This window comes from Micromys minutus, assembly GCF_963924665.1.
Source record: "Micromys minutus genome assembly, chromosome: 19".
NCBI classification, from domain to species: Eukaryota; Metazoa; Chordata; class Mammalia; order Rodentia; family Muridae; genus Micromys; species Micromys minutus.
Window position 1 is genome coordinate 22,061,033 of NC_137954.1, and position 144,179 is coordinate 22,205,211.

Genomic DNA, 144,179 nt, shown 5'->3' on the forward strand with positions numbered 1-144,179 from the left:
GCTGTCTCCCACCTTCCATCACCTGGCTCTCCATGATATCTCTGGGTCAGGAAAAGAATCTGCTTGAGAGAGAGAATTGGAGTTTTCAAGCCTTCTCCCTGGTCCTGCCTTACCACATTCTATCACTCTCATATGGCATTAGTTCTACTGTTGAAATATTTACTTGATTCCTCACACATTTCCACCCCAATCAATTTTTTTTTATTTATAAGAGTACACTGTAGCTGTCTTCAGACACAGCAGAAGAGGGCATTGGGCCCCATTACAGATGGTTGTGAGCCACCATGTGGTTGCTGGGATTTGAACTCAATACCTCTGGAAGAGCAGCCAGTGCTCTCAACCACTGAGCCATCTCTCCAGCCCTTCCACCCCATCTTAACCTCTACTAGCATCGGCTTCTCATGCAGTCATTTTCTGCATCCCTCTCTGCTGCTTTCCAAAGTCAAAGTTTGCTGGTTGTTTGCCGATATTGTTTGTTTTTCTTTATGTACTCTACAACAAATCTGGTAAGTAAATCCCTGAACTAAAACTTTACAAAGGCTTTGACGACTGTGACTAAAATCTACACCAGCCTGTTGGAATAGACTCAGTTCAGTACCCTAGCCAAGTGGCTTCTCTCACTCCTGATAGAGATGTCCAGGCGTCTCAGCTCTCCTACAGATCTTAGTTCTAAAGTCTTTTTGGCCTTAACACACTTCCTCAAATTTGTTAGAGCAAGACACTTCTTGCTCTAACAAATGTCCTCTTTTTTATGTTTATTTTTGAGATGCTTGAGAACTGCTAGGCAAGTGCGATACCCTAAGTCATACCCATAAGGTTTTTTAATTATTATTATTTGTTTGCTTCTCTCATGTTTTTGTCACAGAGTTTTAAAAGATGTATCTCCATCATGTTCAAAAATGTATCTCCATCAAGAAGAGTCCCTACTCTGCCCATGTTATTAAGAAAAAGTTCCAGCCTGTGAATGCCTCAGAAAGTGTCCTGAATCAACCAGGATGCCACACAGTCTATCAGAGAGAGCCATGGTGTTAGCAGCCATAGGACATGGGGCAGACACCTAGCTGCAGTTGTCACCTCTGGCAGCCTGAGGACTTCATTTCAAAGATTTCTGTTCAGATGAAACCAGGAGTTTGACTTCACTAAAGAAAAGAAATTCATACTAAGTTTATACGAAGCAGAGTTAAAGTTTATTTTTTAATTTTTTTAAGATTTATTATTAATTCTGAGCTTTAATACCCAAGAAACCACCCACAGAACTTATGAAGCTAAAAAAGAAGGAAGACCAGAAGGTGGATGCTTCAGTCCTTCTTAGAAGGGAGAACAAAACACTCAGGGGAGGAAATACAAGGTCAAATAGAAGATCAGGGATTGAAGAAAAGATCTAGAGAGACTGCCTCACCTGGGGACCCACTCCATATGCAGTCACCAAACCCAAGCACTATTGCTGATGCCAAGAAGTGTTTACTGGCAGGAACCAGATATAGATATCTCCTCAGAAGCTCTGCCAGAGTCATACAGATACAGATGAGGATGCTTGTACCTAAACATCAGACTGAACACGGGGACCCCAATGAAAGAGCAAGAGAAAGGACTAAAGGAGCTGAAGGGTTTGCAACATCATGGGAAGAACAACATCATCAACCAGCTAAGGCACTGAGGTGGGGAGGGTGATTGGGAGAGGGAGCACCTTCTTGGAAGCAAGTTGAGGGGGAGGAGAGAGGGAAGGAGGGGGAAAAAGGTTTAACACTTGAAATGTAAATACAGAGAATATCCAATAAAATTGCAAAAAAGATTTATTATTAATTTTGTTGTGACATGTATGAACCTTTGGTACTGGCTAATCCACCATGGTGTCCCCAGGAATAAAGTAGATAAGACACCTACCACATTTTTGTTTGATCTATATATGTTGCGGTCAAGGAATTACCTCACAAACCATACAAACATTGCTCTCAGTCAGAAAGGAATAGTTTATCAAGCATATGCCTCAGGACCAATAGAGATAAAGGTCCTATAGAGCTTTTTAAGCCTGAGATCTACAAATGTCTGTGCCACATTATTCCACCAATCAGGATTTGGGGGTAGAGGAGTTCCTTAGGAACAGGTCTTTGTTGTACATTTATCCTGCTCCCATTGGTTGGGGTCTTCAACTGAGGCAGGGAACTTGCCTTGTCTAATGTACATGTCTTAACTTGCCAACCAAGATACCAGTTACCCACATACATGTCTCTTTCTGCCAAGTAGGATGTCAGTTAGCAGGGAGATCTTGGGAACTTAAACTTTACTTGACCACTAGTCAAAATGGAAGTCTTATTTTAAATAGTTTTTTATATCCCTTATGTTGGAGTCCGTCACAGGGCCGCTTATAAAAGCAAGCACCATAAAAGCTTATACGCAGGTACAGGAAGTGCTGCTACGTGGTTGATTTGGGTCCAAGCTTATTGTGGGCAACTAAACAAAGCAGTTCTACTGAATTCTATCATTTTTGGTTTCCAAGGGCACAAAACATAACAGAATATATAATTAACTTGGCATTAGAAAGTCTCCTATTAACAGCAGCAACGTGTGAGAAAGCTTCCTTATAATGGCAAGCTAGACAGGTAAACATAGGCCTTAATATTTTACCTGGGCCTTAACAGCATGAGTGCTATGGTTCTGATCTAATGCTGCTTGTATTATGTATATTTGGGTCCCCTAAATTGCACGAAAATCCGCATGTTTGCACGGAAGCCACTGAGGGAACCTGCTCCCCCCGCCCCCCCCCCGTTGGTTTTGATTAGTAAAGCTGCCATTAGCTAATAGCTTGGCAGAGAGGAAGAGGTGGGACTTTTAGGGTTCCTGGACAAGGGACCAAAGAAGAAGAAGATCCACCATGCTAAGAGGAGAACCAAGACTCCATGCCTGAGAAGGTGCAGGAAAGAGAGCATAGCCAGCCACCTTGTAGGAACCAGGCAAGAGCAGCCCAAGAGAGCTGCCTGACCAGGTCCTGAGCAGCAAAGATGGAATATAGATTTTAGTAAGAAATAACCTGGAAATATCAGAGGGAGGTGGATTAGCCACATGGAGGTCAGAAAGTGGCCCAACTGCTGAGCTATTTAAGGCCTATCAAAATATAAAGAGAGAGAGAGAGAGAGAGAGAGAGAGAGAGTGCCTTTCTGTCTGTCTGTCTATATCAGAGATCCAGAACATTGGGGTGGGTAGTAAGGAAAGAACTGTCACTGCTTGGATTAATTTGAGGTTTTTAATTGGTTAACGCTACATATAAGCAGAATAATTCTCATATAGATGAAAGAAAGGCTCCATTGGATAGATCACAGTAAAAGACAATCTGAGCCTGTTAACCAATTTCCAGACTTGAGCCAGTTTACAGACCCAGAACCCTTCGAACTAAAGGACAACTGAGTTCCACTGAGCAGGGACCTTAAGTCCCTCTAAATAACTATAGACGTCATTTGGTGGCATCTGCAGTTACATCTCAAATGGTTGTGAAGGAAGTTAAATGTTCCTCAAGTGCATTGGACAGAATGACAGCTGATCAGATAAATAAATAATTCCAGGTCACAAAGATTACACAAGGTAGTCAAGATATGGTTTTAACTACAAATGTAGTTTGTAATGTTGTTTTTGGGCATCCCAGAGGACAGCAGGGATTTATCTGGGAAGAAGAAAGATATTTGAACATTATGCTTCCTTGAGCATGGTTCATTGGTATTTTAACACTCTTGCTTAAAATATCTCATATAAAAGGAATATCATGTTTTGTATCAAATTTGATGTTAATTGTTCAGGAATTTTTTTACTCTCAGCTAAAGATATGTGTAGACTAAACTTCTGAGAAAGGAACTCTGTTTCCTTTCTGTGTCTCCTCCATTTTTCTTGTCTTTTCTCCCCACTTTAGAATACATCTCTCTTCCTTTGTGTTATGGAAGGTAAAAAGAAAAATAGTCTAAACACACTTCTAACTTCAGTAGCTTTCAGATGTCTTAAAAATGGCTAACTCTGGAGGTTACACAGCTGGGGGATGCACCATTAGTTCCCCACTGACTTTGTTATAGATAATAACTCTATCATGTAGGTTTTGGTAACAGTTGTCCAGTTATTTTTTTAGGGGCATAAAGGCCACTTTTGATGAAAACACTGACTCTTCAACTGGGTTTGCAGATGTCCAGCGCATGACCGGAACAAGCTGAGAAAGCCTGACATCTCTTTGCTCATGTTACACATTTATTCATTTTGTCACCTTGACACTGGGGACAGATTCCTCTCAACTCTGCATGTAGACTTGTTGACTATTTGAGTATTTTTTCCAGGACTGTACTTCGGGGTTGACCTAGACTTGCCTTGTTTCTCTTTCCTCACCAGCTGCCACAGCTGGAGCACCAGAACATGAAAGTGGAGAAGGGACTGCACAAGAGTTGCGGAGTCCTCATCTATACCAAGAGCACACCGGCATACTCTCCTCTCCTCCTTGGTCCATCCACTGCAGAAGCTCAGAGCCACAGCCTTCTCCTATTGCCCTGGGCATTCACTGCAAGTCTCCTCTGGACTCTGCCTGCTTCATTCACCTTTGCTTTCCACAGCTAGAGTAAGCCAACATAGATTAAATGCCACTCTGCCTAAAGCTTTCCAGCGCTTTTTTCTTGTTTAGAGTATACAACAGTTCATAGCCCCTCGTTCCACACAAACACTCCACTTCCTCCTTTTGTTCGATGTGTTGTGATCATTCTTCACTCCCTGCTGGGCCCAAACCCTACCAGCACACTCCCTGTGCAGGGCCTTTGCACTTGCTGGTTTTCCTCACCCTGGAACATAGGCCTTCAACTATCCCTCACTCGGTGTTCAGAGCTTCATTCAGCTGTGATCAGTGGAAATTTTTCTCTGATAAGCTTGTATGAAATTGCAGTTCCCTGTCCTGAGCATGGTAAGGCAGGCCTTCAAACAGCTGTGGATCTCTCCTGGCCTGCTATTATCTTTGATAAGGGGAAGGCATCTTCATCTAACACCCTGTAAGTCTTATTAATTTCTTTTTTATTAACCTTTTCTTCCCTGATACTTCCAGCTCTGTTTTTTTTCGGTTCAAAATTTTTTTTTATATAATATATTTTGATTATAGTTTCCCCTCCTACAACTTCTCCCAGACTTCCCTACCTACCCAAATCCAAACCCTATCTTTTTCTCTCTCTTTAGAGAACAATCAGGCAAGGAAACACACATACATAAAACCCACTAAAAATAAAAAATTAAAAATAAGAAAATCATTCATAAGGTTAAAACAACAACAAATAAACAGACAAACAAAAGCAACAGGCAAAGCACTGTGACAGCCAAAAATCTCCAAAAATGCCATTAAGTCATTGTGTGTTGACCATCCATCTACTGCTAGGCTTGAGGCCTTCCTTAAATATATCACCCTCATATATCCAGTGAGACTCAGTTGGAGAAAACTAACTTTTCCTCTGTGAGCTTCTTGGTTAGACCTGGGGGCTTGAGTCTACTTCCCCTCTGAGCACTGGGATCACTCACTTCTGGCTTAAACTTGTGCAGGCCCCAGGCATACTGCTATACTCTCTGTTAGTTCCAGGAGTAGGCATTGAGTCCAATCAGAGAGTGGTGGGTTACTCCCAAAACTTCTGTGCCACTACTGCACCTGACTGTCTTGCATTAGGTTGTTATTAGGTCAAAACTCTTTGAGGACAAGAGTTCCCCCTTTATGGTTGCCTCTCACCACAGAATAGCTCCTTCTATTAATTACCTTTCTATTGCTGTGATAACATAATATAACCAAGGCAACTTAGAGGAAAAAAAGTTTATTTGGATATAGGTTTAGATTTTTCTAAAGCTACGTTATTTAGTGTTCTAGAATGCTTCAACTCCCCCCCACACACACACACATACCCCCTTTTAACCCACTAACCAGAGGTAGGGGAAGAAGAAAATTTATAGGAAAAGGGGCTTGTGGACCTGTTTAAAAGTAGTTCTTTGGGACAGTCCCACTATTTGTTGTCCGTCCAGTCTAATAACAAGCATCAAACTCAGCAGCAGTGGCTCAATCCAGCAGAAACTACAAGGCTCAGCTGAATCAGCATGAGTCAGTAAAAGCAGCAAGAATCAGCCAGAATACCACAAGGAGTTCTTTGGTAAAGTGAAAACCAGTGAAGACCCAGAAAGGCTAGCGAAGCATCACATGGCCAGCAATGCAAGAGCATCCTTTCACTGTATGTGGGGTTCCATTTATATTCTTTGCAAACATCGCAAGGCCTCTCAAGTGTCTGCTTCAGCAAAACATCCTCTCATAAGACAGCTTCCAGAAGAACATCATATGACACAACTGAGTTCCCAAAGAAACCAGAAATTTCCACTTCATTTAGGTTTATGGTTCTACGGGGATAAGAGTCCATGATGGTAGGAACAGGAGGCTAAGAGCTTACATCTAAAACTGTAAGCACAAAACAGAGAGAATGAGCTAAGAATGGTGCTGGTCTTTACTCTCAAAGCCTATCGTCAGTTTCTTCCTTACTCCAACAAGGCCGTGCCTCCTATGTTTCTCCAAACAGTGCCACCAACCGAAGACCAAGTGTTAAAATGTCAGACTATGGACGCATTTCTCATGAAAACCATAAAGGACTCTCAAGAGAAATTATTTTTGTGTAATTTGTTTTTGTTTGGTGCTTGTTTTTGCTTTGCTTGCTTACTTATTTGTTTGTTTGTTTAATGTCTCACACTGTTGTCTAGGCTGGCCTTAGGCTTCCTTCTCTCCCTCCAAGTATTGGGATTATAAGTATGTGGTATAATACCTAACACTGTATATACGCACATGTACAGCATTCTTAATAGACATTTATAAGAGAAGCATTTGCTTTAATATCTTTACTCCATGACTCACTGTGTTTGTGGTATAAATTCTACTGATTATATCCACATGTACTCCTAGAACATTAAATACCTGTTGACCACATTTTCTGCATTTGGACTGCCTTCTTGCTCAGTCTATTTGCTAAACTCAATGAAGCACGCTTTTCTTCTTCTAGGCTTATCAATTTCTAGGCCCTCAATGTCATTAACTTTACAAATTTGTTTACCTTTAGCCTCTCTCTTCCATTGCTGTTGCTAATTTGCATTCGTGATTTCAATAGCCTCTGTGCTGGCTAGATTTATATCTATATAAACTGACACAAACTATAGTCATCTGAGAAGAGGGAACCTCAATTGAGAAAATGTTCCTACCCCTATAAAATTAATCAGGCTGCAAACCAACCTGTAGAGCATTTTCTTGATTATTGGTTGATGGGAGTCGATAGCTCTTGTGAGTGGTACCACTCTGTGTTCTATAAGAAAGCAGGCTGGGTAAGCCGTGTGGAGCATGCCAGTAAGTAGCACCCCTTCATGGTCTCTGTATAAGTTTTTGTTTCCAGGTTCCTATCCTATTTGGGGTCCTGCCCTGTAGTTCAGTGATGAACTACAATGTAGATGTTTAAGCACAATAACTCCCCCCCCCAACCTGATTTTTGGTCATAGTGTTCTGCCGCAGCAATAGAAACCCTAAGACGCCTCCCATATGGTTTCAAACATTATCAGTTATCTGTACTTCAAAATCAATGTCTAGGAATGCAAATGATTTGTACAGCTACTCACACTGACCTTGCATAGAGTATACACATATCCAGACTGTGTTTTCTTATTTAGGTAGGTATATAATAATGTGGTATAATACCTAACACTGTATATACACACATGTACAGCATTCTTAATAGACATTTATAAGAGAAGCATTTGCTTTAATATCTTTACTCCATGACTCACTGTGTTTGTGGTATAAATTCTACTGATTATATCCACATGTACTCCTAAAACATTAAAAACCTGTTGACCACATTTTCTGCATTTGGACTGCCTTCTTGATCAGTCAGAAGTTATCTACCCCATCATATAGTCATATAACCAAGGTAGGCATGACAGATTTCTCATATACCATAGACTATGTTTTCCTGTTCTTTATCTCTTATTTTGTTTTTCTATAGACCATTTTCTTCTTTCTTCATTCATTCATTCATTCTGTAGTGTTGAGGATTGAGCCCAGTGCTTTGCATATGCTAAGAAGCACTCTACCACTTAGTCTCTTCCCCATCCCTCACACAGATCCCTTCTTTGCCATGGTTTCAAACCTTTGCTTAAACGTAGGCATGATAAAATAACGATGCCGAATTAAAAGAGTAAGACATTTGTTTATTCTAAGCCAAACATGAGTGATGGCAACTTGGAAACCTGGATTCCAGATATCTTGAATAACCTGCTGCTCTAAAGCAAAGAAACAAAGAAAATCATGTATGCAGCCAAGGAGAGCATTTTGTGGGCTTTGTACAGGCTGGCTGCAGCAGAGGACGGAGGTTACGGATGTTCTCTTCCTAGTCTTAGGGTTCATGGTGGCTAGAGGTCTGTTACAGGGATATTCCAAGAGGTGACAAGAAAGTTAGGTCAGAGGTAAGAGTCCAAGTAAATGGCCATTTTTATAAATGCTGTAAAATAACTCTATAAATGTAACATTCTATCTCTCCGTATTTATGACAATTGTAGGATCACATCTTCTGGTTTACAGTGGGCTAGTTTCAGAACCTTCCAAACTTGTTTCTCTGCTTCTAACCATATTAACTGACTTTCATGCCGTTGCCAAGTTCCTGTTTCCAAACAGTTCCAAGACTTCAAGGGAAAAAAGGCTTCCATTTCTTAACATGTCTTTGTAGGCTAAACTCCTCCATCAATTTTCTCTACCAAAAGTGATTTTGTGAAAAATACTTGGTATATTAATACAATAATTTAACCTCCTGGGAACTGCTTCTTATGACAGATGTTCCCATTGGGGTACATAAACCCTTAGTGGGAGTCACCCCAACGTGAATGGGCTTTATTAGACCTTAGTGAGAAAAGCTTATATTTGGAATGGGATGGGAAGTAGTGAAATGCTACAAAAAAAAAAAAAAAAAAAAAAAAAAAAAAAAAAAAAAAAATCAAACAGCATAAAGCAAAACCAAACCGTAATATATTCAAGATTGAAGAAATACTTTTCAGATGTGTTAATGTGACTCAGGCTTCCATTGGGTGGGGTATGAAATAAAAAGATATGAAAATATCTAAACTATAGGGTAGACCTATTTTCCTTGTCTGTCTGTCTGGAATAGCAGCACTGGAGATTGTTAGCTCTTTGTAGACACTGGACCTCTCACTTCTAAGATTCTGGCTTGCTTTCCATTGGCGTCTTCAAGGACGTGGGGAGAAGAAGCTCAGAAACATATCTAAGAGGTCAACCGTGGTCAAGAGAATGAACGGGGGAGGCATTCTTGTGTTATTGTCTACCAGTCACTTCACAATTTGTTCTTTCGGTAGATTACTCGATTTGCATCTTACAGGCTGCTGAGGACAACAGAGCAGTTACTTTGCCAGTGTCACAAGAAAGGCAAGGGAGATCACCCTAAGGAAGTGACTGTGTCCAGGGTGATCAAACAACTAAAAACAACTTTTTTTCCCTTACTGCTACTAATCTATGAAACAAGCACCAAGTCTGTATTCTAAAAACGTGATAGAACGGAATAAATCAAGACCAATCATTGTAAATAGCTTCTAATAAAAGGAAGGTGTCTTGCCCTGTTACCAGAGGCCCTGGTTAATTCAGTTTAACACCTTGTTTTCGGTTTTTATTTCGTATTTTCTTACTGCCCCAGGGTATGTGTCTGCACTTTCTTCCCATTTTGAGCTTCTGGGCAGGTGATGAGGTCATAGCTTTCTTTCTTTATGTCAGGAAGGAAGGGCTCAATAAATATTTGCCTATACATATTTTTTCAATGTGGAAAATGTCTAAGGACTAAGCATTGTTTATTTCCTTTTATTGTTTACTGCTTTCTCTGCTTTTAATTCCTAAAGAAATCTAGTGTGATTGGCCAGGGAAGTTCCCTTTGCTATTGACCATGAACCTTGCTCACCTCTGTAACATTTAAAGTTGTAAACACATTCTGAAGACACTATGATGTTCCTAATATATCTTCCTTAGAAACGTGAGAGGTGTTCAGAGCAAGGAGTTAACACATTCGGAGGTCAGAAAAATGAGATAGACATTTGATCAATAGATATTTGAAGGAGTAAAAAGCGACTCAACTATTAGAGAAGGAAAGATGAGAAGCAAGCTACCATCCAAGTAACAGGAAAATGGACTTTGCACAGATTGGGAGACTAGATTGGATAAAAGAGCTTTTTATAGAATTGTAAAATTTTAGGCTCTTTTATAGAATTGTAAATTCTTTTGTGGAATTGTATTCAATAACATTACAAAAAATTAAAAATTAATATTAAAACATTAATGTTAAAAATAGGGCTGTGTATAAAGCGAGATGTGTTTATGTTGTGCCAAAGATGTCACTTCTATTAAATAGACGCGGATTGCTCAATTTTGCTATTCCTGTTTCAGTAAATGAAGTCTTGCGACCTTTCCTTATCATCACTCCTGCCACCTGGTCTTGAAAGAAAAGAGCATTTTACAGATTTGCAAGATGATGGTATTGATGTAAATTCCAGGCCATTTTATAATGTGGTATGAAAAACTTCAAACGATGGTCAATTTTACTTCTTTGGGGCTCTCATCTGTGGACTGTGGAGGCAAGGACTTCATGCGTAGGATTCGCGCTTGTTTCCCAGACCTGTAAAGAGGAAAGCATGGTAGAAGGCTGCACCAATTCTTTCTGACATCATCCGACTGGGATCTGTTTATTCCTCTGGTTAGTTTCCCGGGTCGGTACTCCAGCCTCCGCCACCACACCTCCAGGGACCTCCGCAGCAGCCCAGACACCCGCGAGGGCGGGTCGCCACGCCCAGATCTCAGGTTCTAAACCAGAAAGCCCGGGGCCACAGATCCCCGCGTCCCGAGTTAGCAGCAGCCCCGCCCAGCGACGCCTTCCGCCCTAGGCTGCAGCTCACTGGAGGAGGGGGCGGGACCTCTGGTCACGTGGGACTAGCACGCCCCGCCCACCGCTTCCTGAACCGCGGGGTCTTACCTACGCACGTGGTCTATCAATCTCCTGACTCCGCGACCCAGCGCTGCAGCCATGGCTTCCTCGCAGCTTGGTGAGCCCCTCGCGGTGTATCCCAGGGGTCCTGCCTGCAGTCCCCCATGCAACTAGCCGCTGGCCGGGCTGGGGAGGCCCCGGCCGGGCCTGCAGGCCGGGTACCCTCAGTGCTGGGCCCTGGGCCTGCTATCGCATGAGTTCTCCCCCTCCCAACCCCAGACCCGGAAGAACGCGGTGCCAGAGGCCGCGAGTAATGAGACATGTCTTCTATTTCAGCCCTGTTCAGTGTGTCTGACAAAACTGGCCTCGTGGAATTTGCCAGAAACCTCGCGTCTCTTGGTTTGAGTCTGGTAGCTTCCGGAGGCACGGCAAAAGCGATCAGGGATGCTGGCCTGGCAGTCAGGTAAGGTCGTAGATAGTGTTAAAAAGGTAAGTCCAGGGCGAAAAACGTTGTGACCATATTCATCAGGAAGCCATGTAATCTGTGCACTGACAAAAAACACCTTCCCAGTAATGCTGTGGAAAAGAAAACTCAGAGGTAGATGTGGGGCTAGAACCAGGGATCCTTGAGTTTCAGAAACTTAGCATCCAGCCACTGTTTTCAAACAAATGAACTTAGGTGGGCCATTTGTCATGCAGAATAAACATGAATGTTCAGGTTCCGTGGCCTGGCTTTAACTAGTTGCTCAGTTAGACTGTAACATTTTTGAAGACTTCTATCTGCCTCTTCCTGTAGCACCCATCAGATAGTACAAGTCAGTGGCTCACTCGCATGCTCCTTGTGTGGCTAGAGGGGAAGGGATTGACAAGAGATCTCAGGAGATGATCCTGGAGGACTGGGAGGCAGAGAAGGAAAAACACCCCTGGATAGTAAGTTCACACACTAATGAAAGACCTGTCTTTGTTGCCATAATAATTCTTGGCCTGTGGATAATCCCTGTAGAGGTAAAGTATTCGCCTCTTCATAACTCTTTGTGGGAGCAATGCATAACCCCTGTACATTTGACATCTTCAAACAGCAAGAATGCCTTTATTATTGAATAGATGTTTTCATTGGAGTCTCTTGGGGACTCTTAGGGGTCAGGAGCATCAGGGACAGCAGACAAGTGTCTCCTGTGAGGTAGAGTTGAGTTCTGTGGGCCATTGTTGCTGTGGCATATCAGAGGAAGTATGAGGAGTCCTTGAATTGTGTATCACCTCATTTAAATGTTTATCATTTGGTCATTCATATTTCCATGCCACTGACCAATGTTTGCTTGCCTCTGTTAACGGCTTTTTAATCTATTCTTTTGGTGGTACAGAAAACTGACCAGTCTCCAGTCCACAGCTAGTCCATACCCCTACCTCATTTTTTATTTTTTGCTTCAGAAACTTTTAAAACTTAGAGAGCCAGAGTCTCTCTGTAGGTTGCCCAGGCTGGCCTTGAACTTGTGGTCCTCCTGCTTCAGCCTCCTTGAGTGAGTGATGGATTGTGCATATCTCTTAAAAATTAGGAACATATCCTGTTAAAGTGTTTTGTTTATGTAGGTCCTTGTGCATGGAAGACAAATTTCTAGTCCAAAGATATTTTTAAATGTTTTTGTTGTTGCTGCTAAATTCTCTGTAAATGATTCTCTGTAGGATTTATTTATTTGTTTTGTTTACTTGCTCTTGGTTTTTCAGGGCAGGGCTTCCCTTTGTAGTCCTGGCTGTCCTGGAACTTCATAGACCAGGCTGGCCTTGAACTCTCAGAGATCCACCTGCCTCTGCCTCCTGAATGATGGGATTAAAGGCACGTGCCACCACTGCCCTTGAACTTGTTTCTTAATTAACGGTTATTAAGTGTCTGGACATCATAAAGCCGGTGCTTTAACTTAATTGATTTTTCAAAACATATCGTTTAGAAAATATAGCATTTTGTAATATAGGAATAAAATTTAGGAAATCCAGCATCGTGAAAAATTTTTAAGTTTTGCTTAAGTTGGACTTGAAATTTTTTCTCTTGTAGACTTGGTGAGAGATGCTTTGAGTCCTGGGAAGGGATAATTCAGTAACTGTTTCCTTACTCTGTTTCCAGAGATGTGTCTGAGCTAACAGGGTTCCCAGAAATGTTAGGGGGGCGAGTGAAGACCTTGCATCCTGCTGTCCATGCTGGTAAGTGGTTGAAAATTGTAAACTTTCACTTTGTAACAGATATTTTAGTTCATAGTTTCAAAGGATACAGGAAGAAGAAATAAATCATAAGCCCCAAAACAGTGTTTTAAAAAGTATATTTCTCCTATGGATCCCTTTAAAATCTACCTCCTCTCTACAGAACAGGTTCAGATTGTTTTTCTCCATTGCTTTTGATCTTGACCTACTAAGTTTCTATGTACAGTCTGGTTGTAAGCTTCCGAAGTAGCTCACACTTGGAATCCAGCGTTACACTGTAACGGTTTCTCAAAGGAAACAATTCATTTCTTCTGGCATTGCAAACCCTCTAAGCAGTAATAGCCGTAGGAAGTGTATTTCTGCATTGCAACTTGCAAGAAAACTTGTAAAGAAAGACCAGGAAGAAAGTTAGTGCTGGAGAGCTGGCTGGGCCTTAGCAGTGGAGAGCACCAGCTGCTCTGCAGAGGACCCAGGTTCAGTTCCTTGCACCTACATTCCTGTCCAAAACCCTCTGAGACTCCACTTGCAGGGGGTCAAATTCTTTTGACCTCCTTGGGCACTAGGCATGGGTGATACACATGCTGATAGACGAGCCAAACAATCATACACATAATTGAAAAGGAAAATAGGAAAGGAAAGGGAAAAGACTGAAAAGCTAAGGATTATCAGTCAAGACATTAGCTATCAGTTATGAAAATGTAGATTGGAAGACTGGCAGATTATGTACCAAAAAAAAAAATCCTTTTACAGTTTTTGGGGTTTGGGGTTTTGTTTTGCATAAGAAAAGGGAATTAGCTCATTTTGGGTTTTTTTGTTTTGTTTTGTTTTGTTTTTTGAGAGTCTCACTCTGAGGCCAGACTAGCCTAGAATCTGCTGTCTGGAACTCTTGGCCTCTTAATGCTGGGATCAGAGGTATGGGCCCAGTGAGGATTAGGTATTGAGGAAAAGGGTGAGTTTGTTTGCTTTGCTTATGGGGGTAAGGTTTGTCCATGTAGCCTGCTTGTCCTGGAACTGTAGACCAGGCTGGTCCCGAATCACAAAGATCTGCTTGCCTCTGCCTCCTGAGTGCTAGGATTAAAGGTATGCATGGCCACGCCCAGCTTGTTTAATTTTAATGAAATAAGGTCTTAGTGTATAATTCAGGCTTGCTGGTAAACCTGCTATATCCTGCCTTACCTGTGCCTGAAGTATAGGCCTGCAATACTGTGTCTGTTGGTAAATGTCTTCATTTTGTTTATTTGCTTCAGAGTGTGTAATGTCCTTTAAGAATATTGGGTGCTTGGCACTTTTGCACAGATGTGTAACCTTAATACTTGGAAGGCTGAGACCAGACTGGAGGGTCGGTTGAGCTCTGGAATGTGTGTAAGACCATCCTGGTCAATATAGTAAGGACCTGTCTTTCATGCGGTGGTGTGTGCCTTTCATCCCAATGCTCCAGACACAGGCAGGTAGATCTCTTGAGTTGGAAGCCAGCCAGCACTTTATAGTGAGACCATTTCTCAGGGAAAAGGATATTAAGAGACGTCCCTTGTGAGTGGTGGGACTCCAGTATGAGCCTGCATCTCTGACCTTAGCATGTCCTGTCCCCTTGTAACATTAGGAATCCTGGCACGCAATATTCCAGAAGATGCTGCTGACATGGCCAGGCTTGATTTCAACCTTATAAGGTAAAATGTTTGAATGAGTTAAACACCAAAGATGAGTGATGCTAAACCTGATGTCTTCTCCCACCCTCTCTATGGAAACACTGTATTCTATGTAATATTTGTTATGTATGAGCATTTTAATTTTGCCAGACTTGTATTTCCAAACTGTGTAACATAACAAACGTAACGTTATAACAACCTTGGCTTTGCTAATTGTTTATTTAGAGCAAACTTCCTCCCTCCCAATTAGACCCTTGGCCCGATTTCTTGTTTTTCAAAAGTTGAGATTAAATTTCGCTGCATTACAACCAACAAAGATATTATGTCCTTTAAACATACAGAGCAGCTTTATTGAGGTGTGGCTTATGTGTTATACAGTCCATCCTATTAAGAAGCTGCAGTTTGATGCTTACATTCAAAAGACGTGGAAGCATCACAACATTCACTGTTAGAACAGTGTCTCCCGTCTGTACCTCCCCCCAGAAGCCCCTGTACCCAGCAGTTGGTTACTGATTCCTCCTGACTCTTACGTTGTGTAGTTGTTTCCTTCTCGGTGGTCATTTGACCATCCCAAGTTTTGATAGCTTGAGCTTTGGATGTCATGCCCTAAAGCACCTCATCATGGTGGTGAAGAAGGTTATTTTTTTGCCAGTGATTTTGTTGTTTGTAATTAGACTTGCTTGTTTGTATTTTGACAGACTCTGAGTGTGTGGCTGAACCCCCACCTTTCTACCTTAACCTCCCAAATGCTGGGGTTACCAGGCTCTGCCATTTTTACACCCAGCTCTGTTGACTGATTTAAGGTTTATGTTGTGTGAGACAGAGGTCTGGGAATGGGGCTGTCCCCTTGTCCCCTTGTCCCAGCATCATCTGTCAGAGCTGCTTGTTCTTTCAGTGTGGTCCAGCATCCTAGGTCTATACCACTGCACACCACTGAAGTAGATTTGGAGTACAAGTTGAAGTAGAGGGCCCTGGGTCCTCCCGTTCCATTTTTATTATGCAAAGCCATTCAGGGACACTTGGTGTTGGGGATCGCAACACTTAGGAAAGGCATTGGACTTCTAAAGGGTCTGTGTATACCCAGGGAATAATTGTCACCTCAGAAGTCTTCCAACTCATGGGTGTGAGATTCTTTTCCCTTTTTGAAAAACATTAATTTTCTTTAGTTCCTCTCAACATTGTTTTGTGTTTCAGTGTGTCAGTTTGACACTTTTGTAATTTTGTTTCAATATTTGATTGGCCTTAATATTTTCATTTCTGCATTGTTTTCTTAATTTCCTGTCCTGATTGTTGTTTGCTAATGTGTATTATTACAATCGATTTTTGTGTATTGATCACACATCCTGCAGTCTTGCGGGGCTCATTCATTAAAGCTGATAGGGTTTCTTAACAGCTTTGGACTTCCTCTATTTGAACACCAGTTCACGTGTGTCCAACCTTGATGCCTTCCCTTTAGTTCTCTTTATATATTTCTTTGGCTGAAACACAGCAAAATATTGACTAGAAAGGGTGAGTAGTGAACATTCTTATTTCTGAATCTTAGGAAAATGTTGGTTTTAAGGTATCAATAAACATGATGTTAGATTTTATTGTATTTTATGTTGAGATGCTCTACATTCTGAATTTATTGATCTCTTTTAAAATTATAGATAAATGGGGAAATTTTCACACTTTGTGCATCACGTAATCCTGTAGCTTTTGTTTTCTGTTAATATTACAATTATTTTTTTTAAGATCTTTATTTATGGCTCAAATATGATGTGGTGGCCATGGGAGGACGCCTACAGGAGTTGGTTCTCTCCTTCCATGTGGATTCTGGGTGTCAATCTTGCCGCAAGCACCCTAATTTCCTGAGCCATCTTGCCAGTCCCTAATTTTTAGGTACTAAGTTAACCTACCTTGCTGGGATGATGTCCTGCTTGGCTGTGGTATGCCATTTTCTATTTTCTGGGCTAGACTTACAAGTTAGCTTTTGTGTCATTTTATATTAGAAGCAGCAGCCTGGTCGTTTCTTGTGATGTGTTTGTCCAATGTTGGAATCAGGATAATGGCCCTAATCCGTCACCTTTTCTGTGGTACTGGCTTACACTGTGGTCCGCGGGTGAATATTTATGACCTCTCTGAAAACAAGACAAGTTTGTACCTTTAGAATGCTAAGTGTTTCCATTATTTATACAACCACCTGGGGAAATAGTGGAAAAGTATATACCCTAGGTAAACATCACAGTCTAAAATGAGATTTTTCTGTACTCTTGTGATTTTGATTTCTTAAAATATATTTTTGAAGTGGGGGTGAGTTTAACTATGTAGCCCAGGTTAACCTCAAACTCCCAAGTTCTCTGAATGCTGGGTTTACTACCATTCTCAGCCAAAAAGCAAACTTTGAAATTTGAATGATTTAATAATGATAATGAGCTCAAGCTAACCGACCCTCATGTTTGAAGCGTGGTCTGGGAGTAACAGCTCAGAGTAGCAAGCATCAGCCTTGTAGGGTCTGGGAAGGATGGTCTGTGGGTACCATATTTAGAGCATGTGCTGATTCTAAGTGGCTCAGCAGTTAGGAGACTTGCTGTTCTTCTAGTAGAGGACCTAGGCAGATTCCAGCAACTCACTGCAGTTTATTTATGACTTTGGTATATCCTCTCTGGCTTCCATGGGCACTCCGTGCTTGTACACACACACACACACACACACACACACACACACACACACACACACACACACACACACACACACACACGTGCAGGCAGCTCCTCATACACATGAAAACAATCTTTAAGAAAAGAATTTGGAGTTGTCAGGGCTTACACCTGTGTTTCTAGTTCTTCTCGGGTTCTAATCACATCTGTGATAACTTTTCCTAAATAGTTGTAAATGATGAAGCCTTCGTGTTTGAATGACAGCTACTTTTCTTTGTCAGAGTTGTTGTCTGTAACCTGTACCCCTTCGTGAAGACTGTGGCTTCCCCAGATGTCACTGTTGAGGCAGCTGTCGAGCAAATTGATATTGGTAAGGCAAAAGAAACATTTCAAAACAGAGGGGTGGTTACATTCTCCTGATTTCGTTTTTATTTTTAATATAAGTACACTGCAGCTGTCCTCAGACACACCAGAAGAGGGCATCAGATCTCATTACAGATGGTTGTGAGCCACCATGTGGTTGCTGGGCATTGAACTCAGGACCTCTGGAAGGGCAGTCAGTGCTCTTAACCACTGAGCCATCTCTCCAGCTCTTGTTCATGTCTTTGGGTTTGCTACATTGCCTGGGTTGGCCTTGAACTCCACTTGTGGTAATCCTCCTGCCTCAGTCTCTAAGGTTCACAGATTTGATTATGTATTACCACTCAAAGCTCATGAAATATTTTATAAGCTACTTTTGTGAATGGAGGGTGGTTCATATGAGCTATTTTCCCCTTATTTTTTTAAGGCAAAAATTAAGGTAAAAATGTTATTCGTAGTTAGTTTATTTGAAAGAGAATTCTTCAGCTGATAGCAAAATGCCAAAGAAAAATAATGTTTTGTCCTTCAAAGGTGGCGTGACCTTACTGAGAGCTGCAGCCAAAAACCATGCTCGAGTGACAGTCGTCTGTGAGCCAGAGGACTATGCAGCGGTGGCTGCAGAGATGCAGGGCTCTGAGAGTCAGGACACCTCCCTGGAGACCAGGCGCCACTTGGCCTTGAAGGTGGGTGCACCTCTGTCACTGTAAATTGGTATCCACGTAGTCTAAATGTCAGTTCAAGTTCTGTTCAGTTCTGCTAAATATGGCGGCCTCCCACACTCTGCGGGGCCTTTCGTCCTTTCATTAAACACAGAGAAACCAAATATTAGGAAGTTTCTGTCAGACTCAAAGGCAGAAAGGTGAATTATGCAATTCGGTGTTAATTGGGATGTGTTGAGGGGGTGGCTAAGGTGTTCTTGGGAAGCATTCCTAGTACCTCACAAAACACAACCTTTTCTAGGCATTCACCCATACCGCTCAATATGATGAAGCCATTTCAGATTACTTCAGGAAACAGTACAGTAAAGGAATTTCTCAGATGCCCCTGAGGTATGGGATGAACCCCCATCAGACTCCTGCCCAGCTGTACACACTGAAGCCCAAGCTCCCCATCACAGGTAAAGTATGAGAGGTACCTGTTGTGTACACACCTGGCTTTCGTTGTGTCCTATCTGAAGTTAACTCCCATTCAGAATGTCACGGTAAATTACTCGCAGGCCTCACAACCGTCCAGAACTGAGGTGCAGGCAATGTCAGAGGCGCAGCTGCCGCACTGCCTGGCAAACCGCCGGCCCCAGGTCGTAGGCCAAGCCACCTTTGAGACGACAGTGTTTTGGAAGACTTGAGGAGCAGACCAAGCCTGTGGTGCTTCTATAATTATTAGTTGGGGCAGTGAAGAAAGCAGCAGAGGAAACTCTGTGTTTTGGGGGGTTGAGAGCCACTATCTGTTTAGCAGATGTTACAACAAGTGTTTTCGTTGTTGGGCCTAAAAGGCCAGTTGCTGTGGGCCACCGTAGAAGTGTGAAGTTAACTAACTTTGACAGGCCAGAGTAAAGGTTCAGCCGCAGAGGTACCTGCTGTGCTAGATGACGAGTCCAGTCCTGGGTCAGAGTTATCCATATTCACGCCTCTTCCCCACACAGGTCTTCCTTTAATTTAAAAGAAAAAGAAATGACAATGATGGGTATTGTTTGAACTGAGAATTAAAATTGTGCTTATGTTGTGTGACACTGTTCCTGGGGAAGTGGGAACATGTCTATTCACTCCAGAGAAGGGACCAGTGACAGACCAGAGTATAGATGCCACCAAAGTCAAACCTGGTGATCCAGTGGGGTTAATTGCAATTTTTTACAGGAATATTGGTGAGAGCTTATTTATAGGAGCAGAAATGATGCATAGATGGCTCACAAAACTGGGGCAACCCTTTAGGCTGCCCCACGGGTTTTAAAAGTGTCCTTTCCAGGTAGCTCAACTAGTCTGACAATGTCTTAGCAGTCTTTATAGCTTCTGTAGTAACCTAGTAAATCTGGTCTATTTCAGGGACTTCCTGGGCTTAACTACATTTGCTGTAGGGTCAGCTGTTTCACCTCCTTTTAAAGTCCTGTGTCCAAAATAGTGTTCTACCTCAAAGGGAATTGATGCATGGCATCTTGTAGCACATTAGAGGTATTTTCAGTGTTTTGCCCTGTTTTGTTCTCCTGAGAGGAGTCAGGGGAAGGGCAGAGGAGAGCTCTGGGTGTGCAGCCCTAGAATGATAGGAGCGCCTGTGCATGGTGACAGCCAGGACAGCTTCATTCACACTCAGGGCAAGCCGCCCTGGTCCATGGGTTGCTGTTGGGAAGCAGCCGTTTCCCTGTTGGCTTCTTTTCTTCCTGTCTCAGCCCAGGGGGCTGGGGAGAGCAGGGTAGGACTTTGAAGATTACAGTCTCTCCTCTTTCTCCTCCCATCCAGGGATCTGTGGTTCTGTCCCTGCTCTGCCTCAGGCACATCCTGTACCTGACAGTACATAATAAATCTCAGTCACCCCAGAGTCTCTCTGACTACACTAAGCAACTTCTGCCCCCTTCCTTAGGCTTTCTGTTCTACACAACAGTGTAGTCATAACAGTGTGCGTCAGGCAGTGCCTCCCACTTAGGACTCTCTTCCCTGGTCCTCCTTGCTCCTCAGGTACTTACCTTGCAGTCTCCATTCCTGCTGCTCTTTATGGTCCTGACTACCTTTTTTAGGTCTCAGTAGCTCTGGTCCTCCTTTGTCACCTCACCCAGCTTTACTGGGGTGACAGCCCCTGATGCAAAGACTGCTACTGAATTTCGAGTCTGCATTTTGCATTTTTATAAGAATTTTCAGGGCTGGGCCTGTACTCTGGGAAGCTCTGTGTTCTACCCTCAACGCTGAAAGACAGTGTGAGTCTTCATTGTTGCTTATGTGTGTTGTGCCCCTTATGGGTGCTTCATCCTTGTGAAAGGGAGGAGGTCCCAGGAATGGAAACAGCAGCTTCTTAAAGAGATACATTCAGGATTTCTCCTGAACGTACACTTACTTTTACAACAGAAAACAGTATTTTGCCTTTTTGTGTGGTTTGAATGTTTGGTAATTAGAGTGTACATGCCTGTTTGTCTGGAACAAAGCTGAATCAAAGAATAAAGATGGAATTGTGTATATATTTGATTTTTGTCTTGTTTGTTGTTTTTTGCTTTCTTCCGACTGTAGGTGAGACAGTGCCCATTTGTTTCATCTAATAGACAGGGCATTCTCTTTCTGTTACGTCTGATCAGTTACTAGTACCTGTGAGGAGAACTGTTACTCTGGGGGGTGTTTAGACATGACTGTTCCTCTGCCCACTTCCCACAGGTGGGAGCAGCAGAAGGGAGCTGAGCTAATGCTCTCTGGTCTGCTTTGCTTGCTCTGTGCCTCATAAGGTGTCTCAGCTTAGTGCGTCCCACCGACTTCCTTTCTTCTGAGCATTTAAGTTCCATGGATATGCTGTGGTTTGCTTTCTGCTGGGGGTACTTGTTTTGAGGCAGGATCTCCTCTCCCATCCCATTCTGCTCTGCTGCACTTGCAGTCTGTCTGTCTGTCCTTTGGTAACGGGTTTTCCTTTATGGAAATGGAACGCTATGGAGTCCAGACTGACTTTGAACTTGGAGAGACTCATATGCCTATGCCTCTTGAATGCTGGAATTAAATGCCAGCACCACCATGCCCAGCCTGCAGCTTCTGTTGCATCCAGTCTAAAAGTTGAAAACACCACTGTTTTTGTCACAGTGGTTAGGGTTTGTCTGTGTTAGTTGAAAGGTTTATGATTTATGATATACCCTGTCACTGTATTTTCATAAATATTTCATCTTTTCACATGAATGTAGCTGATACCTGGTTTTGTCGTTGCTGCTGAGTCTCTAGCTGTTGTATTTACCCTGCAGGGCTGGGGTGGGGGGGTGTGCTTCTTTGACGATGACTCAAGTGCTCTGCACCTTGAAGTTGGGTTGCTAATACGTTTGCAGATACCTATTTACCTTTTGATTAGATTTTCTTTTGGGGGGGGTGAAGGTGGGGGAATGGTTCTCGAAGATCTTATTATATAACCCTAACTATCCTAGAACTCGATCGGTAGACCTTGAACTCCTAGCTAACCATCTGTTTCTGTCTTCCCAAGTGCTGGAACTAAAGGTGTACACCACCCCCCAGCCTTTGATAACTTTAGTGACTTCTGGCTAAAATCACAGGCAGGTTGTATAGCCTAGATATGTTCCTTTCAAGGGAGTGTACTTATACGTGGCCTTTCTGAACCTGCTTGTTAATGTGTATGTGTGTTCTCCTGTGTAGTTCTCAACGGAGCCCCAGGATTCATAAACTTGTGTGATGCTTTGAATGCTTGGCAGCTGGTGACAGAACTGAGGGGAGCAGTTGACATTCCAGCCGCAGCTTCTTTCAAACATGTCAGCCCAGCAGGTGAGGAAAGCTTCCAGAATGCCCTAGAATGCTGGAGGCTTAGGAGTTTCAATGCCAGTCAGACAGTCTGGGACATCATCGGCCACTTTTGGGATGTCTGTTGATAGTACCAGTAGAGTCATAGAAACCGTGGTAACATAATCCATATACACATAATTCTGTATCATAATCCATATACACATAATTCTGTGACATAGTTCTGTCCCTGGCAGAGAGCAGTTGCACTATTGGCTCTTGTCATTCTGAAAGTTTTGGAATGACAGTGAAGTGAGATATCTCATAGAACCAGGGAACCGCTGTTCCCTGTGGAACTGTGACTCAGTAAACATGCAGATTGTGCATGTAATGTTCTACGGCGTATACTCTCAGGTCCTTAAGTCCACCCACAATTCCATAATCCGTGTCACAGGAGCTACCTGCATCTCGCACATTGTTGGTATTTATCGGGCTCCAAAGTGCAGTGAGTGAGTAGAAATAAATGGGATGTGGCGCCAGGCAGAGTCGGCCATGCGGTGCCTGGCTGCTTGCGCCACAGCGTGAACCGTCTGTGGGGCTCTGCTTCCACGGCAAAGGGAAGATGCCACTGCCCCCAAATTGCGGTTTTGGTGTTGAATTAATCTCAGTGAGTAGTTTTTGTTTGTTTGAAAAATATAGGCTATGCCTTTAAAGATAGAGATTTTTTAAAAGTCATTTTGCTTTCTTTGTTTCTTGTGGTGCTGGGGATTGAACTCAGTCTTAGAACATGTTTTACCACTGAGGTACACATCCAGCCCTTTAACAAAATATTTTCTGTGTGAATATTGGGAAGTAGCAATTTGAAGTTTCAGGTTTAAACAGTTGGCGTGTGCATGGTGGTAAGGGGTGCCCAGTCAGCGCTTTACCTTGGGAGGCTGGGGTGCTTGGCCACTGCTTTTCCTGCCTAACATAGGCTGGCCCTACTTTCTCATTTTCTTTGCCAGGTGCTGCTGTTGGGGTTCCCCTGAGTGAGGACGAGGCCAGAGTCTGCATGGTCTATGACCTCTATCCGACACTCACTCCCCTGGCCACTGCGTATGCAAGAGCAAGAGGTCAGATAAGAGATTTTTGTTGTTCTGAGGAAAAAGCGATGTTTTATACTTAATAGAGTAAAATAGTACTACCTGTGGCTTATAGGATTTAAATTTGTCTTTCACTGTTAGAAATTAATACTTGAGATGAGTCTATTCACAAAAATGTATGTTAGTATTTTTATGTCAAATGTAGAAACAAATGAGATTGATAACATTTTATTTTGGATTAGGTACTCAAATACATTTTTATTGTGAGGAAAAGTGCACAGTTATTCCAACTACTAAGTTTGATTTGATGTGCATTTTGTATGCTCAGAAATACAAGAGTTTTGTATAATGACCAGCACACACTAGTTCATGAAGGGTTCTGATAAAACTGCTACAGTTCATTAGTTATAGCCCTAGGCAGCAACTGTAGCCTTCTTAGTCCTTCCTGCCTCCTGCATCTATAAATGCAGACTGGATAGAGGCCACATGGCTTGCTTATTTTCAGTAGCTGATGCTGACCTAGAGCTAAGTGCTAATTTAGAAGGTAAAAGTAATACATTCTTACCAATAGTTTGACTGATGGTGCTAACTGTAACAAGGTTAACTTTAAGGAAAGTATGTTTTGTTTCCCACATCACTGGTGCAGTATGCCCACCCACGTTATAGTAACAGTTTGGGGAAGCACATATCACATGCTATCATGTCTGTAAACCTGAAAGGATCTGAGAGGAAATACTCGATTTGATCGGGTGAGTTTTTCTATGCAAGGTTGCTTTATGGCGAATCCCTTTAACTTTTATTTACAGGAGCTGATAGGATGTCTTCATTTGGTGACTTTGTTGCATTATCTGACATTTGTGATGTTCCAACTGCAAAAATTATCTCCAGAGAGGTGAGTAGAGGTTCCGGTATCTTGATCCATATGTAGCCGAATGACTTGTCCCTAGGCTTCATTGACACCATAGCCTGCAGTGGTAATGTTTGTTCCAGCTGTTTGCCGTGTAGGACACTGAGACATGTATACAACACAAATCCTTGACTTTTTGTTAATTTTGAGATTTAGTTTCAGTTGGGTGTTTGTCTTGATGTTTATTAATTCTTTAAATCCTCTGCTGGGTGTGCTTAATGCCCAAGTTCCCGTTGTTAAAGGAACATGAACGAGATGGGGTCCGAATGATGGATGGAGCAAGTGTGAAGGAAGCACTTGATGAACTAACACTCATCAGTTAGCAAGATCACATCTCCACATTAGTGCTGGGAGGCAGGGGGGAAGAGCTGGCTCCCAGAGGAAAGAGATACTGGTCCAGGAGGGTCTGTGGCAGGGTGCTGTCGGGTTACTTTAGTGATGCTTTTCTGTGGTCTTAAGCCATCCCAACCATGCTGGGCTGCCATGCCACTCATAGGCATGTCACTGAGACATGTGTCTCTAGTTGCAAGATGAGAGCTCTCTGGGATCTCATTCCTTTGTTTCGTGTTCTCTTGAGCCAGGCTGGAGTGTGCTCCTTCCTGCCGGCCTCAACCCCACTGCATGAGCAGAATAGTGTAAGAGGCTCGTTTGTTAGAGTGAGTCCTCCGTTTGTTCTTACTTAGAACTAAGATTAACCACAGGAAATAGGACCGGTCAGATTTATAAAATAAAATAATTTATAAAAATAAAAATTTAATTTAATTATTTGCAGGTGTCAGATGGTATTGTTGCCCCCGGATATGAAGAAGAAGCCTTGAAAATACTTTCTAAGAAGAAAAATGGAAACTACTGTGTTCTTCAGGTTGGTGCAGTTATATTGTCACCAAGAATGTGCTGAGACTTGAACCTGGGGTCCGTATGAATGTTAGACAGACTCTACCCCTGAGATGCCTCGGCTGGCCTTGAGCTAACTCACTTTGTAGCCAACACAGGTCTTGGCCGTCCAGTTCTCCAACATCAGCCTCCCAGATGAGCTGGAGTGTCAGGTGTGAGCTGCTACACCCAAACCCAGTTTTAACTTGTAGTTCAAATATTGGCCAGATTTCTTAGATTTTTGAGGAAGAAAGGGAAAATAGATTGTGAATGTTGTGCCTCGGCCTGCGTAGTGAGTCTGTTCTATCTGCCAACTGTAGAAAAGGCTGGAGGGGTGGTAATTTAGGATGAACATGCCAGTACTGTGATGGTCAGGGGTTGGGGACACATTGTACAGTGTCCATTCTGAGTGGTGTCATCACACATGCTCATGTGAGGAAATGATGTGACTAGAGAGTGAAGTCGTTCCTGTGCTAGTGTTTGGGCCTGTTCTCTGAGACAGTGTGGCTGTGTAGCTCAACTGTGACTAAACTTGGTCTCTAACCTGTAATCCTCCTGTCTCTGCTTCCAGGTACTGGGGTTACACGCATGCACCTTCTTACCCAGCAAAAACGAGTTTTTTGTGTGTGGAAAATTTGAGACTGTAGATATACTTAATTTTTTAAATTTGTGTCTCAGATGGACCAGTCCTACAAACCAGATGAAAATGAAGTTCGAACACTCTTTGGTCTTCGTTTAAGCCAGAAGAGAAATAATGGTGTCGTTGACAAGTCGCTATTTAGCAATATTGTCACCAAGAACAAAGATGTAAGTCTGAAAGTATCTGAACTAAAAGTTAATGACATGTCTGTCTTCAGTACATGTAAGCTTATCATTAAGGTCTGTCCATATTTATAATTGATAGATAGGCAAGCAGCTGGCTCATCTTTGAGTTGTCAGCTATGTCGGACACATTAGAAGCTTATGTGTATATGCACTTCACTAGAAATAAGTATCTTCAGTCATACCTAAGTAAGATTGTGTCTGCAACTGCATGAATTAGGTTACATGTTTTTCTGCACTGATAAATGTTGCCTTGCTTCAACCGGAGTGTGATCTGTGCACCTTGATGTTTAGTTCGTGTCCTTTGTCACCCTGCAGAAGAGGTATGTTCCTGGGATACTGATGATCTGGGGAAGATTATTACACACAGTATTCACATTCAGTCACAGTGCATTATGGGAGAGGACCATCCTCTGCTGTACAAATGACAGAATTGGGACAGAGAAGAGTTAAATCTGTCTAAAGTTACAAGATGGGGGGAATGATTTAGAGGTGTGCATATGTGGGTATGTGTGCACATGTGTGTGTTTTCGTATGTGCATGTGTGTTGGGACTGAACACAGGGTCTGACTTAGGCCTTAGTCCCTGAGGTATTGAGCCTTCAGTTTTGAAGGATGGTTTCCTGGTTTACCTGCTAATGTGCCTGGACTTTTTATTCAGTGCTGGGCACTGGGTGTGCAGATATTTTGAGAGTCTGTGTGGTGTTTTTTTCGCCCCAGAGAATTGATTATGCTCCTGGCAGGCAGGGGAAACAAGATGCTTATACCTTCTTGTGAAGGGGACTGAGCTGATCTGAACCAGGGCTTTGGCGTTTGAGAGGGACTGTCTGTGTTCCGATGTCCGCTGACCTTGCACTGCCCCAGCATCATGTAAGGCTTTGAAAGCCGCTGGCCTCTTACTCCCTTGAATGCTGCTTGGGAAATGTTTAGATTGTTGAGCTCATTGTTTTCCCTCTGGATCTTTGCTGCGGGCTTCTGGAGGGACACCGGTCTGCTTACAATTCGCCATTGTAGCTCAGGTGGAAGACAGAAGAGATCTGAAGTCTTCCCCTGTTTCCTTCCATCTACCCCACAGGCACTTCTCATAATCTTTGATCCAACTCAGGGTGCCAGCGGTGTATTTGAGTGGACTAACGGGCGACTAGCTTTCTACAAGTCAGCTTTGTACTTGTGGTCTCAAACAAATATGAAGAGTATATTAATATTATTAATATACCATATTGGAATACTAAATTCCATATATATATATAAACCTTTTTATTTATTCTCACTGCCACCCTCCCAGTCACCCTTCCCACAATTCTCCCTCCATCTCCCCCACAAAATATTTTAAGGCTAAGCTTTGAGTTTTGAGATTTAAGAAGTGTAGGTTCATATGCCGTTGTTGAGTTCTTTTATTCCATTTCACTTCTGCAGAGTAGAAACTTAATTTGAATTAAGCTTGACTTTTTGTTTATTTTCAAATTTTCATTGCATGGACTTATGATACTGTATAACATAAGGCCATTTTCATACAGTGTGTATTGTACTTAACCATATATTCTGTCTTTCTCCCCCTCCCTTTTTAGTCCTCCCCACTCTCTTCTTTTTTCCCTATAGACAGATTTTTCTTCTTTCATACTGCACTGTAGATTCATTTTATATGTCTGTATTCGGGAAGCACAAACAATAGAATATTGGTGTTTCTGAGAGTGGTTTAATTATTTACCTAATATGTTTATCCTCAATCACATCCATTTTTTCACAAGCAACAGAACTTCACTCCGTAGGCATCTTGTGTTCTTTTTGTAGCCAGTGTAATTGTCTGTAGCTGACACCCCTTCCCCTGCTTAGAGTGCACACTGCTTCACTGTTCTTGTTTCTAGTTTGTACCAAAGGTGACATTTTGGGGCTCTTACAGACTTAATGCTGAATGTTGGCTTAGAGTTTGCAAAATTTGTTTTTTTTTCAAGACTTTTTTTGTGTAGACCAGGGTGGCCTTGAACTCACAGAGATCCACCTGCCTCTGCCTGCCAAGTGCTAGAATTAAAAGCATGCACCACTTCCATCAGATGAAAAATATTCTTAAATAGCTTCTTAAAATGTTCTCAGCAAACTTTTCCGGAACAGCACACTGGTTATATGTACAGCAGCACACAACATATATGGAAATTAATTAGTTCTGATCCTGAATTTTATATCCTCATTTAAAGAAATTCCAACCAAAAATAATATTTGTCATTTTCAAATAAAGGCAGTGTTTCACATCATGGTGCTGAATGTTGTCATCAGTGTGAGGGTGGCACACGGGACTCTGCAGGTCACACTGCATCAGTCACAGATGTGCTCACATGCTTCAGTCTCAGTGTGGCTGTCAGTGAGGGACCTAACTGTAGTACAGGTCTGCTACCCTGTGTCTATAGCTTAGAATCAAAGAGATTTCCAGAGCCTGGTGAGACTTAGCCATCCTGTTTGTTTCAGCTGCCGGAGTCTGCTCTCAGAGACCTCATTGTCGCCACCATCGCTGTCAAGTATACTCAGTCTAACTCGGTGTGCTACGCCAAGGACGGGCAGGTAACCAAACTATTGGGACAAAGCAGTAGGCAAAAGCCCATCTGCCTTGGTGCCAGGAAAGGGAGATTTGCCAAGTTTCTCTTCCTGGTGTGTCAGTATTGACTCAGCACCCCGAAGACTTCAAGATCAGCCCAGGCCCAAGGGCCGCACTTGGTTACACTGATTTTTGCTTCAAGGGAGCTGCCTTGTGTGGGGTTAGTGAGACTGGTTTGCACGTACACCCACAAGTTACTGTTGGCTCCAAAGAGATTCCAGTGTGTGATTCAGAAGAGCCTTTCAGGATTTTGCTGGTTGCCAGCTATTAAGATTGTCAGTTCTAGTCACTAAATCCTTAAAGACTGTGGTCTCTGGTCCTTGAGCAGGATCTCCAAAGAGCTAGCAAAGTCACTCGGAGTGGAAGCTTCGGTACTGTCATCCTTTGAAAAGGAAATGTTGCTGGGAGAAGTGTTACTGATTACTACTGACCGTGTTCCTTAGGTTATTGGCATTGGAGCAGGACAGCAGTCTCGGATACACTGTACACGCCTTGCAGGTGATAAGGCAAACTCTTGGTGGCTTCGACACCATCCACGAGTGCTTTCCATGAAGTTTAAAGCCGGGGTGAAGAGAGCAGAAATCTCCAATGCCATTGATCAGTATGTGACCGACACCATTGGTGAGGTACGGACGGATTGAGTTCCCGGTGGACTCTGTTCTGGTAATCTTATTTATAAAAATAGTCTCTTTAAAGTAATCTTCCTAACTCCCTGTCAGCTTCACTGCTGCACCCTTTCTAAAACCACAAACCTCTAATTCCGGGGCAATGAACTTGGATTAATTCTGTTGGCCGGCACTCCCCTGCGGGCTATAATGTTATTGCAAGGACTGTTTCTCCGTCTCCCAGTATCTCCTCGCCTCACTGGAGGCTTACTACCTGGCAGTGCGTTAGACTTTAGTGGTACATGATCTAATAGCTGGTCACCAGGGGCTTTTTTCTCCTCCCATACTTTGGGCAAGCCGTTAGCAGCTCCATGTGGTTTTGGTACTTTTTTTGGTTGCTGTTATTGGGTTTGGTTTGATGTAAGATGATGGCTGTAGTGTAGGCTGACCCGTGAGTGTAGGATTGCCGGCATGCTCCACCACGCCCTGCAGAAGACCTTGCTAACTTATTACCCTTGTACTAGGGGTTACATTTCAGTATTCAGTTTGGTGACAAACATCCAAATAGTAAATATCATGGGTTGTTTTGATTTGCCTACAGCTGATTTAATAACTGAGACAGTTATCCATGTAGTTCATCTACACAAACGTCAGCTATTATCCAGTTCCTAGACTGGACATGAAGAATTATCTTAAATGGTTTGGTGGAGATATATAAAGTTACAGGCTTAACTTCCAGATTCAGGAACATGTTAGGTTTGAGATAAACAAAAGTACAGTAGAACCTCTTTGGCAATCTAAGAATGACCTTCCCTTAATGAAAGCATTTTTTGAAGAACACCAAAAATTTAGGAACCTGAATGTGTCTGGTTAGTGAGCAGCCACAGGAAGGTGCCCTGGTGGTTGCTGGGATTATACGTTCATTGAATTGAGCTGGAGGTGATGGTGGGCTCACTTTGCACCCCTGGCTCCCTAGGGTGAAGACCTGGTGAAATGGAAGGCGCTGTTTGAAGAGGTTCCCGAGTTACTCACTGAGGCAGAGAAGAAGGAATGGGTCGGCCAGCTGAGTGGCGTGTCTGTCAGCTCCGATGCCTTCTTCCCTTTCAGGGATAATGTAGACCGAGCTAAAAGGGTAAGCGAGAGTTGGTGTGTGCTGCGGACTCAGAGTTGTACAAATGATTTCAGGTTTCCCCGTAGAGGCTGGGAGAGGGTGTGCATAGAGCACTTGGAACAGTCGATGTCTGGCCTCAGTTTGAATTCCTAGAGCCAGAAAGAGAAACTACACTTCCTGTGTTTAACTTCTTAGGGTTGCATAGTAAAGCTGTGTCAACTTGACACAGATGGATTATTTTACTTTCCTGTGTGATGTAGGCAGAATCCAGGTTCCCTTGCTGAGCCTGAATATTTCATCATTAACTTATGCTTTTTTAAAGATATATTTTTATGCTTTACTTGCATGCACGTATGTATGTTGGTAGGTATGTGCACCAGCCTGGTGCTCAGGGAGGCCAGAAGAGGGCGCCAGAGGCCCCAGAACTGGGATTACAGATGGTTGTGAGTGCTGTGTTATGGGTGCTGAGAGCCAAGTTTAGATTCTTTGGAAAAGCAGCCAGTGCTCTAAGCCATTGAGTCCTCTTTCCTGCCTCTGCATTTTAGAGGGCAATTTTCGGGTTCCTCTAGGTGCTCACGTTATTGTACCTTGAGAGTCAATACTGGTTTTGGGGTTTTCCTCCGCAGAGTGGCGTGGCCTACATAGTTGCTCCATCCGGATCTACTGCTGACAAGATTGTGATCGAGGCGTGTGACGAACTGGGGATCATCTTGGCTCATACAGATCTCCGGCTCTTCCACCACTGACCTGAGCTGACATTGTTTTCCAGTGGTAGATAATCATGTGTGGGATCTCGAAAGTACCTCTTTTTAAAGAGAGTCATTTGTATCTTAGCATTTGGGTCTATGATTTTAGGTAGTGGGTCTTGCTTATTTGAAAGGTATGGCTTTCTAGCCTACGTACAACACCATGTGCAGGGGCTTGTTCCTGCACAACCTGAAAGCATCCATCCCTCCTGGAGCCAGCTTTCACGAAAAGTCCCTGTGAGACACCTAGGTGCAGGTAACCAAGAGAAGCCAAGCTGCCTTATAATGACCGCTCGCCCCAGGCTCCTTTCTTCGTGCCTCTCAGAAGCTTGGCTGTTTGCCTCCTTGACAGCAGCCAATTACCCTCTGGGAACCGGCTCCTTAGCAGGATCTGGATAATGCTGATGCTGCTCTTCCTTTGTCCAGAACTGCTTAAAACTCCGTTCACTGCGGAGTAACCTGTTTGCTACAAACCTGCAAACGGACCCAGTGTTCTAGAGCTTCCCACCCATAGTGAGCGGGTGTGAACTGTGTGCCAGGCACTGTGTAACTGGATCTGTGACCCTGCGTTATTCCTGACTGTTCACACAGGGTGCCTGAGGTCAGCTGTAACCTTTGGTCACTTAGCCTTAGGTTAGTTTTGCCTTCTCTCCACTCCTCTAAATAAATTTTAAAAAGGTTTTGTCCTTGTGATTATTTTGTTTCTTAGTCAAGGTTTCTCTGTAGCTCTTGCTGGTCTGGAATTTACAGAGATCCTCCTGCCTCTGAGTGCTGGAATTAAAAGTTACCACACCCAGCACAGAAAATTTTACAATAAACAGTCATCTTATAAGTTGTTTCTATGCTGGCTGATCTTTCAACTCTAGGAATGGCTCATTGAAACTAAATGGTCTTACATAATTCAGTGAATGTCTGTGGCTTCATAGGACAGAGATCCCTCAGCCTTGGTTTCTTGGATTGCTTGCTGCTATAGCGACAGTCCCTGCCTCTTTGAGGACACAAACCATCTTGTTCATGCTAACTGCCTGCCTTGTGAATGAGATGCCCTAGAAATGGAACTTCCTGTTCCAATCTCTGTCAACATTTGGCTTTCACCTGAGTCTTAATCTATCCACAGGGGCTTTGTGGATGATGTTCTGTTGCTGTCCTAGGGATCTGAACCCAGGCTAAGCAAGCATTCTACTACTGAGCTGTAATCTGAGACTCAAAGGAACTTGTTAATTTACCAACTCACAGGCACAGATACATACTGGTGGCCACAGCATTTCTTAATTTATTTTTAGTAGCAATAAATAGCAATTGCAGATTTTTGGCTCATAAATTATTAAATGTGCTGTCTTCCTTGAGTTATCTAGCTTGGCTGAAGGTGAACATAAAACTCTTAATTGGAACCATCATCTGCTTAGCCCTATATTGCCTCATTGTGCTTACACATCTAATTCTAGCCACTCCCCTTCTGAGTATTTAAACTATTGTGTCCTCAAACCTGGGAAGGTTGGTAGGATTCCAGCTTTCACATAGTCTTGTTACAAATAAAGATAGTGCTGGGTGGGTGGATGGATTAGTTTAATCTTTAACAAGATGTCTTAGAGAACCAACTTTTACAGTGTATCGGCACAGTTGGTCGATAGAATGCCAGCCCATTGTGGGGGCATAGGCCACAAATGCTAGCTAGCACTTGAAAGCTAGAGCAGGGGATGTAGAGATTGAGCCCCGTCTGGATCACGCCAGACTTCACAAAAGATGAAAAGAATCCCCAACGCACATGCAGAATTATGCACCAGCATATACCATACAAAGAACATCATCAAAGCACGGATGCAAAGTGCTCCCTGGTAGAAGCCTTGACCTGTACAGATGAGCTGATGGAGCTTGCAGGCTGTGCGGACTGCTGACCGGGACCTCAGCCTGCAACTTCTCAGATCAGCTGCTTTAGAAATAGACGTGGCTCCTGGGGCTGTTAAAAAACCACTTATGTCTCTGAAGAGTAGGTAGTGAGGATGTAAGGAAATGTAAAACATGCCTTCATATCTCATACCTGACTCCACTGAGGAGTGTGGGGGTTTCCCAGTTGGGTGATTTGGCTGGAGAATACTTTCTCTGCTTTCATTACTTACAAATTCTATTTATCTGTAATTATGGAGGATTTTATTTTTCCAATTCAAGTAAAAGCATTTAATGAAGATAGAGTACGAATACGAATAACTCACATTTCAAAGGAAAAATACCAGTGAGTCTTTAAGGGTGTGTGTGTCTGTCTGTGCACTAGGACATGCATGTGGAGGTCAGAGGATACCTGCAGGAGTCAGCTCTCTCTTTCACTGTGGGCCCCAAGGATAAAACTCAGGTCATCAGACTTGGTAACCAGCGGCGTGTTCTTGGGAGCCCTGCCCTAGAGTCTTCAAGAACTTGTTGAGTCTGTGCAAGGCCATCTTCTAGCTTTGCCAGTCTCTGGTAGTCTTTGCAAACAGGAGACGTCCCAACAATGCTTTTCATTTATTTTTTTCTAACAGTTGAATTGCATCCCTGAGAGGGACTTAAAAATTGTAGCCTGCCACTTCCCTACTGCAGTAATGGGAACTTACTGAATAGGAGGCAATTACAGCACTTAAGTGTGCTGATGTGATGTTTCTTAATCACCGTAATGAGATGCATGCAGCTAGAAATGGAATAGAATTTTCCATGGAAATATAATTAAATAGGAAAAGCCATTTCCTATAGTTGAGATTTCTACCTCCCCATTCCTTCATTCACCTCCCCTGAAAGTGTGCCTTACAGGCTTATAGCAACATGGCAGTGGGCTAATTTACATAATTTTCTTAGGTCATTAGAGCTGCAGGCCATATAAATACCAAACAACATATTTCATTTCAGATCAACTTTGGCCAGGCAAGGTTAAAACTTCAAAACCGTGACTTTCTTTTAAAAGTCTGATAACAGTTACTGGTTTTAACAGAATTATCCTGAATTGTCTGTCTCTAGCCTAAATCTGGCCAAGTCTTTTAATTATGCCTTGGCAATCTGGCTTGCTGAAAGCAGTTCTCAGGGAACGCAGAAACATGAGTCAGTGAAGACTTAAGGACCTTTGGAAACACTAAGTGGCTTTTCTGATGAATGCTCTTACTGCTTGAGAATGGGGGTTGTGGGAGACGGGGAAGGAGTTGTGCATTTCTGATGCCCAGAGCAGGCCCTTTTAAATTAGATGCATATATTCCAAGTTGAGCTATCAGTTGAATGTGTCACTTGGAAAACCAGCAGAATGCTATGTGGCCCACACCTCCAGTCCCAGCACTTGGAAAGCCAGCAGAGGGTTACTGTGAGTCTGAGGCCAAGTGTGGCTGCACAGTAAGAGCCTGTCTTAAAAGTTAGACAAGGCAGTAGAGTACTATAGGAAAGACAAGATTTTGCTGTGTGGGGTGGGGTGGGGCTGTTTGTTTTACATTTATTTTTAGGGGCTGGGTGGTTTAAGTGGTTAAGAGCACTGCTGTTTTTGCAGAGGACCAGGGTTCGGTTCTCAGCACCCACGTGGGTGTTTAAGTATGTTGCTTTGGTTCCACTGGAGCTGGAGTTACAGGCAGTCGATAAGGATGCTGGGAACGGGAGTTGGATTATCGGGAGCAGTAATGAGCGAGCCCTTACCGGCTGAGCATTCTCTCCAACCCCTTATTTTTTTAATCTTAACCACGAAGGTCATGATTTTTTATCTTTTCGAATAAAAGTAGACAAAGGGATTAAGTAAATCAGTCCAAGTGACTGGATTCGGTTCAGCTGTGACATTTCGGGGACTCTGCTTTGCCTTGCAGGTGAGCATTGCAGCCAGAACCTGCTCTTGGCGTTTGATTGCTTTGTAGCTTCGTACGCCAGGGTCAAACACTACTGCATTTGATCAGGCTGACTTTCAACCTTATGGGGATCTTGCTGCCTCTCCTTCCCCAGTGCTGGGTTTACAGGTATGGGCTTCTACCCTCGGCTGATGCTTATATTTTTAACTATGAAGGTCTTTGAGCAACATAAAGCTGAGTTGCTCTCTTGATCACTTCAGTTACGAATGTGCTTTTCACCCCACCACCTCTACTGCCTTCTTCTGGGAACTTCAGATGAAGATTGGCGTAAATCAAGTCCTCCCTTCAATGAAGTTAGAACAGACAGATAGGCAGCAGACAGACAGACGGACACACACACACACACACACACACACCATGTCAAACAGCTATTTAATAGCACCTGGATCTGTACTTTCTCTGAGGTTTCAATGGTAGTGAGGAAAACAGTCTCATGTAACCCAGGGTGGCCTCCAACTCCCCATTGTAGTTGATCACTTTGAACTTCTGACCCTACCTCACCTCCCTAGTGCTAGGAGTGCAAGCATGTACCACCACACTGTTTTATTTTATGCAGTTATGATTGAGCACAGGGCATCTTCACACATGTTCACTAGCACTCTAACAATTAGACTTCTTCCCCAGTCCTGCTTTGTAAGACATGGTCTTCTATGTAACCTAGTTTGGCCATGTAGTCCAAGTTCAGGCTGGCTTTAAACTCAACAGTCTCCTGCCCAGACTTCCTAAATCTTCATATTACAATGTGTGCTATCACATTTAATATTCTGTGATAGTTTTCTTTTGTCCTATTTTTGTTGTTTTTTAAGACAGGATCTCACTTAACCAAAGCCCAGGCTTAGCCTAGAACTTCTGGACAGTCCGGATTCATGGCAACATGCCTGAGCAATGGGGTTGTAGGTGTGAGCTGGCAGGCCCAGCTCTTTTGATGGATACACTGAAGCTAACTTGCTGTTGGAGAAGCTGGTCAAGGGATAGCTCAGGGGCTGGGTCTACAGTCTGTAAGCTCACCTGAGCTGCATTCTCTGCAAGTTTAAGCCTTGAAACCTGCTCCAAATGGGAACTAAATGTCAAATCAATTCAAAAGTGACCTAGTATGTTCTAGCAAATGAACCAAGAAAGACACTGTCTTAGTTTCTATCCCTGATACAAAGCATCATGACCAAGAAGCAAGTTAGGGAGGAAAGGGTTTATTCAGCTTACACTTCCACACTGCCTGTTCTCCACCAAAGGAAGTCAGGACAGGAATCCACACAAGGCAGGAACCTGGAGGCAGGCACTAATGCAGAGGCCATGGAGGGTGCTGCTTACTGACTTGTGCTGCTTGCTTGCTTATAGAACCAGCCCAGAGATAACCCCACCCACAATGGGCCTTCCCACCTTTGATCACTAGTTGAGAAAATGCCTTACAGCTGGATTTCATGGAGGCAGTTCTTCAACAGAGGCTCCTTTCTCTGTGATAACTTGACCTTGTGTCAAGGTGACGAACAAAACCAGCCAGTACAGAGACACCATTCTGGATTTATGTTTTGCCAGGTGTTTACTAAAGTACTGTTTACTGAATATTGGTGTCTTTTTATTTTCTGAATTTCTTAGTAATTAATAATTGTGGTTTGAATGAGAATGCCCCCACAAGCTCATGTATTTGCATGTTTAGTCCCCAGTTGGCAACCTGGTTGGGAAGTATTAGGCATCCTAGCCTTGTTGCAGGAGGGCAGACTCAGTATCTCTCTCTGCCTATGGATCAGAATGTAGAACTCTCGGCTACTTCTCTAGCTCTGTTCCTGCCTGCTCCCCACGGCCACGTTCCCTGCCATGATCACAAACTTAGCCTCTGAAAACTCTAAGCAAGCCTCCAATTACTTCTTTCTAAAAGTTATATTCACAGCAACAGAGCAATAACTAAGTCACTGAGCTTTTTAATGTTTTTCTGTGCTTCTAGTTACTATTCCAAACGTCAGATACTGTTTGAGGTAGGATTAAGGTCTTAGTGAACCTAAAGCCTTCAACATTCTAGCCAAGTACTCTGCCGCTGAATTGTGCCATACACCCCATGCTCAGTATAAAAACTCAGATTCCTAAATCTTGTTAATCTAAGATGAAACTGAAAAGGAAATTACTTCCGAAGACCACTGAAAGTAAACTGAGCTGGGAGTTCATCAACTCACACTCAAAGTGTCAGCTGACCTGAATCAAGATGAGCTGGACTGATGTCATAACACGGGGGTTCCCAGGGAGCATTCTCTGTCCTGTGCCATTCAAGTCATTGGAACAGCTCAGCCATCCTGCTTTCCGTGCAAGTGACCTGCTTAGTAGGTGTTCAATAAAGAAGCAAAGGTCTGTGATGGTGAAAAAAGTACTAACTACTGGGCTGGAGAGCTGAAGGCATTTGCAGTGCTGTCCTGAGTTCAAATTCCCATGTCTACCACACACCTGTATCCAGCTCTAAGGGACCCAGTACCCACTGCTGGCCTCCTGATCTTCATGGGCAGCTGCACACACTTGTATGTACACACACACACACACACACACACACACACACACACACACACACACACACGAACCTTATTTCGGCCATACTTCTAACATGCTAGCTGGCAAGCTTAGCATGCATCTGAGTCCATTTAAATGTGATAAGGCAGAACCACACAGCGCAGGGAGTTCATGTGCAAAAACCACCCCCGCCCAACACAGTGGCTCTTCAAATGCTTGTTGAATTGAAAAAGGGCATTCATGAAGATGATGACTTTTCTCTCCAAATACATTATGTTAAAAAAAAAAGAAAGAAATGACCCCCCACACCATGAAATGTAAATCTTTTTATTAAAACACTTGTCTTTCCACAGTAGTAAAGCGTTGGCGTGTACATATAAAAATAATCACCAACCATAATGATGCCGAATTCCTCTTATCAACTGCATACCAAGTGTCTTCAGTACAATTTTTTCCGTATAAAAATACTGGGAAAAATTGATAAATAACAGGTAAGAGAAAGATATTTCCTGGCAATTAGAGTTGTTGGGACAGAGAGAGTCCTGTGGGTGTTGGAACACACAGCCTCAGGACCCACCTCCTGACAGTGTGGCAGGCCAGATGGCAGAAGAAAGCACAGTGTCTGCTAACTTTCCTGCTCAAGGTGTCGGGTTCTATCCTTCAATACATTTCATCTTGGTTGGCTACCTGTGTTTCCCTATCGATCCCAGACCAAATCACAAGAACGTTTGGTTCTCTTAAACAATACTGAGCGGTACTGAATACCCTGAAACAGAACAGGGCAACCACTGCCACCATTCATGAGAGACGTCTCAAAACATCCCGCAGGGTGATGTCTGGAGAGGCTGTATGTTGAGCTGAAGCTGAGAGAACTTGACTCCAAGAGCAAAAGGCTTAAAGGGTGAAATGACCACTCAAAGATGGAGGGTCTGCTAACATCACTGGGGTGTGGATTGACCTTGGTAGAGAGACACTTGTTGGTTTTAGATGGAAATATTACTCTCTGGAATCATCTCTGTCGGCCTGCACATCCAACGGCATGAAGCATTCAATTGGGCAATTTACATTCTGTCAAAATAGAAGAAAAGCATTAGTATCAAATACTCCGAAAAACAATTTAAGTCTGTTGGGGGTGGGGGTTTTCTGGTTTCAAAAGACTAGCAAATGCACTGAGCCATAGATAATGCTTAGGACGTTTGTAAATCATAACGAGTTATAATTAATTCATAAGACTTTGTGTGTATAAGGGGCCAGTAGTTAACTTTAATCATGTAGCTCCTGTTCACCTTTTCCACAAGTTCACTGATGAAGCTACAGTGGCCAGACAGCCCCAGGGACAACCCCCACACACACCCAGTTTCTACCCACTCAGTGAGGGGATTATGAGATTATAAACTCTTGCCACAGCGCCCAGATCTTTTACATGGGTTCTGGGGACTGAACTCAGGAAACAAAGCCCTTTTTCCAAAGAAAACTCATTTGGTTCACTGAAGGAAAGCATCTGTCCACCAGCTCCATACTATATGCCCCAGATGGTCCGCAGGGAGGGGCACTGGGGGGAATGTGTGCACACTTACAGAGTTTGTTCTCTGGTGGTATCTCTGCGTATACTGGTTGTAGGTGTGAGCAGGGGAGCCATCAGGACTGGGTTCAGCAGCCCCGGGTCTGCGGCAGTTGTCACAGCGCCAGCCCTGAGAGAAAAGACACAGAGTAAAATGGTGTTTATGATCACCTGAGGATATCATAGAGCTGATGCCCACTGCTGGTGCAAGCAGCTAATCAGGTAGCTTCAATGATGCCTGCATGCAGTTATAACTCTTAGAATGCATCTTGGCTTATTAATCTGTCTACATATGCTTTTCTTTGCTGGGGAATATCCTCACTTCTTTTCCTGTGTAAGCCCTACTCATCTTTGGGCCCATCTTCCTCCTCAGTAGGCTTTCTGCTCTAGGTGGAGGGTTTCTCACAGCCCCTGTGGCTAAAGCGATAACAGTGGTTTGTGAATGTGTGGAAAAATTGCATCACTTTCTGATGAAGGAAACAGATCCACAGGAGAGGAATGACTTGGAAGGAGCTGGAAAGGACACAGTAGGCTGCAGGTAGAATTGGGTACGTGGCCATATTCTCTTTTTAGTCCTTTCTAAAACCTCCCTGGCCAGAGAAGGAATAGGATACAGGAAGACACCATGGCGGGCCTATGCTTCTTCCTGAGTTTTGCTGGACACAAATCTGCTTTCTCATTGCTCTTGAGCTCTGAGGAGGGAAAACCGGAGCTGATAAGGTGAATGATGTCACCATCAGCAGAAACCCTCAGGGCAGGAAATGGACACTAGGGAAAACATAAGGAAAGGTGCATTCTTAGGGCAAAGTAGCCCTTGAAGATCAGCTTGGTAGCCATCTTTTGCCCAACTAACAAGATTTTACATTAATAATTGAAAGAAAATTAAGAAATAAAGCCAGGCTGGGTAGTGGTGGTACATGCCCAGAGGCAGGTGGATCTCTGAGTTGAAGGCCAGCCTGGTCTACATAGCATGTTCCAGGACAGCGAGGGCTACGTATCAGAGAGAACTCTGTCTCAAAATAAGTAAATACTACAACTACTTTCTTATAGAATCACTTAGCCTATTTCCCATAAGGCCTGTTTGCAGAAAGGTAAAGATGCCTTTGTATAAAACCATAACAATCACCACCATCATGTTTCAGAACTTTAAAGACAGGCACAATCAAAGGGATTCATGTTCATAAGGGACTACTGAAGAAAGACCAAAATCTACTTCCCAACAAAGCCACTCAATTAGGCCATGATGACTGAGTTTTATGATCTGCTTCTGTGTGTTTGTCTGAGAGAGACAGACAGATAGAGGGACAGTCAATGAGTCCACTCCAAGAATAATGGATAAAACGAGATTGTCAATCCTTAGGCTGCCCCAGATCTAAGAAGGTTCTGACACAATCTTTTTTGTGGTGACATTAATTGCCCTTTTTCTTAAAAAAAAATGTTTATCATGTTTTTATTTAATGTAATAAGTGTTTGCCTGCTTGTATGTCTGTGAGCCACGTGTGCCTGGTGCTCAAGGAAGCCAGAGGAAGACATTAGTTCTTCTGGGACTGGTCGTTATGGCCCATTTGAGAAACCAAACCCAGGTGCCCAGTAGAGCAACAAGTCCCTTAAGCACTGAGCTATCTCTCCAACTCCCAGATTCATTTTTTTTTAATGGCTATTTTCCATTATGCTACTTTTAATCACTGGTGAGTGACAACAGCATTAACCAATGAACTTCCCTGAGGGGAGTGGGAGCATTATTTCCTGTGCATCAGAGTTGGGGAACCCTTTAAGGCCTTTATATAACAATTTAATTTCTATGAAATTAAGCACATTTATTTACATATGTCTATGTACACACAAGTGCCCCAGTATGTGTAGAGGTCAAGGGAGAACTTGTGAGACGTGCCCTATCTTTTGATATTTTTGGGTTTTTTTTTTTGGTTTTGTTTTGTTTTGTTTTCTGAGTCAAGATTTTTCTGTGTAGCCCTGGCTGTCCTGAAATTGCTCTGTAGCTCAGATTGCCCTTGAACTCAGAGATCTGCCTGCTGGGATGTGTGCCACCATGTCTGGCCCCGTTACATTTAAGTTAAAAGTCATTTTGAAATTTTTATTATTAAAAAATGGAATTGTTATATTGAAGAAGGGAACACAATAGAAATGACTGAGAATTACTGGCTTAAGTAGTGACTTCCCCAGTCCTCAGTTCTCTTCCTCCTCAAATCTAATTTCTTACCAAAGATTCCCGCCTCGCTGGGCCAGCTCTTCCTTGGCCAGGAAGTATTCTGACTGTCCCTGCTTCCTTCCTTCCCCACTTAATGATAACATCCTAAACCCCAGGAGGTTGGTTTATGTTTCTCTTTTCTATGATGCCTTCTTGCTGATTGCAGCCCATCCAGAACTGTATTAGTCAAACTCTCCTGTGATTAGCTTGGCTTGGCAGGGTATGCTAATTTACTGTTTTCAAGTATATCCTTAAAAGCCATGACTGCTTCTTCTTCCCTGTTGGTCTATTATTAGCTCAGTATTAAGAGTGATAATATGGGAGCTATTTTTAGATTGAGCAAAGGCTCAAAAATAGTGGCATTTTCTTAGATCACAGTATTACTAAGAAATGTGAAGAATAATGCACTGAGATGCTAGTCCATCTGCTACAGAGCTAGGGGCTTAGTGCTGCACCTCAGGTGAGGGCAAACAGGACAGCCTGAGAATTTTAGTCATGAGAGAAAGTACTTAAGCTATGATCAACTCAGGAGGGATAGACCCATCAACTGGGGAGGGATAGACCCATTGTGGTGGTTTGAACACGCTTGGCCCAAGGGAAGTGGCATTCCTTGTTGGAGGAAGTGAATCACTGTGAGGGTGGGATTTGAGGTCCTATGTTCAACCCCACCCAGTGCAGGAGAGAGCATCAGGATGCAGAACTCTCAGCTTTTTTCTAGAGCACCATGTCTGTCTGGACACTGCCATGCTTCCTGCCATGATGATAATGGACTGAACCTCTGAAACTGTAAGCCAGCCCTAATTAAATGTCATCCTTTATAAAAGTTACCTTGGTTATCGTGTCTCTTCACAGCAATGAAACCCTAAGACACCAGTCTTAGGGACTCTTCATAAGAGGCAAGGCCCACCTATGCACACAGCACATCCATGTTGGAGCCAACTCTGTGCTTTATATCAGTAAACGCTAACCAGTCTTACCCGCTGGCCCCCGAAACACGTGCAGGAGCAGATGGCTCCAAGATATTCTTTCTGCCACTGTTCTCCTACATGGTAGGTCTTCCCATCGTCGTAACAGGTTGCTTCATCTGCATGTGGGCACAGAGCAGAAACAGTTGTTAAGACCAAGGACAATCACGTAGATTCAAGTTGATGCTCCTGCCCTGGACTTGCATGAGAACAGGCCAAATCTCGTCAACTTAAGTGAATCACAAGATGTTCCAAAGCCTTGGTATACAGTAGGCCACATGGAAAGACTGAAGTCCTATTTTAAAAACTGAGTCGATGTAACTTCACTGCAGCTCGTCACAGTGAAAGTGCTAACATGTTTGAACATGACATCAGTCATGGTTCCCTTCTGCGGCAAGCTACTGGTTTCCTAACCACAAGACTGACAAGGCCGCCATGCCCATCCCATCCCATCTCAGTTAGGGAAGCGGGAGTATTAAAGGTCTAGAAACCATTAGGAGGACGTACGGGGATCGCACTTGAATTCTCCCTTTCCATTCCCGAGACACGTGCAGCTCAGCCGCTGGCCATTTTCTCCTTGACGATCCCACTTCTCTCCGATCTTGTAGTTGACACCGTTGTCATGGCACCATTCTGTAAGGTAGGGACATCACAGGCAGAGAGTTACTTGTGTTCTGCCCAGCCTGTGAGTGTTCTAGCTCCACCCAGTGCAGGAGAGAGCTTTTTCCTGGCTGTCCGTGGAAGACAGTCTCCTGATCAACATGCAGAACACTGAGTATGAGATCCATATGGAGGGGGGATGTTCAAGATCACACTTCCTGTGGTAAAGCATTTCTTCATCATAACATTTCATCTTTGCCAGACCAGACTTTAGAGGACCAACCAGCAATTCATTTGGTTCCTTTTTAATTTTACAACTATGGAAAATTAAAATGGGATCTGAGAACTAAAATGTGTGTGTGTGTGTGTGTGTGTGTGTGTGTGTGTGTGTACACACACACATATGTATATTTTGGGTTCTCAGAAATTCTAGATACAAAATAATTTAATTAAGCATTAAAGAGGCCAGGCATGGTTGGTCACGCCTTTATTCCCAGCACTAGGGAGGTGGAGGCAGGCAGATCTCTAAGTTTGAGACTAGTCTGTCTGGTCTACAAACTATGTGCAGCACGGCCAGGACTATACAGAGAAACCCTGTTTCATAAAACAATGACAAAAACAATCAAGCAAAAAGACTAAAGAGAGAATAGCTGGTGTCCACCTGATTCATATAAATGAAGAACGGAAGAAATTATAACAACCAACAAAATAATGACAAATGAGTGAACCAGGCTTGGACAAATGAGTCCTAAAGGATCTAGTCATGTGAGCTGTGTGCAACGTCTTATGTGAAACACCCTTTAACCTCTAGGACCTCTACTAAACAGACTTCACTTACGACCCTCCTACAGTGAAGTGTTTCTTCCACTTAACAACTCAGCCTTCCTCAAAGGATGAGCAAATGTATGAGGCTGTTAGGACATTTTCAGCCACGGCTGTTGGGTCAAAGGTTCACAGATGAAATTATTGTAGTACTCCCACATCTGCAGTCAAGAACCGGCTTATTAAAAACATGCAAACTTCCATGGAGTTCACGCTCTGAACTGAAAAACCACCTGGTGCATGCCAAATGGTATCCCTCCCGAGTGCAGCAGTCTGTACTACCCTCTGGGCTCCACCCAACTATACACATTGAAACCACGTCTGGATTTTAAACCTTCAGTCTGGATTTAGCTATTCATGTAAAGGAAAACATTACACAGAAAACTTTAGAGATCTATTAAATATCATCCCATGGGATATGGGTTCTATAATTGTCTACATGCGTGTATCTATGACATATGATTAACACATAAAAAGACATAAAAAGCCAATAATAATGATACCTTTACAAACAATAAATAAATGATCATACACTCCAATATTAACTCTCTAGACATGTTGATAATATTTACAGTCATTTTCACTAATAATTAAAAAAATAACCTTTTTAATATTTGAAATTCAAATATTTTTCCGGTCCAAGTTGAACTTACCATTTATTGCATTTATTGCTTTTCTTTTTGTACATGTGGGCATTAGAGTCCCACAGTGCATATGTAAAGGTCAAAGGACAATTTGTGGGAACTGGCATCATATGGGTTCCAGGAATGAGATGCTTAGCTCACCAGTCCTGAACTTGATTATTAAATGTTGAATGCATTACTGAGACATTTTCTTCTAGCAATGTTTGGGATATCTGGGTTGTGAGAGATCTCTCTCTCTCTCTCTCCTCTCTCCTCTCTCTCTCTCTCTCTCTCTCTGTGTGTGTGTGTGTGTGTGTGTGTGTGTGCGAGAGAGAGAGAGAGAGAGAGAGAGAGAGAGAGAGAGAGAAATGTATTACATACAATACATGTATATTTGTTTATCCTGAGAAAGGTAGTGTTTGTGAATATAAACGCTCACCTGTTTTTACTTAATACTAAAGACTGAAAGGAATTTGGAGTTTCTGCCTGCCTGTCTCATAACTTGTCAATTAGACCAAACTCTAATGAGACTTTTCTTAACTTCAATTTACATATGCCTAAACACTTCAAAAAGCACATCTCCATTACAAATATATTTTTAAGGTATAGTTGGATTAGTACACAACTCTTGAAATGCAGTCATAGTCCACAAGTAAAATTTCCCATCATCCTTCTATGATGCAAAATGTTACTTTGAGTCAAACAGTAGACTTCTGTTTGCATCATGTTTGGAAGAGCTTGTGTCTGCCAAACATGTTTCCGTGGCAACTAGTGCAAATGCATGAGACCAGGAGAGATGGAGGAGTGAGTGGATGGAGAATGCAAGCTACTCACTAGATGAGTCGCATCTGAAATGACCACTGCCAAAGCCCAAGCACTGGCACGTGAGCTTAAAGCCAGAGTCAGACAACCGCTCCCATTCCTCTCCAATGGCGTAATGGGAAACCGTGTAAGGGTCAAAGCATGAGTCATCCGTAGGCTGGTTCAGGCCTTCGCTGACTATAAAGAAAAGGAGGAAAAGGGGGGAAAAATGGAAAAGACATCTTATTGATAGTTATTATTGATGAAGAACCGGATTTACTCTAAATCATGACCTAATCTAGCAGCATTAATAACACACATGTTCTCATTAGCAATGTCTTAGTGTGGCCAATGGGCACTTGTCACAGCAGGGTCAAAGGAGATCTTGCTTCATTCCCATCTTCTGTTTCCAATTATTCCCATGAGATCTGTTTCTCATGACATGGAAGAGATCTTTGGACATTTTAACTAGCTAAGAATGCGGGCAGTGATGTTTCTCCAAGATACCCGAGTGTCGAGCCTTTCATTCCTCATCTATAGGATAATAACATAAATATCCCCACTTCTTTGGATCTTGGCAAGGCTACATAAAAGCAAGAGACCAAAGCACTGGCCCATCACCATTGTACAGAAATTACCAACGACTGTTAGTCAGTAGTTAACAGTTATTGCTGGATACCGTTCTTCACTTAACATTCTATGTCTTAACATTTCTACTTAACTTCAGAATGCAATCTTTACCTGCATCATAGCATTTCTTTTGCAAAATACTTTGAAAACCTGGATTCTGGTGGTTACTGCAAAACTGGATAAAACTGGATATTTAAGTAAGAGAAATCACCGTGGGGCAGATGACTTAGGAACAAATTAAAAAAGCCTCAGTGGACTTTCCAAGACTTCATCCTCCTGTTTTAGAAATCCTTATTTTAAGAATTAAAACAAAAATTAAAAATTATTTTAAAAACTGATCAAGGTGGCTCAGTGGTCAAGAGCAGTATTTTCTCTTCCAGAGAAACTAGCTTAGATTCCCAGCACCGGAATGGTGTCTCAAAGCTGTCTATAATAACTAGTCACAGGACACTGGATGCATCTTCTGTGTTCTATGGGCACCAAACATGCATATTGTGCAAAGATGTGCACAGACATATGTACAGGTAAAACATCAATACCCATTTATAACGGATAAATAAGATATAATTTGTATAAATAAGGTGCACCCCAAGTTATTCTCCAGATGTTAAATCCTACGTGGACACTTCTTTTTTAATAGTGTAAAAATCAAATGTACAAATGCAATCAATATTTGAAATGCTACCATTCTGGAAGAACTAAAAAGTCTAAAATATTTTGAAGCCAAGAAACCTGGTAAGGACATGAATGGAACCAGGAGTTGGAAAGAGAACAAAAGGGGGCTGAAACTCTCATGGGGATTCACTATTTTAAAATATCTAGGAGTTAGAAGTTTGCTCTAACATTATGGAGCCCGAGCCACATAGAGGTTTCAGTCCAGCACACTATACCCATACAGCATGCTATACCATAGGATTCTGTCTGAAACCCACCCATTACCTTCATGAAAACAATGTGGAGAACCACAAAAGCCCTATGCTTTTTTGGAAAGAAAAAAAAAATCCCCTTTCGAGTGGCATTTTCCTAGTGAAACTACAAAAGACAAGCGCTAATTATATTGTGGATGGAACACAGGCAATCTGCCCACTTCTGCACTGCCAGACAGGCAACTGCTTAATTTACAAGTGAAATAGCAGTCTTCTCTAGGAGGAGGGAGACAGAAAAGAAGTAAAGGGTCCTACCCAGAAGTTCTGCTAACCGGAAGAAGAGGGAGTTAGCCCATACAGTGTTAGAAGACTGGGAATGCACAATCTTAGTGATTCCCTACCTCACATACATTGGTGAATCTTTAGCTATTGCAACTTAAAAAGCCAAGGACACACCACTGGCTTCAAAAGGCTTTTCAGAGGATACACAAGAGTCAAGGGTCACTCAACCTTTGTTAAGATTTTTCAGGATTAAATTTATTTAACCTTTACTAAGATGTTGCATGCTGGTCATTTAACCTGCATTAAGGATGCTGCATGCTGGTCATTTTATCTTTATTAAGATTTTGCAAGGGGGTTATTTAATCTTTATTAAGTTTGTATGATGGCCACTTAACCTTTATTAAGAGCTTGCATGTATATAATATGACATTTATATATGTGTGAGTATTAAGACACATATTAAGGGGCTAGAGAGATGGTTCAGTAGTTAAGAGCACTGGATGCTCCTCTAGTGGACCTAGGATATGTTCTTGCACCCACGTGGTAACTAACAACCCATCTGTAACTCCTGTTCCAGGGGATCTTGTGCCCTCTTCTGGCCTCCGTGGGTGCTGCATGCATGTTGCACACAGACATACATGCAGGTAAAACACCCATACACATACAATTAAAATGAGTAAATCTAAAAAGAAGTATATAAAATTGAAATACAGAATGGGGAGCTCTTTGGAAAGAGAGAAGCAAAATTGGTGACATTTTGCATTAGGAACAAAACCTAAGTCATCACTTAACGTTGTGAAGAAGGACTGTTTATAGGTATTCTGTTTGGGTTAGGAACACTTAAGTGGACCAGTGTGGAACGAGAGAATAGCAAAAGGTATCAAGAAACCATTGCCTCTGTTAACTGGAAGGGCAAAGTGTATCAGACTAAATATATTAATGTCCCTCCCAGGCTCGGTATAGCAGCATTCATACATATGTGTTGGTGAACACCGTAGGATTGCATGAGGGGACATTTCTGACTGTTGGGCAGTCTTATTTTCCTAAGCTCAAAAACAACAAGGAACAATAGACCAAGATTTCTGTGGGCTGATCCAGCAAGAAGCCTGAACGGGCCAGCAGTATACCTACCAGTGTTGCCTACAGTAACAACCTCTTCCCGAACCTTGTGCCTCCTCTGGTTTTGCAGTGCCTCCACTATGATGTTGTAGGTGACCCCTCTGGTAAGGCCAGTCAGAGTCGCACTGGTAGAAGTTCCAGGAACTTGGAACTATACATCCAAAGCAGGGAGAAAGCATGACAATGAGACATGGGCGTGAACTTCCCTGGTCTATTTGTAACCCCACACTCCCATTTAAAAATGACAAAGGGGAAGAACAGGGGTGGGTAGGATTCCCACACAGTCAAAAATGATACTATAGTATAACGAACTGTCATCTCTGCTACATTTTTTCTGCAGAGGTGTTCCACAATTCCCAGGAACCCTCAGCGATATACCTCCTCAGAACCCTGTGGTCACTAGAACTCCTGGCAAAACCCCCGTCATAAACATGAACAACGCCGACGGTGGGGTAGCGGCACAGTGGAACTTAGGTTTTCCTAAAACATTGGCACATCCCGTCTGAAGTTTCTAAGCTAATAAATGTCCTGTGGTACAAGTCAATTTTAAAATTTCTGCCACTTTCTAAAAATAACACAATAAAAATTGATTCTAGCACCTGTGAGACAGACAAATTAAAGAACGGAGTTTTGGAGAATCAATCTCTCATAACAGCTGGTACCCAAAGGTTCACCTAGCCTTCCTAGACACATAGCAGATACCGTGGCTCTTCAAGGACAAACACCGAGGGTGGCATTTCAAACTTCATATAAATTATTTTTCCTTTTTTCCCATAAGATCATTGGTTTATCCATCTCACTAAGTCGTCTCCAGTGTGTGACAATAACAAAAATAATCTCATTTCCAGGACTGAGTCAAGTTCAGTGATACCCTCTGAGTCACAATGAGGAAACAGTCTAACGGTCCCTAGCCAGAGTTGCTGTATCAGCCCTGGGAGGGTAGACATCTGACATGAAGCTTTGGTTGCTTCTGGATGACACAGTTATAGAGAGACAGACTTGTAAGGGCTGTAATATACCTGTAAGGGTTCTTCGTCCGTGCCAACAGGTTGGCATGAGATGATGTACTCAGAACTCTCCTGGAATGGTGTCCAAGAGATGGTTGTCTGAGAGAGAGCTTCTTGTCCTGTAGAGGCATTTGGATTGAGCCCCGGGACATGAGGATAGAGGTGGTAGTCTACGTCTCCCCTGGGAACATGACCGATTTGGACCTCCTCATCTACATTCGGCAGGTATGGTCTTGGCCTAAGCCTGACAGGGGTGGCCGCAGTGGGTGGTGCAGTCCGCCTAAAGCCATGTTCCTCAAAGATCATTTGTTGCCCAACACTGGGTTGTTGGTGGGTTGTGCCAGGAAGCTGAATACCATTTTCGGTGTCATACCCAGGGTTGGTGATGAAGGGGGTCTTTTGAACTGTGGAGGGAACATCCAAGATCTCTGGTCCATGAAGATTGGGGTGTGGAAGGGTAACCAGTTGGGGAAGCTCATCTAGCCAAGAGAGGTTAGAGCCAAAAAAGCAAAGCGCGTTAAGCTCAAAGAAGCAACCAATCACCATCAATCCAGGTAAGAACTGTTTATCAACCCAGTCAACACGCCCAGACAACCAACGGTTCTCAAATCACAGAACACTCTATAGAAAGAAATCTTGAATTTTTTTCTCACAGATTTCTTTATAATTTAGGCAGGAAAAAAAATGTTAGTATAATTTCTCATACAGACAAAGCTTTGAACCGCTGAGCCCCACAAAAAAGCCGTCTCTGCTCCTAATAAGCCTTTTGCAACTGACTGAAATATCTAAAGTTTAGAAATCAAATAATAAATAAATCAACACAAATCAGAAAGGATTTACTCCAACCATTAAAAAGCTGCTCCCCGCCCCCAACCTCCAATTCAAACTGTCTAGTTTGAATTTCTGCAAGGTAAAAGAGGCTTAAGGTTGTAGAAAAATAAATAAATCAAGACTTTTTTTGAGCATGTTAGGTGATTTGTGCCAAACAGTACAATATATAAGCCATTCTGCTAGGGAAAAAAAAATCCATGAGAGACGTGTCAAAAGTGGACTTCACCCTGCAGACGAACCATCGGTTATGAGTCTTTACCTGTCTTTTTCCTCCCAATCAGAGGCTCACTCTTCTGATTGTTCTTCAGGGCAATGACATAGATGGTGTACTCAGTTCCTGGCTCCAGACCTGACAGGGAACACAGCCATTTCATTTCGTTGGCAGGCACGGCCAGTTAACCGGCTCAGCAGAGACTACTGGGGAGCAAGCATTCCTCCCATCTTTCTGTGAAGTCTTAAAGGGGGAGATCGGCTTCTGCCTACGCGGTGCACCCAAAGGCCACTCAGCCAGTTAATTATCTTAAACGATCACAGCTGACCCTTGAATGAGCCGTTTCATGGTAACCTTTCTGGAGGATTCTTTCAGCCTGTAGATAAGCTGTCTAATCAGCAGGCTGCCAGTGGCAAAGCAAAAATCAGGAAGTATCCTGCTTACGTCTTCCCGTATCAGACTCTTAATTTTCTTGTCCCACAAATGCAACCAAGAAACTGTGATCTCTTGGGGGCTGGAGAGATGGCTCAGCAGTTAAGAACACTGACTGCTCTTCCAGAGGTCCTGAGTTCAATTCCCAGCAACCACATGGTGTCTCACAACCATCTGTAATGGGATCTAATGTCCCTACTAGTGTGTACTCATATAAAGAAAGGAAAATAGAAGCTGTGATCTCCTGATACTTATGTGCTTTGCATACAGGGACTTCAACATCTAGGAGAAATTATACATACAATTTATCTTATTGGGGAGGATAGCAAAAATAATGAATTTATATAAGAGAGTAATACATCATAGCTGTGTCAAATGGCACGCTTGGTCATTCATACCTCATGAGAACACTACTGTCCCTAGAAAGAACATCTAGAGTTCTGGGCACCTCATTCTCATGAAGTAGCATCAAAGACCCGATTGGGGAGTATCATGAATTTTGGGGTATCTATGATGAAGGGGGAGGAAAAAAAACGCAGCCTAGAAGCAATACCAGTGATGGTGGCCTCCGTAACACCAGGGCGGGGCCGAGGGACCACTTCTCTGGGAGGGGATCCAGGCTTCTCATACTTGATGATGTAGCCAGTAATCCTGGCACGGGGTGCCTGCCATGATACCAGCAAGGAGTTGGGTGTGGTGGTCAGGAAGCGCAGGTTGGACGGCGCATCAATGGCTGAGAAGCAAGCAAAAAGTGACTCCTTAGAAAATGAATGGAACCACTCTCACAGCTGTGCTCAGCCCTAGCAAACAGGAGGAAGAGAACCTCAGAGTCCCAGGAGCTTAGAAATTCCAGCTCCCTAGCAGTATAGTTACCGGTGGAGGCGTCGATGATCACAGGAGAGCTCCGGGCATTGTCGTTCAGAGTGTACAGGTGGATCTTGTAGTCGGTACCCGGCTGCAAACCTGGAATTTCAAAAGACAAGCCTTTCTGATCCATTCTTACTTTACTAGGTGAGTTCTTGTGCTTGCCCACAATTCCCTTGATCCCTATATAAAGCCAGAAGCAGTTCACAGGGGAAGAAGAAGATGCTTCGTGGTGTGGACAACTCACTAGTAATGAGAAACCCATCTCACAAGCAGCCCACTTTTGTCCTGATACTGAGTCATCTCCGATTACAGCTTCTGCCTCTATTATACACGGTGCTATACGCAATTATAAATTTCATCATGCTTTTTGACATCTAGGCATGCTAATGCTAAGAACTATATGTTACTATTTTATATCTTTATGCTCTCTGTAATAACTAAAATAAATAAATAAATAAATAAATAAAAACAGGGTTTCCCTATGTCGGGTCTCAAACTCACATCCTCCTGCCTCAGACCCCTGCCTATGACTGCAATGTGCAGATTTCCATTAAACAATAATGAGCATTTTACAAAACAATGAATGAGATTTCTAGGTCATACAGAAGTCAGGAAATGGACAGATCATGGAATGGCGATCCTGTTCTCAATACTAGATCCAGAATCTCTAACAAGCCAGTTTATCCTGCAGGGCACACAGTCAGACTGCCGGGTGAACTGACCTGTAATGGTATAACTTCTGACATCCGGGCTGATGGTCCTCTGAACTGGGGGCTGGCCATTGGCTGGGATGGCGTCGACTTGGAAGCCGGTGATGGTCTCTGTCTTTGTTCTCCAGCTAATGGTGATCGTCGTCTCTGTAGCATCTGTCACGCGGGCCCTTCTCGGAGGGCTGACATCTGTGTAGGAGCAGAGCTAGTGCTTGGCGCATGCGTGTAAGGCTTTGATATTTTAAATCAAATTAAGTTAAATTAAGTCCCCATTACACAAATATATCCACACCAAGAAATACACTGACTAGTAATATGTAGGTTACGCCCTTTGACATCAGAAAGACAGGTTAAAGGGACTGAGGAAATATGAAGAGATGGAAAGTCTTTCTATAAATGAATGGTCTCTAGGACTGACTCTCTAGTGTCTAGAAATAAGTCAAACATGCATTACAATGATTAATTTACTAATGTGAGAATGTATGATAGGAATCATAACAAAGGCAATTAGTAATAACGGGTAGGTGACTAGGATTCTGTCCTTTCTGTAAGGTTTCACATGTCAATCATTCCATAGGTGATTAAAACGTCAATAGACTAGACCTCGGACCCTAATTTAGCCTCCCATTTCAATGGCAGAAGCCAGTTCATCTTCCCCACACTGAATTCTACGAATACAGACCCTCACAAGGACAGCATAAACCAGCTCTGAGTTTTACCCCATGGGCATCAACACAACATGGGGAAGTGGTTCCATTCAGTTCCGGCGGGCCATTTCCTGAATGGCACACAAAGCGGATTCCCCAAAAAACGACAAGCGCTTTTACCAATACCCAAATCCTACCGCTTCTATCAATAGCCCAAATCCTACCACTTCTATCAATAACCCATATCCTACCACTCCTATCAATACCCAAATCCTACCGCTCCTATCAATACCCAAATCATCCAACGACCTCTTCTTTTGACCTATACTCAGGGTCTGTCAGTATCAGAATGTTAGATTACTCACTCTCCAGAGTCGTGACCACTCCCTGTGCCGGTCTGCTTGTCAACGTGTCCTTGAGAGCGTAGACACTGACTTCATACTTGGTGGCCACCTGGAAACATGGGTGCGAGAAGCTTGGGCAGGGGTGCGGCATGGAGCGTGGAGCTCTACCAGTGTTAGAGATGCAGTGATTACAAAAGACCATCTGCATAGCCCAGCAAACCTCAGCTCTTCCAGTTCCTGACCAACTTCACTTTTATCTACCATGGACAACACACTTACATTAAGTGATTTTTAAAATGCTCTCGGGGTTAAGTCCAAGCAATCCACAAGTGGTAATAAAAGAGAATTAAGGGAGAAAAAAATCAGTATTAGCCTTGTTTTGCTTTGGTTTTTCCCTTTATGATCTGACAGGTGTAAATCGTGTTTTGCCTTTTTTTCCTGTTCACAGAAAAGAGAAAGTTTCTATTCTGTCTCTCGGCTGCCTCCCTCGGAACTGGTCGTGTGTTAAGATGTGCATTAAGTGCTTATAGGATCCTGGCTAATTTCCGCATGACTAGAAAGAATTTTAAATTATTTGCTTGCTCATTTGAGGCAGGGTCTCTTGGTGTCTCTCTCACTGTCCCAGAACTCACTCTGTGGACCAGGCTGGCCTCATACTCAGAGATCTGTCTGCTTCTTGTGCCTCCCAAGATAAAAGCACACCTGGTTGATTTTCAAAGGTTTTAATGAGGGCAGTAGTTAGGCTGGAACTAACCAGAGAATGCTTCTTGCCAAGAAAACACCACTCATAAAAGCCTAAATTCAGCCAGAGTGGATATATAAATTGCTCCCTACAGAATACCACTTTTTATTTTTTCAATAAGCAGAATACTTCTGTCAAAGACCTGCACGAAATCCAAAGCTATTTACACCATTCTAATCCAATAGTTATCTTAGGTTATCGAGAAAATCCTAGGTCAACATAAAAGAATTCTATTGTACACATTTGTAACCAACTTATTTGATGGCAGAACAACACTAGGCTTATTATGGGATTGCACCGGATCAATTCAACGAAATTACATACTTCCTTACTCTACCAACAGAAGCTCACTTCTTACCATGAGCCCTGATACAATCACGGATGAGCTGTCTGGAGAAAGGTTGATTTCTTTCATGGGTCCTGTCTTCTCCTTCGGGGTCACCCGCACTCGGTAGCCAGTGAGCTGAACATTGGGCGCTGTCCACTGGGCAGTCAAGCTGGTGGGTGTCACCTGAGTGAACTTCAGATTGGTTGGCGCAGGAATGGCTGTCAGGATGGTCATTGGTTAAAAGGTTATCTTATAGGGAATGAGGAAAGCGGAGATAAAGCAGATTTCAAGGAGAACGGATTGTTCGTGTAGGGGCTCATAGACTTCCTGGCCCAGCAGAGTTGGCACAACAAGTAATAAAAACAGACACAGGAGGAGTGTTTTAGACCAGCAATTCTTAGAAGCACTGGGAACACCTGGGTAAATGCCAGGACTCCAAGGTCTTACCTTCCTACCCCTTTAGAAACCAAGAGTTGATTTCCTTTGTTAGTCATTAGGATCGATTTTTTCCCCCCATTTGTATGAAAAAGATGAGCAATGGCCCTTTTTCTATATAAATTACCTTTGTATGGGAAACCATTTCACAGAGTATTCCATCCAAGAGATAGAATTGTTTTTATTGTCTCTTTTATTTGGACCCCACGGCAGATAGCACTGCTAAATTTGAAGTATTCTCTGCGGTGCAGCGTAAGAAGAAAATTGGTTCACAACAGAGGCAGGAAAGAGAAGCAGAGAGCAGTAACACAGGCTGTCACCTCTATATGCTTCGAGCATTCTGACCTTGCTCCAGATGTAAAGCGTAAGAGGATGAAGGACTGTAGGAAGCACTTGTCCTAATGACTCTGTCCTATGCATCCGGATCATCATCCTTTAAGCAAATGAAGGTCCAGCACAGGATAACTAACCAAGGGAGATCTTACCCATGTGTTCTTTGGTCACGTTGCAAGGGAATGCCTGCCTTAGGGTCAATTCTCAGAGTAAGCGCTATGGTTCTAGACTTCTTTCCTTCAAGTATGGACAGGGAGGGTAACCACAGAGGTGTGTCACTTAGGAGGTAATCCACAATTTAGTATCATCTTCAAATGTCTTGCTTTCTAGTCTTTAAGCACATATATTTAATATATGCTGAGCTACTTTTCTTTTCACTACTAGATTTAGTTAACTGAATAGCACCTAACTTTCATTTCATTGCTACCGTTCCTCCTTAAAGAGGGCCCTTCCTAAGACTTTAAGGGCGGTTTTTCTACTCTCCCTTCCGTGGGAATCAATAGCCCAGTAAAGTATAACGTCAGCAAGGCATAAAGCCACTGCTCCCATAGGCACCCAAGTGGTGCAATTAACGATATACCTGTGGACTGGACTCCAATCAGGGGCTGGCTCTCCATGTCACCGTGCAAGGCAACCACACTGACTGTGTACTCAGAACCCGGCCTGAGGCCTTGCAGCTCTGCTGTGTCGTCTTCACCATCAGGTGCAGGGAAAAGCTCATGGATTCCATCCTCAGGGCTTGAGTAGGTCACCCTGTACCTGGAAACTTGCCCCTGTGGGCTTTCCCAAGCAATTTTGATGGAATCGACATCCACATCAGTGAATGCCAGTCCTTTAGGGCGATCAATGTCTGTTAGGCAAATTAATGGTGAGAGGTTATGTGAAAAGCGAGTTGTGAAACAAGCATATTTTTATACCATGCAAAGCAGTTCTGCAGATACCATTTTCTTTGATGAATTAAATTCCAATTATCACAAAGTATTAAAAAAGAAAGTTCCTTGACATTTGCTCAAAAGGCCTTGTTTTTTTCCCACGAGGTTTAGCGGTGTCACGTTACTTATTAAAACAAAGGTGTGTGTGTGTGTGTGTGTGTGTGTGTGTGTGTGGTATGTAGACACCCTGAAAAAAAATCTCCACAAAGGAAATGTATTTGTATCAATTTAAAGATATTCAACTTTTGATTTTTTTGCAATGTGATGTTAGTCTCAAAGACCTGGATTTTCTATATCTTGGAAATGGTAACGTTGATTTTTTTTTTCAAGCCATAATCCATCTCAGATTCTTTTTTCCCCCCTCTACTGAGGCTTTCTTTATATGAAATGCTGACCCAGCCACTGTCCTTCAAACAGAGCCACTTCATGGGGCACACTACAGTCAACATTACCATCCATGCATAGAAAAAGTAGGTCCTGGAGAAATATTTCATAGATTTGCTAAAAGCAAATAAGATTTTGCCGAGGCTATTTAAGCGAAGGAGATTCAAAGCACAGCAGCCGCTGATGGTAACACTACAGTGTTTTTTCCTGCAAGTTCGCTATGTGACCCCCAGAAGAAAAAAGTGCTTGCCAAGGACTCATCTCTAGATATGAACCAGCTGCCACATTGCCTTCCCTGTATTTAATGGCACAAGATGTGCAGGGGTCATTGAAACACCCAAGAACGATATGATTTTGGAAGTAGAAACCAAGCATTGGTTACGTACTGGTTACTGCAGTTTGAACCAGGGGCTGGCTTTCTTCGTTCTGGTTCTGAGCATAGACACTAACCACATACTCCACTGTGGGTTGCAGACCTTCAATGGTCATTTCTGTTTGATCTGGAAGGAAGAAGAAGCAATTGCAGGTCTGTAAAGCCGCCCAAGACACTCGTCGGAGCTGGATTAAAAAGCAGAGGCTGTGCCTATGATTTTCCTTTGCAGAATAATCATGAGAAACACCCATCACTTGGGAAAGTCCGATGCCTCTTCCCTCTCGGGAGAACTTGTTCATTGGTGACAAAATCTTGGCTGGGGAGCTTAGTTGGCAGAATGCTGTTCCCAACAAGCCCAGCACTGATGCCGAGCAGCACAGTGAACTGTGTGCCTATAGTACTAGCTCTTAGGAGATACAGACAAGATCAGATGTTTAACGCCATCCTTGCCCACGAGGTGCAGTCAAGGACGGCACAGATCTCAGCAGTCCTTAGCATTCTGCAGTAAAATCACACTCGATAAGCTTTGCCACTTAACATGATGCCCCCTAATTAATGAGGCTATTCTTGAAGAAAGAAAGAAATTAAACTCATTATAAGAAATTGCCTTGCGATCATATGTCTTGCCAGCCATTTTATATAATAAGAACATCAGATCTAGAAGGATCTACGGGGTCAGGATAGCCTTCTCTTCCTAGTGACTAAGGAATTAAATAGTTTCCATATTACTACACAGGACGGTAGATAAAAATAAATAAAACCTGAAATACACCGATGCCAGTACCTGCCCTGTGAACTAGCTGTCTATGAACAGGAGCACCAATACACACACCACACAGGACACTCACTGCAGATGGAAACTTCTGAGCTCTTACTGTGTTCATCTTGGTAGCTGTGACATTCTGGTTATTCTTACCTGGACTGGCAGTTTTAGTTTTTGATGGTCCGAGGCCATTTTTAGGAGTGGTGGTCACTCTGTAACCAGTCACTGGAGAAGTGGAAGGCAGCCACCTGACACTGATGCTGTTGTCCTGGACATCCGTCACCTGCATCTGGGATGGCTTGTCAATTTCTGTAAGTACAACAGACAGCAGTAATGTCCCAGTGCTTGGGGGCAGGATTGGACAAGCCCTGACCTTTAGTTCTAGTGTGTATGCAAATGATCTTTTACTTCTGTTAATGTATTGTAGATGTTTCTTTTGACAAGAATAAAGGGGTTAGCTTGAAGAAGGGAGGCCATACATCCAGACACTAGTACAACTGTTTCCAACCTGATCTTTTCATTCGACAAACAAAACACACATCTCTGGCAGGCCTTTGCCTCCTGTTCATACAACCTGCGCAGTTGTTCCCTAGGAGTAGTTATGAATACTCTCTATGTCTATTGTAGATACATGGCTGTAACCGTTAAAAACAGACAAAAATATCTGCTCTTTGTACATTTGTCTCAAGATTATATTATTTGTAGGTGTTGTTAGTGAGCTATTGACTTTTGTTTTCTTCAGTGATATAGCACACACACACACACACACACACACACACACACACGCACACACACACACACACATATATATGATGCTGGTTTTGATTCCCAGCGCCACACAAAACTAAAAGAAAAATCAATAAAATACCTTGGATGGATCCTGGGATAACCATCTTCATAAATAACCCTGTGCTACCCCGGAAGAGAAATCTGTACCTGTTTGGTAATTGATGGAAACCGGTTTGCTGCTTGCTGGACTGTCCCCACGGCCAGTGACAGCATACAGGGTGATGGTGTAGTCTGCTCCTGGTTTAATGTTGTTGATGGTGGCTGTCGACTTGCTTCCGGGCACAGTGAACTCCTGGACGGGGCTATTTCCTCCTGTACGAAAGGAGTTAGCAGAGGGTGAGAAGGCAAGAGCTGCTCCAGTATTATTAACACATCAGAAGCAGTATGTAAATCATTGTAGCTTGCAGGTTCCCTCATTAAGGAGTGGCTGCTATAACCCAGCCTGTACGGGCAAGTCTGTTTATTCGTGTAGTAAGCCCTGATAAGTATATAAAAACCAGGAGAAGTCTCAGGGTAATGTCATTTTAACATCCTTGGGTTAAAATGTCGCTGAATTGTAGATTAACAGCCAAAAGGTGGCAAAATCCCCAGGAATGAGCTTCCTAGTTGATAATAAAATACCAAGTAGTCAGCTCCAAAATCATGTCCTTATAAGCAACACTAAACAGACTCGGGAGGTTGTATATACATATTGGTTCGATGCACATGCTCTGTGTATGTGTATATAAGACAAAAAGGCCAAGAAATTGAGAGGAAGTGTGGGAAAGAGGTATGGGACGGTTTGGACAGGGAAAGGGGAGGAGAAAATGATAATTATATTTTTATTAATTTTTTTAATTAAATAGAAAAAGGGGACAAGAATGTGGCTTACTCAACCTAAAATGGAATGAGGAACAATCTTTACAAAAGGGTTAACAGAATATTTGTCAAACTTAGAAAACACTGAAAAGAAAAAAATATTAAGAATTACCACTGATAATATTTGCGAATATATAGACTTGTGTTTGTTTTCTCTCAGCTCAGCTTTCTACCCTAGCTGTAGTGTATAAACAACCTCTGAACTTCATTTTATAATCAATGAAACGTAGCTTCAGTGCATATTTGGACAGAAAAAAGAAAGAAAGAGAAAGAGAGAAGAAAGAAAAGAGGTTTTCTAAATGGGCCTGCTAGCATTTAATCCTGTACCCACTGTCAGCTTTCCATGTTACCCAACCGGACCCTGATCCCGTAAGGTTGAAATGGCCCAAATCAACAGACCTGACTCTCCGTAGGTGATTCTATAATAACGCACGGAGACGGCGGGGGGTTCCCAACTGATGAGCAGGCTGGTGGGGGTGGAGGCAATGACCTCCAGATCTCTCGGAATATCAGAAACTAGAGAAGAGAGAGGAAAAAAAAAAATCACAGGAAAACTTCACATCTGTAACTTCCAAAGAAAGCTCGGATTCATTCTTTGTCTTTTCCTAGAAAACTGCTGCATTTCCTTCGTACAAAAATCTAAATGCAACATTGACTTAGCAGAATTTAAAAAAAAAAAAAAAAACTATGGAGAGGTCAGAGGAATTGTGTGAATTTTTTCCTCACCATTTTCGTGGGAAGATAATTTAAATCACAGAAGTTTTATAAAGAAAAACTCCACAGTGACACTCACCCGTGAACTTTTTCTTTTTTCTTTTGCTTTTTTGAGACAGGGTTCATTTCATCTGTGCTAACAGCCTCGTCTGTCCTGAAACTCGCTTTGTAGACCAGGCTGGTCTGGAACTCACCGAGAACCCTCCCATGCACCGTTAACTATGTGCTATTTGGAAACAGTGGTCACGTGCGTCCCTATTCATTGCTAAGCTACAGATTGTCCTGATGACAGGTCTCCCAATCATTGTCACTGAGAATACATGTGTCTGTGCTTAAAGACATAATGGGGGACCTGACTCACACCACACAAAGCACTCTACCATTACACTACATCCATAGCACCCCTTATTTTGAGACTGGGCCTCACTGAATTGCACAGACTAACTCTGAACTCTCAGCAGCCATGGTGACCTTCCTGCCCCGGCCTCCCAAGTATCTGGGATTACACATCTGTGCTACCAAGCCCAACTTTAAAAAAAAAAAAAAAATTCATAGGTTTACAGTCACATTGGTTCCATATTATGTTTTTGAATGAAATCTTCTTAAAAACCAGTACATATCCAAGCTGGAAGCAGTGGGTCATGCCTGTACTCCAGCACTAAGAAGTCAAGGCGATGTATCTTACATAAGCCTGGGCTACAAAGCCAGTTCTGGGTCAGTCTGGGCTATGAGACTCTCTCAAAACGTCATAAATAAAAACTGACCAGCAAAACGACCAGAACATGGCCGAATCAGGTGACAACTTCTCAGCGAGAAAAAAAAAATTACCTTTTAAAATGTATTCTTAGAGGGAGCTATTTCTGCCACACTACCACTGCCCTCTCCCCCTTTTTATTGAGGTAGCTCACTCTGTGGATATCCACCTGCCTCGGCAGCACATGCCATCGCTGTTCTTTGTGAGTCTCCTGCCACCATCGAATGCAGACTCAGATGGCACGAAGCTTTCTCACAGCCCACACCAAACCATACAAATTCCACGCCGCGGGGTTTCTTTGCAGGTTCAAAACGGAAATTACCTGTGGACTGCTGGCCAATCAGTGGGGGGCTCTCCTCTCTGCCATTCACAGCAATGATGCTGACAATGTACTCCGTGCCTGGATTAAGGTTGGTGAGGGTGATGGAATTCCTTGAGGGCGGCACTCGGTCCTGCCTGGGTCTTCCGGATGAATGCTCGGCATGATGGCGGATTATGTAGCCAGTGATGGGGGCCCGAGGAGCCACCCAGTGCACAGTGAATGAGTTGGCAGTGATATCCGAAGAATCAAAACCAGTTGGGGAATCAAGACCTGTTTTTCCCATTCAAGGAGAGCAAAAGACAACAACCACCGGCTTAGACATCCAGGATGACGGGGGGGGGGGGGGGGGGGGGGGGGGAGCAACAGACTGCAACCAGCTTACACATGCATGCCTTTTTTTTTTCTTTTTCAAAGTAATTGAAAAAGATATGGAAAATTATAGTCGATTTCTACATTATACTGAGATACTGATATTTCCAAAGGCCTTAACATTGTTCTGGGTAGTCTTATATTATAATTTGACACAAGCTATTATATTAATTTGACACAAGCTAAAGTCATCTATAAGAAAGGAACCTTTAAGAAAATGCCTCTATAACATCAGATTATAGGCAAGCTTGTAGGACTTTTTCTTTGTAATTGATTGACAGGGTAGGACCTAGCCTATTCTGAGCCTAACCCATTGTGGGTGGTGCCTTCTCTAGGCTCAAGGTCTGGATTGTATAAAACAGGCTGAGCAAGCCATGGGGAGCAAGCCAGTAAGCAGCATCCCTCCATGGCCTCTGCATCAGCTCCTACCTCCAAGTTCCTGCCCCGCTTGAGTTCCTGTCCTGATTTCTTTCAGAGATGGACTACAGTGTGGAAGTGTAAGGCGAATAAACTTTTCCACCCCAAGTTGCTATTGATTATTGTGTTTTATTTATCATAGCCAGCACAATAGCCCTAACTAGGACAAGAACCCAGTGAAATTCACAAGGAGAAAGGGGACCAGGAAGGGTAGCAGGGGGCAAGGAGAGGAACAGAAAAGGAAGGTCAACAGAGAATGTGAAAATACCATGGTGAAAACCACTATGATAACTAAAATTGATTAATTAATAAAAAGCAATGTACCAACACCACAAAAGGTAGAGATGCTTTTTTCCTTTAGACTTAATCTACCATTTTGTTGCTTAAAGTTGGTAGCTGGGAGCTGCCAACCTGGCTCACCTGTTTTCTGTCGTCCTCTGAGGGGGATGCTCTCGTGTTGTTCATAGACACTGGAGACACTGACTAAGTATTCGGTCCCAGGCAGAAGGTCTGAAGAGGCAAGTGAGGTTCAACTTGAGAGCACGAGAAAGCACAGCGCTCCCTCGACTACTTCACCCCATAAACTATCCAAGCACTCAGTCCCATAGCCTACCTGTAACTAAGGGGGCAACTACATCTAGAAACAATCTGCAAGTAAGGGTCACTTTGTCCTGTGCCTCTGTGAGCCCCTCAGTTCCACGGGTATAAATGGAACTGAGTCAAGTGTAAACACAGAATATTAATATCTCTTTCATGCACTTGAAAGAGCATCTGGGAGGGCCATAGACAAAAGTTTTCTGGGAGTCTACATTACCATCTGCCCATCACAAGCACTGAGCCATCTCTCCAGCCCACATTTAAACTCTTAAGACACATAATTAACACGTGACAGGGTTTAGCTAAACTGGTGCCAACATGTCACTAGGGGTCTGGTATATTGGACAATGTGGCTCCTACTGACTTGACAGAAATGACCTTGTGGCCACAATCAAGTTAAGTATCTGAATACTCTGGTCCTTAGGCAGGAAGTGAGGAAGGAGACCAGTCATGCTGCATGCTGCCTCTTTGTATTTCATTGTCCAAGACATCTCGGAAAGGGAGAGCATGTTTCTCACCATATTTGAGAACGGACCTAAATGTAACTACTTTCCTCTCATGTAGAACCTGTGTACTCATGCGTCTTTCTACAAGATTGCAACCTCTTCTTCTCTTTAATTCAAAATATCCTCTACCAGTAGGAACTGGGAAGAGACAATTTCTATAGAGTGTCTAATAAATGTCAGTTGTTTTCTGAACTCTCAGGCTTCAGGGAAATTGTGCAAACACATGTTTTCTGAATTATGAACTAAACATCCGCCTCTCTCTGCACACAAAACTGATTCTAAGTTTTCTACATGCTACACGGATCACCTGCTGGTGGTAAGTATCACATGAGAAAGGACAATAAACCAGACAGGCTGATCCCCATCTTTCCTACTCCTCCCTTTATTACAGAATGCATTTGGTAGTTATTTTCTGGGTACTTGTGTGGAAGTAGAAAGTGTTGGACACGTTCCTGCTGCTTCACAGACGGCGCTCACTTTCCCACTACTATATGTGGTGATCCAAGGTTTGCCACTCCGGCAGAAACATTTCATTCTTTCGAGGTTTACAGAGCTGCCTAGAGAACTTGGAGAGTGTGCCCCTCACCTCCTTTCTCCTAGCTGTTCCTCCACTGAGAACTCAGAATCCATTCCCTGTGCTCTGAATAAGTATCTACTGAACAAGTTATGTCTGAGGGCTTACTTGTTAGGACCACGGCATTGTCTGAAGGTGAAATGGATAACTCTGCCACGTCCTCCTCATTCTTCACAGGTGAGTAGCGCACCAAGAGGTTGGTCAGCTCAATGGATGGAGGCGGGGCCCAAGTGACCCGCATAGTGTCGGGACCAATATTGGTGAATCGTAGGTCCGTGGGTGGAGGGACAGCTGATTTCAAATAAGAAGAGTGAGTAAATGCAATTTGAAAGTCACAGCTAAAAACAATAGCTGAAAAGGTTAAAAAAACAAAACAAAACAAACAAAAAAAACAGTATTTCATGCAGAAAAGAAACAGTTACAATCATGCAAACAGTCTAATCTAATCTAGATATGATACACTACTGTTAAAAAAAAACAAGACAAAACACTACAGAGAACACTGTTGAGCCCCTTTAACCTTTCTGCCATGATCAATGCATTTTAAAGACTTTTTATCTCCTTTCAAATAGGTTGGCTTTTCATTGTGGTTGTTATTGCTGGTCTAGTACATCAGTACCATGGAAGATTTTTATCCCAGGCTGACCAGGCTTAAGTTGCTACTCAGCAAAGACACATAGCAGTGCTTTCCGAAGAAACACATGCACGCAGACAAAAAAGACAAGGGGTCCCCAGTTTCCCCGGAGTGAGATATCTACACACTACTGCATTGCCGTAATTCCATTCAGTGAACTCTGTTTCCAAGTGAGGGACTCATGCACAGAGGTTCTCAGCAATGTCTCTTACCATGCAGGCCAGAGAACCTTTAGGATGTTGCATGCTCGTCTCTAGACTGTGGTTAAAGAGGAGTCTCTTAATCCTGTACAGTAACTACCTAGAAGGCCCTATGGCTCATTCCTACCCCAAGAACCCCTCTTCTGTTCCACTCTAATGTTTGATGAGTGTTTTATTAGCTGCAAAGGATCATGGGAACTCGTCAAAAGGTAAGACGAAGCACACACAGCAGCAGCACATGTTGGAGGTGTGTCTTAGTATAAAGGGGTGCTTGTCATTCGCTTTGATAGTCGTACTTTAAAAAAAAAAAAAACGACTCAAATCTGTGAACTCATCTACTTTGCATTTTGAAAAGCGGAGATCGGGAGTTCTTCATCCTCACATCTGTTTGTGCTTTGCGTGAAAGAGCACGAGACTATTTATATCTGCTCTCGTGCAATTAGGGTAATATTTTCCTTATCACCGAATGTGCCCTGTCTTCTCCTCCATGGCCGTTCACTGGCTTCTCTTTGGAAACGTCCAGATTTAACCACAGTGACTGAGCAGCATGCAACACCATCCCATGTCTCAAAACCCAGAAGACTTCAAGATTCACCCGTTTGCTGTGTCAGTGTAGTAGGGGCACTCTCTCCGCCATTAATGAGAGTGATAACGCTGATGTCATAGTCAATGCCGGGTTCCAGCCCCGTAACTGTGTAGTATCCCACTGAGGAGTCCACAAAATCTTCAAAAATAGGGATCCCTTCTCCTGCCGCAACTACTGTGATTCGGTACCCGATAATGGTGGAAGAGTTTAGCGGGGTCCACCTCAGGCCGATGCTTGAGTCAGTTATATCAATAAAGCTTAGGTCAGTGAGCTGGGGTACCTCTATTGAATTACGAAGCAAAGACGAGGCAAAAGGAAAGTAGAGGCGAGAAGAGGGAAAAAAGAAAGCAGTGTACATCAGGTGACCGGGAGTGGAACAGACAGAATGCTCGAGCAATGATGGTATATGCGATGTGTCCCAAATTATTTGAAAAGGCTTCCCAAGCATCATGGGTAATTTTCGTCCCGGGGAGAACAATGCAGGTCACCACATTCTCTTAAGGGCTTTCTTCCATTTAGAAAAATGTCCCTAAATGATACAGTTTTAACTTCTTAAGTGCTTTAAAAAAAAAAAAGCCATAAACACATTTTCAGTGTCAATATCATTCTTAGAACTTATCAGTAAAAGACACTGGCAGTGTTGGGGGGCAAAGAACACCAAACCTTTAGTAAGAAAATAAAATCTTACAAAGGTTTGGAAAAAAAAATACTGGCTGGTTAATTGACGTATTTCCCACGTTCAAAACCCATGATGGCATCATGAACCTGGCATCAAAATATGTTGTGAATGTGTCACTCAAAGGCACAGTCAGGCCAAGGCCAGCCAGCACTGAGCACCGAGCCCATTCCACTGCCAACATTTTAATTCATGTAATTTAATTAGTATTCATAAATGCATAACAAAATACTTCAGAGGGTAAGAGAGTCTGACCAGCGTTTCCACTGTACTGAAGACTCGGCACAAACAATGAACCTATCCCCAGACAGGCCTTTGTGACGCTGTCTCTCAATTCAGAAGAAAGCAAGCCCAGGAGGCCTGGCCTTTCCATCTTTCCTTTCTGCCGTTTTCACCCCACTTCCAATTTTAAAAAGGATTTGAAGCTGTAAGATAAAGATTTGGATTGTCAACCAAGTGTGTTTCAGTGCTCACATATGGAGACAAAGACTGCTTTCCAGATAACCGTTGGAGGTGGATGTGGGTTGTAAAACCCGGGCACAAACGCCCCGATGGGATGCATTTACCACATTACTTTTTAGCCTGTCAGCACTGGCTACAGACACGCGACACTGTTTAGTAATCTTTCCATGTGAGCAAACAGTACAGAGTTAATGCCGTGGCTGCACTCATCAGGTACCCATGGCAACAGCATCCCCGGGAAGCACAGACAGTGAAGCAGAGGTAACAGGAAAGCCTTCATCCAAACAGTTGCTTTTTGGCTTTGTGGTTTTGGAGAGCGCACTGGGAGGTTGGCATTAAATCCCAACTGTATCTGACACACTCAGCTATCTGGGATTAAGATGCTAATCCCCACTACTACTCAAACAGCCACTCTGAGGATAACAGCTTATTTTTCTATTACCTGGGACAACGGTATCAGAGATAGGGGCACTTTCCTTGTCATCTTTGACAGTGTAAACACTGACATTGTACTCCAGGCCAGGATTCAGGTTTTCGAAAGTGCAGGAACTCTGATCGGCATGCACCACTTCTTCCAGAGAGGTGCCCTGCTGCCCGTTTGTGGGGGTAGTGGTTATTCTGTATCCGGTAATGTCTGGAGTAAATAGAGAGGAAGTTACCATACAGAGTGTTTATGACCCAGGGTCTATTAAACTGTATACCAATGATGGATCCATAGAGAACGCGGGACAAACGGGGAAGGCAATGACGTACCAACAATTTATGATGATTTATTTCATAATAACTAGACAATCCAAGAGTCTCCAGCACTTAGAAATGAAGGTTTGATTGCAATGGAAACGCTAGCTTAATCGTTCTATATTGAATCTATTGGGTGACCTTACACCTGTGTGAATGTGTTAACTACAAAATAAAATCACGGGACCTTTAACAAAAAATAAGGAAATCTTAGAGAATACGTGAGACTTTCCTGTCTACAAATTCCAGCCTCCTTTTACTATTTTATCCTGCTACTACTTGATCTGCAGGGAAGCGGAGGAAGATTCCACTGTTTTCTGAACGCTCTGAGATTGCTTTCCACCCAAACATTCTCCAAAGACTATAAAGGTTTGAACTATGGTGGGGTCAGATGGGAAACAAATATAGACGCTCATTCTCCAAAAAGATTGTTAATCCTAGAAGAATTCAGAGTTATGAAAATTGGGCAGTCAAGGTATTCAAGAAAGGGAGGCATCAATAAATAAACCTAGAAATGGCCAGAGCTCTGCAGGGCCAAGCTGGAAGAAGACACAATATTGACCCACTGAAAACAGGAATGGGGGTATATTCTGTCAGTGGGGACAAGGTGGACATTAACGTGTTATGTGCTAGGAAACCCAATGGGACGGGAAGTCAATAACGTTTCGGTCATTTCCTTTGCGACTGACCATTGAATGGGCAGGCCACTGAAACCAAAGATTAATGACCCAGCTGCCCAGAAGCAAAGAACTTGTCAGCTTCAAGTTTCAAACCCAGAGTAACTTATCTGGAAGCAATGTAGCTGTCACATTATACAACACATTGCCACACAGAAGGAAACATCACTCGATCTATTATGAAAGGGGATTAAAGGGAGTATTTTAAACTAGTTTTATTCTGGTGTGACTATAACCACAGACATTTATAGATAATTGCCTGACACATATGCCTGAGCAAAGGTAAGAACGGTGTAAGAAATTATTTCTACAAGTTACAGGCTTAAGATTTGGCTCGGTGGTAAGTTGTTGGCCACTTGAGGACCTGAACACATATCTGCTGAATCTGCATAAAACCCGACACCAGAGCACTTGTCTGAAATGCCAGTGTTGCTAGAAAGCATTGGGAAGACGGGAGAGTCCCCAGAAGCTGGAGTTACACACAGATGTGAGCTGCCACATGGGTGCTGGGAATTAAAGCCGGGTTCTCTGAAAAAGGCAGCTAGTGCTCTGAACTGCTGAGCCAGTCCCAGTTTGGGCACTTGTAATGAACTGAACAAAATCATGTTTCCGTCTGGTCCCTGTAATTATGTGCAAGATTTACCCCCCCACACCCCCCAACTCTCACAGCCTAGCATTTGATTGCTCTCTCTCCTGTGACTTAAGAAAATATGCAGATGTGTTTCCACGCAGTTCATGACCTCTCTTACTCTCCTGTATCACTCATGGAGAACTGAGTACTTGCCTTCTCCTTCTTCCCTGAATGGAATCACAAAATCTGTCTTGAGAAAGCATCATGTACACGCGCTCTCAGACCCACCACACACTCACTAGGGGTGCTCGGATTTCTTACCTGGGGTTGTGCTCCTCTCCCAGGAGACAGTGAGCACTCCGGTGTCAGGGTTTGCATCCAGGTGCAAGTTGGTTGGTGGAGACAGTGCTACACAGAAAAAAAAACTAAAAAGTTAAATTGAGACAAAACACTTGGCCAGCAAAATGTTTACGCCCTCTCTCTGGCCTTTTTTTCCTTTCTCCTTTTTGTTTTTTTTTTGTTTTTTTTTTTTTTTTAAAAAAAAAAAAAAAAAAAAAAAAAACCTTTCTTTATTCCTTCCCTCTAGGATTGGAAAAATATTCTAGAAAACACAGGCCACAGTAACACCCTGAGAGATGACTCATTAGGATTAATGCTATTATAATCCACTGCTGAAATAGTTTCATCTTGTCAGTTTGGAAGGTTTTTGATGTGGAAGGAACACTTCCAAGTTTGTGTGCCTGCTACACTACACCAAATTCTGAAGACTGCTCATCTAAGCGGGAGATGGGCTCTTCCTTTGTTCTGGGTCACAAGTAAACTGGGGTGCTAGTATTAGGATAATTAGAGGAATTGTTTCCTTTTTGAGACAGGCTTACTTACTGTGCAGCCCTGGTTGGCCTAGAACTCACTATGTAGACCAGGCTAGCCACAAACTCTCCAACTTCTGCCTCTCTGTGCTTCCCAAGTACTGGGATTAGAGGTGTGTATTATAAAACCCAGCTCTACCAGATGGGCCTCCAGTTTTTGGTGAGGCTGGCCTTGAACTCCTGATACTCGTTCTTAATACCCCAAGGACTAGGACTGATTGAAGGCACACACTCCCACACCTGGCTTTGCTCGGCTTTCCAAATAGTTCCAAGTTAAAAGAAGGAAAGTGTTTCTCACGTGTCACTACTCTGTTGACAATCGGTGCGTCTCTCTCCTGGCCATCTCTCAGGACTTGGATGGTGTATGTGTACTCCACGCCTGGAGTCAGTCCAGACACAACGATGCTTCCCGAGTCTGAAGTCACTTCTCGGGGTGCTTCCCCTCCCTGGCTTGGGCGTACACCCAGCTGGAAGGAGGAAAGCAGTCAACAGGAAGGATGCATATTCCAGAGCTCCCAAGGTGGTGTAGTTATACACTGTGAGAAGTCCTTTAAAAAATCCACACTGTGCATTTCTTGGGTGGGTAACAAGTTGAGGGCTCACTTTAGTTATTTTGCAATTAGCTAGAGGTATCTTCCTTTGGTACTAGGGTCTTTTAAGTTCTAGAGAGATGTCATTCTAACTGTTTGACAAAGAACTTTCTGGTACATACCAGCATTACCCAGGGAAGAAATGCCCTGGGCTGTCTTTTTAACAAGAGACTCATATTCAGTTAACTTACTAGTTATCACCAGCCACTTTGACATGTGGAAATGAAAAACACGTGCCCGAGAAGACGTGTGTTCCTAACTACAAAAGCCTAGGTAATATTATCAAACAGCACTCAACTGCAGAGAAACCCTTCATATTCTCTGTGGCTTTTAAAGACCTAAATGACATTATTAAGGGAAACTAAAGAAGGTGCATTGGCAGTTTACAAAAAGGAACCGTCAGTGTCTTAGCAGCTGCTCATCAACGAGGCTATTTCTATACTAAAAAGCAGAGTGACCCTCGTCTGTCCCTTTTTTCTTTCTTTTAAACAATCAGGCTTTGATTTCCAGACATAATAAGTTTCTCTTTTTTCATCCTTTGGATGCCAAAGGATGGGAGTCTTTATAAACATATTCATTCGTATCCATCACTTTCCCAATACCATTACTTTAAAGAACATGACTCCGGATATCTAAAGCGAGGACCTCAATTTTAACTTCTATTAAGAAATTCACCCACAGGGCTTTGAAACAAGTGGAGATGAAACTGATTGGATAGAAATGTGATTTTTAAGTGACTCCCGGTTTAATTGGCCTTCCCAAATTGGTTTCCGTGAGTGACTCGACATCTATTTAGAGCGACACATCAAATGAAGTTTTGTTATATTTTTATATCAAAACGGAGTTCCCTGGGGGAAAGGACAGGAAACAGAACAAACATGACGGTTCCACGCTAATGGTTTTTCTTCCTTTGCAACACAGAGAAAGCCTCAGTGTAGGCTTTGCTCTGGGAAGGTCCCAGGGTACAAGCATAGGGCTTTAAAAAATCCGGGTCTGGGGCTGGAGAGATGACTCAGTGGTTAAGAGCCCTGACTCTTCCAGAGCCCTGACTCTTCCAGAGATCCTGAGTTCAATTCCCAGCAACCACATGGTGGCTCACAACCATCTGTAATGGGATCCGGTGCCCTCTTCTGGTGTGTCTGAGGACAGTTACGATTTACTCATAAATGAAATAAATCTTTTTCAGAAAACAAAAACAGAAAAACCCAGGTCTAAAGCGTGGCAGAAACGGGAAGGCACCTCTGGGCTGTATCATGAGATGTGTAGTGCAGACTCACCTTGAAGCCAATCCTTGGGGCGGGAGTCCAGGTGATCACGATTGTGGTCTCTGTCACCTCAGTGTTGTAAGGAGGAATGGAGCGCTGAGGCTGCACTGCAAAGGAAACACCATGAGGCTCAACATTAGGCCCACAGGTGTTGGCCGGGACTGTAAATTAACACGCTTTTTAAACAGAGCCTTGCTCTAACCACCGAGCAGACAGAGAATGTAGCCCAGGTTCATTCCTCGGCTGAGAAGCTGAACATCACTGCTTCTTCCTCAAGTCACCCAGAACCTGGTGAGAGCCAGGGAACGGGGTGAATGGGGTGAGGTGGTGGTTTAGCAGGTTCATCTTCAGGCCCGGGGCAGAGATCTGTCACTCACAAAGGAACAGAAAGAGGCTAGCTGACCTCAATGACAACCCCTTTCGATTTCTTGGGTTTTGGGGGATCTTATCATCAGCTTCATAGATCCAACCCTCAAACCTGTGGTTGATTGTTCAGAACAGTAACATTACAGACGAGTAGTAAGTACCCTAACCACTGGACACAACAGAAGTATGCTTGGGATGCTAGTATTCTGACAGCACCATCATTTCTTTTACTGAAAATTCTAATTTTTTAACAGACAGGAGATAGTGTCCAGCAGTTAGGACCAAATACTGCTCCGGAAATCCAGAGCACTCCCTTTTTACACCTCGGCATTTTCTATTGCTTGAACCAAGCAGCTAAATCTTGCCCCATGTTTGAGACAATATTCTCTTGCCTAGGCAAACCATTACAGAAAAATCACCAGGCCACAACCCTACAAACTGTTGTCAAACAAAGGATGTGCCTGTCCGCATGAATTACGGGTTCTGGCAGGGCTTGTTAGGTAAGGAACAACCTGGCTGTTGAGAAATGACATATGCCCTCAATACCGGAGCAGGCTGGATTCCTCCCCCCTAAAAATAGCTTATTCCGTCCACTTTGCTCATAGCTGCTCTTAAGAATGTAGCATGAGATGTAAAAGTCAGAAAAGTGGTTTCCAAACTTTAGATTTATGCTGCGGAAATGGAAGTTCACAGGCCTGCTGGTGTTGACCCCTCCCCCAGACTACTTGGGGTTCAAATGGCTTTGCGGAACTCCTTGCTTGTGCAGGTTTATCTAAACCTGAGCTGAGGTGAGCTGTTTTTGTTTACCATTTGTCCTTCAGTCACCTACCCTAAAGTTTTTGGAAACTATACTTCCAGCAATGCAATGCTCCGGTATGTTAATTAACCGTCCACAAGTACAGCTTTACTATCACATGCAGAAGCCGAGAGCAAAAGGTTGTGTGCATGGAAAGCTCCTAAGCTGACTTACTTAAAGGACTTCTATTTAAAAAAAAATGGGTTTTGCAAGAAAAACAAAGATACTAACGCTACAAGAGTGGGTCTTAGACAGGACAGGCTGCTATTCAGTAGAATAACTGAGAACATGTAGTTTCACTGTAGAAAGGCATTTAAACTTTAGCTTACGGGTGGTAAAGACTCCGGTGGCTTTGGGACTCTGCTGGTTGCCCTTCACAGCCTGCAAAGTCACAGTGTACTCAGAGCCAGGCTGAAGATTTCTCAGGGGATACTTGGAGGCCGAGGGTCCCACATTGTACTGCTTCGGCTGGCCCCCTCGGGTCAGGCCCACGGTCAGTCGGTAGCCTGCTATCCGGGCTCGAGGTGGAGTCCAAGTTACCAAAACTGTTCTGTCGGTTTCGTTGACAAACTGGAGGTTAGTGGGAGCGTCGAGTTCTGGAAAGAGTAAGATGGACAAGTGTCAGGAAACCATGCTGAGATCCTTAGGCTTGATTAGCTTTCATTCCTCAAGGTTGGAACTCAAGTCGGAGGAAATCCCTGGAAACTGTGAGACTTTGGGAGTCTGGGGATGATGTAGAATTTTGCCAAAACTTTGTCAGTTATGAGAATTCATTGACCTTTTCCCCTTGTCTGTCATCTTTTGGAAAGACTAATTTTCCCAGCAGAGATTTACCCACCACCCTTGGAAATTATAGTTACATTGTAATGATAGTATTGGTTTTTGTTTTTCCTAAAGCAAAACAAACATTTCACAAACCCCACAATTTGCTTTGGGCCAAAAAGGTTAAGGGAGGAGGTTAATCCATCAGACCTAGGGCAAGAAAAGCTTGGTAGGTACTGCAGACAATATGTTAACACATGTGCTAGTTGACTGACTTGTCCTTTGCTAAGGAAATAAAAGCTACCTCACATGGATCTAATTATAATAATTAAAACAGATCCTTAGAACTCCAGTCCCATGGGGTATCAGAAAGAATCACATAGATTACCACTTTCTTTCTAAGGATGATAACTGGGTTTCCCATAGGAAGTGAAAACATCTTTGATCAAAAGAACCTTCCAGAGATGGTCCAATAGAGAGCATGAACTTTGGAATCCAAACCACTGTCCCTTCCTCAGGGAAGACCAGGTTTCTTCCCATGTCCAACAGAAGTGACATTTTCCTTTGCATATTTCTGCCAATGACTTAAGAGCCAATCAGGTTCTGCTGATAAAGAACTGAATAGATACCTTGCTGTCCAGTGTCACTAAATGTTTAATAATGTTTATTATTTATTAAGTTATTAACTCACTATGTGGTGCTAGAGAAAGAACACAGGGCCTCACACAGGCCAGGTATACATTCTTCCACTGAGTGAGTTACATGCCCTGCTGCCTGGCAACTGCTAGTCTCAAATTCTACTATAAAAGTATTAAGAGAATACACCCTAACCTTGCTATATAAATATGTCTAACTACAGATATTTTTCTTAAAAATGCCCTTAAGGCCTAGAGAGATGGCTCAGTGGTTAAGGGCACTGACTGCTCTTCCAGAGGTCCTGAGTTTAATTCCCAGCAACCACATGGTGGCTCACAACCATCTGTAATAAGATGCTCTCTTCTGAAGGGTCTGAAGACAACTACAGTGTACTCACATATAAATAAAATGAATAAATCTTTAAAAAATGCCCTTATAGTGGTACAGTGCTTTTGATTCCCAGCTCAAAGAAGGGAAGAAAAAAAAAGGAAGGGAAGGAAGGAAGGAGGAAGAGAAGAGAGGGAGGAAGGAAGGAAAAAGGAGGGAGGGGAAGAAGAAGACAGAAACACCGAAATTGCATCTCCATGTCTGTTGGCAAAGGAAACTCTCTTAACTGCTCTGCTTCATACATTCCAGTGGTGGGCATGTTAGAAATGACATGCATGTTAGAAGCATGTACTTTAGAGTTAGCATTCTCAGAACCCTAGTTTTGCTCCGCCTCCAACATTCTAGTCAAGTGGGTGTTTCCTTGCTGCTAAGCCGGGAACCTGGTTGAGCTAAGGGTACAGAGCTTGGAGGCAGGCGCAGGACTTACTGGTAGCCTGTTGTGCTGTCAGAGGACTGCTTTCTCTGCCCTGATGCACAGCATAGACTTTAAAGAGGTACAGGACCCCAGGAGACAGCCCGGTGATCTCAGCAAAGGTGTTCCTATTGACAGGCAGCCTCTGCCCGTGTTCCCCAGGCAGGTGGACAGGCAGGACATCCACACGGTATCCAGTCACCGTCCGATCAGGAGGTGTCCACATGATGGTAACTTTCACGTCCGTCACTTCCACAAACTGCAGGTCCTTTGGTGGGGGAACATCATCTAGCAGATAAGAAAAATGAGTCATTCACAAATCCCACGGGAAGGTTGATGCTGAAGGTTAGCTCCCTGAACAATTCTGGCATTTCTAAGACCCACTCATTCTAGGCCAATACTGAGTTTTGCCTCTTAATCAAAAAATAGATATGTGTGTGTGTGTGTGTGTGTGTGTGTGTGTGTGTGTGTGTGTGTGTAGATATTCAAGGTTAGTCAAACTGATACTGTAATCTTTATTTAGTATCTATAGATAGGCATTGATTTATAAAGATAAAACCAAGAAGTTAAAATAATACCCCAAAATACATTCTTTCACTTTACAAAAAAACTGTGGTATCTGTTTAATTGATGGGACTCATTTGATGGGACTTAAGAGAACATATTAAGTAATTCTTAACATTCCAGAAAAAAGAAGGATGAGATGTTGAGGTTTTAACCAGAAAACCCAATAGCCATCTTTGATAAGTTCCTTCTCAGTGCTGACATTTTAGCAGTTAAGTTAATAGTTCTCATCCTGTGAGTTTTGACTCCTTTAGGGGTCAAGTGACCCTTTCAGAGGGGTCATCAGAAACACAGATATTTACATTATGATTCACAACAGTAGCAAAATTATGGTTATAAATTATGGCATGAATGTTATTGGTTTGGGTGATGGGAACATAGAAAGACCAAAACAGCTCACTCTCAGGGACCTGTCATTTATGTAATTTCTACCTCAGTCCTCCCTGGAGGCTACAGGAACGACTAGAGTCAACCCATGTAGGCTTTATCTTCCCCTGGAAGGCTAGAGCTGCTCACTGGTCTAGTCCTAAGAGATCAGACACAGGGCATGGGTTGTTTTCAAGTTACCAGATCGTGGGATGCCAGTAGTCTCCTGCTGGATGAAAACGGGTGTGCTCTCCTGGTTTTCTTCCACAGCATAGATAGTGATGTTGTACTGAACACCGGGCTGCAGGTCACTGAGGGTGACAGAGTTGGCCGTCTCGGGAAGGTTGAGTTCTGTGCTACTGCCTTCTACTGAAGGTGAATAGACAATTCTGTACCCTGCAGGTTTTGAAGGAAAAGTGTTTAGACACATGGTCGTCTGAAGCAGAGGCTAGACAAATGATAACTCTCCTTTCTAATGACCTCTGCATCTTGTTTGACTGTTAAGAATCAGCAAGACTCTTTCTGGGCCTTTCAGTGTTACCATTGCCTCTGATAATGTCTGGGTGGCACAGAGATAAGAACAGAGATAGAAATCCTTTAATAAGAAAATAGCATCCTGAAACACAAAGGCCCTTAATAAATGTCAGTAAGTGAAACCATGAAGTAAGTTAATCATAGAAAGCTGCTTTCTCTTCTTCTGGGAGCTGAGGAGCTGGCCTGAGCACTATCAGCACCTTTGGGAACTCCACTCATGAAGCTTGAGTGGCAACTCCGCTACCTCTTGAGCAGCGAGCAGCAGGTCTGCAGAAATAATCCACCCCTGCAGCCTTGCAATGCCTGCTGCAGTGGACCACAGGGCTGGCTTCATAGGCTGCATAAGCATTTATCAGGGATGGGGGTGTGTAAGCAGACTTGAAGGAAATAATTCAAAGATGAAGAAGCCCTGGAAGAGTTCACACACACACACACACACACACACACACACACACACACACACACACACAAATAGGAGATTTAAGGTGATACCAGTGTAGTCAGAATTTTTCTCTTTCCACATCTATATATCAAAACATAGAAGCCAGAGATGACCTGTGATAGGTGCCTGGGGTCTACTCCATCGGACCACAATGGAAGTGTCATCAACCTGGTCCACAGTAGGGTCTGGAGGAGCATCAGGTGCTAAAAGAAAAAGAAATGAAGTCGGTCAGTGTTGTCCATGCTTTATAAGAGTCTTTAAAGATTTGTTTTCTAAAACAGTGTTCCTTAATCCACACTAGCCTAGAACTCTAACCTCAGCATCCCAAAGCCTTATGTAGGTACAATGTATGTGTGTGTCAGATGTATGATACAGTGTGTGTGTGTGTGTGTGTGTGTGTGTGTGTGTGTGGCATGTATGATATAGTGTGTGTGTGTCATTTATGATACAATGTATGTGTGTCCTATCACCCACCATACCCCACACCAAAAGTTTCTTTCAACATGGTTTGGTGCACACATACCTGTAGTCTGTGATGTAGACAGGATCAAGCTTTGCTTTCCCTCTTCAGATATCTGATAGACATTGACAATGTACTTTCTGCCTGGGAGCAGGTCAGGGATGTTCACAGAAGTGGCTGTGCTTGGGAGATCTGTGAAGTACAGGGGGAAGGTTAGTGTCCGGAGCAAACCAATCTTCCATGTTTGCAAAGAACACCGTATTCATAGGGCGAGAAAGTCTAGGAGGAATGTTCTAGTGAATAGCTTGCAATTTCCAATGTAAATCCTTTCATTTTCCACTTTCCCCCTGAAGATGTATAATTTTTAATAACCTTCCTCTGATTTTTTTTTTAAACTGTCATTAGAAATCAGAGTAGAAACCATGGTGAAGGATGACAGAGTAGGGGTTGGAAGGATATTCATTTTTATGATCTGGGTCCTGTTCACACAAGTATGTGCAGTGTCCTTTCATTATTACATTTATTTGAAAGGGTACACATGTTGGGGGGTGGTCAGAGGAGGCCAAACAACTTCTCATCTCCTTCCACCCGGGTTTTGAACTTGGATTGTAAGGCTTAGGAGCCTTTACTCACTGAGCCGCCTCGCTAGCATCAGCAAACATTTTTAAAGACCCTTAATCACTGGGCTATTTTAAAAGTACACAAGAAGGTAACTATGAACCCCCAAAGAATAACATTGTCAGCCACAGGCCTCATACAACACCAGAGACCAGAAAGGGGCTCGGGGAATCCCAACCGGGTCAGACAGGATTCGACCCTCCCTTAGCTTTGATGGAAGGGAGTGTCTTCAGCCTGGAACTGTGGAGGAATTCCAGAACCCAAATTCTCACAAGCATCTATTAACCCACGCAGAGCAGCCACACATGCTTCTCACCAAGGTACTGAGGCTCATCTCCCTCTTCGCTTAGCTCATACTCCACCCGGAATCCCGACACGGTGTCGGAAGCTGAGACCCACGAGACCACAAAGCTGCTGGCTGTGATTTCAGTTACAGATTCGGAAGTGGCCACAACGGGAGAAAAGGGCGCAGTCTCTCCGGTCACAGTGTTGCCTAGAGAAAGGGGAGGGAACGAGAGCCGTTGAATGTCTGGAAGACTCAGGCTCTCGGTATGCAGAGGACGGTAAAGGAAAGATGCAGGTGCCATTCACGAAAAGAAGCAGCGAAGGACAGAATCTTCTCTGGGAAACCCACGTCTGAGCAATGCAGGAACAGCCCCAAAAGTGCTGCTGGATACGTACTGGTCACGGGTGTGCTGGCGCTGGTGGTGAAGTCAAAGCGTGTCACTTCTTGGTGCCCGTACTGTTGTATGCTGATGAGTTGTCCCTCATAGATCACACCCGGGGTCAGGCCTTTGATGGTATAGGAGTTAAGGTGGCCTGGAATGGTAGCTTCCTTCCAGCGACCCACAGAGGTTTTCTAAAAATGTAAAAGGAAAACGAGGTGTTTAGTAATCTTCAAAGAATTGAGAATCAGATTCTCTTAAGGCTCCATTTTGGAAGAAAAATGGTGGAAAACCTGGTTCAGAACGGGGCCTCTACTGCTTGTTGGTTTTAATTAATTACTAATCCGAGTAGTTTATCAAGTACTCAGGGCTGTTTTGCTTGTTTCATCCCCTAATCTCCATCTTCCTGCCGGAAGTGCACAGCAACACTGTTGGCATATTGTAGGCGGAGAAACAGTTAATGTTCCCAAAGTTACGCAGCTGAGGTGCTAAGTACCTTCCCTATGGCCACATTTTGAATAATTTAATACCAGCATCCCCAATTCTGCCTCTCAACTTTTCTGGTAAACAGAGACACGTTTCTCTCTGAAGTGAGAAAAGGCTTCAGATTTTATCTTTCAACTTGGTGGGATACATTTCAAGTTTCTTGCCTGCAAGACACTGGAAAGCATAATATTGCCTTGACTCAGATCCTGGGGCCATCACAAACAAGGTTCAACTTGTCTGGTAGTGTGACTCATCCTTGGAAATGAACAACCCATCAAGAGTGGTTGGCCAACTTTGGGAAAGACTGCAGAAGAATATATTTCGGTTTGTTTAATCTTTTCCCTCCAGTTTACATTTTTATATCCTGTCCAACTTCATTAATATGTCATGGGCCGCAAAACTCATTGCAATAGATTGTGTGGAAAAGAAACACCCAGACTTCAAACAAGACATCCTTTTAAGTGTAAATATTCTAAAGCGGTTTAAATATCAAATACATGTTTAATGCCCAGTGATTTTCTTAAACTGTTATCTAACCAAGTTTGTACATACTTCAAATGTTCTACGGTCAGTTTATATTTGAGATAAATGAGAGTGATCCAAGCAAGTGCTCTTTAAACTTCAGTTTTAGCTCAAATATGCTGAAAAAAAAATTGAAGTTAGCCATCATGTTAGCTTAAAAATTAGCAATATTGTTATATGATTTAAGATGTCTTGACCATCAGAAGAAGATGAGAATATAAACTCTCAGATGGCCTACATTTAGAAAAACAAAACAACTGAGATTATTTTTAAAATATAAAAGAACCGTGGGTGTGGCTCGGTTGAAGAGCTCTTGCCAAATGGGACCAAAGGCCTAAATTCATTCCCTAGCCTCACATACCAAGGGGGAGATGAACTGTGCTTGTGAAGCACAAAGCAGATCAACTTCAGATATCTAAGAATATGAAGCCAGTTTTGGCCTAATGAGACATCATCTCAAAACGAACACAACAAAACCAAAGCCAAAATGAATGTGAAGAATTTAATCAGATGTGAAGATGCCTCGATTCAATGTGTATTTCAAGTACCTATCTGTAAATGTCCCATTCGTAGTGGCTTTGCAAAAACACTTCCTTAAGTTCAAAGTCAGTGAAAAACGGTGATAAAATGAAAAGATGAGGTGAGACAGAATCTACTGAAGGGAGAAGACATCACCGATGGTTGACATCGCCAGATGTTAATTAAGTTGGTAGCTGACTACTCAGGACTTCGGACAACATGGCAGTACTGACGAAAGAGAGACCGAAACAGAACGGAGTTCCCCAAAGAGTTTAAGTGTGAGTTAACGCCCTAAGTCAACAGGTTCTTGTAGTCTTGGATTTAGTAATAAGTCCAGTTGGGTAGATTTGATTTTAAAAAGTACATTTTTCTCCTTTCTGAAATAGTGGTTTTCAAATTATGTCATGAACTTTGAAGATAGAAGAGGACAGGTCTGAGAAGGGACAAGACAAAGTTTAATAGTCTAATATAGCAGCCCCTTTGCCATGGTTTCAGCATCTGGATGGTTAGAGAACACTAGGGTTTGGTTCCTTTCAGAAACCAACTATACTCTCTTCCCCACTCATTCCCTTCTGTCTAAACTTGAGAGGAAGAAAGGACAGCTGAGTTAAGTCAAAAGAATAATGTCCGTCTAGCTGCTTTTAAATTATGGAAATAACTTGAAAATGCTATTATAATTTTAATGGCATTGCAAAGCATACTAAAAGTTCAATTTCTTTCCACGTTGGATGAGAATAGTTGTAAGCATTATGGCTTCTAAGATCTTCCTAAGGCAAAGGCCTAATTTAATTTCCTCTACATGTCAAAACAAAACAAAACAAAAAAACAAAACCAACCAACCCACCTAAAATATAAATGCTATCTGACATGGAATCAGATCTGTTGACTCAAAAGCAGAAGCTAACCCACAGGACAGCACTTCCTAATCCAGTAAGGTCAGGGGGTCAGAGTCCAAAGCTGCTGAGCTAATACTCACAGGTCTCCATCTGAGAATGTACTTGGTGATGTGTGAAGGCTCCGGGGCATTCCACTGGATGGGGTGGGAATTGGGCTGGCTGGGGGTCTCCGTGATAATTACTTGAACAGGTCCAGTTGTGCCTGAAGATGAAAACATGCCATTTCGTTAGCTTGTGAATTTTTAAAGCTTTGTTAAATAAACAGGGATGTCCATCCTTAAAAGACTTTTTTTTGCTTCTCAGGAAATAGGGGCATAATAAAAATGATTGAGTCCAGTTAAACCTTCTATATATTGACAGAAGGAGGAGGAGATGATACCTGGTAATTATTGCCCTTCTCATAAGAAATGCAATTAGAATTCTTTTTCTAGTAAATAAGGCAGAAACCACTCCCGTGTCTCATAGCTTGCTTTCTTCTCTGGCTTTCAAAGTAAAACCTGAGACAACTGTGAAATTTCCACGCAGACCTCATGTACTAACTACATTCAGGCTCTTCTAAGACAAACTGTGAGTCCTGGAGGTTTCCAGCACTGAGGAATCTGCTCAGAAGGAAGCAATGCCCAAGGCCTAAATGGGGCTGATTCTAAATGGGGCTGAATCCTGGACAAACAGACAAAGGTAATAATTAAAACCCAAGGTTCATTTCCCCATCAGACTAAACCTTCTCTCCTTTGGGGGGAAAAACATATACTCTGAAAACCACTGTGGGTCAAATTGTTCAAAAACATTTTTTAAAGCAAGTGAAATGACATTTGGAAGCATATATTGAAAATTCAGTACTTTCAGATCTTGATATGACTGTTAGTAACAAAATTTAGGACAGATTCAGTTCTTTTCCTTGGAAAAAGAAAAAAGCATTTAATGCTACAAGGTGAAATGGGCACGATTCTCAGCTTTACATCCTAAGGGATGTCCCACACAGGTTGATTGTTTGGTCAATTAACACAAGTCATTTGCATAGTCCCTGGAACCGCTCCTTCCATAGATAAAGAACCTCACAAATACAAACACAATAAAAAAGATTTTTGTGAACACTATTTAGATATAAGGATTATAGAAAATATAATTTTATATATATATTATATATATATATAGAAATTGTATGTAAAAGTTTACATAAAAAATATAAATCAGTAAAAACAGACATCCGTCCTTACGTTATTGGTGAGAATCTACATAAGGTTGTTAAGTACTGAACTCTCAGGTAGAGAGACATTTCACACACATCTTATTTGCTGAGTCGGGAAAACTTGTGATGATTAAATCTCCTGGATGAGTCTATTAAGAGAATACGAGTGGCTTTTACTGTCGGCCCATTCATCACACCCTGTGTTCACAGGATGGTGGAAGAAGATGGGAAAGGGAGGGAGACAAAGATGGCCGCAACAGTCAACGCAAGCAAATCAGAGCTACAGACGTTTCCTTTCTCAGCCTTTCAGAGCAGGTCTGAAACTCTTTTACTTTTCATTTAAATTTCATTCTTAAAATGCCTACATGAGAGTCTACGAGTAGGGGTGCCAGCAGAGGACAGAGGCGTGGGACCTCCTGGTTCGGCGAGTGAGCTGCCTAACGGGAGAGATGAGAGTTAAAGACATGAAGACTATGAACTCTGAACCTCCGAGCTCTCAGCTCTCCAGGTCCCTAAAATAATGACACAGCCCACCTTCCAGGGACTGCCCTAAATGACGAAGGGGATTTAGAGCATTTCTGTGTAGGAAAGGAAAAGTAAAAAGAAAAGAAAGAAAGAAGGAAACCCTCATGTGTTTTCTAGGTCAGTTAAAGTCCAGCTCTTCCACTACCCTCTACACTACCACATGAGCTAAAGGCTAGCCCTCATGTATGCTATTTAATTTGAAATGTGTTTTATAATCCTTTTGCTGCTGGTTACTCTTTAGGATCCCAACCCCACCCCCATGGACCTTTTAAACTTCTAGTAGCAATTCCCAGTGTGGGATCTTCACTTGTAGGATGACACTCTTTCAAAATCAGTTGAAAATAAGGTCAGAACGAGTGGTTTCCAATAACGGTGACCACGGAGAAGTTAAACATTCATGATCTTTTTTTTTTTTTTTTTTTTTTTTTTTGGCTCGCACAGTTCTTTCTCTACTCAATTTGCTGAGAGCTGTGCTCTCCTGGTTGCTTATTGACAAACCGAATTCCTGTTATCTTTTGTTAGTTTGAACAGTTCTACCAACTCGGTAGGAAGAACAAACAGGACAAGGCTCAGTTACAGTCCTTCAGCCATCTTTGGATTCTCGTGGGAGCCTTACAGGCTAGGCATGAGCCCGTGAGCAAAGTCGCCAAAGAGATAAACACCGAGCGGAATCTGGGATCAAGCACTCATCTGCTTGCCTGAAATCTGTGTCCAATGGGCTTGTGACATTGCCCTTTTTTAGAGACAGGGAACAAAGTCGACTAGCTGACTCTTTCCTATCCAGCAGGTCTACCCCCAATGCTTGCAGCAAGACTATGTGGGTAGGCTTTTTTGAAAAGAAAAAGAAAAGGTCTCAAGAGAAACCAAATTTCAAAAAACTGCCCTGCTAAGACTGACTGAACACAAAAATAAACTACTCTTGGCTTGTATCATTGAAAAATCCAGCCCTCCCTAGTATGCATTTTCTGAATTTATGGCATATTTGTCATCAGATTTTAAACTGATTACAACTGTATTAAATTGGTCAGGTGTAATATGCACATCTGTAATCCCAGCCTTTTGGAAACAAGAGACGGGAAGGATGATCAGAAGTTCAAGGACATCACTGCTACATAGTAACTTTGAGGCCACCCAGGGCTAGATGAGACTCTCAAAAAGCAAAACAACGTTACTGTATCAAATGACTCATTCTTAAACCTAAGGCCACCAAGAAACACATGTTAAGAGACAGGCTGCTCTGAGCCACACACCCGTGGAAGCAGTGACCTATCCTACCCTGACAATGTCTAAGGGCTGAGCAGAAGAAGATGCTCCCCAGCACATAAAAAGTGGGCATATATATTCCGGATATGGGAACGTGTACCTCTAATCCCAGCACTTGGGAGGCAAGGCAGGTGGATCTCCGTGAGTTTGAGGCCAGCCTGGTCAGAGTGAGTCCAAGATGGCCAGAGCTACAGGGTAGGGCTGGAAGCAGTTTTAAAGGTGATTAGCTAGTCTCCCCTTGGACAGAGGAGAAACAGGAGACGCTAATGGGTGTCTCATTCACAGCACTGTCAGCGAGGACTCCAAGCTTGCTCACAATGCTCACAATGCCTTTGGATCTCGGACCTCACTCTGGGACTCTCTTACACAGGTTGATTTAATCTTAACACTTATGGAGTTCATTTATTATTCTAATAATTTTCATGGCTTTCAGGTTATCCACTCCCCTCACCTCGGAATCTTTTTGTTTCTGAATACTGGCTGTGTTTCATGTCTAAAATTTGGGCCAGTAAGATGGCTCAGTGTAAGGTGCTTGCCAAACATGAGCCTGTAGACCTGAGTCTCATCCCCATATAAAGAAACGTGTGTGAAGAAAGAACTTCAAAGTCACTCTGATCTTCCCTGTGTGCCATGGCTCAGTGCCCTTTCCACACACATACAGAGAATTTCAAATAAATAAAGAAATCATTAACGGAAACCTAGGAGACTACTGAAATGGCGATCATAATTCAACATGTGTCATTACAGCCATTCAACGAATTTTAAATGTTTTCCCCCAAGTGAATTAACGCCTACAGCCAGGCAAGATGTCTATGCAGAAGATCAAACTAAACAAACAAACAAAACAAGGAAAACGTAGCAAAACTGAATGCTCCAGAATATTTACTGTGGTCTAGTGCACTTGACCAAGATTCTTGGCTCCAGGTTTTCTTCCCTGTTCCATCTCATTGAACAAATGGAATTGTCCCGAGCTGTACAACAAAGCAGGTTTTGTACTTTGTCTACCTGACTTCTCTTTAAGAAACGGAATGCAAGGGATGAAGAGGTGGCTCAGTGGTTAAGAGCACAGACCGCTCTTCCAGAGGTCCTGAGTTCAATTCCCAGCAACCTCATGGTGACTCACAACTATCCGTAATAGTGAGTCTGACGCCCTCTTCTGGTGTGTCTGAAAACAACTACAGTGTGCTCATATAATAAATAAATAAATCTTTAAATAAATAAAAAAGAAACAGAATGTAAAACTTCTTTTACTTGCAATTAGAGTCATTTTATGGTTTCTAGTTGGACACACACACACACACACACACACACACACACACACACTTGATTGAGATAAAATGAACTGAAAAAAAAACACTCACAACTGAGATAAAATGAACCTGAATATTTTCACCTAAAGAAATGCCCAGGCAGTAAAAAATGCAAAACTGTAGCCTGAACTTTTTCATAGCCTATGGTGATTTTTACCCAAAGGGTGAAGAAAACCAATCTAAGTCAAAACTGTAGTTAACTACCGAACAGTGATGTGAAAAGGCATGGGGCAGAGCAAAGCCCCCTTTGGGTTTCCAAACAGCAGCACAGACTGGCATCCTCGGTCGACTCATCTCGGAGACGCTTACCTGGGTAGGTCTGCAGAGGCTGGCAGTGCCATTCCCCAATGCCACGGCCATAGCAGTAACACTGGTACCGGACACCATGCACAAACTTCTCCCAGGAGTCACCAATCTGGTAAAATGTCCGGGTCTCTGAATCCTGGCACTGGTCTAGAACATACACAAAGAAAAGAGTAAAACAGCCTCAAACACATTGTAGTGTGATACACTGTATTCTTAGAATGTGAATTAAAAATCCCAATTCTTACAAATACAAAGTAATAGTTTGTATGTGTTTGCGTGTGATGCTGCATATGTGTGTGTGATATGTGCACATGTGTGTGAAGCCATTTTCCAATCCCTAAAGTAATATTTTGTTCAAATTATTTACCTTATGAAAAAATTTGTAGTAGAAAGCAAAATATACCTATTGGGAAGGACATTTAGCATCCTAAAAAGGAAGCATTGCTAACTTGAAAGACTGTAAAGATGAAATTTTCAGTACATAGCTAAAATCTGAAAATAGAAAGCTAGATACCAATGAAAACTTTTAAAACTGGACATCAGAGTAACTGACTTGCCATCTGTAAAGCCAAGAAAGCCCTTTGCCAGGATTTCATTTTGTATACGTCCTCGGAATTCAGGAGGCAGCTAACCCTGAAGCAGGCTCGCTGAGCAAGCCCCTGGGGTCTCTCGGCTTTACAATCTCAGGCCAAACAAACGGCTGGCAGTCTGTCATCTTCTGTAAAAGGATATGAACTCTGATTATCTTAAACTTTGGATTTGGGGAGTAGGGCTCTTTTTAATGTTGAACCCTCACTGTCAGCTCAGCCTATTGCACAGAGAGCCAAAAGCTGAATGAAGTGTTTTGAGTGGAGGAGGGAATCTACTGGCTTAGTCCTCTACCCGTGTTTCTGCAGCCAGTAATAGAAACGTCCTTTGTCACGAGTCAGAACAAAGCTAAGCCCACTCAATCGCAGTAAAACCACCCTTGTCACCAAACTGAGTGGCAACCAAAACCCTGAGTGGCAGATCAGATTGTACACTGACTGGCCCATAAGAACAGAACACACTTTGCAACACTCTGGGCAGACGGAGAGAACGCAGTCTGGCAACACCAAATAGCTTTCCTCACCCGCAACTGGCCAACCAACCTCCTTGGTGAAAACCCACCAAGCAGAGGCAGCCACTTACCAATAGGGTCACACTTCCATCTGCCTCGGCCCTGACCGAAGCAGGTACAGTTCAGCATATGTCCCTCCTCATGTCGCTTGTGGAACGTGTCATTGACATTGTAGGTAATGTCATCAACGATGCACTGATCTGTCCAGGGAACAGTTGGATGGGTGATGAGCTTTGACTAATGAAATCAAAGCAACTATTTTTCAAAGCATTAGGTTCTGCTGCTGGATTTAACACCTGCTAAAATATCTTTTCTGCTGGCATAAAATAAGCTTTTTTTTTCAAAGCTCAATAATATTAATTTTTACTCCCCTCTTATTCTGACTAATAGACTTATAATTGTCAGGGATTATAGTCCATTAAACTAAATAAAAGCCATGGTAAAACACAGTTTCCCACTAATTTTTCAATAAATACATGCCTTTGTTCCTGTAACATTGTCATTCAGTTGATGATTTTATTTAAATGTGTGGTTGTTACGAAAGACAAATGAAGAAATTTACACAGCAGCACACACTGTAAGCGGTAATCTCGTTTCCGGAACGGAGAACAGTGCGGGCCGGTTGCGTTTTACCAACTTGACACAGTCTACACATAGCTCAGAATGGAGAAAAATGTCTCTCTCCCTAGGACTAGCCTACAGGCAAGCCTGGGAGGTACTGTGGGATGAGGAGGGCCTATTCCACAGCAGGCAGGCAGTGCCAGCCCTGGGCAGGTAATCCAGAGCTACAAAGCCGCTGAACAAGCCATGGAGAACAAGCCAGTAAGCTGCTCTCCTCCACTGTGTGCAGCCTCTGCTTCAGTTCCTGCCTCCAGATGCCTGCCTTGTGCTCCTGCCTTTTCCCCACCATGGACAGTGGCCTGAAAGCTGTAACCTTTTCCTCCTGAAAAAAAGTTACATTCTATCTTTGGGACCCCCATGTCCTCATCCATCAAATGAATGGGCTGGGTTTTTTTTCATACCTTATTAAAGTTTCCTTTCTGCTCTGGAATGTTCTAAGTAACAAAAGACAACACCCAGATATTTCTATCCACTGGACACCATAAAAGGAATCAATGCAGGGCGCACTGGCAACAGACTGGCTATGGGAACTATGCGCCAACTGAGTTTCACCTACATATTATCTTTCCAATCAAAGAAACGGAAAACTGAAATTGCTTTACTAAAAATCAACAACTCCTCATATCATATGTCTGAGTCCGAAGAGGGAAAAGCTGATTTGAACATAAGTACGTATTTGTATCTCCTTAAACTTGGCACATAGAAAACATTTTCCCCCCTTAGAGAAATGATGCTATCTTCTCTAGACATAAACACGGGCAGAACCTAGAGCTAAAAGGATCAAATGACGACCATCCTTTTGGCTCAACCTAAATGCTTACATCCTGGGAATAAATATTTCCAGAGCCCTAGAACTATTCAGTTGACTCAACAGCTCTTCTCAATGGGCTGCTGGAAACGAGAAACTAACACAGCGAGTGAGTGGAGGGTCAGGGACTGCATGCTATCGCGTCCACTTTTGGTAAGTATAAGTTTCCGTACAAACTCCGTCTTCATCAACACACCCGCATACCTCGGAGCTGGGAGTAGGGGATGCAGGCCCATTCTCCACGACCATTCCCAACACACGTGCACCTCATCATGTGGCCCAGGTCATGTTGCTTATCCCACTGGTCCCCAATGCGGTACATGACCCCCTCGTTGGTTGTGCAGATCTCCTCGTGGGCTGTTTGGGAATGGAGAGAAAACAGCTGATGAACGGTCACGTGATACAAAGGGTGTGAAGTTAGCCATCTGCTTTGGTAATCCTGAGAATTCTCTCTCATTGGGGAAGAAGACTGGCAGGCCAGCAACTGGATAAAGGTGGCGTCCTGAACTCTCCAGGAAAGAACTAGTCCAGAGGAGACTGGAGAGAAACGCTAAAAGGGCTGGAGAATGTTAGACTAGGAAAATCTCATGTATTCATTGATTCTCGTTGTCTAGAGGACTGGATTTTACGATAGCCTTGTGACTTCACCTACTGCAACTCCTTCTAGTTTCCTTCTAGAAGGAAAACTGTGTTTGATGAGCATAAATCCCCATGTAAAAAGAGACTATCCCTCTAAAAACCCAATGTCATCTTCCATGGCAATGAGGAAAAGGAAAGTACAAATAGTTCCCTTCCATCCGAGCTCACGACTCTCCATGACCCTCAGGGTCCTGGTTCTACGGCTGGAAGAAAAATGTCTTCTACAGGACTCTCATAATTTAAAACAATAAGCAATCCCTGGTCCTCTTTCTCTATCCAGGTAAACCGAGGACAGTTCTGTATTTGCCAGAAAAATGACTTTTCTGCCTTATTTGGGTCACTTTACTATTTACTAACTATGGTGCTAGTCATGCTGGCCAAGTGTCAGTAACTTAGTCTGAAACAACCAGTAAAGATTTCTAAAAAGTCTTCTAAAAGCACTTGAACTGTGTTTTAAGTTTTGGACATCTAATCGTGTCAATGAGATTTTTAAAGCGTTTCTTTCCACTAATCATTTTCATTGACAGTTTTCTTTTCCCAGTCTCAGGGAGAGAAGAAGGAATCCGCATCAAGTGGCTGCTAGCGGTCTGCATGCGTAACTCCCAAGGTTTCCTCTTACCAGCCATAGGGCAGAATCCAAACTTCTGATCAGCGTCGTAGTTCTGGGTGGTGCCACACCATTTCATGTTGTCCCGCCGACCCTCAGAAGTACAGTCAGTGTAATTACGGTTGTTGTACAGGAAGGGGAAGTGGCACAGAGCACCATTGGAATTCCCACCTCGAGTCTGAACCAAAACTGCCCAAGACAACACACACACAAGAAGAAGGTTACAGCTGAGCTTTGGGGTGCGCGACAAGGAGGGACGACCAAAGGCTTAGACAGAGCCAGGTTCCGGCTGCTAATTCCCAGAGGGCCGATCCACAAATAAAAGATATCTGATAATAATGGCCCCTAAGCTTCTTAGTGGATTTTCATTCATCTTCACTTCCAAAATAGATTTAAATCTCATGTTTTCTCATTTTCCCAGCCAAGAATAAAAAAAGATTAGACGATAGCTTTGTGTAAAATACGGCTCTCCACAGAAGATAAGTACCGGCACCCTTGACATTTATCCTGTGTGTTCACCGGCTCTGTGGGATCATCCACTGATTCCAATACTTGAGCGTCTTTAATCACATCCTAATCCCTATGTGTCAAAACAGTCAAGCCATAGGGCTTCCCCCCTCAGTGACATTTCCCCAGTGGTGCTAAGGGACAGGAAAACTGCCTCTACTGTGGGATTAGCTGCCTCTGGGGTGCGAATAGATCAGAGCGGTGGTTCCTGTGAAGCCCCAAATTAATGATTGAGCTCTGGCACACAGAAGGGTGTGTAGTGTAAGGATAGGCTACTACCACCCTGCTCTGGTTTCTCCCAGGACACTCACCCGCGTGGTCTGTGCAGAAAGAATACTTCTGGTCTTGTTCATAATTTGAAGTTGTGCTACACCACAGATGTCCATCCTGTCTCCCTTCGGTGGTGCAGGAATAGAAGGTTCTACCATTGTAGGTGAACGGGAGGACACAGGGCTCCCCATTGGAATTGCCGCCATAAGTCTGGGTCACGGCTACAAGTGTAACCCAGAGTCTTGATCAGTAAGGTTGGTTCCCACCCTCATCCCTGACCCCATTGGTGGCAAATTTCTGATTTAAATGGAGACTGTGTTACTAACAGGACAAGACAAAAAGTCAGCTGGTTAAGGGTGAACCAGGGTTCCTCTGTTAAGGCCACTGGGAGACACTTATGCTACCATGACTCAGTTCCCCCATTTATAAAGCCTTTATTCATACGAGTTATTATGATTCAAAGATGGCGCAGAGAGACGCATGGTTATGTTCATATCAGATGAAAAAAACAGTATGCGAGTAAAGCTACACTAGAAAGACAATTTTAAAAGAGAGAGAGGTTTTGACACGGAAGAGGCCTTGTGCTGATGAAAGACATCTATAATTCCAAACTGAACTTAAGACTACAGATTATTGATTAGTTGAAAAACAACAACAACAACAACAACAACCACTGTGATTTTCATCACAGGATTATAAACTTTTCTGGGTTTGTGTTTACTGTTTTTTCCCCTTTAAGCAAACATATAAGGCATTGCAGACACTAAACATAGGCTCTCTGGTATGAATGTACATAGACGGTGCCTACCTGTCTCCTGGCAGCTGACTCCATTGCCCAGGCAAGTGCACAGCATTTGCTTGTTTCCTTGAGACTTCAGCCACTGCATTCCCACGGAGTAGACCACACCGCTGTCTGCGACACAGTGGCCATATGGGGCAGGCTGGGGGTGAGTCTGGGGTTGGTAAACAGCTGTTCTGACATCTGTGAAGGAGCCAGATCCTAAGAACATGAGAATGAAAGTCAGAAAGCCAGAGGTGAGTGAGAGAAGTCAGTGAGTCCGGAGTCTTGGCTTGACTTGGAACGTTGGCATTCAGCCCAAGAAGTGACTCATAAGAAGACTCCTCAGATAATCACATCTGAGCCACCAGAATAGTACATCTAAGTGACAAACAGCATTCTGCCACACAGCACTGCAAACCTTCAGGCATGCTAGGAAGCAACCCATCTCTGAACTCCACAAACCTCTACCACTCCCCAGTTGCCTGGCTACTAGCCTTTCCTGCCCTGGTCTAAGATTCAACCCACTGGGCTCTCATTATGCCTGGGTGCCCCGCTCCCCTCCCCTCATGGATTCCCCCTCCACCTGAAATGGTCTCCCTTGTCTTTCCCCCCTCATAGCTCTCATATGCACAGTGTGTGGCCTTGACAATCCACAGGAGACCTCCTGCCCTCGCTAAAACTTCCTTCTCAGGAGGACACCCTGGAAAGCCATAGGTTTCCCAAGTTAGCCCTCTTCCTGGGTGTGGGTGCTCAGCAGAATCACCCAGGATGTGTGTTTGTTTTCCTAAAGCCAATTGATCCTCTCGCAAGTTTCCTCTGTAGTTAGCACAACAGAATGTGCTAGCTTCTTTTAGAAATCTGTCTTTAGAAGGCCAGAGTCCTCAGCAGCACCAGACCTGGCCATGGAAGAGCTCCCAGAGTGAATCTAGCCTCTCCCCCAGCACTGGTGAGCACTATACCCAAAGAGAACTCAGACAGAGGATGCCAATGGTGGCAAGGCCCACCATACAGGACATCAAGGCCCTCGTAGAAGAGGTTGTTTTGTCTAACAGTTTCTCAAACCTTTTAATAACGAAATACCTCAGTATATTAATGTTCCCATAAAAAGCAGTTAACATGTATCGCTTATCCCAGTTAACTCAGAGTTGATCCCTAATCTAGTTCAGCAGATTGACATTCGTAACTGTTCTTCCTCTGTCTTATTGCCAATAGCTGTTTTTATTGATGATAATTAGATAATGCAGAGATCATCAAATGTAACCTTGTTTGCTTTCACGAGGATTAATTAGGTCAAGATAAACTCATCAAAAGGGAAAAAAAAATCTAATTACTATTAGCTAAATGATTGATTGCTAAGAGGCTAAGTAACAACGCTGGAATGGAATATCACATAGTAAATAAAAGCGAGATGAAAACAGAGTGCAGTAAATGGGAAGGTGCCACCCACAAAGGCTGTGTTTCCTTCTTCAGATGTCTGTGTGTATGAGAGACAGCAACCTATATCGAGCAGATCTGACTAGAACTTACTAAGTAGCCAAGGATGACTTTGAACTTCTGATCCTCCTCCCTCTACTTCCTGATCCCGGGAGTCACAGGCACAACACACCCTCTTTTATTTAGTGATGGATGGGGAACAAAACCACGGGGCTCTGCGCATGGTCTACAAGTGCTCAGAAGCCCTGCCTCAGACTCTTAGAAAACATTGAGATGCAAATGTCTTTTTATTTGTTTTAGTTATTCTTTTAAATCTATATGATAATTATTGGGGTGTTTTAGGAGGGTGCTGAGAATTGAACCCAGGGCTTGAGGATTCTAAGTGCACACCACACATTCATTCACAAACTATTACTCGTACATGTGAGTGAGGGTGAGTGCACATTATCTATGTAAGCGTGTGTGTGTGTGTGTGTGTGTGTGTGTGTGTGTGTGTGTGTGTGGAGAGAGCTTGTGCATGCGGAAGGCAGGGATTAAGCCCAGAGACATGGATCTTGTTTTCTAAGACACCATCTCTCACAGACTTAGAATATGACTCCCCAATTAATTTCCCCAGGAAGAGTGGGCTGGCCAGCCATACCATCACTCCCTAACTTGGAACCACCCCCACCTCCAAAGTAGGGTAAGCGGGCTGGGTCCATGATCCCCAGAATCCCCCTGCCTTTGCCTTCTTGGTGCTGGGATCACACTTGGATATTTACTTTGGTTCTGAGCACTGAACTCTGTCCTCACGCTCAGAAGACAAACACTGTACTGACCGAGCCGTTACCAGCCTATCACTGTGTTTTCCAAACCTCTGTTCTAGAGGAGTGCCAAATGCATTTCTCAACTTCATTCCATTCAATTTTGTTCAATATATAGACTATTTATTTTAAAACAAAGTTGTGTAAAGGATCCCAGCTTCTTAGCTGAAGCGCTGTGGATCAACCTGGAATGGTCCGTCAAGCTCCTCCCTGGTCCCCGAGCCTCACCAGCTGAAGCACTCTGAAGAGCGTGTCTCTCACACTTCCACTCCCCTCTGCCATTGCCTGTGCAGACGCACTGGAGCAGGTTTCCTCTGTTGTCCTTCTTGCTCCATGTGTCTCCGATTCTATAGGACGTCCGGGTGTCCTGATCATTGCATCTGTCTGTTTTGGGAAAGAAGCATCGGGTATAGAAACGATCGAGTAATTGACAAGCAGCTATTCACAGGGAGATGGGAACGTTGGGGTTAAATGCTTCTAAGTGGCTCTTGGTGGTGTTAGGACATCATCCTACCGGGTGCTGGGGATGCAGCTATTACAATTCAGATGCACGATTTGTTACAGTACAAACCTACCTCTCCATTTGCAAAAGAAAGAAAGAAAGAAAGAAAGAAAGAAAGAAAGAAAGAAAGAAAGAAAGAAAGAAAGAAAAAAGTTCTGTGTCTTCTATTGATTAAAAAGAAATTCTACATTGCTTTTTTGATTTGATTTACTCTCTGGCATTCTATTTACTCCTTCTCAGCATCTTCCAGCCCTTCTCCTGGTAACTACAGTCTATGGCCCTTTCAATAGCCAAACATCCTCAGAACACTGGAAACCACAGGGAGGCAGGTCTCTTCCACCCGCCCCAGGGAAGCTCTAAAAATGACAAGCTTGGCGCTTTCTCCTGTTACTTAAAAAGCTTTCTGTGGAAAAACAATTTCTTTGGCTAGAAGTTTCTCTTTTCTTGCCCCACCCTAAAACACCTGTTTTATAATTATAAAGTCACCCACACCTGTAACCCCAGCTCCTGGGAGGTAGGGAGCAGGAATATTAAAACCTCAAGGTCTCTCTCAGCAACATAGTAAGTTCTAGGCTAGCCTGGGTTTATGAGAACCCTCCCTGTATAATAATTGTAGGAATAACAGTAGAAATAATAATAATTAATAATAATATTTTTAAAAAACAATTAACAGCAAACATAAAAGTCACCAACAAAATGGCCTTATGCGGGGGTTAAAAGTTCTCTTCTGGAGTTAAGGTTGCTGTCTCTTATTATGGCTGTAAAAAAGTTGGCCTCAGGCATCCTTCTTCTCCCTCCTAGTACTCTCTTGAAGTCTTAATTGCTGCCTCTGCTTTCAAAGTTCCATCAGTAGAATTTCAGACTAACAACAGCCTCAGAATTTGCTGAAGCATGAACTTTAAAATGAATGTGAGAGAGAGATAAAAAAAAAAAATCAAATCTAGATATCTTTAATGTGTTTTTGTTTATCCAGCTTAAAACAGTAATTAAAAATACCACCCAAGTAAGTTCAAATTCTTTGCTAAGCAAAAATAAGTCACGGATAATGATCATGGTTTCCCCAAACGTTCAGGCTCCTTAGACCTTTTGATTTAAAACTGTGATGCTCTTCAGTCTTCTAAGACCTCTGTGACAGTACTTTTAGCTGAAGACAAAGTAGACATCTAATTCTGGGCCACTGAGCTGGCTTAGGGAGTAAAAGCGCTTGCCACCAAACTTGACAACCTGAGGTCACTGCACCCTGCATGGTCCAAATTGTCCTTTGCCCTCCACAGGCACACTGTGTGGCACGTGTACCTCCTGCCTCTGCACACAGAGTAGGATGTGGAAAGAAATGTAATTCAGACTCTTACCAATCACTTAAAAACTCTTCTGATGGTAAGCTAAGCATCTCAAACAGATAGCAAGTGTTCGATGAACTATTACAAGCATGTGGTGGTACAGGGAGGGAATACGAAATGGGTTATGGCTTAGCCTTCAGAGATCACTTTGTAAGTCAGTCTAAGACGAGAATGGCTTGTATATTACTCACTTACAAAGCTTGGCATTAGGAGTTCCAGCAAAGATACTGGAAACAAGGTCAGGTTTGACAACAGTTTTAGCTGTGTCCTTGGCAGAAAAGACATCTTTGACCTCCGTTCTTGTGTGTATTTGCGATTACCTGAACCAATGGTTGATTTTTTTTTTCTCTTATGACTCTTCATTTGCAGCAATATTTAAGTCACAAAGTTAGACCTTTATTACTCACCTCATAGCGTATGAGCAAGGATGGGTTATAATTTAACAGCCTCTCTGCTCAACAGAAGAACAGACACACAGAAATGTGTTCCACTTTCCTATTTGAAGGTTAATACCAGACACTTCTCATTCCATTAGGTCCCTGTTCAGTCCCTAACCCTTATTTAAACTTCAAACATAGAAGGAAATCTGAACGTTTACAGCTTTTTATTTCCATACCAATAGCTCCCCCCACGTCAATGGATCCATTTACAGGCTACTTTAGGGATTTAATTGTCCTTAGTACCAGAGGAAAAAAAATCTCTGATAATCTCCAGATCTAAGAAGACCCATTCAGCATCTGACTAATCACTAAGGCTCTTTTTATTTTTCCTAGCAGACTGCTTAAGGCAGTGTTGAACTGAGAACTCTCTTTCTAGTTATTTAGTGTCCTCGGGAAAAAGCAGAATGTGTTGGTTATGCAGTTCTTCTGGACGTCTTATGACACCGTATAGTTGCCAAAGCATTACCCAGCATTACAGACTCTCTCTAGGAATCCAGAAGCAACAGCAGGCTGCATTTAACAGAAAAGAGCGAAAACATACTTCTAGAGGTACAGGTGATGCGCCCGTTGCCTTCTCCTAGGCAAGTACAGTCCACCATCATCCAGCCTTGGTAGGGCTTTTCCCAGGTCTCCCCCACGACGTAGGAAGTCCCAGCGGCGTGATCAAAACATTTCTCAGCTGTAGAAGAAATTGGAAAGCAAAAAGAAAAGGGAAAAGGGCTATTTAAAATTATAGTGTCTCCCTGTAATTTAAAATGCAGTATGTAAGCAAAGCCCCAGCCACATTTCTTCCAAGTGGCTCTCTGTTCAGAGGGGAAGGCACGCCCTGCAGCTAAGCACATAGCAAGAAGCCAAAGCAAGAGGAAGCCCCAGCCCCACTGGCAGGCAAATTCTATTTTCCTAATGAGTACAGACTGCCATTTTCTGACAGTCCCAAGCTTCTCTCTAGCATTTCCAATAGAAATAAATGTATATCTGTACCCTGTGGGAGATGACCCTATGCAAAACCTCAATCTTTACTTTTAATTCATTAATCTGGTACTGGGAATTGAACCCAGGACCTTATGATTGCTTCAGCAAGTGCTCTCTACCACTGATCTGTGTGCGTCCCTAAACTAAACCAATATAAAAAGAATGAGAGGAGAGCTCTTTCAATTTTAGACTAATGTAAAAAGAAAAAGACTTAAAAAACAAGTCTGATTTGGAGAACTAAGAAATAGAACCCAGAACTTTGGGATTCAGAGTATATCTGAAGCTGAGACAATCAATCAATCAATCAATTAAAAAAAAAAAAAAAAACCACCATAACCTTTATTGTTTGTTTTTAAGGAAATGACCAAGGTATGACCGGAGACATGTGGCACGTTGAGTTTTGACTCCCTGTGTTCCAACAAGAAACATGTCAATGGTTTAACTTCCCTTGCCCCCTTTAAATAACGTGTCTTCACCAAGGAGACTACATTGCATATAAACAAAAGATATCACTTCTTCCTAAAGATTTTAACTCCACCTTGTGCTTTTGAAACAAAATTAGGATTTCTTTATGTTTCATACTTGAGGATCTGATTTCCTTAAGACTGGGGGAATCATATCATATCTCACTAGCTTGTACATTGTGATTCAGATATCCTGGCCAGTGATTTGGGTTAGCCGTGTTAGAGCTCTGCTTGCGCCTCCCTTCCCCACAATCCCCCGTGCGAGCCACTTACCTATAGGTTTACAGGTCCATTCCCCTTTCCCATTGCCCAGGCACAAACACTCTAACATGTAGCCACCAGTCTCATGTGGCCTCCTCCACTTGTCACCAATCTTGTAGGACTGACCCCCTTCGTGACAGCGATCTGTTACGGATCAAAGGCAAATGTTAGGGGGAAATGATTCAGAGAATTCGGGGGGGGGTGCTGATCTTGAGTGCTCATGCTGGCCAAAATGCAATCCCTAACCCTGAGATCAGCTCTCCTGTCCACAACAGCAAAGCACAGGGCTAACAACGTATCTGCTCACTTGGTTCAAGTACAAAGGGAAAGCCATGGAGAAATCTGAATGGTAAGAAATCGTAAGTCATGGTTCCCCAGAGAGATCGCAGATAATCTGTTCCCTAGACAGAAAAAAAGATCTGGGAGGAATTGTCCTCCTCTTGGGCAGCAAGGTGAGCTACATGGATTCCAATTTCCTGGAGTAGGGAAGAGACTACACTTTACTCCAGGGTGGAAATAGCACCATGTCGGAAAGCAAGCATACACACTCATGAACGTGGAAACCCTGATGCTGTTTTCTTAGGCTGTTAGATCCAATGGCTGAATTGTATGCAGAGTCTTAAGTACTATGTACCACTGACTCTTGGGCTTTGCCAGGAAACTTGGAAAAACCCTAAGAGTAAGTGTTGGAAATATTGGTTTGGTCTATCTATTCAGAAGAGACTGATTGGTTCTTTTGGACCGAGAGCTTACATTTAAAAGTCAGCTTAAAAAAATGTCTTATTAAGAGAAAGTACTGGCAACCCAATAAGTCATATTATAAAGCCTGCCTTGGCTGTAGACTTCCTGAGAGTCAGCCCAGCACCCAGAGTTCCCTGGAGATGCCCTGTGCTCCTCACTCTGTGTTGTATTTGAGAACAGCAAGATCTTCTCCCCAAATCTAATCTATTCCTCACCAAGAACCAGACTCCATGACAAGGAACAAAAACTCATCTGGCTCATAGCTGCAGGTGATAATGTGATCAATCAATCTGGCTCAAAGATGCCCAGATGATTTTAAATAGGTACATCCCTTGGGTGTATCTTATTGAAAAGAACCAAGAGATCTTCCACTACACACACACACACACACACACACACACACACACACACACACACACACGGGGGAGGGGGAGAGAAGGAAGTGTTTCCATCTCTGCTCAGATCCATCTTTCAGAAGTACAAGAGCTAGGTGGGTGACCACATGGGGTTTGGTCATTAAGGTAAATCTCAAAGTAAAAAAAATGTTCAGCCAGGGATAACAGAAAAGGGCAGGGACAGGACGGAGAGAAATGTTGCGCATGTGACCTCCACCACATCACAGAAGGCCTTTCTTACTTGCTATGGTACAGCTGATTCTGCCTCGCCCAGCCCCGATGCAGGTACAGTCCCAGATCATGGAATCTTTGGGGCGCTCATAAGTGTCCCCCACTTTGTAAGTGTTCCCAGTGTATTTGTCAAAACAAGTCTCTTCAGCTGTGGAAAGGAAAAGAAAAGCCCAGGTGAGTGTCACACACATAAATGGCTACTCCGAAACTAAAGTGAGACAAATTTTAAGTTAGGCTTTAACAAAACAAGAGCGCTTGACCTTTGGCAAGCTCTCCAAGGCCCTCTTATTTATAATGTAAAGAATTCTCAGGAAGAAGCCACACCCTGTGACCAGCTGAGTTGCAAAGGAAAGATTTCGAATTCCAGTCTCAAACCAGGGAAATCAATTCAAGGGTCACATGAGACACAAACAGTTTGAAGGTTCCCTGCTTGTAGCAGGTGCTGGCCTTTGTCAGCCCCACTGAAATATTTCCCCTGTACCCTCCCTCCGCAGCCTCTCTGAAGGGACGGCTGTAATTCACAAGAAGCCTATCAAGGGGCTTCGAAGTCTCAGAAACTGCAGCTAATAAATCACTTTACAACCCAGTGCTTCAAAGCAGATTTTGGCCCATAATTGGGAGCCAAAGATCTGAGATAACTTTCTAATAAATTAAAGTTTTATAAGCAAACTTTTTATAAGTTTTTTTTTTTTTTTTTTTTAATGGGAGAAGTGCATTTTCTAATCGAAATCTCTGAAAGAATAAAATGAAGGCTTTGGGAACTAGTTTGGGTTACATCTGTTTTAGAGGTAAGAGCATGGGAAAGGCCGGCATAAGAAGTTTTTACTAAGAGAGAATTACAAGTGATTCTAGCAGGGGGTGGGGAGGCAAATGTGCTTTCTATTTAAAGCATCTTTCCTGCCAGGGACCAGCCTGCCTTCCACTTACGTTCAGGTTTGCTCTCGCAGTTAAAACCTCGGCTTCCTCCATAGCAGGTACAAACCAGGGCGTTGCCTAGGTAGGTCCGTTCCCACTGCTGATTTATCTGATAGTGCTTCCCATTGTCGAAACAGCCAGCTGTGAAAATTGACAGGGAGAGTTATTACAGTTTCACTCCTCCCCCCTCCTCTTTTCCCCTACAAAATTACTGAATTTTGCCAACCAGCTTGGTGAGCCTGAACAAACACGAAGATTCTTAAAAGCAATATTCCACTAAAATACAGATGTGAAAACCAGCTAGTCAAGGATTTAAGCATTGTTTATGTAGATGGACGTTTAGGGTTTTTTTTTTCCTTCTTATCTTTTAACACAGTTAAAAGTTATACAATGACGTCATGCCCGTCTGGTCAGGGGAACATCAGCAGAATTCAAACATTCTGAGAGGCAAAAACTAGAAAATACTTTTAAGTCACCAGGGGCTTCAATTCTCTTAGCAGCAACAACAAATAAGACAAGAAAGAAAACTTTAAGTTGGGTGTCCTGGTGAATATGCCAGTAACCCCTGGCTCTGTAGAAGCTGAGGCAGGAGAATTACTCCAAAATGAACACAAGCTTGGAGAATATCAAGCTAGCTTAGGCTACAGTGTGAGATCATCTCAAAAAAAAAAAAAAAAGAGGAAGGACTTTTAAAATTTCCTCTAGCCCAAGATAAAAAAGAAGAGTGTGTCTCTGAAAAACTGGAAGAGAAATGCCTATCCTTGCTCTTGGTGAAGAATCCTGAGATAAATCCTCAAAGCACTGAGCCAACTACATCTCTTACAAGTTGGTAAGAAACTACCTATTTAGATCGTTTTCTTCATCCCCGTTTGTTAAATATTTAACCAACTATTTACTAATAAAGAAAATAAGGATCGTGGAACTACACTAATCTCGGGTGTAAAATTTGTAAGTTTGTGTCTCTCTTCTCCCACGTTTTGGTTCCTGGAAGGGCGAACTGAGGTGTAGAATGTGTTAGCTCACTTGAGGAGAAGGACATGGTCCCTGGCTCCACTGTACCCTCAACCAGCCTGCCTAAAACCTAAGCCTTTTGTGTCCACAGCTGGTTTCCCTCAGTAAAGCGCGCACTCACACACGTTCGCACAGCCACGCACGCGCGCAAAACTTTTAGCCACAACTTCAGCGGGCGCTGAGGACCAACCCATCCCTGGTGCCGGCCGGTTTCAGCCAGACGGACGGTTACTCACGCTTGCTCTGACTGACAGCCACCGGGGACTGAGGCTGCACGATTTGCTGAGCCTGCCTCTTGCTCTTCCCGGCTTCGGTGCAGCGCACCGACGTCCCCAGGCACAGGACTGCCAGCAGCAGCAGCCGCCCGGGTCCCGGACCCCTGAGCATCTTGAGTGGATGGGAGGAGAGTCGCCCTCCCCAGCAGGCAAGTGGCCACGAAGTGTGGTTCCCCTCGCAACCTGCGGGAAAAGTCCTGAAGATGGAAGGCGGATGGGAGGGGACCAGAAGTTGTGGCCGCAGTCCCGGCTCACACCCTGGACTCCTTTTCTTCCCCTGTGCAGCGCAGCGGGTGCGAGCGGCTGAGCCCGGAGAGCAGAGGCTTATATGGGACAGTCCCTGCCCGCCCCCCACGAGGCCCTGCGCGCCGGGGAGGAGGGTCCCGTCCGACTCCCCCCGCCCCTCCGGCCGCCGCAGCCGCCGCCGACCGCGCACCGATTGGCCCAGAGTCCGGGTGACGTCACGGGGTACGGTGGGTTCGCCCCGAACAAAAGAGATGCTGATCTCCCGCCAGGTCTGGGACTGGAGAACTTTTTTTTTCCCCTCTTTGGTTTCCTTTGCGGTCGTCAAACTTTTTGGGAGGAGGATTGGGGGTAGGGATGGGAAACGGCTGTAAAGTGAAGTAGACTCGGAGGAAAGGGAAGGAGGAGCTGGAGCCGAATGAAGTCTGGGGTGGCAAGGTTTACCCCCTCATCTCTTTCATTTTTTTTTTTTTTTTAATTGGTGGCCGTGGTGGTGTTTGAGAACATTGCGTCACCTCTGGGAAAAGTCTGTGCTCACCGGAGTGTATTTTGTGGGGAGGGAAAAAGTCATTAAGCGGCCACCACCTTGTCCCTGTAGGAATCCAGACTTCACTTTTGCAGCCCCGGGGCGGGGCGGCTCTTTCTGGGTGCTTCTCCTGGGTCCTGGGCGCCGCCTAGGGTCCCTTTTCTTTGACTTTACGGTGTTAGGTAGACTCAGACCCCGTTTTCTCCACGCAGTACCTGCCTGGTTTCGAGGACGAGCCCGGGAGAGGGTGAGCGCGTGGCAAAGGTGATCCCTTCTCTGAGCTTCTACAGTCCGGGGCTCTGCGCGGCGCCCTGCAGATTCCGGGCAAACTCACAGGACCAAGTTTCTCTGCAAAGATGAAGCAACCGAAAGTTTCTTTTCTAAGTCACGAAGCAAAGTTTTCCCTTCCTGGGAATGGGGTGCCCGTTTCTTTTAGAAGGGCAGCGGTGAAGAGTTAAACTGGCTGATGGGGGGGGGGGGGCTTTGCGTCCACACCACGTTCACTGGGCCATTTGCACTCAAAGCAGAGACCTAGGTGGCCTCTGTAAGAGAGCTGGGGTAGGATAGGTACAAGGGATGGCTTGCCTTCGTCCAGCCTTCCCCGAATCCCCTTGTATGTATCTGGGCTTTTATTTTATTTTTCAGACTTCACAGTCATGGCAGAGTTTCACTATACAACCCCTCTCTGGCCGCCAGATTTTTTATATTTCAGTTGTTACCTGCTCCAAGAATGTATAAAGTTCCACTGAAAATTCTCCTGACTTTCTACACTACTGAGATTGGAACGGGGATAGGAGACCTTCCCCTGAAGCCAGCAGCTCTAACACGCTGGTCTTTTTTTTTTAAAACCTTCAGATACACACAAGCCCAGTTGCTTTGGAAGGGCTTCAAAAACGAGAAGCCCACTGTTTTCAAAGCAGCAGGTCCGAACCCCAAACTTGGCTTTCTCCTTCAGTTAGGCGCGTGGTCTCATTTGCTTTGAGAACATATTAAAGCTACCAGCAAAATATGTTATTTGTACCAGGTTCTTGTTTTTGCCAAAAGTTCTGCCGTAAGAATAATTTGAATTTGTATGCTTTATAAAAAACTCGACACACTAAAGACTCAAAAATTAACATTTATTTTTATTGATGTAAAGAACTTAAAAAAAAAAACACACAGCGAATACCAGTTTCTCACAAGCGGTGTGTAAAGTAAAGTAAGTCAAGAATCTTTGTGACCAACACTCGGGGTTGAACGGGTGCCATACATTCCCCCAAATTTAGAATCCTGTCTGAGTTAGTTTTTTTGGAATTTCTCATCATCCTTTGACAAAACGGTTTTCTCTTTCAGAAATAAAAGGGCTCCTTGTGAAACAGTGAACTTCTGGGAAGTGCTCTCTCCAGGGGGGAGAAGGATACCTGGAAATCGAGCTTGCTTGGTAGATAAACCAGAAGGGAAGACTTTCCACAAATATGGTAGATCCTGAAGAAAGGAAATGAGCAGTCAGAAAAGAATTTTGTCGCAAAAATATGATAGTTCTGTATATGGTATATTTACTGTACTCAAAGTACTTTAGAATAATAGACTTGTTAGAGAGCTTTGCAGGGGGTGGGGGTAGGGACTTTACATTTCAGAAGAAAGTTCTCTCTTTCAGTCCCTTGGAAAATATCTCCAGTGGCCCACAGGCAAAAACATTTGACTGAATTTTATAGAAATGCTTTTACTTGAAAGCTGTGTTTTGTTTTTTTATTCTAGACATGGAGACATTTACTTAATTAAGGTAAACCAGTCTTGCTACAGTATCCCTTCTCCCAACATCCTGAAAACTTCCAACTCTAACCCAGAGACCATTACATCTTAAAGACTACAGTTGGGGTCAGGGAACTGGAGAGATGACTCAGTGGTCAAGAGCATAGGCTTCTCTTCCAGGGGACCCACGTTCTTTTCCCAGCAACCACATGATCACGACCACTCACAAGCAGCTGTTACTTTAATTCTAGGGAATCAGTCGAAGTTAGACCTCCCCAGACTTTTGGGGTTTTGTTGTGGGTGTTCTTGTTGTTGCTGTCCTTGGCTTGTTTTGTTTGGGGAGAGTTGTTTTGTTTGTTTGGCTCTCGTACTTTTAGCATTTTCTGGTTTTATTTCAAAGACCTGATCCTAGGTTGCAACAACAGAGCATCCTCTTTCCTTAGTTTTTTTTTTTTCCCCCCTAGGAGGAAGTTGGCCTGAATTCAGTATATAGGTGGCCTTCCTTTCACCATCAGCTCCTTGGGTGCAGAGCAAAGAAAATTTATTAGACCCACTCACTCAGGACTAAAATAGAAACAGCTCATGGGATAAGTTTTAAGGGTAAGTCTAATAAACATTATAGGAAGTATTGCTTGCATACTAGGGGGGATGGGGGGGAGAATCCCTGATAACATTGGAACTTCAAAGAATACAATTGGATGGCAATGGCTGGGGTTTTCCCCCTGAACTTCTCCAGTTACTCTCTCAGTTCGGCCAGCCTAAGTCTTTGGCTGGGTGACCTTAAAACTTTTAGACCTTGTAGCATGTTCATAAACGTGCTGATTTTTCTGTGGGTAAATTGGATGGAGATAGATTACAGGTGTTTTGTTTATGTTGGTTTTTAGGGTTTGGGGAGGGATGTAACTTATTGTTGTTTTGTTTGTGTTTTGTCATAAAACTCTCCCTTCTTTTTCTCCTTAAAACAGCCATGTTTGCAAAAATGCTGTTCATTAAGCACAGGTGCAGAAGAGGCCTAAGCTGCCCCGTGAGCAGCCCGTGTGGAGAGTGTCGGAGCAGTTTGTCCGGACTTGACAGGAAGCCTGCGACTAGAGAGCAAATATTTGATAACAGTTTTAAATTATGCCATGAAAGCTGGCTAATTTTAATTTCATGAGCATCTTCTTTATATCTGAAGAAACTTTAAAATATATATATATTTTTAAATCAGCACTTTAAAAAGCCCTAATCTATGTCTTTTGCTCCTTAACGGGAATACTCTTTTCTTATTAGAATGATGTAACTCCCAAAGGCGTTACAAAGGCGTCGACTTCATCTAGGCAAACGGAAAGAGCTACTGTGTGACTGGCCCACCTCACCAGACTTGCTACTTCCCAAGACGGGCAGTATGTGGCTGGGAAATTTTTATTTGTATTAATTGTTGATTTTTTTTTTGTTGGCTTTATCTTATGTTGGTAACATGATTTTAAGTTCAATTTTGTTATGTTGGCAATTTCTCTTGAAAGGCTGACATAAAAGAAAAAAAAGGTAAATTTTTTTTTCATATTTAAATTATTTTCAATTTTTTAACTACCACATATTTCAGATTTCTCTCTGCAACTGGTCATAAAGGTAGAATCAGATGCATAAAAATAACCATGAATATTATGCTTTAAGTAAAAGTGTATACCAATAGTAGACTATTATGATAGAGGTATAAGAGGTCGTTCTTTATGCCTAGTAAGTGGTAAAAAATTAAGGTCATATCCCACTGAAATATAAAAATGAAGACAAAAATATAGTTCTCTTAAACTTTACACTGAATCACATCCTAGATTAATTCATTAGCTATGAAAGTTTTATTAGAATGGAGTGGACATTTAAAATCACTGTTTAAAACATGAAAAAGTAAGGCATTGCTCCCATGTCCAGAATTGTAACATCTCAATTTAGCTTAGTAGAAAAGAAAGTAAGTAGATTTTATTAAACACTGATCTAAGCTGCATGACTTGCTAATAAACTACATATGCAGTTTCTCACTCACCTTTCAACAGCTGTCTTGTTTTGCAGAGTTACGGATGGAACTCAGAGCCTAAGGTATGCTAAGCATCTGCTCTCAAAACTAAACTATGGCACCAGCCCCTATCAAGAACTTACATTAAAGTCCACTGTCCTCTCATCCTTAGAGAAAAACCTCGGGCTCAGAAAATCTCTCGAATGGCACTTTCTAAGTTACCAGTCTTAAAGACATAGTGTATCGCTTCATAATCTCACTCTTTGACTACAGGTTGTGAGAAGATGTCTCCAACATAAGACTAATTCATCTAAGAGAGGTCATACATAAACCTATTTACTGTTCTGCCACTGGCCCCTGCTTACTCTACAAGGGCTGTTCAATCTCCTGGCAGTCTGACTAAGTTTTGGTGGACAAGTGAGGGTCGGAGGACGGGAATTGAACCCAGGGTTTTGAACATGTCAAGTCCCTTCTGCCTGGTTTGGGCATGTTGAATCAAGTGTGAAAGACTAGGGACTCTCTCCTAGTCTGAAAGTTGGTGGCAATGGTCTGTTTTAGACTCTGTAGGCCCAGCAGTATCCTCAGTGCTCCCTGGGAGTGAGCGTTTGGTAAATGGAGAAAAACTCTAAAGACTGCTTCTCTGGTCACACGGAGACCACAGCCAGGAGCAGCACTCAGTACTTTGCCTGTGTTATTTAACTTTGTCCTCAAAGCAGCTGCCAGAAATAGATATTAACAGCCCTGTTCTCTTACTCTTTGAGGCTCAGAGTTTAAAGATGAGAGAGTGGGCTGGAATTTAAATTAAGGTCCCTGACATAAAATTCATGTCCTTCCCCAAGACATTCATGGCTTTTCCTGAACTGATTTTTGCCCCACATAAGTCACAAGCAATGTGGGAAACTCTGACTTTACCTCACTCAGCTCTTCCTCCAGATCAGCTTGCTTTGCTCTGGGCCCTGGGGCCTGGCCTTCTGGACTATTCAGCCAGCTGCCTGCTTGCAGGAATACAGGAGGAAGGGGAACAGGAAATGTCTTCCCTACCCCCACCCCACTCCCAGCTGCCCTTCAGATAGCAGCTTCCTCCTCCTAGAACTTGCCTTTTCCAAGCGGGGGCAATACAGATCAAGATTGGTCTGGATTTGAGGGAGGGCAGGAGGGTGAGGCTGAACAAAAGGTGCTTTTACCACATAAAATGGAAAACTTCTTTAGTTGTTGATTTGTTCCATTAAAATTTTAATCAAATTTAATTATCTCTGGGGATAGGGTGGGTCAGAGACAATACATCAGAAGATAAGCAGAGGTGTGGAACTCTGATCCCAATTAGATCTCTTTCAGGATGCTCCCTTAAGAGGAGGCTCCAGCTCGGAAAGAGCTCTGTCCTACTAATGGTGGCCAAGATGACGACATTTTTCTTTGTTTCTTTTTTCTTTAAAGAATTATTTATTTATTTTATGTGTGCAAATACACTGTTGCTTACTTCAGACACAAAGAGGGCATCGGATCCCATTACAGATGGTTGTGAGCCACCATGTGGTTGCTGGGACTTGAACTCAGGACCTCTGGAAGAGTAAACAGTGCTCTTAACAGATGAGCATCTCTCCAGCCTCTTTATTTCTTTTTAAAGGATTTTTAAATCATATATACATATGTAGGTATGTGCATGAAGAAGATACTCCATGGAGCTGGACTTGCAGGCCCGCAACATCATAAATGGGAAGATGTTTTTCTTCAGAAAATGAAAATCTTTCTCTTTTAACTGTTCTTAAGTGTGGTGTGGCTTTCATTTTGTTTTTGTTCTAATTTGAACTAATTACAAGTGCTTAGATAAAGTTATCACTTAAACAACTGCCTCAGATGATTCTGCAAATTGTGCCTCTGGCTGCTACCGTTTATGGAGTAGAGAGAGGAAAAGTGATTAGAGCACTAAGGACATTTTAAAAGATGGCTCGTTGCTTTCTTGGAATTTGTTCCTTCAGATTTCAGCTGCATTTTGAGACATACACTTCGATAAGGGTTGTCAAGCGTATATCACAAAGTGTGTTTCACAAAGTGTGTTGCCTCTGAGAAGAGTGACCAAAAGTGCTCTGGTCCTGGTGTGACCATTTCCTCCTGTCCTCCCCGTCTCAGCAACCATAAGTCAACTAACTCCCTGCCACTTTGGGTTAGTTATGTTTTCTACTTTTGTGTGCCCAAGGCATCTGGCTTTTTCACTGAAGGTAAATATTTCAATATTCATCTCTGTTTATTGTATATATAAATAAATCATTCTTTGAATGGATGGATTTTTTTTTCTCGGATAAATATCTAGTAATGAGATTGTTTGACTCATTTACTAGGCAAGTGTTTTTTTCCCCTAGCATTTCGAGACATCCGGTCACCAGGAAGGGCTGCTTCATGTGAGGCTGCGATTTGTTCCTCCGTCCACGTGAGCAGTTCCTAAAGGGCTACTGTGTTTCCAGCAGTTTAAATACACTAGTCAACAACTGGAAAAAAGATTATCCTTGTTGGCACCATACTTCAGTTATAATTTGGGATTGTGTTATGTATTTTTTTTAAAGTTTATTGTGTGGGTGTATGAATGCCGTGGCACACTTACGGAGATCAGGGGACAACCCTTAGGAATGACTTCTACGAAGTGGGTCAGAGGATTGGATCCAGGCTGTCAGGTTTGGGTACAGACATATGTTTACCCCTTGCTCCATTTTGACAGCCCATGGATTATGCATTTTTAGAAAGTCTATTTGTGGCCCTTTCATCTGGAGTCCAGTAAAACGTGTTACTTTTGGCCGTTTTTCAGTACATAAAGTTTTTTACTGTTATTTTAATATTCCCTGCTTGCTTATCCAGTCTTACATCGCTTTCTATCAGCCCACTGTTTGGAAACAAATTCTATTTCTCCTGAGGCATGATGTCAAGGATTGAAACTGGAAAAAAAGTTTAGTGGAAAGCCAATGAGGGAAAAGACACTACAGGAAATAAATGCTATAACCATGGCTTGGCTAGGCGTTGATAATGTTTATTATGCTAATTGGTAGATAGTGACAGTGTCTCTTATCGTCTAGTGTAATTGGTTTGTAAATAAGGTGATACAGTTACTTTCTATGTGAAGTTGTTACTCATGGCTCTGATGATTCTGGGCATTTTAATGTTTTTTTTTGTCCTCCTCACCATGGTCCAACTATAGCATTTTTCTCTTTAGACCTGTATCTCAAAATTTTCATTGATGCTGTTCTCCCAAACAGTACTGTCATGTGTTTAATGGGGGGTATCGACTTCATTCTTCCTAGGAGTGCTTTCTTCCTCCCATTGCATATTTTGAAGGGGGAAGCAGGGACTCCCAGATGTCTGCACAGGGCAAGTTTTCTCATGCACAGTAGACTTTTGTTTATGGCCTCCCTGGTAGTTAGATACACAGCAGACATCATCTTCATCCGTGGAATGTGAGAAGTGACACGGTTCAGATCCGGGCTGGGGAAATCATTCCGCAGCGTGCCTCCTTCAGTACATTCCCACCAACAGAAACGAAGACGTGGCTGACATCCAGCCTTTACCGTAAAGATGATGAAAACGTTTTGGAAATTTTTTTGCCTCTGAAACACTCTGCTGAGCAGAACTTGACCAGTGACCTGGGTCATTTGGTTTGGGACTGTTGTCTAAAACAGAAAGACACATTTTATTCATGAAGTCCCTGTAGGCGCATCTGTTACAGAGCCGGGCTTTTAGAGACTGCTTTTCCTTCCCTAGCTTTCCTTGTTTTCATTTGCTAGCTCTGTCTTGATGTTGCTACCTATGTGTCATAGCTCTCTTTCTGGTTTTCCACATACACATATACTAGAATTGTAGTTTCTGTGCCAAACGCTCCTAATGTTTTGCTATTTACTGCTGAGTGGTAAATGTTGACTATCCAATAAATATTCCCTGGTCCCTGCTCAAAGGACAGGTACAGTTGAAGGATTTTCCTCCCCTCGGATCTGTTGAAATCCTTATCAGTCATAACCTCTCATGGGGACCTTAATGGGGAACAGTCTTTAAAGAACTAATTAAGTGACAAGTTTCCTAAGGGGAGCCCTGATTCTATGTGACTGTTGTCCTTACGAAAGAGCAGAATTGTCAGTGAGCTGTCTGAACTCCACAGCTTGGTGTTGACGGAAGTCTCATGACCCTAGACCCCAACCTGGCTGCCCCACTACCGCCACACAGCCGCAACCTAAGTGCCTGGTGGTTTAGTCATGACACCTGGGGAGAAGGAGAAATAATGTCTGGCCAAAGGGGAGTCTGGAATTTGAGGGGAAAGAAGGATTTAAAATAAGCAATGGTGACACAAGCTCTGAAGACATATTTGAACTTAAATAGTGAACCTGTGAGTAACACAGAGTACAGGCCAACTTGGAAGAAGGAGTCAGTGTATCCACAGATGACTCGGGACAAGGCTTGCTTAGAGCCTTGGAGAAGCCCATCATACTTTGATTTTGATACAGAATCTTGCTGTTTAGTCTTGACTGGCTTAGAACTCAGAGGGAGAGCCTCCTGCCTCTGCCTCCTCAGTGTTGGGATTGAAAACATTCACAGCCAGACCCAGCTTCCATGATATTTTTAAAAGGGGACCCTGGTGAAAGAGGAAAAAGATCAATGGTCAGTATTGATGGCTTAAAATTAATGACATAAAGTAAAACAAAGGAAAGAATAAGATCATGAGAAATCTAATAAGTCCAAAGAAGAGTATCAGTAAGTCTGGTACCATGAAGAACCAAACAGTTTGAAGGTGCATTGATGTAGACTGGTCATTACCCACTGCACAGAGTAATGAAGCACCTGGAAGACGTCCTTTTCCATAAGGAGAGCCCCGAGACATCCAGGATCTCTCAGAAGCCAGAGCTGGACAGATTTATTCAGGTCTTTAGTAACTTCTAAACCAGCGTGATAATGAGCCTCTGTTCTGCTGCTGTCTCTGGAGTCCCAAGTCCAAAATGCTGAGCAGAGTGTGAAGGCCTAGATCTTGTGTGTTTGGTTCTATTTCAACTCCAACCTCTCTACAGTCTTTGATACCATAACACAAATGTAGGAGCATCTTTCTACTGCCCAAATCTACTGCCATAGTAGACTGGAAAGATACTCACCCTTGCTACTTGAGCTGCTGATAGTTCTGTGACTTTTTGAGACTTGACAGTGGGGAATCGGTGGAAGATACCGAAGGCTAAACAGTGTGTGATATCTAAGCAAGGCGGCTTTGATCAGGATGGTTCCTAGGCACCACCTGTAATGACTGTTTATTCATGGCTCCTAAGAGATTCAGCAGCTCCAGAGGAGATTCAAAACTTTGAATAGATATTTCTTATGGATTGAATGTGTTTCGACATCTTCTCAGTTTTACACATTGAAGTCTGATCCTGAGTGTGCTCAGTTTTGAAGAGAGAGGAGGGTGGGCAGGGGAGGGAGACAGACAGACAGGCAGACAGACACTGAGATAGACAGAGACAGACAGAGAGATTGATTTCTGAAGCCAGTCTTGATCACCAACTTAATTGGACTGAGAAGTGTCTCCAGGAGAAGTTCAGCTCAAGCCTGGCTGGGGGACAGGGGCATATTTTCAAGCAGATTCAGTTAGAAGAGAAAACTCATCCTGGCTGTGAGCAGGGACATCCTATAGTTGGGATCCTACATGGAAAATACAGGGAGGTGGGGAGTGTTCCTTCCTTTAAGTTGTTTCTCTCCTATGTTTGGTCACAGACAGCATCAAGAACTGCTGACTAACAGGAAATTGTTTGCAGGTGAGTAGGGTCATTCCAAAGCATTTGAACTGGTTTGCAGGGAGGAATTTGAAAATTTTTTTCTGACGTCAGCTAGAAGCCTGAGCATGCAAAAGCAGAGGTTCATGATCAGTAATCTTGGTGGAAATCTCAGCAGGTGAGAATGTCACTAGCAATACTGTGCACAGGAAGCTTCATGCTACACTGCGGTTAAATGGCTCCCCGAGACCCTGGGAGAGGCTGTTACAAAAAATTTCAGGACAGTCTAGCCTTCACACTGTTTCGAGGGTATTACTGGCCGATTTTAACCAAGTATACAGTGAGAATTTGAAGTGAAAAAACAGAAGGATTTGGGGGAGAAAGTAATTTCTTTCTACCTCCCCAAAAATATCATGTTTAAAGCTGGATGCCAGGTAAAGGTTGTTGTAAAGAGATAGAGAAAGAGGGAGAGATTCAACATGGAAGACGAGGATGACCTATCTCTTCCCCATGGCTCTGAGTAGCCATGGGAAGATATGTATACTTTCTAGGGATGGATTTCTATAGGTCAATTTATCATATCTAGGTGGGTGGATTATACCTTTGTCAATTGGTTGTAAGCTTGTTGTGTGGAGGGATTGTGAATTGAGAATGTAACTTATAATGTAAATACAGAGACTAATAAAATTGAAAAAAAAGAGAATTTAACATAAATCTGTTTGATAAGTTACTGATTGTTGAGTCATGATTTTACTGGACTGTGGAGGACAGTGTATGAAAGCAATGGCTGAGAGGCAGCTGGAGCGTGCGGATCCAGCGCAGGCCCATGGAATGAGATGAGTGTGTACCAGGCCCAATAATTAACCACCCAGGGGAGCTCGAGGTAGAGAAAGAAACCAGGCACTCGGCTGGACACTGGATTGGCTCCTGTGGAGACAGACTGTGCCTGGGTCAAAGGAGGCAAAGTGGAGCCGCTGAGATAAAGATACCCCACAGTGCCATGTGGTCTTATGAGTGCTGACGCTAGTGAGGGATAAAAGGTCACCATTTTTTAATATTCCCACGGCAGTTAGTTAATTTTTTGTTGCTGTGATGAAACCCCATGACCAAGACAACTTATAGAAGACAGAGTTTATTTGGGCTTGCAGTTTTACAGGGTTAGAGTCCATGATGGTGAACCAAAGCTGAGGACTCACACATCTTGAATGTCAAGCACTGAACAAAGAGCATTGTAAATGGCAAGAGGCTTGGGCACTCTCAGAGCTCACTTTCCATGACATAATTCATCCAAAAAGGCCTTACATTCTAATCCTCCCTGAATAGCTCTACCAACTGGAGACCAAGCTTTCAGGTTCCAGAGTCTATAGGGGATCTTCTCATTTAACAACTACAGGGATCAAATCAGGGTTTTGTGCATGCTTACACCACAATTATTCCACCAACTGTGCTGCAAAGCCAGCCTCAATTTTAGATCTTTTTAAATGGTGCGGGGGGGGGGGGGGTAGATGAAAAGGAGTAACAATTTATGACAGAATATTGTATGATACTCAAATTTCAGTGTTCAGAAGTGAAGTTTTATTTTTTCTTTCTGCAAGTGTTTATGGTTGGGGTGGTGTGTGAGTGAATGCATGTGTGTGTGTGTGTGTGTAAGCGAGTTGGTGTGCATGCATATGTGTGTACATGGATGTGGAGACCTGAGGCTGCTGTTGGGAGTTTTCCTCAATTACTCTCCCCTTGTTTATTGAGGCAGGCTCTCTTGATTGATCCCATAGCTCACTAATATATTTAGTCTATCTGTCTGGTTTATTCTGGGGCATCCCCCTGCCTTCACCTCCTGAGTACTGAAATAGAAGGCACACTCCCAGTTCAGCATTTCTCTTAGTACTGCACTTCAGAACCTGAGTTCTCACACTTGTGTGGAGAATGCTTTACTATCTGAGCCATCACTCCCATCCCCTCTAAATGAATACAGTCTCTTCTTTTTTTCTCTCCCCTTTCCCCTCCCCCTCTCTTCCGAGGGTCTCTATGTAGACTGGGATGAGCTCAGACTTAACACTCCTCCTGTTCCAATGGCAGGTCTTGAGACTGTCTGCATGCAGGTTGTTAGTGTTTTATTTAAAAGCTTTTGTACTTCAATGGTGTAATTGAGATTTGACAGAATCCACGTTCACGTATTAGTCATAAATCTAAAAATATTCACGATGTCCATTTAGGAACAGTTTGCTGACCTTCGGTGTAGAACATCAAGGTGAAATGCCCTATCAAATTTGGATAGTATTTTTTCCCTGCTGTTTTATAGTTACCTTGCCAAGACATGATTCAACAATAATATTTTTTTTTTAAGAGTTATTTATTTTATGTGAGTACACTGTAGCTGTTCTCAGACACACCAGGAGAGGGCATCTGATTCCATTACAGATGGTTGTGAGCCACCATGTGGTTGCTGGGAATTGAACTCAGGACCTTTGGAAGAGCAGTCGGTGCTCTTAACCACTGAGCTATCTCTCCAGCCCAACAATAATATTTTAAGGATCACAGATTTATTATTTTCCTAAAAGAATTAAAACTGACTTTCAAATAAAATACTTCTTTTCACACTTCTATTTCAAAGGTTCAAAAATATTTATCTGAATTGCATAATCAAAATCACATACAATTCAGATGGGCAGAATTGTACTCGATAACTGATTCTTGATGAACACACCACTCAGCTCTGGGAACAGGAGGGTACTGGCTCACCATTCTTTAGGCACACTGTAGGCATCACAGATGGGTACTGGATCACCATGTTTTGGGCACACAGTAGGTATCACAGGTAGGTACTAACTTACCATTGCTTTGGGCACAGAGTAGACATCACAAGTGGGGACTGGTTCACCATGTTTTGGGCACACAGTAGGTATCACAGGTAGGTAGGTAGTGGGTCATCATGCTTTGGGCACACAGTAGGCATCACAGGCAGGGACTGGATTGCCATGCTTTGGGAACACAGTAGGCATCAGTGGTCTGTTTTATAGAGAGAAGGCAGAGCTTAGGTTACTGTGGCAGTTGGCAGCTGAGATGAATGGTTGTTGCTGAAGAGATTTGGTGTATGTTTGTAGACAGGATGCTTCGGATTCTGGGTTTTGTCTCGTCCGCTAAAGTAGACATCCCTAGGGGCAGAGATCAATGTCCCATTTCTTTCAGATACTTTTTCCAAGGATGGGGTACCAGGTTGTACACATGAAAAAAGTGTTCCATAAACTCCTCTTTTCAGAGGGGAAGATGATGCTTCAACAAGCCAGAGGTGACAATTAAATGTTTTCCTTTATAAGAGTTACCTTGGTCATGGTGTCCCTTCACAGCAATAAAACCCTAACTAAGACAATGGGTAAAGGTGCTTCAGCTATCAAGTCTGAAGACTTGAGTTCAATCCCTGGAACCCACATGGTGGGATGAGAGAAGAAGCATCCAATAGTCTGCTGGCTGCCACATGAGTATCATGGCACACACCCCTGCTCTCATCCATTCCCCAAAAGACTGCCAAAAGTACTTCTCTGAAAAGTAGTTCCCACATGCACATGCCCACCCACACTCCCCACATGCTTTCACACACACACACACACACACACAAAACAGTGTGCAATGCACAGATACACACAGCAGTCTCTCAAGCTTAGTACAATACTGACAACGTAAGGAACTGTCCTCTGCAGTCTATAGTTGCATATGACTTGTGTTATTCTCACTTTGTTTTCTTCCTTCCTTCCTTCCTTCCTTCCTTCTTTCCTTCCTTCCTTCCTTCCTTCCTTCCTTTCTTTCTTTTTAATTATTTATTTTAGCTGCCCCAAAGTCACGCAGTTCAGTCTAAGTTACCTTGTAATTCTAAGAGAAAGATGTTAGGGGGCTGAAAATTAACCCAGCATTTGGGAACATTTCTGGGCATAATTACCATCATATGCAGAGGATGTGTGACCTGGTTCAGGAAGAGATGGCAGGAAGCACTTTGCGTATTAATCGTTTCCCTTGCCTTATAATTGTAGTAAAAGTCCCTCTTAAAGCTGGATGAAATTCCATCTGGTCTACCTACACCATAAGGATGCTGCAGAGAAACTAAGTGGCTCTGTGGTTTGGGTTAGATGATAACTCATCAGTTGACATTTCTATATAATTGGCACTCTGGTTTCACGTTCTGCTGGGATATTCTCAGTGTTTACTTGATTCTGTTTAAATCTTTGTATCTCATCTGGATAATTGTCATCCAAATGGACTGAATGAGATTTTTTCTTATTCCTTGGGCTCAACATTTACACAATTTAAAAGGAAAGAATTAGGAGAGCTGAGAGTGGTGGTGCACACCACAGTATATTTCAAGAGACAGAGGCAGGCTGATCTTTGTGAGGACTAACCTGGTCTCCATAGTGAATTTCAGAACAGCCAATGGCTATGTAGAAAGAACTTTTCTCAAAAAACCAAAAGTCTGAAACCCAAAACAACCACCCCATTTCTTGACCATTACAACTTCTTTGTGTTTTTCTTTCTTTTTAAAATCTTTAAAAATAGAATAACTGTACGTTTATTCTTTCTAAACACGTGTTTAGCAAGTTATGCACACATTTTGAACATAACTAGAATGTTGGAGAATATCCTTTTGCATGAAATATGGTTCATATCCTAAATTTGTTTTAGTTTCCAGCTGAAACTTTATCTTTAGCAAGCAGAATGAGGTTTGCTTGTCCCACCCCACCACATACCTCTGAAAATGAAACCTATTTTCATTGTTTTCCTACTTTGGCTTCCAGGGAGCTGAAGGATGCACCACCTAAAACAGCACATTCTGGGAGGAGTTCCAAGTGAAAAAGGGTGGAGCCCAAGGCAGAGAAAGTGGCTCCATGGGGGAATTAAACAAGTCTGAGTGAAGGACGTGACCTTGGGAGTCCCATCTGCCTGGCACTGCTTGTTGGGCAGTCATGGCTCCACAGAGCACACAGCCAGGGAACTAGTCTGTGAAAGATGCCAAGGAACAAGACCCCCAACCTAGGTGGAAAAAGACAGAACAACTGAGCAGGCTCGTTCAGCAGTTCTTTCCAAGTCTAGAAACCTAATAAGTCTTTTCACTTTCCCAGAGAAGAGACGGTGTGAGAGAACGGGCCAGGAGACATACAGGACCCGCTCACAGAAAATCACCAGAAGCAAGGGAAATACGATCACTTGCAGTACGTAGACATAACAGCTGCTAGTCATGTTCTCAGAATACATTTTTTTTCAAATTAAAAAAAAAAAGGAAATGCCAAGATATATTATACAAAGTGATTTTATGAAACTTTTCAAGTCAATTTGTCTATACCAAAAAAGCACTCTTGGTTTTACGTCTGCAGATGCTCTTTGGGAAGACGTGTGTGCATGTGTTTAACATTTACCTCCAGGATTGCTATGTTAATATTACTGTTGCTTACTCTGACATTTTAGTTTTAACATTTATATTTAAAGGAATTAAAAAAAAAAAAAAAAACTTCCAAAAAGTTGTAACTCGTTTCTGTAATCTGAATCCGTGTTAGTTGTCTGGGAAGAAATTTAAGAAACAACTGTGTCATTTATTTGTGAATGAGAAAAAAAAAAGAAATTAAAAAGGAAAGGGCATGCCTGCTCTTAGGTATGATGGAAGAGAACGCTTATTGTAGATAAGGGGAAGAGCATAGGCAGAGGCAGAGTGGATGTGATCAGACTAGGCCGGGCCCTGTGAAGGGCGAGGGGAGGGGAGAGGAGACAGAGACCAACAGGCAGCCTGGACCAAGAGACTGACCTAGAGAGTGGCTGGATCATGTAGGGAAGGGCAGCTGGGGGAAGGGCGGCCCAGTCCCCTAGGTTGGAGAAGTTTAGAGTATTGGGTGGAATATGCCACCCATTCCAGGTAATGGACTGAGGGGATTCGGGAAGAACCTGGGGGGGGGGGTCTGTTGGCTTTGATATGTTAAATAGGCTTCTCAGCCATTTGTGGAAGACTTAACGATTTGTCCTGTTGTGAGAAAATGCCCGGAACAAAAGCAATTTAAGGAAGGATGCCTTTTGTCTCACAGTTTCAGGGTGTAGTCTGTCTGGAAGACAAGCCATGGCTACAGGATCGTGCAACAGCTGTTCACAGGGCACAAATAAAGTCAAGAAGCAGAGGGAGACTGACGCTTGCTTTATCCTTGTATGTAGTGTGGGATGCTCAGCCTATGGAATGCTCACCCATGTACAGGGTGAGCTTTCCCACCTCATTAAAATAATTTAGGTAATCTCTTATAAGCACGTTCTGAGGCTTGTATCCTGGATGATTTTAGATCACATCAAGTTGACCATCAATGTTTGGAGTCTACTGGGCCATTTGAAAATTAAAATCCGGTTTGTAGGAACTGCTTTTCTGGACATCCAAGCCAATGAGCAATATAGAATATGATTGTATTGGACTAGAATTTTCAGTGACTAAAGACCTATAACTAAATAATAAGAATAAAGCAGCCATACTCTCTAGTGCAGTTTGACCTCCATGACAGTAGATAGCAATTACACAGGCGGGCATTGTATTTCAATGTTAAGGGTGAACGTCCTAACTGTCAGAGCTATTCAGACTGATGTGTACTATCATGGTTAAACAACAGCTATAAAAGCATTTGCTGATGCTGCCTAAGGGGAACATCTTCATGTTTGGGTTATACTGAGTGACTTCTTTGCCTATTCCTAGTCTAATACTCTATACGGGGAACTGGATCTCTTAATGAAGTAAACCTTTTGAAAATATTTTATTTGTCTTCTTAGTTAATAGAATAAGCTAACTATGCAACATGGATCTGCATGGGATAGAAAGAAACAAAGAACCTTTAAGGTGTATTAGGATGAGAGGGGAATACTTGGAATACGTTATTACAAAGTAAAGTACTTGACAACCATCTCTTTTCGATACATATTTCTGAAAGCTCCTTGCATGCATTCTGAATATCATGTTAGTATTCCTTTGCTAGTCGCTCTTTAAACAGTATAACATATGGTTCAAATTTAATTGGGAAAAGGATTTGGCAGATTCTAAAATGAATTGAGGCAAACCTGTGAACAAAAGTTGCTCCAAGAATAGACTCTACTATTAATAAGGAAAGGTAGTCGTAAGTGTTGTGTTTTTTTTTTAAAAAAAAAAAAAAAAAAAAAAAAAGAGGCCAGGGATATGTTTGGTAGAGGCGGCCATATGGTGGGGTGGGGGTTGTAGGGAAAGGGGTGCCCCCTGCGGGGCTCATGCTGAGGCATCCCTTACCTCTGAGGTACCAGTCACATGACAGATATAGTATGAAACAGAGTTTATTCAGGGGATGGGAAGGGGAGTTGGGAAGGGAGTAAACACGAGAGAGAGAGAGAGAGAGAGAGAGAGAGAGAGAGAGAGAGAGAGAGAGAGAGAGAGAGGGAGGGAGGGAGGGAGGGAGGGAGGGAGGGAGGGAGGGAGGGAGGGAGGGAGGGAGAGAGAGAGAGAGAGAGAGAGAGAGAGAGAGTGAAGGGGGGCACGAGGGAGAGAGGGAAGAGGTCAGCCATGAGTATGAGGAGAGAGGAGGAGAGGGAAATGGGGAGAGAAGGGATGGGGGAGGGAAGGTAAGGGGCAAGAGAGGAGGGATAAAAGTAAGCAGCCCCTTTTATAGTGAGTCACGTACGCCTGGCTATTGCCAGGTAGGTGGCTGTGGAGCAGAGCCTAGAAGTAATGCTAACAGTGAGTATTTGCTAAGTTAATGGGATATAGTGAACTGGCCATGATCCACAAGTCAACCATAGCTTCTGGGTATCTGTATGGATGGGGTCACCTTCATGCATAGCCCTTTAAGTAACAGTGCTCAGAACTCCTGACTGGCTCTAAACACCTTTCAGTTAGACTCAAGGGAAACTCCTAATTTGATAGTGTCATTCCCTCCATGACAGCTAGGAGGAGCTGTATGGTCTTGACTGCCTCAAAGCCATATCCATGGGATCAAAATATGCACCTACGTGTATTGAATTCATCTTTTGTAGCTTATGATCTTCATTGTAAAAATCAAATAAATTGCTTTGAAAGTTTTATAAAGAAAACACAAACACAACTGCTGGGTTCTTGAACAGCTAAAGATTTATGTCTTATTCTTGTTTTTTATTTGTTATTTGAAACAGTGTCTCACCATGTGAACTTAGCTGGCCTGGAATTTACTAAGGAAACCAGGCTGGCCTTGAACTCAGAACCCTGGGTCCCAAGTGGTGGGATGAATGCTCCTCATCACCACACCCAGCTCCTTTGTTTCAATGAGACTTAGAGTGAGCTGTTTTGAGAAGATGGCTTGAATTGGCATCTTAGCAACTGTGTTATGTTTCTCTACATGAGAACTTCCAATACTTCTTAGTTACTTGTTGACTTTCTTCCTTCATTCCTGCCTTTTTTCCAACTGCTCTTTTGTTTGGTAAATAAGAATTTTGAAGTCCTGACCTATAGTCTAAACTGAGAACTATCTTTTCTCTCTAGTAGTTCTATGAGAACAAACACAGACCCAGACCATAACAAGCAACATGCTAAGGACCAGAGGACACTTGCTGTGCCATGTGACAGATAAACTGTAATCACAGTTTTCGGTGCATATATTCTGGGAGTAAAGTACAGTGGACTGAGTAGTCCATAGACATTTCCAGTGTCTTCCTAAGAGGACAAGTCTATGACACCACATTAAGGAAACAATAGTAGATTGGACCACCACAAGATTCATTTTGTCATAGTCAAGAGAGGACACATGGGATCAAAGCAGTTCACATCACGGCAGCCATAAAGTAGAGAAAAAAGTAGCAAAAGCAAGATTTTTCTAGTGGCCGGTTTTCTCCAACAATGCTATCATATTATGATTGATTAAGGGATGAGAGCCCTAATGATCTGATTGTCTCTGAAGACACCATCACAGACAACCCCAGATGTGCGTTTAATTAGAAATTTCTCAGACCAGTCCGGTTGACCTTCCATCATCATCGGTGGCCTACAGCTCTTGATCATCTTCTTCCAGCATAATCCCAGCTAAAAGAATAACAGATAAAGAATAAAATTCCACATTCAGTCAGATGAGTGGGAAAGAACCAGAGCCATTTAGACAAAGACAAACTGTGGTTCTCTCTATCCCCACGAGTCTTTTCTGATAGCAACTTTGTTGCATATGTTCCTTCTTGAAGGCTACCTAGTCAAGGACTGGCTTTGGGTAGATCTGTTAACAGAGGGTATGCTAGGGAAGAATGCTTGTCTGGCATGCATAAGACCTGGGTTCAATCCCTGCAAAAAGAAACAAATAAAAAAATAACAGGTAGTCACCTGTTAACCAATTAGATATCACCTTCTGTTCCCATTGTATGACCTGTTACTGAGAGGGGACATCACAGTTTCTGTGTAAAGAACTATTCATTCTTCTCATTAAATACATGAGCTCAGGGATCTCTGACCTAAGGGTGGGAATTGGATTCAGGCTGGACCATCAGACCATTGTAGTTCTCTAGTTCTTGTCATTGGATCATATATAGGCTCAAATCTAAAGTAGGACAGTGAATCCTGGAGACTTTTCTAAAATTTTAAAAAAATAATTGGACTCTCATGTAGAGTGGCTAAAATGAAACAATGTAGGGACAAGATACTGGGAGATACCTTGTCTTCGACTGAAAATAGCCTAGCCTGAGAAAGAAAATAGTCTAGACAAAAAAACCCAGCTTTAAACTAGAGAGTCAGTCTAAATATGTTCTCTGAGATCTACATCCAGGGAGCTGGAAAAATCACTCTCTGAACTTAATGACTTTATATATAAATTATTATATTTTGCTTAAGCACAAATGAGTTTGCATTTCTGCTGTTGTCAGTCAGGAGAGTTCTAATGAAGTCTGTCTCCAGAGCCTCTGATCTCATCTCCCCACTTTAACCATCGGATTGATTTTTATCCAAACTGTAGAGACCTGTAAGGATCGTCCCCCTGATTTGAACAACTATATTTAGCATCAGGGGCTCACAGAGTGCAGCAGGCCTGCCTGTGGGTGAGGCTTCCCGTAGTAAGTGAGCAGGGAGGAGAAAGGGATGCAGACTAAGGGTCACTTGTATCAAATGTCTTCATGTATATGACTTTTAGCATCAGGAAATAAGAACCTTTATTTTTAAAAGGATGATAAAGTCACTCCCATTGAAGTCAGTGGTTTCCAAAAGATTTTTTTTTTTTTTTTTTTTTTTTTTTGTCTTTTAAATAAAGTTAGCTAACATTTAATAATGGAAATCTAGGCAACAAAAATTTTTACTGTAAGTCATTTGAAACATCAGAGAATAGTGTCTGGGTGGTAGAGAGAGCCAAAAGCCATTAGTTATTCATTTTCTCATAGATTCACACTCTTTAGCCAAATTCCTACAGATTCCAAATCTCTTCTCAGTTTCTAACCCTTTCCAAGGTATATTCTTCCTGGGAAACTTGCTAAGTGGACATTACAGATTATTTACATAAGCTTTCATCTGACATGACAAGTTTCCAAGAAGTCATGGATAGGGAAATATAGGAAGGGTTGGACCAAATTTTAGCAAAACTCCACAAACAGTTCCTTATTGCTGGCATATATCAGTCTTTGCCTAGACTGTAGCTGAGCTCTCTGACTCACAGACTTCATTGGCCACGTAGATTTTTATCTTTAGGAATAACTGGTCAAGTTGGCCTCAGTAATTATAGGTTGGCAGGGCTCTAGGAATTTATTCAGTGCAAAGTCATTATTGTACAGAAGAGTGAACTCAGACTGGAAAAATGGTACACAGAAGAGTCTATGAAGGTAAGACATAATATTAATCCATTTAGAAAAAAATAGCTTGAACAGAAGCACTGGGTAAAAATAAACTCACAGATGAAATTTGGATGTGACTCTGAGGGTTTGAAAGGTTGACCTAAAGTTAATAAGTGAATTATAAAGTCCAAATTATAGGGGCTTTCCCTGACTCTTTTGAGACAGAATGTTGTCACTTGGCCCCAGCCATCCCTGATCTTGGTATGCTCTGGCTTTCTGCATGACGGGATAACATGACGGGATAACATGACGGGATAACATGACAGGATAACATGACGGGATAACATGACGGGATAACATGACGGGATAACATGACGGGATAACCATGCCCAGCTACAAGTGTTGTTGTGTATTTTAATTAGTATTTATTCTTTGAAATTTTCATGTATACAATGTACACACATATACAATGTATCTTAATTATATCCCTCACCACTCCCCCTCTACATCCCCCCCCCCGAAAACTCCCATCACGGTTCAATTCCAACTTCATGTTCTCCTTTAGTTGACTAATTTGTCTTTCTGAACCACTGAATCCAACTAGTTCTGCCTGTTTGCACATAGTCATGGCATTATAGCTAATTTTAAATGTTAAAGACTTGGGGGTTTTGTTTCATTTTGTTTTCTTAACTTTATGAAACACAACAAAATCAAAGGAAAAAAAAACTTCAATAACCCTATATAGCTATCATTTTTCTCTATGTATATCCGATCCTCTTCCAAGACACTCTTCTCTCCACCCTCCCCTCCCCTTTTCCAGCTCCCAGATTATTTTAAAGCAAATGTGGCTGGTCTGGCGACATGGCACAAGGGTTCACACTTGCCCAGCAGGACCATGTCTTTGATCCGCCCAGCACTGCAAGAAAAACAACAGAACAAACCCCACACAGAATGTGGTGTATCTCATTTCATCTATAAACACTTCAGTGTTTATCTCCAAAAGATAAGAACTGGTGGATTTAAACTACAGAGCAGATAGAAGGGGAGGCTTTAAGCCTTTTGTTAACCTGGGGAATGGCTCTTAGACCTACCCAGAGCTATCCCAGCATGTATTGGGCTAGCGAGGAAGAAACAGCAGTATAAAATCCTTCCTATTCCAAGCCACCAATATTACATGAGCTTCTTTGAAATTGCTTTCTACTTTCTAGGTCTAAAATACACATCATGGTTTCTCTTGCTAGTAGTATACAAGGTTAGAAATAATTTATGCGTTCTTGGTCAGTGGGAATATTTGCCTGTTAGAGTGTTTGCTATCTTTTGGGTTTCAGTTCAATTTGGTCTAGGGAAGAAGTATAAGTGTGGATCTTTCTATTTAGACATTTAAACCATCTTTTATCTTACTGTACTGCTCCTAAAGATATGCTGAGTCCTGGCTCAATATTTATGGAAGAAGCGAAGCTTTCTGAACTCTGAAGAAATGGGTTTTTAAGTTCTTCCTCTCGATAACTAGCAAAACATACCACATAAATTATTCAGGCAATATGAACAGAAAATAAATACATTTCAAGTGCTAACTGAAAGATCGTTTCTCTGTGTACCAAAACCTTTTTCATATAGGCCCTGCAAAGCCATGGAAGATTGAAATATTTTCTGAATGAGAAAACTTTCAACATGATGTACCACAGAGGACACTGCAAACAGACACTAAAATAAACCCTGTCTGGCCTCAGGGTTTGAGCTGCATGTTTAGAGATGGGAATACCCATTTCAGGGTACATTTTTCTTTAGCCCAGTCATTCCAGAGAGAAACAGCACAACAGAGTTGATAAGGTTGTCAGGCTGGCCAACTGAATAAGCTGTCCTTCACACTGCAAGCAGATTTATAGAGTGTGGCCGAGGCTTTTAGATCTTGAAACCATAAAATACATCTTCTGCTTTTAATTTCTTCTTTGAAGATTTACACAAACTAGACCAAATAGTTCACTCTCCAGTTAAAGCCTCACAGTTTCCATCTGGCATATGGTTATGAGCAACATGTCTGCGTTACACAACGGGGAAGTTTTCATACCAAGGCTTGTCTGACATCAGTTTATAATCAGAAATGTCACATGGTGTATAGAAAAAGAAATTGGAATTATACAGGGTTGATACATTTGCCTCCTCTTAGTGTTTTTTAACAGGAGTTCCTTCTCTTTAGTCACATCTGTAAATTGAGTGGAGGCATTGAAGAGAAACCCAGGGAGAGAGCTAGACGTCTCAAGACATTGCATTAAAAGATAATTCTTTTGTTGCCCTGGCATATTTTTAAATTTCTTCCTCTTTTCATTTTTGGTGCAATTTTACATCAAAGCACAGAATGATACATGACAGTAAATCTTCATAGCTACAGATCCCCTACTATATGATCAGCAGGCTATGATGTGAGCATGTAGGGACCACTGCCGTGGGTCAGGTCACTGAACACCACCTCAAAGTCTGTTTTTGATGGCAGCTCTTCTGAGAGTTTCTCTGAGGGTGGGGGTGGGGGATGTGGGAGAAATTTTTCTCTCCCCACAGAACTTGAACCCAAAAAGGAAGATGGATCAGGAAGCCAGTCACTCAGTCTGTCTCTGTGTCTATGTTTTCCTGTTTCTGTCTCCCCCTTTTCTCTCTTTTTGATCTCAAACTCTTCATCTCCCGAATGCAGGGATTACAGTAGAGCATCGCCATGGATTCTATTAACCATCCCATTGCCATCTGAACCATCTTACCTAAATTATTTTTTTTTAATGTTTCACTTTATTTCCAAATAAGAATTTATTTTACTTACTTTAAAAAAGTATATATATATATATATATATATATATATATATATATATATATATATATATATACTGTGTGTGTGTGTGTATATATATATATATATATACACATATACATATACAATTGTTATTCTTAATTTATCAAAATCCATGGGTTCAAAATTACAAAAAATTACTCAGCCACAGAAATGTGCTGACTATTCATTATATGCCACATGGAGGAGGGGTGGGATGAGTCACCGCTCTACGGTATATAGAGGAGGAGATGGGTATCCTGGAAAATAACTGGAAGGGTCACAGATGTCTCAAAAGGAGTAATGGGGCTCATGAAGCTGAATGATAGGATGTATTAACCAGATAGGAGAAGTTATAGGAGACCTCTTAGATCCCAGGATCTAGAAGACCCGGTGTAGAGTTGAGTCTGGGCTGGTAAACCAGCAAAGAACTGAGAAGGGAATTCTGAGTAGCGTAGATATCTTGACTGAAACTCCAGGTGTGAAGGAGAAGCAGACAGCTCTGCAGATCAGCATGACTTGACAAGTCCTCCTTCCTTTGGTGTTGTCATTGCTGACTTGGGTCCATGGACTTGCTGAACCTCCAGGCCTCCCAAAGGTCTCAGTGACTTGACATATTTACAACTTACACAATGGCTATGCTCTCTCCCTGGAGTAAATGATGTCATTGTATTTGGCTCCTTCTCTATTTCAGCTGTGTTTGCCCTGCACCCCTCACCCTGGGACTCTGATAAGGAATAAAAATGAATGTCTTCTCTGCTTGTATTATGTTCGCAGATTAATTTTCCATCTCATCTGCTTCGAGATTCAGGCAGCAATGTCCCTGTGAACGTCCCCGTCTGTACATGCATGCCTGGAAGAAAACCATGAAAAGCTTTGTCTAAAATCAGTGAAGGGACATCATTTAGTTAGATGGAGACATTTAGAGGCTTTCTCAACAGTGAGGTAAACATCCTAAAGAACCCACTGGACTTAAAAAAAACAAAAAACAAAAAACAAAAACAAACAAACAAACAAAACAAAACAAAAAACCAACAGAATCAAACCAACAAAACCAGCGAAAGCAAATGAAGAAATATGAGTTACCTAATTCACACTTGGTCTCTTACTCCAAATCCGGACACGGGTAACTTGTTTCGATGAGTTTTGTAAACCGTGACTGCTCCTGTGCATGATTACCTATGAATTCAGTCTAGACGTCCCAGCCATTAAGCAGTCAGTTCTGCAGAGCAGCAAACCATCTGTGTTCAGGTTTTCTGTTGTCTTTTTCCCTTGTGAGGTCCACATCATATGCACAGTGAGCATCCTGTATCAGGGATGGTAGCTCAGGGTATGATCTCAGAGGAGAATCATCTTAGAATTCCCACTCACCCTGCCAGCCCACATGCCTCTTTTGCCCTAATGAATTCTATTTTAATCTCCTATTACTACAAACAATTCCTACTCTTCTTTTTTCTCTCTCTTACCCTACTCCTCTTTTGGTTCCATTCTCTTCCTCTGCAGGGGACCATGAACAAGGCCATACACGTGCCAGCCAAGGTGTCTCTTTAAGAACTGATGAATCCTTTTTTTAAAATCTTCAAGACTTAATTTTTAAAATATATTATTTCCTAACAGACTTCTATAAGCTGTTCTCTCACTTCTACACACGTGCCATGGCATAAATATATGATGAAGAAAACTAGTTACTAGTGCCTTTGTTTAAAGGTGTCCACCAAAGTTGAGCTATTGGAAATCTAATTTTAATGCTGTAGACAAGAAGGGCCCACTGGGAGGTGCCTAAGTTTTGTGGACTCCACTCCTAATAGATCTCAAATAGATAGATTAACATCCTATTAAAGAAGTGGGTATGTTGTTAAAGAAGTGGGTTAGGTATAAAACAATTTAACATTTATTATTTTACTGTTTTTTGGTCTTTCTGCCACGGGGTGGTATTAAGATGGAAATTGGCCCAGAACTTCCAAGGCCAAGTTCTCAGAACAAAGGAGATTTATTTGCCCCAGAGGGACAGAGGGCAGGGAATAAGAGACAAAGAAAGGAGACAGAGGGCAAGAGAGAAGGGGAAGGGAACAAGGGAGAGGGAGGAAAGGTATTTGCCCTGAAGTAGATATGGATGGAGAGAGGAGACAGACATGGCCCATAGGAAAATGGAAATTTATAAAGGTACAAAGGGAAACCCTGTTTTAAGAGGAGGTGTTTAATTTTAATTGGGCACGTTAATTAAGTGAGCCAAGGGGGGCTTTTGATTGCTGTACCCCCAATGCTTTAATAACTGGGCTTTGGTAGTCCGTCTCAAAAAGAGGAAGTGAGCAGATAAGGGAATAGACCTTGAGGACTAGCTCTAAGATATAATCTAATGTGTTTTAGCAAGACAGCAAATGGGAAAGAAGGATATAGCCTTCCAGAACCTCGATTGCCACAGTCAAGCTGGCCAGAGTCCCTTCAGGCACTATAGCCAGAAAATCCTCTGGTGCTTGTCCTTGATCCTGGAATCTCCAGCCTCTAGAATTTAAGAAATAACCCTGTTAGTCATTCCGTTTGTAGGGGTCTGTCATGGCAATATAAAACAAGATACTATCAAAAGCTCAAGCAGGGGGTGGGGTGGTGGGTGGGAGCAGGCAACGTAATACATTTAGTTACCAAATTGCCCTATTGTTATCTGTCAGATGTCATATTCTATTCCTGAGCCACATCAGCACTTTGTCTTACTAGTTTGTAGCAGGAGCATCTCTGAAGTCAGTGGAACTGGGAAGAGTTACTAATTTATTTCTACAGGCTGAGAAACTTTCCTTTAATGCTTTATGCAAATAAGATGCAAATTTTAAACATTTTCAAGACTGAGATTCAAGAGAAACAGCTCATGCCAAAAACAGCATTGGTTAGTGAAGCTCTCAGATCTCATGAGAGAAAGACGGGATGTGCTGGGTCTGTAGAGATTGCTCAGTGATTATGGAGCATTTGTTGAGGACTCAAATTCGGTTCCCAGTCATATCAGGCAGTCACAACTACCTGTAACTCCAACTCCTGGAATCAGACACCTTCTTCTGGATTCTGTGGGCACCTGAACCCACACACATGAACAAACCCATACATTGATGCACATGATGAAAAATAAATAGACTTTTTAAAAAATAAAAACAGGGAATGCATTGGTTCCTGTAACTGAAAAGCTCACAGAAGACACACACATCTGGATGCAGATGCTTAACAGGGTACTCCTGGCACTGCCTTCTTTGAGTTGGCTTGTGTTCAGGCAGGATTCCTTTAGTATCAGATATACAGAGTGAAAAAAAAATGTTTACCAGCTGCTCCAGCTGTTCTGCTAATTTAGTTACTTTAATGGAGAAAACTCTGTTCTCTCCAGTTGATGTGCTGAATAAATAGTAACAGTATTTTCTATGTAGGTTTGAAGTTAATTGGGAGCCAGTTGAGACACAAGAAAAATAACTTCTGGTTTAAATATCACCTTCTTGAGGGATACAAGCTATTTATCATTAGGTATCAGTTGGCCCCAGATGGGTTTTCCAGCATGAACTAGAGAAGCAGTCAGACTTTCTGCTCACTCAGGGGCCTGGGCAGTTTTGTACTAGATTAAGCCTCTAAAGGAGTGTATATAAGATGCGTGGTTAAGTGAGAATACTAAAGTTATTATCCTTGATTACCAATGAGATACATCACTCTTACCTGAGGACTGGGTATGCAGTGAATGTCTATTGAGACCAAAAGTAACACAGAGCATACACTTCTACATAAATCTAAGGTGGATCCTCTCACTGCTCACTCCCTGGGTCTGTAGAACGATTTGCATTTCAACCAGCATATACTACTGTTGGCTTAGATTTTTTTTAAGCCCATTTTATTTAGTATTCATAAACGCTTCACCTTCCTTTCTAGCCCACAGGCCAAAGGCAGGGGAGAAAGATGGTTGTCTTAGTTAGGGATTTACTGCTGTGAACAGATACTATGACCATGGCAAGTCTTATAAAGGACAACATTTTATTGGGGTTGGCTTATAGTTTCAGAGGTTCAGTCCATTATCATCAAGGCAGGAATGGATCATGAAGAGCTGAGAGTTCTACAACTTTGTCTGAAGGCTGCTAGAGGAAGACTGACTTCCAGGCAGCTAGGATGAGGGGGGTTCGTAAGTTCATGCCCGCAGTAACACACCTACTCCAACAAGACCACACCTCTTAATAGTGCTACTCCTTCGGCCAAGCATATGTAAACCATTATATTCCACTCCCTGGTCCTCATAGGCTGTTCAAATATATGAGTCTATGTGGGCCATACCTAAACATAGCATAATGCAAAATACAATTAGTCCAACTTCCAAAGTCCCCATAGTCTGTAGCAGTCTCAACAATGTCAAAGTTCAAAGTCTCTTCTGAGATTCATCCAATCACTTAACTGCAATTCTCAAAGCAAGAGAGGAAAACAGGTGGGCAAACTCCAAACTCTGTATCTCCATGACTGATATCAAAGCAGCCTCTAACTCCTTTTTCATCTTTGTTGACTGCAACAAAATTCTTTCACCTTGGACTGGTTCTGCTCCCTGTTAGCAGCTTTCCTTAGCAGATTAGACCAATGCTCTGGTATCTTGAACATTTTGGGGTCTCCAAGGCAGCTTCGATATTACAGCTTCTTGTTTCAATGTCTGGGATTCACACATGATCTTCTGGGCTCCTCCAAAGAGCTAGAATCACTGGTCCAACTCTGTCCTATGTAGGACTCTAAGCTCTGGTTGATCCACTCCATTGTTGCTGCTGTTCTTGGTGAACATCCAATGGTGCTGGCATCTCCAATACACTGGGGTCTTCACTGCAACTACGCTTCACCAATAGCCTCTCATGGGCTCTTTTCATGGTGCCAACCCTCAACTCCTTTGCATGACCCCATCAATCCTGGGCTGTCAACTGCAACTGAGTCTGCACTTTCACCAGTGGCATTCATGGCCTCTCACAGTGTCAAGCCTCATCTGTTCTTCATGACCCCTTTATGCCTTCAAAGCCAGTAACACCTGAATGACTCTTACACATTACCAAGTACAGCTGCCGCACAAGATACAACCTTGGCTAATCTCTGGAACACAGCCTCTTTATGCTATCAGAATCCACTTCCCAGAAGATTTCACCTCGGTGATGCTGGTCTCCTCTTAGTCACCACTAATTTCTTAGCTCCAGCTAACCAGCATCAGTTGTCCCAGTAGTCCCTTCTTTTTTTTTTTTTTTTATTCTAAAGCCAGAGCCACATGGCTACTGCCGAGTTCTGCTGCTTACTGGGGCAGGAACATGTCCTCCTCCCCCATTCTATTACCAGCTTTCTGCTTTCTCACTCTCTGCTTACATTTGGCTTTCTTTGAACTTGCTCTGTAGATTGACCCTGAACTCAGAGATCTGCATGTGTTTCTCCTTGGCACTTCGATTAACGGTGTGGTCCACCAAGGTTGAATTTAAGTTTTTCTTCACCTAGAACCTTCTCTGTCTCAGGATGGCCTTGAACTTAGAGATCTGCTTGGCTTTATCTCGCGGGATTAAAAGTGTGCACCACCATGCCTGAATCTAAACTTAGTTGGGTAGGATCTTGCCCCAAAGTCCCACTTCCTTAATTCAATTTAATTTCTGAGAACACAGGATTCAGCTCTATTTCACTTGCTTGTGCCCCTTTAATATTTGAATATTTTTATATTTTTCCTTTCTAAGCTTGCTATGCTTATTCAAAATGCTCTTCATGAGACTTAACCAGAGAATAAAGTTTCTGCTGGGCCTTTCTGAGACTTCCTTTGTCAATGCAATTATTATAAATCTCTTTACCTTAGCCTCAGATAGACTCTTCAGACAAGAGCAAAAGGCAGCCACATTCTTTACTAAAATACCATAAAACAGTCTCTGGGCCACATACTGAAATTCTCCTCTTAAACCTCCTGGACCAGGTCTGCACAGTTCAGATTACTCTCAGCAACCAACTTTTCCATGTTCCTACTAGAATGGCCCATTAAGCCCCACATAAAGCATTCCGCCACCTTCCAAATCCAAAGTCTCCAAATCCACATTCTTCCCAGCAAAAGCATTGTCAGGCCTATCACAGCAATCCCCAGCTCCCAGTACCAACTTCTCATAGTGCCACTCCCTGGGCCAAGCATACACAAACCATCACAATGGTTAATAGCTCAAGAGGGTTGTGGACCTGTTCAGAAGTGGTTCTTTGGGGGGAAATTCCAGTCTTTGTTCTTAGGATATGAGCAGTCCAGTCCAAGAGCAAACACCAAACACAAATCAGTAGCAGAAACCACAATGCTCCACCAAATTGGCACAAGTCAGCGGAAGCGGTAAGAATCAGCCAGAGTACCACCAGAAATTCTCTTGTGCATTTCTCTCTACAAAGTGAAGACCAGTGAAGACCAGCAAAGACCAGCGAGACCTTATTGCACTGAGTGGGAATGCAAGACCAGCAATGTGTTGCACATCGTAGCAATTTGAGAGTGTCCTCTGACTAATGGGTTACTTTTATATTCTCTCTAAACATCACACACCCTCTCAAGCGTCTGCTCCCGTAAAGCATCATATGCCCTCCCAGGTGTCAGCCTCAGCAAAACATCCTCTCACAAGACAGCTTCCAGAAAAACATCACATGATACAACTGAGTTTCCAAAGGAACCAGAAATTTCCACTTCATTCTACCTTGCTCCAAAGCAAACACTTTCCAAGTAAAGCCTCCCAGCGCTCTGAATTGCCCAAGGCTCAGTTGCCTGGCAGTTTACAGGACAAACACTCTTCACCAATGCTCAGAAGCTCTCAGCGCTGCTCTTTGGTACCATCTCATCCTTGTGTGAGCTGTAGCAATGTAAGAAAAAGATTTCCTCTTGAAGAATTGATTTTTTAAAAATCCCCCTCCCCCCCATCCACACAAAATAGAAACTTAGACCTGGTATGGGTTTGACTAAAAAGGCATAAAGAAATGATTCTCTTTCATATCTCCATCCGTGGTCTGAAAGTCAGACTTCTTTATGTATGGAGTCAAAGTGTGGAGGGTTAGGAAAGAGAGAGATGAGATGAACCTTAGGGTCTCCTTGGAGGATGAGTGGCTGCCCCTGTGGAGAGGTCAGAGAAGCCTAATATACCCCTCTTCCTCTCAAAATATACCCCTGCCCCTCTACCACCTCCAGCCCCAAGGCCACCATAGCTGATCTCACTCCATCCTCTCCGTGTCAGCTAACTTCCTTGCTCCCAGACTCTTCTGTCCTCTCCTTTCCAGAGTTCCGATGTCCTCAAGCCAGGTGCCAATTTCATCCTTCATGAGGCTCTTTTCCACCTACAATAGATCAATGACACAGTCACTCGATGAAACTTTAAAAATGAAAGTGGGGTTTTGTCACTTCTCAGATACTTCTAGCGTCTCCATAGCCCATTCAGATAAACCTCACAAAGCGCTCCCATTCATTGGCTCTACTCCCAGACCTTGTACCTCTCTGAGTTTTCCCATGGTTTTCTCCCTATGATTCTGGTCTCCTCCCTGTTCTTCCCTTTGCTCTGGATTTTGTACAGGTCAAAGTCCATTTTGTGTAGCTGTCATACCCTCCTTGAGATGTCCTCTTGACTGGCCTGCCCTCTTTAACCTTGGCTCAGGTGGTAATGTTCCGTGAACCCACCTTTGGTAGTCAGGCTGAAAGTTGCAGTTGTCTCCTTTGGTAGACAGAATAATTTGTCTCCAAATATCATCCTAACATCTCAAACCTATGACTATGTCACGCTTCATGGCAAGAGAGAGAGAGAGAGAGAGAGAGAGAGAGAGAGAGAGAGAGAGAGAGAGAGCGAGAGAGCATTTCAAAGGAAGAAGTTCAGAGAAGGACAGATAACAGAAGCAGAAGCAGGCCAAGACCATGCATCAAGAGATGTAGGTAGTCTATAAGTTACATAGGGTAGGGAAATAGATCCCGCCCCCAACCTGGAGTCTTCCAGAGGAAGGCTGTAACCTTATGAGATCTGTTTTATACTTACAACCTAATAGACATGTAAGATGATAAATTTGTTTTGCAGTCAAGTTTATTTAAATTTGTTTTTTAAAAACTAAAGTAAACTAATATAAATACAAAATAATATAGAAGTAAATTCAATCCCCACCTCTATCCCCTCACCCCATGACCTTGTTACTTTCCTCTGTCTTTGGATGATATGTTCATTATTTTACCCATTCATCCCTTTAACTTTCTGCTTCTACTCAAAAAAAAAAAAAAAAAAAAAAAAAAAAAAAAAAATCAACTCCATGAGAGCAGGGAGTATATTACACCCCAATATTAGAACAACTTGCCAGATGCTAGATTCAAAAAAATATTTGCCAAGTGATGGATGTATTTGCCTTATATCAACAGCAATCTATCATCCTTAGGGTTTTCTTTAATGTTATGAGAGTTTTAAATGGTGGGGGCTCACTTATGCTGGCATGCAGCTATAATCTCAGCCCTTGGGAGACTGAGAAAGGCACATGGTGAGGTTGAGTATGGGTGACTGTAAGTCCGAAATGGCCATAGACTCTGTCTCATAAGTAAGTAAATAAATATATAAAACAGTTAAAATGTTATTCCTCATATTGAGGAATTTTCTCTACACTTTCAGCTCTTTCAGATGTAAGACTGTTGACAGTGTTCAATTATTTTTTGCATAAAGTAGATACAGATAAATTATCAGTTTCATGCAAAACCAATAAAACCAAAAAACACCACCCCCATGTTTTAAATGTCTTCAAATGTATTTCACATTTTAGATTTTCAAAAGCGACCAGCATTCCAAAAGCATTAGCACATTCAAACTTTATGTCATTACCTAATAAAGAAAGCAATCTTTAAATTCCTGGCTAAATACCAACATCCTGGTGAGAGTTCAAAAGTATGTTTCTTAGAGATTTAGGGAAGCTAACTCTCCTGGGCGTACACCCCTCCCCTACTTCCTCATGCTTTCCTGCTACCACGCAGTCTCCTCTCTCAAACTGAAGACATGATAAAATGTACTGCGTCCTGGTTTTTATGAATCAGCCATGATGGGTTTTCTCATCCTGACCAGGCTCTTCTGGTACTCCACTGCTGTGTGGGAGGCAGAACATCACTTTTCCCTCTCATCTGACATCTCACTTCACGTGGTCCTTTGGCTCCATGCTCTGAAGGTTGCCTTGGGACTCTCCTTCCTGCTCAGTGCTAAAGAAGCAGCTGTTGCCACAGTTCCGTTAACTTTAGAAATGTTATTTATCTTTGTTGTGCTGGAGCTAGTTCTTTGACAATTTTATGCACACATATAATTACATCCTGGTTAGTCTTTCCTCCTACTCTCTCTGGACTCCGTCTCACCCCATCCCTCTTCCCCAACTTGTCCCTTTCCCAGATTCTCAAGTTTTGATTTAGTTTAATCAGAGGTATCTGTGTGACCACAGGATTGGCACCTGCTGTTGTTATCAGAAGGGACACAGCAGAAGGTAAAGACTCCCTCATTTTCTTTGTCTGTTCAAAGGAAATGGTTCAAAGGTGAGGACTCTTCCTGAATCTTCTCCCAACTATTGATAGCTCCATTCTTGTGCAGAGTGTAGCCACCCAGAGTCGCTGAGAGTTCGTGTTTGTGTGGCTGTGGATTGCCCAGAAGATGACATGTTGCAGTTGGGTACCCGTTATTTGCAAATGTCTAGGAGTGTGAAGACAATTTTTAACTACCTTATGCTTTTAGTCTAGTAAATATCTTCTGCTCAGCTTTCATGGTGCCAAATAACAGAAGTTGGATCCTTTGGATTCTTTATCTAGTCTTCAGAAAATGCAGGCATGCTCTGGATCGTGGGAAAGGGGGTGGGGGCAGGAAATTGGCCTATTAACCTGTCAAACCCAGTGGAGGTCACAAGGGACATTGAACAGAGGGACTGAATTGAAGGATGGGCCAAACAACTGGTAGTTTCCTGAAGACCGATAAGTAGGAATTCCAGCAGCATCCTTTATGCAGCTGGAGGAATGGGAAAGTCCTGGGAGACTGAGAAGATGGAAATAAATACCCAGTACATGGTCAGTGGCTAACACAGCACGTTTCCTGCCATGTTTTAAAGTATTTGACCTCATACTTGGTGTAGGTGGCTGGCCCCTGGCAAAGAATTCCTTAGTTGGGTCCTAGTGCAATGGTTGGGCCGGGTGGCTAGCTAGCTACCACAACAAAGGAGAAGAAGAAATTTCCCAACTTGAAGTGTGAGCTCTCATGGCCAGGGAAGCTGATCCTTCGTGAACTCCGACAATGAATGAGACACCAGTCTGAGAGAGCAGTGGAAATACTTTGTTTCTGGACTTTCTTTGTTGGTAGGGCCAGAAATTAATCAGATCTACTTGCAATTTGCTTTTCTTCTTCTTCCCTCTTTTCTTCCCTCCCTTCCTTTCCTTGTTTTTGTCCTTTTTTTTTTTTTTTTTTTTTTTTTTTTTGGTCTTTTTTTTTTTCTTCAGAGCTGAGGACCGAGAACCAGGGCCTTGCGTTTGCTAGGCAAGCCGTTTTTATATCCTTGTTATGAAGCCCATACCTGCCCTAAACTCTAGATCTTTCTGCCTCCCCCTCCCACACACAAATAAAAATAAAATAGATCTTTATTAAAAAAAACTAGAGATTGTATCTGAATTAATAACATAACTATACTTGGGCATCTTCAATATTTAAAGCTATGGTTTATTGTATCTCTTAGACTTACAGCTTTCCTCCTCCCATATTTATTTTGTTAAATTAGGGCAGTTAGCCCTTTCAACTCTCCAGGAGCTGGAAGAAAGGACGAATCCTTAGAGATATACGTAAGTTTGTCAAGCTAAGCATCAGAGATGCACATTTGTGAGCAACAAAAGGGTTTGTGTTCAGTGAAGAAGGAGAGCCCTGCAGAAGCCAAGGATGGTGTAATCATGTAAGGAAAGGAATGTCGGGGCATTGTTACCCTCACTAAAGGGCAAACACCTCAACTCAGGAGTGATGCTTCTGGATGCTGTGAATCCTTTCCATTTCCACAAGGAAATGAGTCCACCAAAGCAATTAAATAAAGCAACAAAGAATCCTCGACTTTACCCTACTTTCCTCCTGATTTGAAGGCTCCTGCCAGGATTCGCAGCCTCCGAGGAAACCCCCCATTAAACAGACTGTGCAAAAGACAAAGAAAACGTTAGAAAATGTGCAGTTCATTTTACGTCCTCCAATTGTGAGGACATTTGATTTAGATCAGGGTTCGGAAACTGTGTCATATTAAAAATGAGATGTAAGTAATGAAGAGCAGACTTTAAAGTTGGGAATAAAATCAATGAATTGGAAAACAACTCAGGAAAATGTGCCAGGGCCGAGATGGAGGATGGAAGGAGCTGTGATGAGCAGGGACAGAGTAGACCTGGAGGTTCAGGGTGATTCACCATCGACAATTAGCTTCTTATAAACTACCAGTGAGGAGCAGACTCCATGTGTCTCTCCCCTTTTCAATGTTCAGTGGCCCAGTGTTGTAAAGATCTTGAGAGGGAATCAGCTGCTGTGAGTCCAAAGGAATGGGTGACCATGTCTTCCCACAGTCTTTGAATCTTACTTTTTTCCCCCTGCCCTTACTTCTGTGGTGTGCCATGAACCTTGCCCGGGTTGATATAGATCTTCCATTTGACCGGTTCTGAGTCTCCCAGGTACTGAAGGCAACTGCAAGAAGATGCTTCTCTGACCAAAGCTAACAGCAGCACTATTTCATGTGCATAACATAATTATTCAGGAGGCAAGCAGACAGGCACATCAGACTTGTCCGGTTGAGGTTTGGTCTTTTGCTATGTATTATAATGATAAATACTGGCCCCAAGCCCTGGTTCCTTCGAGGAATGAGGGAATCCACATGCACAATGTAACCTTGCTCCTTGATTTAAAACTATTGGCTCAACAAAGATACTGACAGATAATAGTTGGACAGAAGAAACATAGGGTTTTGGGTTCCTAGGCTTGGGGTAGGAGGAGACCATGAAAAAAAGAGAGGAGAAGACACCATAGATAAGAATATTAAAATAATTCCCTTGAAGGCTAGCTAATTGGAGTTAGGAGCCCAGACAAAACATGACAAATCACATAGTGGGGTTATTGGCAAGAAAATAGACATAGTTGCATAGTAGATAGATATCTGCCCACCTCGAGTGCTCATAAAGGCTTATTACAAATTAAAGGTCTTTTATCTGGGAATTGAATAATCAAAGGCAGGGTAGAAGCCCCCGGCTGTGATTAAACATATTCCATTCACATCTAACAGAACAATACCAGTGGCCTATGACCTCTCTGCCTCAAGCTGCTGAGCAGGTTTACCGTGGCCTCCCTCCTGAAAGGCAACCACCAAATTCAACCACAAAGTGCTTGATTACTCTTCAGAAAGATTTCTAATTATTAGGCCAGTGGGCTAATCGTGCCTAACCAGATACCTATTGTACACAGGATCTAAAACTGAATAAGAGTGGGGATGATAATTGTCCCCTAGCAGACTGAGTAGCACCTTCTGTCAGTATGGACGTCAGCCAACAGGGAGCAAACATCCCATCCTGATTCTGATTAATTTGTTATGTCCTGTGACTAAGATACATATGCACCCAGCTTTTCACATGAATGCTGTACTCAAGTTCTCATGCTTGGGTGGCATGCACAATGTTGGTTGGCCCATCTCCCTAGTAACCCTTCCGTTATATTAAGTTCCAAACTTCTAACTAAAACAGACATTCTTTTTGTTAGTTAGGAAACACATTCATGTAAGAGTATAAAAATCTTAAAAGGGGAAGAACCAAAAACTCCAAAGAACAGGAAAAATATAACTAAATTATTTTTATTAAATTATTAACATATTTATAAAACCCGGTGTAAATGTAAAAAAAGATCACTGAAAAGGAAAAATTGCTTAAAAACGGCTTTTTTTTTCTAGATAAAAGTATCAGATGATTTCTATAACATTGTAGTATGAAATGGGAAGATATATTTTAAAAGAGCTTATACCTCCACAATTATTATAAATATAATATCTTCGGTGTAGTCTGATTTTGCTGTTTAGTGCAAATCATGGGTGTGCAATGACTACTGTCTGAGGAGCCCTTTACCATCAGAGTGAACATTAGTGTTTCCATTTGTAGCTTTCTCCTGTCACACATAAAAGAAATTCTGTCTTGGCTATAACCGACAGCCTTGCTTGAGCAAGAGCAGGAAGTGCAATCATTCAACATTAAAAAAAAAAATGAAGATCTTCAGTTAAGGTCTAATTATTCTTCAGTGACAACACTGAATTTAGGAAAACATTACCCACGCGGTGGATAATTAAGTCCCTAACTTCAACTGGCCGTCTTAAGCAGAGCCAGGCATAAGTGCGGAAACTCATTATCTACAGTGCGGAGCTTCTGGAGAAGCAGCTCACAAAGCCTAAGAGCCACAAAGCTCCTGGTGCCTTCATTATTGTCTTCAAAGGCGGCAGTGGCAGCAAATCTCTGTGAACTTTCGAGGAGGAGCCTGTCTCATGCAGCATCCTTCTTTTCTCTTCAGTCAGGGAATGAAAGCAAAAGCTTTCTGGGGGAAAAAAACATTACGCTCATCTTACATCCGGGTCTTGACTTTGTTCTTCTCATTACAAGTTCATTGTTTCACAAAAATAAATAAATAAAACTACCGGCTCAAAGACTCAAAGCTCAGAGTAAAGCAGGAAGGAACAAGCCAACCATCTAACAGCAAAAACAAAACAAACAAAAAAACCCTCCAGTAAGCCCTACCCCCCAGGAATAAAGTCTTATTCCTTTGTTGTATGGACCATGTTAAAATTTTGGTTAGAAAGTAGTAAAACTCAGAGTTGGAGCTTTGAAATGATTATCTGATACCTGGGTTCGGTGGTTTGATGAAACCTCCTTCCCACACTCCCCACCCTGCCCGCCAGGCTCATAGATTTGAATGCTTGATCATTAGGAGAGAGGGAGAATTGTGGCCTTTGAGGTGTCAAAAGCCCACAATAGGCCTAGGCCTAGTCTTTCTCTCTCTGTGGTTAAGCACTTAGCTCTCTCACACCAAGTCATGCTGTTCACCATGATGACAATGGACTGAACCTCTGAACCTGTAAGCAATGAAATGGTTTCTCTCATAGGAGTTGCTCGGTCACTGTGTCTCTTCACAGCGATAGAAAGATGGCTACAAAGTGGGCTGCAGACTTTAACAGTCAGGACCTCTTAATTCTATATTATAACAACCCTTCTGGCACGGAAAACACAACTCCATAAGTTCCTTGTACCCTCCGCCTGACTTGGCATATCAGGACATCGCTCTGTCATGTATAGGCTATGGCCACTGTAGTTACTCTGACGGTAAGCATGCTATTATTTCCCATGGAACCATGAAGTCTAGCTGTAGCTTGTCCATTTGCTTGAGATTTGTAGATGCATGTATACATGTGTGTGTGCATGTGTACATGTATGTGTGTTCATGTATGTGTGTGTGCATGTGTACATGCATGTGTGTGCATGTATGTGTGTGTGTGTGTGTGGTGTCTTGTCTACCCTAGTGTACAAAATTTTTCTGTAAGTTAAAAGTGTGTTACTAAGGCAAATGCTTTCAACATCCAAAGGATATTTTTCATGATTCTGGCATTTTATGGTGTTTGCTTAGGAACAGTTTAGTTTGGTTGCATGGGTACAGCTTATTGAATAAAGTTGCAGAAACTAATCAAAATGTGTTGTAAGTTTGGGGCCCCTTTACATTTGTCTTATTTTGTCTCCAATGTGAGGTGTTATTTTTACATCCACAATTTATCACTTGTACAAATTCTTCCTTGGCCTGAAAGCTTGGTAAAGGAGCAGTAGAGGGGAGGAAGAGAAAATCATTAACTAAGTTTGAACGGAAGAAGAGTTTATTGAGGACATGTTTGGGGGCTGGAGAGCTGTTAGGAGCACTTGCTGTTCTTCTAGAAGGACCCAGGTTAGGTTCTCAGCAACCACATATCAGGAAGTTCACAGCCATCTGTAACTCCAACTCCAGGGGATGGATCCCATGTGTGGCCTCTTTGGGGACCTACACTCACATTCATAGCACCTACCCACACAGAGACACAGACATCTACTTCTAATTAGAAATAAGAAAAATAAACCATTAAAATATATATTCTATAAAGACAACGTAAAATCTTTCTCTTGCTTTGTGGAAATGGGTCAAATCCCTTGCCACTGGTCTTCCTATAAAGGTCTGGGCATGCGCATTGGAAATCCCAGCGGAACACCGGAAGCTCAGAGGAGTCCAAGGTTGGTGTATTTATTGCTGTATTTGCTTGTCTGCCAGGTCGCTGAGCGCTGGTTTGTTTCTCTAACATTAAGGTTACAACCCTTGTCAGGAACCCCCTTCTGACTTTCCGGCTGGGTTCTGACACCCTCTCATGCCTTTGTGCGCCTGTACCAAGGCTGTACCAGCCCCTCTGTTTCTCCTTTCAGGGCACTATGCAAAGCTCTTGCTTTTCTTAAACCCTACCCACAAATTTTGTTTGTTTGTTTGTTTTCTGAGGCAGGGTTTCTCTGTGTAGCCCTCACTGTCCTAGAATTTACTCTATAGATGAGGCTGGCCTTGAACTTCCGTGTTCTGGGGTCAAAGGCTAGTGCCACCTTGACCGGCTACCCACAAGTTTTAAAAACATAGTTTTAATTAAACTTACTTCAAATTTCCAGGGTAAGTAGTATATATATATATATATATATATATATATATATATATATATATATATATATATATATATATATATATATATACATATATATATGTATATATATATATATATATATATATATATATATGTTGTTGGTAAGTTTATATATTTGTTGTTGTTTTGTGGTACTGCACATTTGTTTGTTTCTGGTCAGCTCTCAGGTAAGGCAGTGATTTCAAATAAAAAAGATATTTTGGTTAGTCTTCATGGTGAGTGGAAGAGAACAAAGCATCACAGAACACTAGTGACATTTCTGTAGTTCTTTCTCCCAACTCCATTCCATTATCCACATCCTTGTGGTCTTCACTTTCCTCATAACCGACCCATACCTCTCCTTTCTGGGGTCCATTCTCCATGATTACACCTGATATTCTAGACATGTCTTTTCTCCTACCCCCTAAACTTTTTCTCCCCGATCTCTATCTCTTGGGCTTCATTTTCAAGCAGTGCCAATGTCAATTAATGGTTGAACAGTAGAGCTCATTAGGATATTACTCTATGTTCAGGTCCACATGTCTAATGTTTACCTACAGATTCCTTGGAGAGTACCAACTTCAAAAGGCAAACATGACTTCCCCCAGATTCTGTAACATGAACAAGGAATGACTCTACAGTGGTGAGAATATTATCACCAAGATGTTTGAAACTTTATCCATTATCCATATCATATTATTCTCAAAGACAGGGGAATTTTGTTAGGGTAACGCTTTATCAGTTCTGTTTAGAAGCAAGGGAGCGTTAGAAAGTAGAATGGTAAGCCTAATGCTAAGGACTATGCCAAATTGCGACCTTTCTACTTCCTAGTAATAGAAGATATGGAAAAACGGAAAATAGAGATGACTATTAAATGTTTTGACAACGTACACAAGAAGTTACTACATTAGTTATTTCTTAACCTGAGTGATCCCTTTTTAGATGGGATCTGGGCACCCAGTTAATTTGCGAAAGCTCACACTCTGGAAGGTATAGTATGATATGGATAGAGGATAAAGTTTCAAATGTCTTGATGATTTGGGCCATTTTTAAAACCGTGTATCTTAGTCAGGGTTTCTATTCCTGCATAAAACATCAGGACCAAGAAGCAAGTTGGGGAGGAAAGGTTTTATTTAGCTTACACTTCCACATTGCAGTTCATCACCAGAGGAAGTCAGGACTAGAACTCAAGCAGGTCAGGAAGCAGGAGCTGATGCAGAGGCCTTGGAGGGATGTCACTTACTGGCTTGCTTCCCCTGACTTGCTCAGCCTGTTTTCTTATTGAACTCAGGTCTACCAGCCCAGGAATGGCACCACCCACAATGGCCTGGGCCCCCCCCCCCCATCACTAGTTGAGAAAATGTCTTACAGCTAGATCTCATGGAGGCATTTCCTCAACTGAGGCTCCTTTCTCTGTGACAACTCCAGCTTGTGTCAAGTTGACACAAAACCACCATGTTTCCTTTTATTCCCCTGCAATGGAGAACAGAGTGTCATTGTTTCCCCCAAAGTCTAGGTTTTGATTTTTCTGTCCTACTACGAACTTGCTGCTATCTATAGTCGTCTCGTGTGATCTATACATCTGTCTCTGAAGAGCTTCCCTCTGCATTAACTTCTATCCAATTAAAGCCCCCAAAGAGGAATAAATAAGTCTTACTTTGTTATATATACTTTAGTCAGTAAGGAACTTCTATGTGGAGCTTGAGATATAGGAGAATATAATCAAGACAGGGAGAGTTTCCTAAAGAGAGCTCGAAATGCACCTGTGACACACACACACACACACACACACACACACACACACACACACACACAACTGCACATGCCTTTCTAAATCTTCTCCCCCCCCAAAAAAATTACACACCAACCATTTATAAGCTCTTTGGATATTTATATTGCTTCTTATAAGATTCATCATTTATTCATATGTAGAAATGTATCTTAAGTCATGGGTGGTCCAAACTGAGATTTTTGTACTCAGGATATGTTCCAAAAAATTAATTGCTGGATAATTGTATTATTTTTCAGACATCATAGCATGCACTTACTCAAATATCAATCATATATTCCACTGTACAACTATGGTGTGTGTGTGTGTGTGTGTGTGTGTGTGTGTGTGTGTGTGTGTGTGTGTGTGTGGTTGTTGTGGTGGTCATAGCAGTAGTGTTTGTCTTGGACCATAATAAACAATATAACACCAGCTTAAATAAAATACCAGAGAAAACAACACAATCAGGTTGTCATAGTCATTTTCTTACGCTGTGATGAGATACCATGGTGACAACAACTCTTATAAAGAACAGCATTTAATTGGGGAGCTGCTTATAGTTTCAGGGGCTTAGCCTGTTATCACCATGGCAGGGAACATGGTGTTGGGGAGCCTGGTGACAGACAGGGGTGGTGCTGCAGAAGTCACTAGGAGCCACATCCTGGTCCACAGCATGGCAGAGAGAGGTGGGCCTAATATGGGCGTTTGAAACCTCAAAGCCCACCCTCAGTGGCACACTTCCTCCAACAAGGCCACCTACTCCAAAAAAGCCATACCTCCTAATCCTTCTACTCCAGTAAAAGGGTTGATGACTAAATATCCACATAGGAGCCTTTGGGACCATTCATATTCAAACCACTACTAAGTGATCTAAGGAGTCAAAGGCACTTTGACTTTACAGTAACCTAGTTTTTTAAAAGTCAAAAAATATCAGTGTATAAAGTGTATAGTGTGGTAAATGAATAAACTAATAATGTAGTCATTTTCTCACTACCTCGTTGACTTTGTGTGTGTGTGTGTGTGTGTGTGTGTGTGTGTGTGTGGCATGCATGATTGTATGTGTTTGCTTTAACACAACTGGCATAAGGCTAGATTTGTTGCTCTCAGCATCACGACAAACAGGTGAGTACAAGGTACCATGCAGAGCCATGAAGCCTGTGACATGACTGGGTGACCGGGAGGTTTCAGCTACACTCTAATCTCATGGCACCACCCTTGGATAGGCGGCCATCATTGATGAAATTCTGTTAGAAGGTGCATGCTTGAACTTGAGACATACAGCCCTGAATTACTGTTCCGTGGTGTCTCAGCCTCATTCTCTGCCTCTTCCTCCTCATCTAGTCCTTTTTACACACAGGTAGGGGAATAAAAACAACTGGATTGACAGTCAGGTCTTACTACTATATGCAAGTGTGAAGTCGGGCACCGTCTGTTCCGGTTCTGTTATCTGTTTTGTATTAAAACTCAGGTAATTGAGTCACTCGGCGATTCATTATGTTACCATTTCCAGCGAGTTCAGACATTTGCTTAGGAAAACTATCTTGATCTACTAACAATTTTGGCTTTGCTGAAAGTAGTTTTTTTCCCCCAAATACTTCAATCCACAGCTTCTAATTATAAACATAGTCATAGTCATCATTTTTATGACTCCTTATCAAGTGATTTGCCTCAAATCTACTTAGTTCAAGCAATAGTCATTATGATTCAGTTCCTGAGGGGATTCTTAAAACTACAGACTCTACAATGCAAAAACTGAGCAAAACAACCCCTTTGGTTCTGAGCCTGTCTCCTTTAAAACAACATGTTTTCAGCAATTTTCTCCCCCACTAAAATAAACATGGCTGATTTATCCTTTTTTATTCTTTATAAAATTGTCAATTTAAAATATGTCACAAACTTTGCGGTGGCTGAAAGTTATGTAGAATTTTGTTTATAAACCCAAAAGTGGTTCCACTTTTCCTTATTTTGTTTGTAGGACACCTTGATTGGGTGCTAGAATCAATGACTGACCCTCTCTTTCTTTGACAGAGCTTCTTCTTCATCCAATAAGTCATTTCTTCTCCTGTCTTCATTACCCTAATCATAGAGATGGGATGCTTTTAAGAAATTCTATAACTTCCCACCTTCATTCAGAATATTTTGTAGAATGTGCCCGCACCATTAGGAAAATTGAGACCAGAGCACAATGCTTACAAATGGACAGAAGTTCCACAATCTCTTCTTCCTGGTGGACACTGACTGAGCTCCCACTGTCTGGCAATGCATTGCCACTCACTGACTTTCCCCAAGAGAGTGTGGACTGTGTCCTATTCTCCTTCTCCTGCTCCCTCACCCAGAATGATATTTGCTAGTTCTATACATTTGCCTAAGAATTTCACAAAGTCATTGTTTTTAATAGCTTAGTAGTACTCCATTGTGTAAATGCACCGTTTTCTGTATCCGTTCCTCTGTTGAAGGACATCTGGATGTTTTCCAGTTTCTGCTATTATAAATAGGGCTGCTAACATAGTATAGCATGTGTTCTTGTTGTATGTTAGAGCACCTTTTGGGTATGTGCCCAGGAGTGGTATAGTGGGGTCTTCAAGTAGTACTATGTCCAGTTTTCTGAGGAACCCCAGACTGATTTCCACAGTGGTTGTACCAGCTTACAACCCCACCAACAGTGGAGAAGTGTTCCTCTTTCTCCACATCCCTGCCAGCATCTTGTCACCTGAGTTGTTTATTTTAGCCATTCTGACTGGTGGGAGGTAGAATCTCAGTGTTATTTTGATTTGCAATTTCCTTATGACTAAGGATGATGAACATTTATTTCTTTAGGTGCTTCTCAGCCATTCAGTATTCCTCAGTTGAGGATTATTTGTTTAGCTCTGAACCCCACTTTTAAGTAGGGTTATTTGGTTCTCTGGTGTATAACTTCTTGAGTTCTTTATAAAATATAAAGTTCTTTTTAAAAAATATTATATTTGTATGATATTAGCCCTATATTGGATGTAGGATTGGTACAGATCTTTTCCAAATCTTTTGATTGCTGTTTTGTCCTATTGATAGTGTCCTTTGCTTTATAGAAGCTTTGCAATTTTATGAAGTCCCATTTGTTAATTCTTGATCTTAGAGCATAAGCCATTGGTATTTGATTCAAGAAAATTTCCTCTGCTACCATGTGTTCAATGCTTTTCTCCACGTCCTCCTCTATTAGTTTAGTGTATCTCATTTTATGTGGAGGTCCTTGATCCACTTGGACTTGAGCTTTGTACAAGGAGATAAAATTGTATCGATTTCCATTCATCTACATGCTGACCTCCAATTGAACTAAGCACAATTTGTTAAAAATGCTGTCATTTATTTTTCCACTGAATAGTTTTAGCTTCTTTGTCAAAGATCAAGTGATCATAGTTGAGTGGGTTCATTTCTGGGCTATTCCCTTGATCTACCTGCCTGTCTCTGTACCAATGCCATACAGTTTTTATCATAATTGCTCTGTAATACAGCTTGAGATCAGGAGGTCAGGAATGGTGATTCCCTTGGAAGTTCTTTTATTGTTGAG

General features: G+C 42.6%; 2 protein-coding genes across 7 annotated transcripts; one reads left to right on the forward strand and one right to left on the reverse strand.

The window, feature by feature from the left end:
- The first annotated feature begins 10,998 nt into the window (after positions 1 to 10,998).
- ATIC (5-aminoimidazole-4-carboxamide ribonucleotide formyltransferase/IMP cyclohydrolase) lies at positions 10,999 to 31,639 on the forward strand. The gene is made up of 16 exons (XM_080932873.1): positions 10,999 to 11,106; positions 11,325 to 11,451; positions 13,105 to 13,181; positions 14,779 to 14,845; positions 17,745 to 17,833; positions 18,355 to 18,506; positions 18,784 to 18,940; positions 22,146 to 22,271; positions 23,231 to 23,338; positions 24,115 to 24,200; positions 24,988 to 25,077; positions 25,767 to 25,895; positions 28,370 to 28,462; positions 28,940 to 29,122; positions 30,078 to 30,233; positions 30,839 to 31,639. The coding sequence occupies exons 1-16, from the start codon at positions 11,088 to 11,090 to the stop codon at positions 30,956 to 30,958; spliced, it is 1,779 nt and encodes a 592-aa protein (XP_080788999.1). The 5' UTR covers positions 10,999 to 11,087; the 3' UTR covers positions 30,959 to 31,639.
- A 5,969-nt stretch (positions 31,640 to 37,608) lies between these two features.
- Positions 37,609 to 99,698, reverse strand: FN1 (fibronectin 1). Of its 6 annotated transcripts, none has more exons than XM_080933190.1 (45): positions 99,374 to 99,698; positions 98,139 to 98,267; positions 97,222 to 97,359; positions 95,857 to 95,988; positions 94,689 to 94,826; positions 92,094 to 92,249; positions 89,656 to 89,847; positions 88,889 to 89,068; positions 88,083 to 88,259; positions 87,029 to 87,181; positions 85,467 to 85,595; positions 84,300 to 84,443; positions 79,784 to 79,905; positions 77,297 to 77,474; positions 76,932 to 77,108; positions 76,061 to 76,189; positions 75,651 to 75,740; positions 74,763 to 74,957; positions 73,647 to 73,919; positions 71,764 to 72,030; positions 70,285 to 70,379; positions 68,716 to 68,884; positions 67,870 to 67,956; positions 66,005 to 66,196; positions 63,113 to 63,295; positions 61,748 to 61,837; positions 60,542 to 60,811; positions 59,151 to 59,267; positions 58,041 to 58,205; positions 57,258 to 57,413; positions 56,355 to 56,468; positions 55,233 to 55,502; positions 53,915 to 54,102; positions 52,836 to 52,923; positions 51,836 to 52,012; positions 51,120 to 51,209; positions 50,800 to 50,979; positions 49,863 to 49,952; positions 48,785 to 48,891; positions 47,778 to 47,916; positions 44,902 to 45,066; positions 42,530 to 42,655; positions 42,035 to 42,141; positions 38,868 to 38,981; positions 37,609 to 38,358 (listed from the first exon to the last, which is right to left on the reverse strand). In XM_080933190.1, exons 1-45 carry the CDS (start codon positions 99,522 to 99,524, stop codon positions 38,287 to 38,289), a joined length of 6,801 nt encoding a protein of 2,266 aa, XP_080789316.1. In that variant the 5' UTR covers positions 99,525 to 99,698; the 3' UTR covers positions 37,609 to 38,286. The 6 variants fall into 6 exon arrangements, with proteins under 6 accessions (XP_080789316.1, XP_080789313.1, XP_080789312.1 ...); XM_080933187.1 differs by having other exon boundaries at positions 48,785 to 49,176; XM_080933186.1 differs by having other exon boundaries at positions 48,785 to 49,251.
- Positions 99,699 to 144,179: the final 44,481 nt, after the last annotated feature.

Coding starts and splice junctions, on each gene's coding strand:
- ATIC (XM_080932873.1), top strand. Junction 18,507..18,783: donor GGCGCCACTTGGCCTTGAAG/GTGGGTGCACCT, acceptor AACCTTTTCTAG/GCATTCACCCATACCGCTCA. Junction 25,896..28,369: donor TTGTCACCAAGAACAAAGAT/GTAAGTCTGAAA, acceptor TGTTTGTTTCAG/CTGCCGGAGTCTGCTCTCAG.
- FN1 (XM_080933186.1), bottom strand. CDS start 99,524: ATGCTCAGGGGTCCGGGACCCGGGCGGCTGCTGCTGCTGGCAGTCCTG. Junction 87,182..88,082: donor TGGATTCTGCCCTATGGCTG/GTAAGAGGAAAC, acceptor ATTCCCAAACAG/CCCACGAGGAGATCTGCACA. Junction 58,206..59,150: donor AATCACCTACGGAGAGTCAG/GTCTGTTGATTT, acceptor CCTTTCGTACAG/GAGGAAATAGCCCCGTCCAG.